Source organism: Ochotona curzoniae, unplaced genomic scaffold, assembly GCF_017591425.1.
Source record: "Ochotona curzoniae isolate NIBS_2020 unplaced genomic scaffold, NIBS_Ocur_1.0 scaffold_2453, whole genome shotgun sequence".
NCBI classification, from domain to species: domain Eukaryota; kingdom Metazoa; phylum Chordata; class Mammalia; order Lagomorpha; family Ochotonidae; genus Ochotona; species Ochotona curzoniae.
Window position 1 is genome coordinate 28,413,648 of NW_024467094.1, and position 125,751 is coordinate 28,539,398.

The 125,751-nt window shown below is 52.3% G+C and overlaps 4 protein-coding genes and 1 non-coding gene across 13 annotated transcripts; 2 read left to right on the plus strand and 3 right to left on the minus strand.

The window, feature by feature from the left end:
• The first annotated feature begins 26,235 nt into the window (after positions 1–26,235).
• Positions 26,236–31,670, plus strand: PHOSPHO1 (phosphoethanolamine/phosphocholine phosphatase 1). Of its 6 annotated transcripts, none has more exons than XM_041001862.1 (3): positions 26,237–26,413; positions 28,668–28,779; positions 30,280–31,670. In XM_041001862.1, exons 2-3 carry the CDS (start codon positions 28,735–28,737, stop codon positions 31,039–31,041), a joined length of 807 nt encoding a protein of 268 aa, XP_040857796.1. In that variant the 5' UTR covers positions 26,237–26,413; positions 28,668–28,734; the 3' UTR covers positions 31,042–31,670. The 6 variants fall into 6 exon arrangements, with proteins under 6 accessions (XP_040857793.1, XP_040857796.1, XP_040857797.1 ...); XM_041001860.1 differs by having other exon boundaries at positions 26,238–26,528; XM_041001864.1 differs by lacking the exon at positions 26,237–26,413 and adding an exon at positions 29,433–29,545 and having other exon boundaries at positions 28,693–28,779.
• On the minus strand, positions 28,971–39,964 carry ABI3 (ABI family member 3). Of its 4 annotated transcripts, none has more exons than XM_041001855.1 (8): positions 39,798–39,964; positions 35,811–35,978; positions 34,660–34,836; positions 33,642–33,727; positions 33,382–33,477; positions 33,055–33,206; positions 32,574–32,693; positions 28,971–32,265 (listed from the first exon to the last, which is right to left on the minus strand). In XM_041001855.1, exons 1-8 carry the CDS (start codon positions 39,912–39,914, stop codon positions 32,102–32,104), a joined length of 1,080 nt encoding a protein of 359 aa, XP_040857789.1. In that variant the 5' UTR covers positions 39,915–39,964; the 3' UTR covers positions 28,971–32,101. The 4 variants fall into 4 exon arrangements, with proteins under 4 accessions (XP_040857789.1, XP_040857788.1, XP_040857791.1 ...); XM_041001854.1 differs by having other exon boundaries at positions 33,055–33,209; positions 39,798–39,962; XM_041001857.1 differs by having other exon boundaries at positions 32,574–32,685; positions 33,044–33,209; positions 39,798–39,932.
• A 3,794-nt stretch (positions 39,965–43,758) lies between these two features.
• Positions 43,759–44,373, plus strand: GNGT2 (G protein subunit gamma transducin 2). The gene is made up of 2 exons (XM_041001391.1): positions 43,759–43,842; positions 44,248–44,373. Exons 1-2 carry the CDS (start codon positions 43,759–43,761, stop codon positions 44,371–44,373), a joined length of 210 nt encoding a protein of 69 aa, XP_040857325.1.
• Positions 44,374–57,517: 13,144 nt separating this feature from the next.
• Positions 57,518–57,589, minus strand: TRNAQ-UUG. Its single transcript has one exon. It is a non-coding gene; the product is annotated as a tRNA-Gln (tRNA).
• Positions 57,590–67,574: 9,985 nt separating this feature from the next.
• Positions 67,575–87,538, minus strand: B4GALNT2 (beta-1,4-N-acetyl-galactosaminyltransferase 2). Its single transcript, XM_041000972.1, has 15 exons — positions 87,388–87,538; positions 86,964–87,181; positions 86,535–86,618; positions 86,335–86,407; positions 86,056–86,119; positions 78,520–78,726; positions 77,702–77,839; positions 75,721–75,827; positions 74,193–74,230; positions 73,032–73,212; positions 72,072–72,158; positions 70,514–70,701; positions 69,736–69,876; positions 68,306–68,525; positions 67,575–67,821 (listed from the first exon to the last, which is right to left on the minus strand). Exons 1-15 carry the CDS (start codon positions 87,536–87,538, stop codon positions 67,616–67,618), a joined length of 2,103 nt encoding a protein of 700 aa, XP_040856906.1. The 3' UTR covers positions 67,575–67,615.
• Between the last annotated feature and the right edge of the window lie 38,213 nt (positions 87,539–125,751).

The window sequence follows — 125,751 nt, forward strand, 5'->3', positions numbered from 1 at the left end:
TAAAAGAAAGATTCTAAGGGATTGAAATGGCATGCTATAAATTCAACAAGCAATGGCCCCACTTGAAACCATTATGCCAGCTGTGGTGCTGAATGCGCTTTCATCTCTATCAAAAAGGAGGATCAGTGGGCTGAGCCCAGGTCATTCTGAGAAGCAGAGTGGGTACCTTACTCTCCCAGCCAGATGGCTGTGGCGGGGAGAATCTGTGCCATGCCAGGATGCCTGCTGGGGATGCTAGCTCCCCATCTACTGCTGCTAGGTGTGGGCAGGGCGCTGGGCTTATGGGCAGCCAGAGCACCAACTGGCACTGGACTCTGTCTGCTGGCCACCTGGCAGCAAGCTCTAGGGCCTTGGGGATATCAATTACTGCATAAGAACATCCAAGGATAAGGCCACTGTATGTGTAGGTGAGGAATGAATCCTGAGGGACACTCACGAAAGTTATTGTACTTGCAGGTAAGCAAGGGGACTAAGACCTGGTGGTTTGGAGGTGAGATATTGGAAGATCTGTATGGGTCAGGCTGATTCACCAGCCCACACGGGAGTCCTGAGGTAGGCCTTCAGTGCAGAGCATCGCTGACCACCACACACCATACCACACGAAAGCTATGGCTGGGGGCCTGTCTAGCAGAGCTAGATCCCAGTCCCTGACTGAGTGTCAGAACAGGGGATGGGTCACATTAGGCAGAGCCATGACACTAACCAGCACACGGAAGAACCAGCTCTGGGGGTAGATTCTGTGGGGGATAAGTGTACCCAACCCTGTGGAAATACAAGCCCTGCTGGTTAACTCAAGAGTTGGGGTGAGGATGGGCTGAACTAGGTGTGAACATGGAACTCGACAATACAGGTACTGGAGCCAAGAATAAGCTGGGCAGGTCCAAGCTGCAGCACCTGCATGTGCATTTTAAAACAGTGTGGGCTGGCCCACAACATCTTCTAGCTCATATGAAGGTCAAGATGGAGGGGCAGGCTATGCTGAATAAGGGCCTAGCACCTGCGGGCACATGTGAAATCTGGGTCCGGGTGGGCAGAGTGGGGGAACCTTGAAAACTCCCCCACAGGTCAAAACTCCCATTGGTGAACACGTGGTCCAGAGCTAGGGGTCAGGCAAGCTGGGCAAGGTAGCCCCATCCATTGGCAAGTGTGTGGGTTGGTATTGGAAGGGTGCAGGCCAGGCAGGGCAGAGCAAACCTTAGCCCATTGGCAAGTGCAGTAACCAAGCTGGAGTGCAAGTTATGCCTGGCTAGGGTATCACGCCTACTGATTTACATGAGCCAGGGATGGAAGCAAACTGAGCAGGGCCAGGTTTCAGCACCTGCCAGCGAGAGTTGGGACTGGGGGCTGGCTAGGTCAGGCCAGGCTGCAGCATCTGAAGGCAAAGGCCATGTCAGAGCAACCACTGACATGTGTGAGATCTGTAGATGGAAACAGGCCTGGTTGGGGAGCTAAAGGGACGCCCTGGCTGGGGTGTGATTAACATTGGTGAGCGTGAGGGCCAGGTTGGAGGCTGTGGTCTGGTCTGGATATGGCTGCAGGGTCCCTCAACATGGCTGTGGGCTGGGTCTGGGATGTGCTGAACTGGGCTCGACTGCAGCACCCACTGGTGCTCATGAGAACCAGGGTGGGTGTAGGATTGGCTAAGCTAGGTCTCTGCCCCTGCTGAACCATGTGTGAGCTGTGTCTGGATGTGGACCAGGCTTGGTTGGGCTGTAGCACCCAGTAGTAAAAGCTAGCATGGGTGAGGGCTGGTCAGGAAAGGCCACTGTTCCTGTGGGACAGGAGGTGGAATAAGTAAGACTAGCCCATGAATCCACCAGTGTGCACAAGATCTGGCATTGGGAGAGATCCTGATGGAGGAGCTTGGGTAACTCCTCTGTCAGGACACACTCCCTGCAGGTAAGTGCAAGAACTAAGAGAGGGAGCAGTCCAGACCAGGCCAAAATATGGTACCCACCGGCATACATTTGGTGTAGGTCGGGGGTAGGCCAGGCTGGATCAGTTCATATCATCCTCTGGTGAATCCAAGCGACAGAATGGAATGAGGGTCAGGCCAGGTCAGGACACGAGGGCTGGTACTGGAGGCTAGCAGGGCTGAGTTAAGCTGTAGCCCCCACCATCATGAGCTGGAATTTGGAAGTGGGCTGGGCCCAGCCAGGCTACAGCACCCACTGGCAAATGCTGAGGTGAGGTGGACTGTGCCAGACTGGGCCTCAGCACCCAACCAGCACATGTGAAACCCACAGGGTGGTGGGGACAGACCTAGTGGGGTAGCTGTAGCCGCCTCCCTATTGGGCCACTACTCCCACTAGTGAGCATGAAAACTGGGATGGGAGCAGACCAGGCCAGGCAGGGCCACAACATCTGATGGCCTACATGTGAGCTGGATCAGGGAAAGGCCAGGCTAGGCTGACTAACTGGGCTTCAATGCCCATCAACATATACAAGAACTGAATGGGATGTGGGACAGACGGGGCCAGTCTGGTGTACGTACTGGCAAGCATGGGAACCAGGGTAGGAAGCAGGCCTGGTGGGGAATGTTGCAGGTCACTCCAATTAGGCTACAACTCCCACTGGTTTGCATGAAGGCTGAGTATGTGGTGGGCAGGATTGGGCTGGACTCCAACACCCTTTGGTTTGCATAAAACATGGGGCTGGAGACAGAACTGACCCAGCAATTGCAAATACCAGCATGTGCACAGGCTGATTGGGGTGATAGACTGTGCCGGACCCTGTATTGGCAAGCACATATAAAAATCAGGTCTGGGGTCACCTCAGATGAGGTTTATTTGGCAATTCCCCACCAACAGAACCTCTGGACTCAGAACCACAACCATGGAGAGAATTACAGCTTCCAGGGTCTGAGTGTGGAGTGCATGTGTCAGAGCTGGGCCTCTTCAATGGCGTAGACAGAGCAGGGGACAGCATATCCAGGTGCACATGGAGGATATGGTGGCACATTGGAGCCTCCAGAGGATGCCTGGTGCCATGGCAGAGAATGGAGGATAGAACAAATTGATGAACTATTCCAACCAAGCGTTGGCAGTGAGTATCTGGGCGGACGGAGACTCTAAGGTGGATCATAGCAGCCAGTTGATTCTGAAGAAATTTCATTGTGGTTAGAGTGGCGGGATGGACAACAGTTCATCAGGACTGTTAAACTATCAAAACCTCTTGAGAAATTGATGGCGTTGTAAATTTCTATCGTTCTTCCTATTGTTGGTTTTGTATTGTGACGTTTCATTTAAGGGGACGTATGGTAACTGTGTAATGGAGATTATCATATCCAAGTGTGAGGATACAATACAGTGGGCACCTCTGCTTCCAGATCAAAGATGGACTACCAATAAAACTGTTAACTATATCTTGACAATAGAATGAAAAAAAAAATTTGTAGGTTCAGCAGCAAAAACAAACAAACAAACAAAACCAGGAGAATCAGGAACATTTGTACTCACTTTAGATGGATCAAGTGCACAGTTATGCAGCACCCCCAGCCCCCCAGGCACTCTGCCTCTGTGCTGTCATGCCCAAAGGAATCTGGGCGCCCTGGAGAACCTGTCAATGCACACCATTGATGACACTTGGTTCATTGTCCAGATGGGCTTTTGGCATGCACCTGGATGTCCAGTACATGTAGAAAGAGAAGGGAAAGCTGTCCCAAAGCCACGTGCAGTGCTAAATGGCTTGAGCTGAAGGTCAGGGACCTAAGAGAAAGACAGGAAGATTAGGGCCCAAGAGGAGTGGGTGAAAGACATGGATGGACCCAGAGGGGTGGGCCTCACGCATGGATATCTGCACGTCAGTGCCCAGCAGCATCTGCCATGGAACTTCACAGTGGTGCACAAGCTACAGGGCTGTGTGTGCGTTTCCAGCACGGCTGCCCACTCAGCAAGATTTAAGTTGCTGCCAGCCAACCTGTTAGCACCACAGCACCGCTGATTTGGCATCAGCACTCTTCAAAGGGACTGGCTCATGCCATTGTGACAAGTCAGTGCCATCTGCTCTCTTGGTCCTGGTGAAGCCAAGAGCATCTGGCAACAGGTTGGCTTGTGTGTCCTCAGGGACAATGATGTGCAGGTTGCTAGGTCTGTTCAGCCAGGCCAGCAGCCCTTCCTTTGTTATTAAAAATTTTTTTTATTTTATTACAAAGTCAGATATACAAAAGGGAGGAGAGACAGAGAGGAAGATCTTCCATCTGATGATTCACTCCCCAAGTGACCACAACGGTCGGTGCTATGCCAATCCAAAGCCAGGAGCCAGGAAAATCCTCCAGGTCTCCCACACAGGGGTGCAGGGTCCCAAGGCTGTAGGCCATTCTCGACTGCTTTCCCAGGCCACAAGCAGGGAGTTGGATGGGAAGTGAAGCTGCCGGGGTTAGAACCAGTGCCCATATAGGAGCCTGGAATGTTCAAGGTGAGGACTTTAGCTGCTAGGCCACACGCTGGGCCCAGCCTGCCGGAGTCCAGCTCCAGCTGGGTTCGGAACTCGCAAAGGGTGCGTGGATGAGGCGCAAAGAGGAAAGAAAGAGATGGACCACTAGGACTTCATAATCATAATGGACAATGCAGGAAAGCTGTCCGCTTTATTTATACAAAATCAGTCAAACTCTGGCTCAGACTTTTTACGTCATGGTCAAGTTGGGAATTTCTAAGAATAATTCTGCCATAGTTTTATCTAGAAGTTCTTGCTACAATTCTTATCCTACAACTCAATCTTGTATCACAAAGAAAAGGGGAATCTAAAGAATAAGGAAAGAATGAAAGCCTAAATCTAAATCCCTTGATTAGCATAGGCTCAATGGGGACAGCCAAGACAGTAGGAATAGTAGAGGGCCCTTTTGCAAGACGCTATCACCGACATTAATCTCCAAGCTCACACTGAGCAAAAGGCCAGCCTCACAGTAGCAAACAATGCCTGGATGGATTAGAGTTCTTCCGCAGGGTAGTCTGGTGTCCATGCAAAAGAAGGTGGAGTTGCATTCAGGTGGTTGTAGAGATATCTGCGGGGCGGGCCCTGCCAAAAAGGGGGAAATTCCTTGCGGCCCTGCCTGCAATGGAGCTACACTCGTCCCCCACATCAACTGCACTGACCCCAACACCAGCCCTTCTTCTTTAATCAGACATTCATTTGAGAGTGCTGGGCCTACATTCTGTGTGTGTGTGTGTGTGTGTGTGAGAGAGAGAGAGAGAGAGAGAGAGATCCACATCAACAGTCAGCTGACATTCGGTAAACGAAAATAGCTACAATCACTGGGATGGCCTTTGTCCAGCTGACCTGTAGACCCTTCAAGGAAGGAGTGTGTGGCTTGTGCGAGAGCGGCAGGACCACTCCTGTCCAGGTGCAGTAGCCTACACTTGCCTTGGGGGATTTTGAAATTGCCTGTGGCCAACCCCTACACCTGCCACCAACCAGTTCTTGGCAGGGAAAATCTCTTGGGAGAGACATATGTTTGTAAGGCCCTGATCCATATGGGGCCTATACCTGGATTCCCATCTACTATGACCATCCAAAATCCAAGTGGGATCTCAGGGCAAGTGATGGGTCTTTAAGAGCCCCTGGTTTTCGGGCCTGGCACGGTAACCTAGTGGCTAAAGTCCAGGATCCCATATGGGTGCCAGTTTGTGTCTTGGCTGCTCCACATCCCTTCCAGCTCTCTGTTTGTGGCCTGGGAAAGCAGTCGAGGACGGCCCAAAGCCTTGGGGCCCTGCACCCGTGTAGGAGACCTGGAGGATTTTCCTAGCTCCTGGCTTTGAATCAGCACAACACTAGCCGTTGTAGTCACTTGGGGAGTGAACAATCAAACAGAAGATTTTCCTCTCTGTATATCTGTCTTTCCAATAAAAATAAAATAATTTTTTAAGAGCCCCTGGTTTGCAGTGGATCAATGATCTTGTAAGCAAAGGGAGGGAGTGCCCTCAGCCAGGGACATCTTCCCTCGCCTCCCTCGAGGACACAGCAGCAAGAACCCATCTTGTAAGTAGGCAGCTCCCACCAACCTGTGAACCTTGATCTTGGTTTCCCAGGCTCACGTCCCTGTCATTCTTAGGTTGTTCTTTCTTGGCTGTTTGATCCTGGCAGCCCCCAAAGGACCACGACTCTGGAGGGCTTCCAGCAAAGAAAGAGAGGCTGGGGCGAGCCAGCTTTCCCTCTTGCCATTACCTGCTCCCCAGGAAGTGACCTCAGCCCCGTCATTAGTGTGGTAGCCATCCATCTGGAGTTGATGCCCAAGGACAAGGGCTGGTAATCAGGGCTGCCCACTCACGCCTGGGAAGTGTTAACAACCACAGATGGTGGTTAAATCACATTTCGTAAGGTTGTCAGGAACGACAGGAATGGTCGCCGCTGTGGGGTCAGCCTGGTGATGGAGTCTAGCCTCACCCAGAGGGAAATTCTTACAGGAAAGTATCACCCTTGAGTGCATGGATTATAGGTGGTGGTGTTTGAGATGGGAGCGTCCCTGGGTCACCACAGAAGCTCAGTCTCTGCAGTCCCAGCAACCTGCAAGGAATTGGAAGCCAAGGGGTGACCGATCCTGCCTGGTCCAAGGACTGAGGGACACTCCCTGGAGTCAGGAATACCAAGCTGAAGGAGGAGGGTGGTCAGGTTACAACGCATGGCCATCAGCCTCCTAGGCTCTCCAGCTGAGACTTGGTGAAATGCTGTTTAGGAGGTCGCTGAGCGGCTGTACGAGCGGCTCCCATTTCCTAGCCGGGTCTTCCTGCCTCTCCTGCTGGACTTAGGTGCCAGGATATGAGGATGCCCAGGCGCAGGGTTCAGCACCGGTGGGGAGAGAGCCGGCCTGATGTTGGCGTGCCATAGTGGGACTTTGAGAGGACAGGGACAGAGGTAGGCTGTCCCTACCTCTGAGGTAGGCTGGGGCACTAGTGGTGGCCTGGTTGAGACATCCCACCCCCAGACCACGGAGCAGTGCTGGCCCTGGGAAGTGACAGAATTAGAACTTCAAACACTAGCTGGGTACAAATTAAGACGCTTCTATTTATCTTCCACACCCTCAGAGGACTGAGGCTCTCCGCCCAGGCAGCCGCCACAGGGGAAGGAATAGAAGCAGGTACTGGGGACGATGCCACATGTTTGGGTTGGGTCTCGAGTGAAAGAACAGGAGCTTTTTTCACAGGAGCTGGTTTTTTCCACCTCTTTGTCATCCAGGTTTCCAGACCCAACTGGAGGGTCAAGGAGACAGCTGGGGACATGGGATGGAAAAACCAATGGCAGAGTGTCTGAGGCCCCTGGCAGCCTCAGGGACCCACTCTGGAGAAGAAACTGCCCCCTCACGCTGTGCCACAGGCCATACGGCTAACAATACCATGGGCTCCAGCGATCCCAAGAACTGGCAGAACTATCTCTGTCACCCTCTGCCTCCTTGGCTTCCCCTGACCCGCTGTTTCCCTACCAGCCAGTCTCTATGTCCGCCCTAAGCCTATGTCTCTCAGCCCATGTCCCCATCGGCTCAGCCAGGCCCAGAGCCTGAGTCCATGCCTCCACTTCTGGGTTCCAGGGAGCTGGGTTTCAGTGCAAACCCTCTGAGGAGATGCTACTTTCTGATCTTTTTTAAAATTAGGCAGGGGTACCCATCCTGGCACAGGCCCGAGATGCCTGCATCCCATCTCGGAGGGCCTGGGTTCGGGTCGTGGCACCTTTCTCTCCGTTTCCTGTGACTAGGCATCCTTGGAGGCAGCAGGTGATGGCTCAAGTTAATTGAGTCTCTGCCACTGACTTGGGAGAGCTGGAGGAAGGTCCCAGCTTCTCCTGGCCTCAGCCTGGCCCAGCCCTGGCTGCTGTGGGGATTTGTGGAGTGAATCAGCACATACATGATCTCTCTGTGTCTGCCTCTTCCTCTGCCTTTCAAAAAAAAAATCAGACCAGCAGGTGTGACATCTGCACCGAGTCAGTACTGTGTGTTAGCACCCTGGGGTCTCAGTTTTTAGGGAGAAGGCAGATTCCCAAAGCTCATGGCTGCCCAAGGCCACACAGAGGTCTGCCCAGCCCTTTCTGCTGCTCATTGGCTTTTCTTTTATTCTATTTTCTAAAAAATAAAACCTCATTTGCTCATGCTTTGAGAGAAGCAATAGCAAGCTGGATCTAATAGAGAACAACAGACTTCAAGTTCACATCCATTGTAGATCTTCCCCGACATCCCCCATAGCTGCAGGTTGACAGCAAATGAATTTCCATCCATTCCACTTGGGTTTGTCTCGGGCTCAGACAAGAGCCTGCTCTGAGCCTCCCAGGTCTGGTGGCAGGTGCCAGGATGTCCAGACCTGGGAAGCAGCCTCCTGACACACAGTGTCTAGAAGCCAACATTCCCACTTGCCAGGCTAACCGGCTGGTGCCCATGAATAGAGAGGGAAATGAAAACTTTCCTCTCCTGGCCCCTGGGCTAAATGGAACAGTTGGATCACAGTTCCACTCGTGGCCATGCCAGAGTTTGAAGAGCATCCATCTTGGCTACTGCTGCCCACCCGCCCCCCACCGCCTGTCTGCACCACAACTTCCTCCCCACCCTGCCCCTACTGCCCAGATGTGCCAGGTCCTGCTGATGGATGTCAGGGTCACAGCTGGCCTTGCAATCTTGGCCTTCCTGGAGTGGGCATTAGGTCTTCAATGGTTAGACCATGGTAAAGCCGCCCTGTCCCACAAGTCTGTGAGCCTTGGCTTTGCTCCTGACCCCAGTTTCCGGCCAGTGTAGACCCTGTGAGGCAGCTTTGACTGTGAGCCTGCCAGCCACGGGGGAGACCTGGGTTGAATTCACGCCTCTGCCTGCAGCCCTGGCTCAGTTTCATCCATGGTGGGCACTTGGGGAAGGGGTGACCTGATAGGTGGGAGAGTGCTCTCTCTCCCCACCCATCTCTGACTCTCAGATGCATGAAGTACTTACGTGCTAATGAACTAGTGGTCTCTCCCAGGCTGCCATGTGGGCCTCTAGCCCTCCCCACTTCAGGCAGCTGGGAATTCAGAAAACAGGGTGCTTGCTCTATCAGCCCCTTTGCCAACCTGCCACTCACCCTTCAGCAGCCAGCTCCAGCTTCACCTCCCCCGTGCACTTCTGCTTCCCCAGCTGCCTGCTGCCACCTGCCCCTGTTCCCATCACGTTGTTCATACTGGGGGGTGGGGCAGCCTCCTCTCTTGGTCCTCTCTCTAGCTATAGAACAAGGCAGGAATCCCACATACAAATAATTGTGGAATGTCTCCAAATTGAGGTGGGGTGAGATGGGTAACCTTGAAGGTTACTTCTTTACTTAAGAATGTGGTAGGCCAGGCCCAGTGCAATAGACTAATGCTAAAGTCCTTTGCATGCAAGCTTTTACATGGCAAGACCATCTGAAGTTAAGATGGTCCCATATGGCACAGGTTCATGTCTTGGCTATTCCACTTCCCATCCAGCTCCCTGCTTGTGACCTGAGAAAGCAGTCGAGGATGGTCCAGAGCCTTGGGATCCTGCACCCAAGTAGGAGACCCAGAAGAAGCTCCTGGCTCCCGGCTTTGGATCAGCTCAGCTCTGGCCATTGCGACCACTTGGGGAGTGAACCAGCAGACATAGGATCTTTCTTTCTGTCTCTCCTTCTCTCCATGTAAATCTCACTTTCCAATAAAAATAAATCTTTTTAAAAAATTACAAAGAGTATGATAATCCCAATCTCACTTCCAGGATCGGACCCTAATGTCTGGGATATACAGAGAGGTGCAGGAGCCAAGATTCCCAAACCCTCAAACCAAGTGCACTTGACTCAGATATCCTAACCTTCAAGGTCTCTGGGACAGACAGCGACTCCGTAAACATGCTGTGGACACTGCCATGTGAATGACTGTCCCAGATGAGTGATGTGGAGCCGAGCTGTGCCCCTCTGCCTTCTGCCCACGTGGGTCACTCATCTGAGCACCTTCGGAGGGCTGTCCTTTCCGTGGCCCTGGGAGCTGGGGCTTCTCTGATGGACAGAAGGTAGGATGGTTTTCCAAGGGACGGGGATGGAGGAAGAGTGGAGGCTGAGAGAGTGCTCACTCACATTCATGGTGAACAGCCGTGAGCTTCTCCCTGGACACTTCTCGCCCCCTGTGGACATCGTAACCACAAATGGTCTTGACCTGCAAGAGCTTGCACTGTAGCAATGTGCGAGCAACCTGCTGGGATCTAGGGCAAGCTACCTGATTGTTTTGATGTTTAGTTATTTATTTCCATCAGTGTGAAAAGCAGAGCCAAAGACAAAGAGATCTTCCATCCATTGGTTCATTCCCTAAATGCCTGTAACAGCCAGGGCTAGCCCAGGGCGAAGCCAGCAGCCCACAACTCCTTCAGGTCTCCTGTGTGAGTGGTAGAAGCCCAAGGACTTTTTCTGAGCCATCGTGTGTTGCCTCCCAGGACACATTAGCAGGCAGTGGACTTGAGCTGGCAGTCTGGTTGTATGGGATACAGGCATCCCTTTAACCTGTCGTTTAACAGCGTCCCGCTTAAAACTGATTTGGTTGTGGGACTTTTAGCAAAGCATCCTACTTCACAGGGTTTTGAAATGCTACCAAAGGGTGTTTGGGTAAGGGCTAAATTAGCCCTCCATGAAGACTGGGCATGAAGTGATGTCTAAATATACTTGTGGGACCTAGACTGAGAACTGTCTGTGCAGAGAGGACAGGAATCCCACCTAGAGGAGAAAAATCAAACTATTCCACACCCTACTTGCTGGCTCAGGGTATTTTTAAAAATAGAGGGAAAAAAACCCATGGACAATAGACTGGGTGTTCTTGCTGTGATGGATGTGGTCTACAGATGGGGCTTGAGTTCTCAGTGAGCTGTCTATCAAAGAGACAGTGAAGGACTTTGGAACTGGTGGGGGGATACAAAGCCCCTCTCCCTCCCAGGCATCCCCCATGATCTAGCAAGGAAAGGCTCGGTTACAGATAGGCACCCCAGGAAGTCTAGGTATGACCCAAATCACCTGACAAGCGTCAGGTATGTGTCTTCTTGCCCTGCTTCCCAGACGCGGTTGTTGCTGCCACTTGCGATACTACTGCCTTTCCCTAACTGGGTAGCAAGTTTGAGTCCTGGCATCTCCACTTTGGATCCAGCTCCCTGCCGATGCACTTGGACAAGCAGCCTGAGTGCTTGGGTCCCTGCATCCTCCCTGGAAGACCCAGATGGAATTTCTGGCTCTTGGCTTTAGCCTGGCCCACCCCTTGCTGTTGGGGACCACCCTGGGAGTTATCCAACAGAAAGCAAATCTCAAGAGACATTGAGAAAACACCAAACTTCCTTCTTTGTTGTGGGACCCAAGGGCACAGACACACCTGAATAACTCAGAAATCTGACACTGCTAGGTGACCTTGAGGACTGAGCCTGGCTGGGACCACCCAGGCCATTCAGGAGATAAGGGAAGCAATTCTAGAGATAAGGATGAAGAACCCAAGCAAAAGGGGCCAGATGGGGCTCAGGCCACTGCCTATATTCACATGGTGGAGGGGTGCAGGGAGAAGTCAGGAGCTGTGGGTACGCAGCAAGGTGGTGCCGGGACCTGTGCAGTGCCAGTGGGTGGGTGCCATGGCATGCCAGGGCCCGGGCGACAGCTTTTATTAGAAACCTTCCATTTCCCTGGCATTTCCCTAATTGAGCCAAACCACTGTTGGCAGAGCAATGGGGATGTCCTCAGCCCCAGGGTGGACTTGTGTGATCTGAGGTAAGGGAGTGGAGAGTTAGAAGGGGGCTGGCCTGCCCACCAAAGGCAGCAGCTCTCCAGACCGCCTTACCCACCATGGTCCATTGTCGGAACCTATCCAGGCTGCTCTCTTCTGATCCGCTCCCACCCCAGGAGTTGTTGGAGCCCCTTCTTCCCTTGGTGCTGGACCCTGTCTCCATTCCCCCCTCATCCCCTTCCCCTCCCCCTTTTCAAGGCCCCAAACACCACATGGTTGAGACACATGGCCCGCCCCTGCCCTTGTCCCTGTCCCAGAGGCACTGCCCAAGGGACAGAGGAAGGTCACCTTTGCGTCTCTTGCTCTCTGGACCACAAACAAGGAGGTTTAGGAAGGCCCCGCGGCACCTGCCCTACCCCCACGCCACCTGTCGCCCGCGTTCATGTGGCTGTCTTGGACTGATTCTCTCAGCCCAGACTGGCTGGCTCTGTGAATTTCCAGACGCCTCTCTGGGCCTGGTGGCAGCGGAGGAAAAAAAAAAAAAAGAAAAGAATTGATATACAGGAAGAGCCAGACACGAAGGACCTGGCTGGGCACTCCGTGCCACCGTGACCTGTGCTGGTGACAGGGCACACCCCCTTTTACAGACAAGTCTGAGAGGGGACATGTCTGGGAGAGAGAATTCCCTCTGAGCTTCCCACAAGCAGGCCCTGGAAGGTAGATTGAAGCGAGGCAGACAGATCTTTGACCTGCTGGTTTGTTCCCCAAGCAACTGCAAATGCCAGCAACATTTGTCAAGATGTGCTTCACAAAGCACCCTGAGCCAGAACAGCCTACTTAGAAACCTTGAAGTTGAAGAATGTTTTAATGTTTAAAGGTTTATTTGTTTTTATTGGAAAGGCATATTTAAAGGGAGAAGGAGAGACAAAAAGATCCCCCATCTTCTGGTTCACTCCCCAAATGACTGCAACGGCAGGAGCTGAGCCAATCGGGAGCCAGGTTTCCCAGGCAGGTGCAGGGTCCCAAGGCTTTGGACCATCTTTCCAAGGCCACAAGCAGAGCTGGGCAAGCAGTGGAGCAGCCAGGATAGGAATTAGTACCCACATGGGATCCCAGTACTTGCAGAAGAGCCACTTAGCCAATTGAACCATCATGCAGACCCCTGAAGAAGAAAGTTTTGTAGAATTGGCCAGCTAGGGCTGGGCTAGGCTGCAGCACACACCAGCAGGAGCTGGAAAAGGGGTCAGGCTAGACCAGGCCAGGCTATGGAATGATTGTGGATGCTGAGGTGAGTCATGCCTCACCTCATGCCAGCCTGGGCCCAGTGGGGGCCGCGTTCATGAGTCCCAGGGATGGGGGATCTGACAGGGCTCGGATAGCTTGGCTTAGGTCCTGGGGCTAGCCTGTGAGGTGGGTGCGGGGTTCATGAACCCCGAGGGTGGGGGATCCAGCAAGGGTTGGGACGCCTGGCCCAGGTTCTTGGGTTCACCTGTAAGAACATGTCCTACTTAGTGAAAAAGGCAGAGCAGTGGGTACAGGCCATGTTGTAAAAGGAGAATATGGCAGCCCATTTGGTGCCATGGTCAAAGAAGAACAGGACAAACTGGACAACTACCCCAGTCAAATGATGACAACAGAAAATCTTGGTGAATGGAAATATGAGGCTTACTGTGTCCGCCAATGGACATTGGGAGGGTGACAGCATCCTTGCATTGGCGGAATTGATAGCATTCCAGAACTATCTAAACCCCTTGGGCAGGACCCTTGGAATATGTACACATTGAGTCTCTGGGTTGATATGAGGTGGGTTCCTCATCCCCGGGTGCTGGGACGTTTGGAAAGCTGTGTGTAGCTTCCCCCCTTTGTCTCTCTCTTTTCTCCCAAGAAGAAATAGCAAAATTGGACACAATGAGTTCACCCGATTTCCCTAAACCTCAATCCTTCCCACCCCGATCAATCATGTAATCATTATAAAAAATAAAATTTAAATTTAAAAATTGGTCAGCTAGCAGCCTATGGATGGGAAAGGTGTTTCCAGATGTCCCTATGTCTGGATGAGGAGACAGAAGCCAGACCTGACTAAGATCATGCCAAGTCTTCAGCCAGAGTTCCCAATACTTCCAGTGACACCAATGTCTTACTGACGTGTGCGTGTCCTTAACAGTCAATCACTTTTCAATGACATCTGGAAACATACCTGTGTGAGGCAAACAAACACCCGACACGGTGGCCATCTGCCGCTGCAGTTAACATGCTCATGGTGGGCTCAGTGTGATAGCCTAGTGGCTAAATTCTCGCCTTGCATCCAGGGACCCCATATTGGCATGTCAAATCAATCTTTGCAAAAAAAAAAAAAAGGTGGGGAGCCAGCACTGTAGCCTAGGTGGCTACAGTCCTCACCTTTCATGTGCTGGTTTGTATCCTGGCTGCTCCAGTTCCCATCCAGCTCCCTGTTTGTGGTCTGGGAAAACAAGCAAGAACAGCCCAAAGACTTGGGACCCTACACCCGTGTGGGAGACCTGGAGGAAGCTCCAGGCTCCTGGCTCTGGATCAGCTCAGCTCTGGTTATTGTGGCCACTTGGGGAGTGAATCAGCAAATGGAAGACCTTTCTCTCTCTCCCTCCTCCTCTCTGTATATATATATGACTTTCCAATAAAAAATAAATAAATCATTAAAAAAAAAAAAACAGGGCCAGGCATGGTGGCCTAATGGCTAAAGTCCTCACCTTGAACACATTGGGATCCCATCTGGGTGCCGGTTCTAATCCTGGTGGCCCTGCTTCCCATCCAGCTCCCTGCTTGTGGCCTGGGAAAGCAGTCGAAGACGGCCCATCACCTTGGGACCCTGCACCTGTGTGGGAGACCCAGAGGAAGTTCCTGGCTTCGGCCCTTGGCTCCTGATCGGCACAGCACCGGCCGTTGTGGTTACTTGGGGAGTAAATCATCGTACAGAAGATCTGTCTCTCCTCCTCTCTGTATATATGACTTTGCAATAAAAAAAAAAAAAAGTGAATCTTTAAAAACAAAACAAAACAAAAATGGCCTTCCCCTGCTGAACTTTGTGTGAAGGTGGGCAGGGCTGGGGCGACCACCCTGAGCTTCTCCCTCCTCATCGCAGTCCCTGTGTCACCTCCTGGGGCTCAGACAGCAGCCTCCCCTGGGGTGACATGCTAGAGGCACTAGCTGGAAATTCAGGATTCCGATGATCAACTCCAAGACAGAAGAAAAGTTTCAGGTCAACTCTCTCCAAAGGATGCTGGAGGACCATGGCAGCCAGAGGTCTCCTTTAAAGTGCCCACATTCCTAATGCATCAAAGCCGGTGTGTCTAGACCCAGTTCCTTGTGGACAGTCCACACGGGCCCAGCCCTCTGGCTGCTCTGAGCTAAGCTGCAGAGAGAAGATGAGGAAGGAGGTAGCTACACCAGGCGGGTGGCCGCCAGCCAAGGGGGAAAGGCAGGTGGACGGGCAGGCAAGTTGTCTCTGGATGCCAATGCAGGAGAGGAGCAGCAGCCCGGGCTGCAGAGGGGGAGAGACCGGTGCCCCAGAGGATGGTAAGAGGCTTTTCCTGCAAGGAAGGCCAGCCGCTTGCCCTTGAGACATGGTCACAGTTCACAGAGCTGTAGATTCGGAGCGCTTATCCTTAGCTTACCTCCACTAATGGGCCTAAGGGACTCAGATTAGAGTTGAAGAAGATCTTCAGGGGTGGGCGGTATGGCATAGCAGGTTAAGCCACTGCTTGGGACATCTACATCCTAAATCCAAGTGCCGGTTGGTGTCCCGGCTGCTCTTTCAGATCCAGCTGCTGAGAGGTGCAGATGAGGACTGGGAAGTGGGAAGCCCTGGATGGAGTTCCAGGCACTTGGTTTGGTCCAGCCCTGTCTACTGTCAGCATCTGAGAGGAGAGGTGTAAGCCAGCGGATGAAACAGCTCTGTCTCTACCACTCTGCCCTTCAAATAAGTAAATAAATCTTAAAAAACAAACAACAACAAAAAACTTCATAGCAAAATCGTCCACAAATGTGCTTTTCCATAAATAGGCAATTTTCCCAGTGGCATCTCCAACTCACCCCACTCCCACCATGTACCGGCTCCGGCTGTTCCTGGAACACCCCAAGATGCACCCCAACTCTCCCATGTCTGTGTGATCCCTGGCCCCGCCATCCTGTCCCTCCCTGTGTTCAACTCCTGGTCTGTGAGCCATGCTTCCCTGCCCTCTTCCATGCTCACCCTGCACCACATTCTCCAGGGCACCCATGAGTTAGATGGGAGCTCCGGGCATAGCCAACCCACCAGAGTCATTTGTTAAGAGAATCTGTGTCCCTCGGATCTCACAGACAGGGAGAGGTGGATGCAAGGAGCAGGTACAGTCACACCTCCATACGTTCCATGGTGACGGGTGCCAAGTTGAGGAGGAGAAGGAAGGACCTGGGAGGAAAAAGGAAGACCTGGCCTTGGGGAAGGAGCATCACTCTGGAGGAGCAGGTGGAAGGGGTGGCTCCCTGCTTGGTGCTTAGTCACTGCAGACACTGAGTCAGGGACTCAGAGAGCGAGCATGAGACAGAGACAGAGGGGCAGGTGGGAGGCAGACACCAGGATGGGAGCGCTGGTGATGTTGGTGACACTGCCAGTTGGGGGTGGTGGGGAGGGGGTCCCTCCTCTTGGTGTCCTTCACCCGTCCTTGGCTCCCCAGATGAGTCAGCAAGTTGTACCCTCTGGGGCGCAGTGCAGCACTCCCCGGAGCCAGAGGAGAGGATCTTGCCTGGCATTAAGTAATCCCCAGGGGAGGGCAGCAGCCGAGGGACAAAGGGTCACTCCAGGCTGAGCCTGTGTCTGCCTGTGGAACCACACTGTCCACCCCCATCCTCTACAGGCTGGGAAACACCTGATTCTGGGGAAAGAGGGCATGGGGAGGCAGGCAGGGTTCCTCAGCCTCAGCTGCAAATCTGCAGCCCAGCCCTGGATAGCTGACAAGAAACTGGAAAGCAGGGAATCTATGAGACAGCCAGAGCAGGTGTACCTTGCATTGAGCCACCACAGACTTTGGGCTAGGGGTAGCCAAGAGGGGGTATTCCTCCATGGAAAGAGAGGACTTGGTGGGGACATTAGTGAGTTCCCCCAGCCACGTGGTCATCATGGCATTTGTAAACACCCAGCTCCCACACAACTTGAAATGCGATACTTCCTGATCTGGCAGTCAGACACGAACCATGGGTCACCCATGCACCACCTCATGAGGTGGCAAAGGACCCTGGAACACAGAGAGGGAGGCTGGCCTGGAAAAAAAAAGTCCCCCTTGTTTGACCAGTCCCCTTCCCCTGCAGCCCACTCCCCTGTGATGTGATGACACCAGGAATCCCATGTGATGATGGCCCAGAGGGGGAGGGGCCCAAGGACATTGCCTGCAGTCCCAGGGCTCAGGGCCAGCAGGAGGCACAGTGGGTTAAACATCACATGCTCTGCTGGCTATCCCATATGGGGTGCTGATTGAGTCCCGGCTGCTCCACCTCCTATCCAGCTCCCTGTTGATGTGCCTGCAAAGGCAGCAGAGGATGGCCCCAACCTGGCTTTGTCCCAGCTATTGCCCTTTGGGAAGTGAACTGGCAGATAGATGATTGTGTGTGTGTGTGTGTGTGTGTGTGTGTGTGTGTGATTTTTTCTTTCAAATAAATTAAAAAGAAAAGAAAAAACAAACAAACAAAAAACAAATCTGGGTTCCTGTCCTAGGGTTCCCTGCACCGGCTCTACTTGGCACTCACCCTTCTGGGAAACAGAGATGCTGACACTCAGGTGGTGGGAGCCCCGCGGTGAACGACGCCAAGTGAACCACGCCCACGCAGGGCGGTGCTGCCTAGCACGCTGATGTTCTTGCTATTTTTAGAGATGCTCACACTTCTTGGAGGAAGTATCTATTCACGAAGCCGTCTGATGGGGTCTCCTGCAGGTGCAGGCAAGGTGTCACGGCTCCATCAGCCTCTCCCTGCCCTCCCCTTCTTTCTTAGCCTTCACCCTTACTAGGTCACACCAGGCTGCGGCCGGCCCAACCTTCAGTAGCCTCCCTGCTACTGCCCAGCCCCACCTCCAAGCTGTCCGGTTGCCTTGACCCAGGGTGACCGACATCCCTGGTGGGCCCTGCCTGGCATGTGGTCGCCCTGCCTGGCACGCAGCAGCCCTGCCTGTACCCACAGCAGAGCCTGGAGCTTGGATGACTTGCCTGGCAGTCGGCCAGGGCTGTCTCGGTCGCTTGCCCCTCCCTGCCCCCGCCAGGTCCCTCTATTCTGGGAGCTGTAATTTAGAGGGCCTTCCCCACCCCAACCACTATCTGTCACAGCAGGCCCAGCTCCTGCAGGCCCTGCCCCACTCCCCACTCAGCTGCCTTCGCCTAAACAGCTCCCCCGCTGCCCTGTTATCTTGGGCGTCAGGGATTCTGAGCAGGAGGCCTGGCCACCCTGGAGATTCATTCAGATGGCCGCTGAGTCTCAGAGGGAGGCCAGCCAGTGTGGCCAGAGGTAGGATGGAACCTCACCCATGAAAGCCCAATATAGCAGCCCTTAGCAGGCGGCTGCTTCGGGTGGGGTGCAGAGACAGAAGACAGTCTGTCATTGTCCCCAAGCCCAGGGAGCTGGGTCAGCCAAGGCTGCTGTCTGCCGTGGAGTCCCTGCCTCAGTTAGGTGTGCTCAGCCACATAGCCATCAGCTGTGTGTGTATGGGGAGAGCGGGGAAGTCAGTGACAGCAGCAAAAGTGATTTTTCGGGCCCGGTGCGATAGCGTAGCAGTTAAAATCCTCACCTTGAATAAGCCAGGATCCCATATGGGTGCCAGTTCTAATCCCAGCAGCCCTACTTCCTGTCCTGCCTGTGGCCTGAGAAAGCAGTCAAGGATGGCCCAAGGCTTTGGGACCCTGCACCCGCGTGGGAGACCTGGAGGAAGCTCTTGGCTCCTGGCTTCAGATTAGCACAGATCCAGCCATTGCAGCCACTTGGGAGGCGAACCATCAGATGGAAGATCTTCCTCTGTGTCTCTCCTCTCTGTGTGTATCTGCCTTTCCAATAAAAATAAATCTTTTTTTAAAAGTGACTTTTCTTTTTTCCCTTTTTACGTTTTTTTTTATTATTATTATTATTAATTGGGAAGTCATACTTACAGAGAGAAAAAGAGAGAGAAAGATCTTCTCTCCACTGGTTCACTCTCCAAATGGCCCCACTGGCAGGACCTGAGCTGATCCAAAGCCAGGAGTTTCTTCTGGGTCTTCCACATGGGTTCAGAGTCCCAAGGCTTTGGGCCATTTTTTGCTGCTTTTCCACAAGCAGGGAGCTGGAAGGGAAGTGGAACAGTAGACACAAACAAGTGCCTTATGGAATCCCAGCATTTGTTGCAGGTGGAAGATTAGCCAATTGAACCATCGTGCCAGGCCTATAAAAGTGATTAATCTAAAATGTAGGGCCAGCATGTTGGCATAGCAGGCAAAGCCATCCCCTGTGACATGATCATCCTATATGAATGAATCCTATAAGGATGGTCCCTATACCCACTTGTAAGACCCCAGAGGGAGCTCCAGGCTCCTGGCTTTGGCCTGGCCCAGCACTGAGCATTTCAGCCAGTTGGGAAGTGAACCAGTAGATGGAGGATGCCTGTGTCTCCCTCTCTCACTGCAGTTCTGCTGCAGGACCACTGGTGAGAGGAGACCGAGACCGTGTGCTGATGTCAATAGTGATCTGTGAGATCAGACACGATGCTGGGACACGAGCTGAAATTTAAGTAGGACAGTCTGTGGGCATTTCCATCTCTTTCCCATGTTGTCTCCAAGAAGCAGAAGTGATGGTATCGCACCTGTTCCTGGCAAAGGCTCAAGGCGGACTCCACGGCCTTCAGATCCTGTCATTGTTGAGTCATGTCACTGCTCCACTTCTGATTCAGCTCCCTGTTAATGAGCCTGGCAAGGCAGTGGAGGATGGCCTGAGTCCTTGGGCCCCTGTACCCACGTGGGAGACCCAGAAGAAGCTACAGGCTCCTAGCTTCTATCTGACCCAGTTCCGGCCACTGAAGCTATTTAGGGAGTAACTCACCAGATGAAATAGTCTATCTATCCTCTCTCTGTAAATCTGCCTTCCAAATAAAAATATGTTTAATGATTTGCTTATTTTTATTGGAAAGGCAGATTTATAGAAAGAAGGGGAAATATAGAGAAAGATCTTTCAACTGGTGGTTCACTCCTAAAGTAGCCACAATGGCCAGAGCTGAATCAATCTGAAGCTAGGAACCAGGAGTTTCCTCCAGGTCTTCCACACAGGTGCAGGGTCCCAAGGCTTTGGGCCATCCCCTACTGTTTTCCCAGGCCACAAGCAGGGAGCTGGATGGGAAGTGGAGCAAGTGGGATACAAACTGGCGCCTATATAGGATCCTGCCATGTGCAAGATGAAGATTTTGCCACTAAGCTATTGCGCCAGACCCATAAATAAATATTTTAAAAAAGAAGAAAAAGGAAGACGGCGGCGACAATGGCGAAGACATGCAGCTGTGTGTTTCCCAGGGATTGACACAGATGAGACTCCACAGGTGGCCATTACGATCCCTACTGTGTCCTAATCCTGGAGGGAAAATCAGCGTGTTTCCGCAGCGTTGGGGCTGTGTGTGTGTGTGTGTGTGTGTGTGTGTGTGTGCACAAGCGAACGTCTCAGCTGCTCTGTCATCCCATGGGCTGTCCCATGTTGGCAGTGCCTTGCCAGCTCACGGGGCCCAGGCAGCTGGGGTTATCACTTGGGCCAGACATGGTCACATGTTGGGGCCTTCATCACCCAAACAGGCAGGAGCCACTGGAGAACATACAGGCTGTCATCTGTTTACACCAGCTGACCTGGGCTGCACCAGAGACGGTTGGTTCTTTTCTTCATTTATCCCTGTTTATTTCAAAGGCAGAGTGACAGAGAAACGGAGATCTTTCATCTGCTGGTTCAATACCCCAAATACCCTCCAACAGTCAAGGCTGGCCCAGGAACCTTAAACTCCATCCAGGTCTCCCAAGTGCATAGCAGAGGCCAAAGCATTTAAACCACTGTGTGCTGTCCCTTTTTCCTCCCCCAGAGGTGTGTGCGTTAGTAAGAAGCTGAGCCAAGCAGAGGAAGGACCTGATCTCAGGCACAGCCAGAGCTTGCATTTCCAACACACATGAATGAATGAATGCATTAACAGAATAAAAGAATCCGACTGCCCCTCAACAAGGCAGTCTCTCTTGATGGCCTGTGCCTCCTCTCCCTGGGATGGCTGCCTCCAGAAAGTTGGTTGACTTCAGAACATTTGCACCCCAGCTGTGCCTTGGCCACCTTCAGACATGTGTCGCCTGGGACTTGTCACCCACCCACTCAGACCTGGGAAACTGCTATGCTTCAAAGGGAATGTTCCGTAGGCTGCACCCAAGGGACTCCAAGGCTGGCTGTGTGCTCCCTGCTGTAGAGACACGCAGAGATTAGCAAGAGAAATTCAACAGCCAGGCCACCATGGCAGCTGCCAGAGGACAGGGAGGCCCTGGAGGTCAGCTTGCTCCAAGGAGGCTCTGCCCATGCCCACTGCCAGCTCTGCCAGTCACCAGTGAGTGGATCCTGCACCTGGCAGCTGGGATTAGACACAGCTGCAGCTAGATGGTCTGCCTGGCTCTCAAGCCAGCACCCCAGACTGCAGTTGCTATAGTCATGCAGCAACGAGAGAGAGAGAGAGAGGTATCTTCCATCTACTGGTTCACTCCCCAAATGACCTCAACAGCCAGAGCTGGGCCAGTTTGAAGCCAGAAGCCAGGAGTTTCTTCTGGGTCTCCCATGTGGGTGCAGGAGCCAAGGACCAGCAGGGAGCTGGATCAGAAGTAAAGTGGCCAGAATCTAACCCAAACACTCCAGTCTGGGATGTGGTATCAAACACCTGCCTCCACACCCATGACTGCTACTGCCTGAGACACAGTGGGACTGGGGAAGGCAGGACAGGAGACGCATAGTGGGGCGTGGGTGGGGAGGTGTCTGAATTTCAGCGGAAAGGGGAAGGGGCTGGGGGCAGGTGGGAGCAGTCAAGGGCAGACGAGCAGTTGAGACAGCAAAACAGAATGGCCTGGGAGCAGGGTGCACCTTGAAGAGACCCAGCCTCTGATCATGGGTCCCTCCTTACCAAAGAGGCACTTCAGGTGCCAGCTGCACAAGGCCGAACCCTGTGCCCTGGTTGTTGTGTCTGGGTTCACTCTGCGGAATGATGCATCGCTTGCCTGGGTCTGCCCTCTGGACTGTAAGCACCCCACAGGCAGCGCCCACCTCTCTCAGTGCCGAAGGCAATGAGTACCAGCTGCCTGAGTGAGGGCTGGAACAAGGGACAGCGTTGTCACACAGTGTCACCTGGGGGAGCGGTGCCCAGGGCTGTCTTCAGCTACCAAGGGGACACAGCTCTGAAGATCTAAGCCTTGAGTTCCTGAGGTTGCCATACTCTTTCCAGAAGCAGGGTAGGGGTGAGGCAGCCTGCCGGAATCCACGAAAGGTCCCATCCAATGCTGAGACACGCTGCCGGGGGGGAACATCCAGCAGATGGGCCAAAGTCATAGCTCAGAAGGCCAATTCACAACACAGGGTTAAAGAGGAAAAATCAAGAGTCCCTACCCATCCCATGAAAGGGTAGGGGACAGATTTAGGGAATGCACCAGGAGCTATAGGCAGAACAAAAACAGGTTTCTTCCTGTTTGGGTGAGCCTGGGGACTTGGGCCAGAATATTTCAAAAATGCTTATCACCACTCCACTGTTGCCACAGAGCTGAGGCTGTGGGCCCAGGTAAGCAGACAGGCCGCTGCCTGTGCGGGAAAGAAAGGGGGCAGTGTGGTGGTCTCCTTGGGCACCTCCAGTCCTGTGAGTGTCCTAGCTTTTCCCTTTGCGCCTATACCCTGGGGCTCTGGTTAGAGAACCCGGGCTCCTGGGGGCTATTTGCAGAAGCTTCCTTAACTTCTTCTCTCCATTAAGCAACACAGGGGTCTTTTATCTTCTTCTTCTTCTTTTTTTATAAAGATGTTATGAGCCCAGCAGGGTAATCTAGTGACTAGAGTTCTTGCCTGGCACGTGCTGGGATTCCATATGGACCCTGGTTCTAATCCTGGCTGCTCCACTTCCCTTCTAGCTTCCTACTTGTGGCCTGGGAAAGCAGTCGAGGACAGCTCAAAGCCTTGGGACCCTGTACCCATGTGGGAGACCTGGAAGAAGCTCCTGGCTCCTTGCTTCAGATCAGCTCGGCTCTGGCCATTGCGGTCACTTGGGGAGTGAACCAGTGGATGGAAGATCTTTCTCTCTGTAAATCTGACTTTCCAATAAAAATTAATAAATCTTTTTAAAAATAGAGATTGTATTTATTTGAAAGGCAAGGTGACAGAGCGGGAGGGCAGGGGGTCTTCCATGTGCTGGCTTACTCCCCAGATAGCCTGTGACAACTGGAGCTGGTCTGGGCAGAAGTCAGAAGCCTCGATCTCCATCCAGGCCTTCCACGTGAGCGGTAGGGACCCAAGCACGTGGGCCATCACCTCTGCCTGCAGGTGCATTTACAGGAAACAAAGTGAGGCTCTGCAGGGTGGGATTCAGGTCTCCTTAGCAGGGGTTTACAACACTCAGTCCCAGGATTCTTAAGACCCAGAAGACCTTAACAGTCACCACCGGGAAATGAGGTGCAGGAGGGAGCAGCAAAGGCAGAATGAGAGCTGCAGGAGCCCTCAGGCTCCTAAGGCACTGGAACTGATGGGCCAAACAGTGCCAGGGGGAAAGAAAACACCTGACTTGGGGAAGGCAACCTCCCTGCTCCAGGCCCCAACCCCCAGGGCACCACTGGGTCTCTTTCCCTGGGGCTGGAGTGGAGACTGTTAATGGCAGGCCACCTATTGCGCTTAAGAACACAGCTCTGCGGCTCACCACCTGGGCTCCCCGCCACTTCTGGCTCTGCGACCTGGCAAGTTATGCACTCCCTGTGCCTCACTTTTCCCATGTGCAGGGCCAACGCAGACAGAAGAGTCGAGCCTTTTAGGGTATAGAGTGTGGAGGAGGTAGTGAGTTCTGGTGAGATGTCTGCTCATGCACTAGCTCCTAGTTGTGGTCCCAAGCTGCCTGCAGGACCCTCATCGGTTCCCAAGTCCCCCAAGGCCCCGCCAATGCACTCAGCACAGACTACACACCCTGACCACCACCTGCTACATGCTGTGCTTAGAGAAGGCGCCGGCTGCTTTTTGGCCTGCTAAGAAGGTTCTGGTTGGACCCATGTCGGGGTGGCTGAGGGGTGCCTGCATCCAGTAGCCCCTGGATTCCGGGCCAGATCCCATGTGCCCTCTCACCCAGGTCGGAGGAGAGAGTGTGTTGAGCTCTTGCTGGTCAGCCCTGCCCCCTCCTCCTTGTTCCTCCTATCTCTGTGCCAGCTGGAGAGCAGGAGGTCAAGTTCTTGGATCCTGGCCTGCTTCGGCTGTCACGCTGGGACTGTGCGCCAGTGACTCACTCTCTTGGTAAAGCCCAGGTGGAGAGCTGGTGGCCGGCCGTCTGAGTCAGAGTTCAGCAAGGCCAGCAAAAGGCACGGTCAGCGCTTGTGACTCCTGCTCCCACATCGTCAGGTGGCCCGATGCAGCCTGGAGAGATACTTACGCAGAGAGAGAGAAAGAGCGCTGGATGAGGGTCCGCATGTACTGGGGGGCTCCTGTCACTCACTCACCCACTGGCACACTGAGAGTGAAGCAAGCTGAAAGACAGAAGGTTGCATCCCGAGCTTTTCAGGCATTTCTGTTATGGTCAAGCTTAAACAACCCAGCCTGGTTCAAATCCCAGCTGCTCCACTTCAGAGTCTGCTTCTGGCCAACGCACCTGGGAGGCAGCAGAGGACGGTTCAGCTGCGCGGGTCCCTGCCGCCCACCAGTGACCCGGATGGAGCTGCAGGCGCTTGGCTTCCGTCTACCTCTGCCCCAGCTGTTGTGGGCATCTGGGGCGTGAACCAGCAAATGGAAGATTCCTATCTTCACCCATCTCCTCCTCTGCCATCACCCAGCCCTTCAAATATATAAATAATATTAAAAAAAAAAAAGGAGGGAATGCAAGTGGAGGACACAGCAGGGGACAGGCTAAATTCAACCACAAACATCTAAGCTCTACTGCATGCCAGAATGTATGGGTGGTAAGTCTATTACTAAGTGAGACAATCCAGGCCTGCCTGTCCCATCCCTCCCCCACTGGGTGCCCACAGGGGGTGAAGGGAGACCTTCAGCAAATGAGAGGGGACCCATGGGATCCCTGGGCTACCATCCTCAAGCAAGCCTGACTCCCGTGCCTCTATTACCGCCCAGGACAATGAGCTGGATGGTTCGCAGCACTCACGGCTTGGGGGGAGCAGGAAGGCACCGTGACCTGCCACCTGCAGTATTCCCAGCTCCCGCTTAAGAGCCAAGACCTGTGCCCTCTGCGACTGAGAGAGGCTGGGACGGAGAAAGGTGTTGGTGAGGGGGCACCTGCAGGAGAGGGAAGCAGGGTGTGCTGCTTGGTGGTGTGAGCCCACCGTGAGGCAGCTGGGGCTCTGGGAGTTACCAAGTATGAGCAGCTTGTCCTTGGGCTCCCTGGCACGGGTGGGAACTGCAGTACCGGCCCTTCAGCCCTAGGAATAAGGAATTGCTTACTGTTCCACTCTCCCCAGAGAGCAACGGGGTGAGGTGGGGGGCTTGGGAAGGACCCAAGTTAGACCCATGTCCTCTCCTCCCACGTTGCTCCTTTGTGGCCCGAAGGGGGTCAAGTGCACGTGGCCGTGAATTCCGGGCAAATCGCAATTTTTTCCCCCAGTGTTGTCAACACGGCCTCAGTGGTGAAGGTGGCGCTGGAGCCTGGGCCGGGTTCACGGAGCGCACTTCACCTCTCCTCCCCAAGCAAAATATCACCAGCCCCAGGGCATATGGGGTGAGCAAAACGCGGGGAAAGGCCGGGGCGGCCCGGAACGCTTTCGCTGGAAGCAGAGCAGAAAGTTCGCTGCTTGTTTACGATTCGGCCGGGAGACAAACTCTTGGGCCTGCTCCCCCTACCCCCCCTCCGCCGCACCCAAGGGTTTACGACGTTGGGGAGCCGGCCGGCCAGCCCCTCCTCCCCTGCCGGCTGCCCTCGGGGTCGTGGGGCGCTGGAGGGCAGAGGGCAATCTGTCTCCGCACACGTGGAACAGGAACCCGCACCTGCCCCCGCTTCTAAGAACGCGGCTTGCGATGGGCTGGGAGTCGGGGGGAAGGGACGATTTCTGCAATTTCGGGGATCAAGATCCCCGGTTCCTGCGCGCAGGTGAAGATGGAGAAAGTCCACTTCCCCGGTACTTGGCGGTGCAAAGTTAGGGGCTCTGCGTGTGCGTCCCCAGCGCAGCGACGAGCGGCTGCCCGGCAGGGGCGCGCTCCCTGCCCAGCCTGGCCCGCGGCGCCCGATCCCACCGGGGCTCCAGCGCTCCCGGAGCCCCCGGGGCGGCCAGCAGGCGTGGTCAGCGGCCGGCCCGCCCCTTTGATGTGCGCCGGCGCCGCCGTGATTGGAGAGTCGCTTGTGACGTGCGGGGACTGCGGTGCGCCCGGGTGCTGCAGCAGCCGCAACGGCGGCCGCGGCTCCGGCTCCCCGGCATTTAAAGGGGACGCGGCGGCAGCCCGGGGGGATGGGGGCAGGTGTAGGGGACGGTCCAGACGCATATCATCCACGGTCCTTAGGGACCGGAGGGACTGGTGAGCTGAAGCCCAGAATTCCGGAGGTGGAGAAGACAGCGCGTCCTCTCCAATCCCCGTAAGCACCGCCGGCTCCGTCCTGCGCCCCATTACCTTAGGCAACCCCCTTGCCCACGGGTTACTCTGCAAACTCAGCCGGGACAGACCCTGTCACCGCCGCCCCCTATTGCCACGTGAGTCCGGGACTGGGTGTGGGAGGTCGGGCAAGACGGGGGTCCCGGCTTTGGGCGGGGGCTGTATACTCTTGGAGGGCGCTCCTGCACGCGCGTGGCGGTGGCGGGGGGCTGTCCCCGAAGGAGAGGAATGACTGCCCTCCCTCCTCTCCCAGGAACGTGGCTCCAGGATACCCGTCTTGTCCCCGGCTCCGCTGAGCCCTGCAGTTGGTGTCCCTTGCTCCCCGCCATGCCCAAGCTGGCACCCCCTGCCCGCAGCGGAGCGGAGCGCCCGCCAGCTGGGGGTGTGCCAGGGTGCCTGCTTCCCAGTCACCTCTAAAAATATCTCTTCCCCCCACCCCACCCCACCGGCAGCTGCCGCCTCCTTGCCCCTACACCGCCAGGATCCCCTTCAGCGAGGGAAAACCCTGGATAACAACAGCCAGTCGCAGGGTGCAGGTCTGTCAGGACAGACCTCAGGGAGGCCTCTGGCTAATGTGCCCACCACAGGCTCAAGAAACTTGAGTTCTAATTGTGATTCTAGCACGTTGCGCCGCCCCCCCCCCCCCTCAGGATGAAGGCTTGACCTCTTTGGGCCATTTTTCCTTTTGCTTCCTTGGTTGAGGAGTACGGGAGGAAGAGGGGTCTGGGAAGGTGGACATGCTGCCTGAGGGAACACCCACTGAGTGGTGTGGTTAGATTTCTAGTTGGTGGATGGCTGTTGTCCTGAGGAAGACTGTCTCAAAACTTTCCTGGGGGCTCCAGTCAGCCCTGAAGAGGGGACATTTGCATTTGCAAACCCAGAGCTTCTGTCCCAGAGGGGAGGGAGGCCACGGGGGACCAGGCATGGAGTCTATTGGAACTAGAAGGGATCACATGCACACATGCACACACACACACACACACACACACACACACACACACACACATCTTAGGGAACACCCAAGGGAAATCTCCTCTGCCCTCCCTCTCCCCTCCCAGCCCCAGGGAGAAGCTGAGGCAGGGTCCCACCCCGGGACAAAACTGTCAAGGGTGAGTGCCTTTTGGAATGTTGTGAAGACTGACAGGGACACAGGGTCCCCAGAGTACTGGGGGGCGTGGGTGGTGGTGGTGAGATGTCACAGACTCAACACCGAAGCAGGCTTTACCGATCACCCCACACCCTAGTATGAAAGATGTAACTGCATCTTGTACTGTGATCAGCCTTATACATAAATATCAATAGAATACTTCAGAGAGACAAGAAAGGAAAGTACAGCAAACTCAGGGGTCCCTGATCTGGGGGGGCGCGATGCCAGTGAGTGGCCTTCTCTGTTCTTTGTGTCTGTCCCTTGTCCACCACGTGCCTGCCCATGTTCACTTTTGCAAAGGGAGTGGCAAGCCCCGACCCCGACCTTTTTCCTCTGACTTGCCTGGCCCAGATGGGACATCTGATACCAGCAGAGAGCCCGTCCAGGGATGGCCCTGGCACCTGCTGCCTCACACATCATTCATTTGCTTCTCCCTCCCCCATCTTCTCCTTAACCTGTCTCTCCTCCCACCCTCTTTCCCTTTGCCCATTGCCCCTTACAGTTGGGGCTGACCCTCCCAATTCCTAGGTTAAAAAGATCCGCAGGAAAAAGCAAAGATCCACATCTCATCCTTGCCTAGAGGATTGAATGCAGGTGTGGTCAGCGAGTTGGAGAATGAAGGAAGTCCCTCAGGGCAGAAGATACTGGTATCTGGAACTTTATGCTGGGATGTCCCAGTCCCTGACCTGGGTGACAACTGCTTCTCCCTGCTGCCCTGGGATGGCCCCGCTGTGTCACCTTGACGGTCTGAGGGGATTACAGTAGCGCACTGCCACCAGCAGAGGGCAGCAGCCAACCAGGCCTTTGCCCCGCTCCCAGTTCAAGGATGCTGGTGCTTGGCCCGAGTTTAGCCTTCCCCTGCAGATTACCAGGGTTTATTTTACCAAAAGCTAGGGTGCTGGAGCCAGGATCTGCCCCGTGTCATCTACAACCTATCTGGCACCCCAGGGGGTTGCTAAGGGAGATGCTTAGAACCGTGCCTGTTTGGGAAATTTCCTGACAGACAGGCCCTGGCCAGATGGGCATTCATGGCGACAGCAGAACCAGCTGCTTGGCAGGCATCCCCCTAACGGGATTTTGCGTTTGTCAGGTGCTCTGGATGACAGCTGGATGCCAACAGATTTCCTCCACGTGGTGTTCAGGGTGATGCACTGACCATGAGTGCGTGTTTTCCAGTGGCTGGGCTCCGGTGCCTGTCTAGGGTGAGTGGGTCCCTCCCCAGGAGCCTCCCAGAGAACACCGTACCAACCCCCACCTTCCACCGCGTGGTTGGAGGGGCCCTTACCACCCCTGGGACTCTGCTCACCCAGCAGCCCTGATGGAGGCCTCCCATCCCCCCGCCAGGGATGCTGAGACACTCAGCAAGATGTTCACAAAGCCAGAGGAAGGAGTATTTCGGGGGACATTTCTGTTTTAATCCATCTTGTGAAGTACAGAGCTAGGACTTCTGTTTTACAAACAGTGCCAGGCCATGCACATGCCAGGGGTTTCAGGGCAGTGGGAGGGAGGCAGGACAGGAAGGGAACCCAGAAGAGGAATTGGTCCCCTACCCCTTGCAGCTGAGTTGAGAGGCCGGGAGGGAGAAGGGCCAAGGTGACAGGGTCATGTTGCAGGGGCTCTGGCCATGTGGGTTTGCTTGCCTCTCTGTGCCCTGACCCCTCCGCTCAGCACAACCCTCGTACAAAGTCCCCACTTCCTGGAGCATCCCCCCATCTTCCTGTCTAGCAGTCTGTCTCCCAGCTCCATGAGCACCACTTCCTCTGCACTGGCCCCTGGCCCCATCACCTGCTCTGCTCTTCTGCATTTTTCAGCTTCTGTTGCTCTTTGCTCTCCCCCTTACCTGCCCCCCTACCAGGTGTGTCGTGGCCTGGCTCCCACCTCGCCTAGCCCCGCTGCTTCTCCTGCTGCCCGCTTGCTTCGGATTCTGGCAGAGACCCCATCCGCTGACACGTCCCTCCCGGGGAACTGGCAAGTGACTAGGGATGAGCCAGCTGGCCACCTAGGGCCCTAACAGCTCCTGGGGAGACTGCACGCTAGCCCCACCTCCTGGCCCTGAACACTGAGGCAGCGCCCCCCAACACCTGCCCCAGGGCTGGAAGCAGCTCCCAGAGAGCCTTCAGGGTCTAGAGACCCCCAAGGCAAGGAACTCTCCGGGTGGGGATCCGAATCACCTACTGGAGCTGATGCTCCTTGTACCTGTGCTTCGGATGCTGCCCCAACGCCTTCCCTGAGACCATCTGACACGCTTCACAAGGCTTCCCAAAGACATGAAAGAGGAGCGGGGGAGGGAAGGAGGATGGTCTGCTTGCTTTCTTGGCTTTGGGCGGGAGGCAGGGAGTGGGAAACTCCTTGTCCATAGGATACCGGGGGCAGCTTAAGTTTCCCCAATAATCTCAGGGCTGACCCTTGCTAAGGCCCAGTAATCCGGGCTGAGAGTGACCTAGGAAGCCCTTCTGGCAGCAGCGGGTTAGAATGGTCTTGGGGCGCACAGTGCACTGACAGGTGTGGTGGCGGGGGCGAGGTGGGGCGAGCACACGGGGCACGCTTCCCAGCTTAACCAGCCATGGGTTTTCCTCAGGTCTTGGATGTGCCAGCGCCTCTGGCCGTGGCCTGCTAACCAGCCTCTCCCTGGCCGGCTCCCGCCGCGCCCCCTCTCGCTTGCCTCCTCCTCCTCCTCCTGCTCCCCGACCCCCTGCTCCCAGGACCGCAGCGGGATGGCTGCCCAGGGTGCGCCGCGCTTCCTCCTGACCTTCGACTTCGACGAGACCATCGTGGATGAAAACAGCGACGACTCGATCGTGCGCGCGGCGCCGGGCCAGAGGCTGCCCGACAGCCTGCGGGCCACCTACCGCGAGGGCTTCTACAACGAGTACATGCAGCGCGTGTTCAAGTACCTGGGTGAGCAGGGCGTGCGGCCGCGGGACCTGCGCGCTGTCTACGAGGCTATCCCGCTGACGCCGGGCATGAGCGACCTGCTGCAGTTCGTGGCCAAGCAGGGCACCTGCTTTGAGGTCATTCTTATCTCGGACGCCAACACCTTCGGAGTGGAGAGCGCGCTGCGCGCCGCCGGCCACCACGGTCTCTTCCGTCGCATCCTCAGCAACCCGTCGGCGCCCGATGCGCGCGGCCTGCTGGCGCTGCGGCCCTTCCATTCACACAGCTGCGCGCGCTGCCCCTCCAACATGTGCAAACACAAGGTGCTCAGCGACTACCTGCGCGAGCGGGCCCGCGACGGCGTGCACTTCGAGCGCCTCTTCTACGTGGGCGATGGCGCCAATGACTTCTGCCCCATGGGGCTGCTGGCGGGCGGCGACGTGGCCTTCCCACGCCGAGGCTACCCCATGCACCGCCTCATCCAAGAGGCGCAGAAGGCCGAGGCCGGCTCCTTCCGCGCCAGCGTTGTGCCCTGGGAGACAGCGGCCGATGTGCGCCTCCACCTGCAGCAAGTGCTCCAGTCGTGCTGAGGACAGCCGCCGGCTGGGAGCGCCCCGGAACGCGGGGGACATTTCCTGGGAGGCCTGCGGGGATGTGGGGTGGTCCTCCCTGGCTATTCCCATCTATGCAGTGAGCTCCTCCCAGCTGCACCGCAAACCGTTCAGCTGGCGCGCCACGGGGGTGATGCGAACACCTGGGTTAACAATGGTGCCATCCTTCGCGCAGCGTGGAAGGTGACCATCCCCTCCCTAGCCACACACACTCCTTGCTCGGCCTCCTTACGACCCCCTGCCCCATTGTCTATCCAAGGGGCAGAAACATCCTAACACCCCGGTGGAGAAGGTCCCTGCCGCTGCGTGGTCCCCGTGGTCCCCTCTGCGATGAAGTATTCGCTGCTGCATTTCCTCCCTGGGTCCGCCCCGCCAAGAGGCGGGTACGCGGTAGCCCATCCCCCGACTCAGGTCCAGCCCGCCGGGGACCGCGTGGCTGCGTGCACCCCATGTTTCCTCCGCAGACACCACACCAAAGCCGTCCTTCCCTACTCCCCACACCCCGCCACCCGTATGGAACAGAAAGCCATGATGTTTTTAAGCAGAGCCAGGGAAGCCCGTGTCCCCCGCCCCTCTGGTGTTACAACTATAAAGCAGGTGAAGGGGAATGCTTGGCTCAGAACTGTCGCGTCGCAATCGGAGGCGGGGAAGGAGGGGCGCCGTGCCCTGGTGCGACCGTAACTGAAGGTGTCACACACATTGCAAGCACAGTGCAGAGGGGGAAGGGGCAGTCCGCGGCTTCACTGACCCCTGTCTGTCCTGCTCTTCTGGCCCCTATCCCTGCGGGGCGGTCCTGGGCGGCTCGATTTTATTCTGAGTTGGCACTTGCAGTAGCTGGAGACCCCGCCCTGCCTGTGGGAAGGGTTCCCTGCGGCTGGGATGGGGGTCGTGGTCTCCGAATCTGTCCGATTTGTAGCAAGTCTTCTGGGTACCTCCACTCTCCCCAGAACTGCCGCCACCTACAGCCCTAGAGGCAGACAGAGCCTGCTCCTGCTGGCCGCCGGCTGGCACGGGTGGACGCCAGGAGAGGCTTGCTCCGTCAACAGCTGGGCTGCACGTAGTTCCCGGGGAAGAATCCCGTGCCATCGGAACTGACGCCCTCGCACCAGCCGTCGGAGTAGCGACGGGTGACGCAGATGATGGTGCCCTCCGAGAAGGACAGCTCATTGTCCTTCTGCCGGGTGTAGGGATACAGCGTCACCACTGCGGGACAAGGGAGAGCGCGTTGTGACCAGGCACAGATTGAATGCCGGGAGAAGGCTGCAGGAGCAGGCTGTTGTGTGTTGGCAGTGTGTGTGGGAGGGTGCTTCTCCCAAAGCTATGTGACCCCTCCCCAAATCATTTAGGCAAGCCGCTGTCTGCCTGGTCCACCCAGAACAGTGTTTGCGTAAAGGCGAGGTGGAGGGGCACACCGCTTTGCAGGAGGGAGGAGGCTGGCATAGTGGGCGGTGGGCATTGCAGCAGCAGAGGACAGAACCCGGGACAAGGGACGCGGGACCCGAGGCAGGTACCTTTCTCCAAGTAGTCTGCAGGGACCCAGCTGGGCTCCTCTGGCCCAAAGCCCGGTGGCGGCGGGGGCAGCAGCCCCAACTCATCCACGTCCAAGGGTGGAGGAGGAGGCAGCTCTGCGGCTGGGGGCGAGAGACAAAACGGGGCAGGGTGCTGCCCGCTGCCGCCGGGGGAACTCGGCTGCTGAACCTCCACCCCCCACAGTACCCGCGACTCCGTGCCAACTCCCACAGGTGCCGAGCCCGCACCAGCTGAAGGCCTGGGCAAGTCTGCGGAGTGCAGGTGGAAGCGAGAGAACCGCTAGGGAGCTGGCTACCTGGGTCCGATGCGGAGCCAGGTCATGCGTTTGCTTTCTCCACGCCCTTTCCCACCCAGGGCCAAGCGTTCACCGGGGTGGCCGGCTCAGAGCCCAGAGGCACGGGATGGGGACCGCGTCGGGAAGTGGCAAGGCACCCCCGGCTCCGAGGAGGGCAGGGTCCTTACCCGGAGGGGGCAGAGACAGCTCCTCCAGGGGAGGGGGAGGCAGGAAGACTTCGGCGGGTGCTGGAGGAGGAGGCGGGCCGGCGGCGCCCGGGAGAGGTGGGGGTGGGGGTGGGGGCGCCTCCTGTGTGTTCATCGGGGAGACCCCTTCGGTGCTGCTGTGAAGACGGGAGAAAGCGGGGCCTGGCTCGCATGAGAGACGCGCTTGGCCACTGTACATCCTGGCCGGCTGTAGCCCCATCCTGTGCTAGTGGTCCAAGTTCTGAACCCCTGGAGTCCAGGACCCCCAACCCCGCCTTCCGCCCATCCACAAGGACTGGAAAGGCTCACCCTGCCGAAACCAGGGACGAGGCGGATGAGGCGGCGGAGAGCTTGCCGTCCGGCACCGTGGGGAGCTGTACCGGCTCTGGGATCCGGGGTGGTCTCCTGCGGTGGGAGGCAAAGGGGACCATGAAGAGGGAGGGGGGAAGGCTTCTTCCAGGAGAAGGGGGTAAGGTGCCAACCTTGGGCCGGGCATCCTGAACGCCACCGAGGCGCAAGATGCTGGGGACCCGTGGGCCAGGTGGGCGGGGGTCGCGGCGTGGCCTCACCCTAGTGTGGCAGAGGCCGGTGTGGCAGGGGCCTTGATGCTTTTGCGAGACAGGGTTCCGGTCCGGGACAGCTGCGTGCTCAGGTCCTGTGCGACAGAGGGGCACAGGCCTGAGGTCTGGGGTGGCGATGGGCGCCCCGCACCGCACTCCGGAGAGGAAGTGGGGGAAGGGCGCGAGAGACCCAGAAGGGAGACCATGCATACCGCGAGTTCCCACTTCCACTTCCCAGGCCCCACTGGCCTCCCGCCCCCAGCCCGCTGAACTCAGGCAACCGAAAGAAGCCTAGAAACGCAGTCTGAGGGCCACTTCCTGTGCGTGGCCACAGCTGACTGAGTGGAGACTGGGGCTCACCCCAAGCCATCTCAGAGCCCAGCCGGGGCGGGGGTGGGAGGTGATGTTGGGGGGCTCCCTAGCTTTGCAAAGAGGAGGAAGAGGAGCTGGGGAAAGTAACTTCCCACATCTCACGTTCCTAAACCAGTGGACCCAGAATTCTCAGCGGAAGTGCAGACAAGTGCAAACTGGGACGGAGCTAACTCTGTTAGCTGGGGGGAGGGGAAGGGCCATCTGCTGGCTGCACCTCACCAGGGACAAAACAAAGGTACAACAGGAAGAACTTCCAGGTCGGGAGGTGACTGTAGGGGGTCCTGGGAGAGCTGAAGCAGGCAGCTGCGTGCACCTTTGCTCACCTCCAAGAAGACCAAAGTTGAGAGGGCAACGCCGGCCAGCATCAAGGTTCCCTGTTCCTGCATCCCCTTCCCCCAGCTCCGGGTGACTGCACCGAGCAGTACCTCAACCCCCAGACAGAGGAAGTTGCTTTGGCTGGGGCTCGGTTCTCATGTTCTCACGCCCGCCCTCCCCTTCCCGCTCTGCACCCAGCACCCACAGAAGAGGAGTCTCAGTGGGGGCAGGGAAGGATGGTTTCAGAGAAAGGTGAGGGCGGGTAGTGCCTGGAGAGAAAGCAGCCACGAAGGAGGAGAGAAAAGGTCCCTGGAGAAAGAGGATGGATCCCCATGGCTACCTTGATCCCATGGCCAATGTCATCCAGGCAGCCAAAGTTGAGGGGTCTTCTGTAGTAGGGTGTGAGCGGGGGGAGGCTCTCGGGGGCGATGACCTTCTGGCCAGGGGGCAGCTGCTGGACAGTAGCTAAGGTGCCAATCTCCCGGCGGGCCACTTTCTCCATGTGCATATTCACCATCTATGATGTAGGGTTGGAGATGATCATGGCAGGGCTGGAAGGGGTGTCTTATCCAGCCCCCTTCCTTTTAGGGAACAGGATAGAGATACCGGGTGGGGACAGGGACTGGAGGAGGCCATGAGGGCCAGAGAAAAAAAAGCGTTTTTGTCCCCACGGCCACACAGCCATTGGGAAAGGAGGGAGAGGACAGAGTCACTTTAGAGCAACTTCCTGGAGGAAGTGAAGGAAGGTTATTATTAGCCTGGCAGGAACAAGAGGAAGAGGGACAACAAGACATCCCTGGACAAGCTGGGAAGAGGCCCAGGAGCAGAGGGGACCACAGGGAGTTGGTGGAGAAGGGTGGCCAGCTTTGCTCTCCCTTCCCCAGGCTACGCAAACCCCAATCTAGCTTCCTCTTGGGATGTTCTGCAGCAATACGCACAGCCCTGAAGGTGGGGCCTGCCATGGTGAACGGAAGGACACACCCCAGGCTCTGAGAACGGGATGGGGGGAGTGTCCTGCTGGCCATGTCCACAGGGGACTGGATCTGCACAGGCACTTGGCAGAGCCCTGGGTCAGGGCCCTAGGAAGGAAGGGAGAAGGGAAGGGGAAGTGGGACAGAGGGGCGGAGGAGTGGGGAGGGGGCATGCTCCAGCCATCAGCGGTGACTTGCAAGCACTGGGTCTGTCTGCTGTCACGGGCAGGCAGTGGTCCTTGGTCTCCTTTCTCTGCCTTTGCACCCTCCGTGGTTGGTCATCTCCACTTTCTAACATCCAGAATAGATAGCAAAGAAAGAGCAAAGTTCTACACGTAGGGAGTTTGTGGAGCGATGTGGCATCATGCCCTATGCCTGGCACACCGCCATAAGGATAATGAGTCCCCAAAACGCTCCAGAAAGCTGGAGGAAGGCACCAGGGGACTTCAGCCACTCAGACACGTTGGGGCATGCCCAAGGAGTCCAGGGTTGAGGTGACATGCAGCGACTTCTTTCTTACCTGGCCTACTGTGCTGACACGGGCCTCCACCTGCCTTAGGGCAACCCCCTGCAGTTCCAGCATGCGTAGAGTGTGTCCTGCCAGGTTGCCCACCTGGTAGGCCACACTGGCCAGAGCCTGGGTGGTGAAGGCCATGGTCTCCTCCAGCGCCTTCCGCTTGTCCGTGGCCTGAAATACACAGGGCCCTTGGCCTGAGGTCAGCATCTCCCCTGGCCGAGTAGGGTAGGAGAGGGGACAGGGAAGGCAGCAGTGAACCAGGAGAAAGGGGCAGCCTGCCGGTGTCTGAGCTGATATCCGTGAGAATGATACTGCTGTAAGAGGGACTAGGGTTATGGGGAGATTGACTGCAGACTCGGGGAACAGGTGAAGGGGAGGCAAGGACACTGCTCCCCTGTCCCCAAGCCTAGGATCCAGTGGTTAACCTCCTGCTCGCCTTCCCGAGGACTTCCATTACAAGCCGTGTGCGTGGCGGGGCGTTGAGAGGTAGAAGGTAGGCAGGAAGGTAGAAGGTGATGCTGACTGCAAGAAACCTCCAAAAGCTTAAACGCAAATGAATCAACCTCAAGATTCAAACTGGAATCCTCAAAGCGTGGGGCCAATGAAGCAGTTGGTGTTTGTCATCTCAGAACGCTTTCATTCTTCATCCATTCCCCATCACGGCTTCCCAGTATGCCAAGAATAAAACCCCAGCTCCCAACCAGGGCAGCTTACACACAGCGCCCTCCGGATCTGACCCCCTACCTTTCTCTTCCCATCATCCGCCCCACTCTTGCTCCCTCTCACACCCCTCCAGCCACACAAGCTGCTGGATTTCTGCTGCTCAACAGGGACTATGGTCTCTGCCTCCGGGCCTTTGCACCTGCCAGGCCTCTCCTTAGAATTCTGCTAGGAGGTCTTAGCTTGCCACCCAAGATTTCTCTTCTCTTACTTCTGTTGACTCACTGTCCTATTTATCCGATTCTGTGTTCTTCCTGGCACTTGGCACTATCAAACAGTATTGATCTTTATTATCTTGCCCCCCCCCCCATCGCCCACAATACACCCCTAAAATGTGTGATAACAGCAGCAAAATTTGCTGTTTTCTTGTGTGCACTGTTCTAGAATAGATCCTGGCACACAAAGACACTTTACAAATGTTCTACTGTAAGTTTCTTACCTATTGCACAGCTGTGTAGGGGGCGGAGGGAGCAGAGAATGGCAGAAGACAAGGTTTTTGTTGTTGTTGTTCCAGATCAGACCATTGCCAGCTGGGGCAGAACTTCCCAGGTCTGTTGGCTGTTGTTCCCCCAAGCAGCTTCCTCATCTCTGCCCCTACCCTAGAGTGGCCACATTCTAGCCTCTGCTGTCTGCCCTGAGGAGCAGAGGATAGATCCGGGGTGAATTTGGGGTACCTGGAGGACTCAGAACAAGGCTGTACTCTAGAGTCTTCTTGCCCAGTCACTCAGGTGCTCGCTCAGAGTCAATCAGTGGTGGGCTGTCCTGGCCATTTTCAGGACAGGGTTCTGGGAGAGACCAGGATGTCCCCGGGGTGGCCTGAGCCACGACTTGCCGGGAACCCCAGATTGTGCCCCTCTCCCCTGATAGTAGGGAAGAGATGCTCTGTGGCATGTCATCAGCATCTGTAACCACATTTGCATCTCATCAGTCTGTGTCACTGAGAGAGCCTTGAATAGACCACGGAATCAACTGAGGATGCTATAAGCAGAAAGGATGGCAGGGCTTGGTCTTGTTCTGGTAAGAGAAGAAACACGTCCGGCACACGTGGCTCTCTGAGCTTGCCTCGCTGCTCATGTGCAGCTCCCTGCCTCATGCCCAAACAGCGAAAGTGTCTGGGCCCAACCCTGGGGGCCTCAAGCCTGGATATCTGAGGAGTCTCCTGGCTTTGGTCTTGGCCTACAGCTAGGCCTGCAGGGACAGAATCTTTGTGGTTGGCTGCCTGCTGGTCCTCGATGCAAATGAGCCTGTGCACAAACTCCTTCAACCTTGACTGAGAACTCCGCAACTGACCCAGTCAGCCCTTTCCTGCCCCCCCAACCCCTGCCCCAAGTTTCCTGATGCCTGATTGGGGTGGGGCAAGAGGGTAATGGGGACGGAGAGCGTGGGAACAAAACCTTCCTCAAAAACCAATCTGAGAAATCACCCCACTCCTTCTTAATTACTCGCTCCCCACGCAGCCGGGTTGTGTGGTGTGGCAGTTAGCACTGTACACAAAGGTCGCAGGTGCCCAGGGGGTCCAGCCTGGGTCAGGGTTTCTGCAACCCAGGGTATTTCATGCATTATTATTCACACATGTCTGATAGGTAATAACCATAGTAGTGGATGGCATATACTGGGATTTTCTGGGTCTAGCGCCTTCCCAAATTCTCCCACTGAACCTGCATGACTAGCCCTGAAGGACACTGGGGTCAGCGGGGAGGCTTGCCACTGTCCTAAGTGGGCAGCAAGGCTAGGTCTGGGACTCAGGTTGGTGTACCAGTCTGGCTCCAGCATTCTGGAGGCATGAATCCGGCTCTGCCACCAGCACAAAGGCCTCTGGGAAAGTGGCTTAACCTTCCCAAAGCTCAGGCTCCTTGCTGGACCTGGCGTTCGTCTCACTCGCCTGGGCTGCAGATGCAGGAAGGCCCCATAGGGAACCTGCTTGTCCCAAGGTCAGGACATGGGCCCCTGGCACTGGTGTCGTCATTGCCACTCTTTCATCTGGCATTTTCCCATGAACACTTGCTCCTCTGGCTTTTCTTTTTGAGGCTCTCAACACGCTGAGTGTGGGTGGGGGGATCCCTGTGCTCAACACAGACTGGGAAAACAAGGTTGGCTAATGGGGAGGAGGCCAAGGACAGGACCCGGTCAGCTTCCAGGAAAGGCTAGAGCAAGAAACGAGCTCAGGGGCCAGGCATCAGGGAGCCTGGAGCTGAAGCCTACTCTGTTCTCCTGGAGCTGCGTGACCTGTGGGAAGTCACAGCAGCTCCCCAAACTGCCAAGTCCACACCCTTAAAGCACCTGACAGAATGCCTGCTCCCATGGGCACTGACGAAGCAGCAAAGGCTTCAGACATCCCTAAATTCTCTGTCCAGGAATCCATGTCCTCCGAGCCTGTGACCATCACACTATTTGTAAAACTATGCCTAAAAAAAAAAAAAAAAAAAAAAAACAACAACTCCCATAGGAGCCAGTGTGATGGTTCAATTGGCTAATCCTCTGCCTTGCTGCGTCCGCATCACATATGGGCACCGGTTTGTGTCCCGGCTGCTCCACTTCCCATCCAGCTCTCTATTTATGGCCTGGGAAAGCAGCAGAGGATGATCCAAGTGCTTGGGACCCTGCACCCATCTGAGAGATCCAAAAGAAACTCCTGGCTCCTGGCTTCAGTTCAGCTCAGCTCATTTGGGGAGTGAATCAGCAGATGGAAGATCTTTCTATATCTCCTCTCTGTAAACACATGCCTTTTGAATAAACATAAATATGTCTGACCAAAAAAAAAAATATTGCCTCCCTCTTCATCTTTGGCTGTTACTGGTTTGGCTGCTGGTACCCTCATCCCTCAGCAGCACTGAGATCCTGCCCACTCCCCCTGAACCAAGACCACCCTGCCTTCTGCAAATATCAGGAGAACTTTTTTCCTGAGCTTCCCAAGCGCACTCTCACACTGGGAAAGTTCTTGCAAAGTCTCACCAAGAGTCTTCCCAAAAGAGGGTGATGCAGCCGCCGTCTGTGGGCAAGGGTTCTGAGAGAGCTGAAGCCAGGATGGGGGAGGCCTGGGGCTAGAGTGGAATAGCACTTGCCCAACCCCATGATGCCCAACCCCAGCATCTCTGGGGCTCCACTGACTTAGGTGAAACTCAAGGATGAAGTTTAATGCTGGCAGGGGGTGGGCCTCTCAGCCAGAGCTCAGGGATAGGCACCTGTCAGGATGGCTGCCACGGCTGGGCTGTGCCTGGGCTGTGTACTCTCCCTGGAGTGGCAGTGGGCAGACTGCACCCCTCCACCTACCTGCACATAGTTCTCCTCGCAGTAATCGGCGACACGCAGCAGGGCGCTGTGGTTGTCCAGCAGAGCCTCCCGGCCCGCGGGGATGTCCAACTCCTGAAGCTGCTGTAGCTCCGCCATGGCCCCCAGCCTCTGCCTGGCTCCCCCGGGAGCTGCTGGTTTTGAGCCTCACTCTGACTTTGATTGGTTGCTCCGCCTGCCCGCCCTCTCTGCTTTTGGTTTCCTCTGTGTGAGAGCCCCAAAGCTGCTGGTGAAGGGCAGGCATGCTCATTTGGGGACAAGAGGAAGTCAGATCCTGCTCCCTGGGCCTGAGCCTCTGTCCCTTGTCTCGGAGGAAGGGGGAAGCCGGTGGCAGTGGGGGGAGGAGGAGAAGGCGCCTGTTTGGGGGCCCAGCCCCCAATTCCACCCAACAGAGGAAACCGAGGTCGTCCTGGCTGCGATTGCTCCCTAGTCCCAGAGAGGAAACTGGTTGGCGGGGGGATGGGAGGGGAGGCTAAGAGGAAGGGGGCTGGCCTGCATGATGATGGGGTGGAGGGTGGAGGTAGATATTCCACTCATGGAAGAGTGGGGAGGAAAGGGCAGAGGGTGGGGGCTTCCTTGGGAAGCTCAGGGATGAGTCACCGACGGATCAGGAGTACAGGGTGGGGACTTGGGGGGACAGCGGTCAGCCCGGCAGCAACAATGGAAAACGGACTGAGGCAGCAGTGAGGAGAACTGGAATTGGAGACCAGGAGGACACAGGCAGGGGCTGCGGCGATAGACCAGTGCAGGGTCTGGAGCCAGAGAGTCCTGCTAAGCACGCTCTAAGTCTGCTGGAGTCCAAGATGGAGGCCGGCCTCTGCAGCGGGAGGGACTCTGAGTAAGCTGCAAGAAGCACCGGTCGGAGAGAAGCACCAGGTTCAGACTGTAAGCTGACCTTCCAGGCCCAGGAAGCAGCGGCGGAGCTCTTGAGGTACAGGCCCCAGTCCACGCGTGACAAGGCAGCTGGCCTGGGCGGCTCCAGGTCCTCACTTGGATCCTGGCACAAGGAACAGTGGGACGGACAACAGCCATCCTCCTGTCCCTCCTGCCACCCAGTCTGTCCTCCTAGACCATGGGCCTTAGAAGGCCTAGTACTGCCAAGGCAAGCACAGGTGGGACTCTAAATTCAATACATCCACAGCAAGCTAATTTCCAAGTTACTAATGGGGGTTGGTGTTGTGACATAGCTGATTAAGCTTCCACTTGAGACACTGGCATCCCAAATGGGCACTGGTCAGAGTCCTGGCTGCTCCACTTCTGATCCAGCTCCCTGCTAATGCGCCTGGAAAAACAGCAGAGCCCAAGTACTGGGCTCCTGTTACCACGTGGGAGACCCTGAAGAAGCTCCAGGCTCCTGGCTTCTGGATCGGCCCTGATCATTGCAGCCGTTTGGGAAGTGAACCAGTAAATGAAGGATTTTTTTTCTCTGTCCCTCTTGCTCTCTCTGCAATTTTGACTTTCAAATAAATTTTTAAAAATATAAATCTTTAAAAATAAATAAAGATCAAAATGGCCCTGGGCAGAGGACAGTTTCCCTGTCCTAGAGGCTGGGAAAGGAGAGGAACCTCATTGGCCACGGTGATCTCTTAGCACCTCCTGCTCCAAGGGGTCCCTCGTCACCGCTTGGGTGTCAGCCTGAGCCAGGCTTAGGCTCAGGTAAATGACCCAGTGCATAGGCTGTCCTGGGAGCAGAACCAAGAGAAAGGCCAGGCGCTCAGACCCTAGGTAAGAGAGAGCGGAACTCGGGGCTCAGGGGGCGTGGAGGGCAAGCGGAGTGCTCGCAGGCATTCAAGGTTGTTCTGGCCCCAAAGCTAAGTGAGCAAAGTCGGGGAGGAGCAGGAGACCCCCGTGGGGCACAATTGTGCGAATCCCAGTGCTGGAGCTGACACTAAAAGGCTTCCAGGACTAGGAAAGCTAGGGGCTGGGCCACGACTTATCCTCAGGAGAAATAGCCCCAGGGTGTGCTCCCCTGCTGGGAAGAGGGCAGCGGTGGGAGGCTGGAGGGTGGGAGCCCTAGAAGAGGCACTAAGTCTGGGAGGTCTCTGGGGTGCAGGAATGAAGGTGAGGGGCTGGTGGGGTTGAGGCAGGTGGATTTAGTGTCAGACCCTGGGCGGGCCTTGATGCGGGGAGAGCGTGGGCGTCCCTGCTCTGGCGGTGAGGCTAAGGAGGGCTGGGAGGTGCAGGATGCACGGGCTTAGCACTTGAGCCTATGATCAGCTTAGGCGGCAGGGCCCTGGGTCTCCAGACCATCTGTTTTATCCAAAGACTGTGAGCGGATGAGGAGCTGGGAGGCTCAGACACCATCGCCACGGGCTTCCGGACAGGTGCTGTGAGCTGCAGGCTCCTTCCCGGCAGGTGAGGGGGCATTAAGGTTGTGCTGGCCTGGGACTCACTGTTGCCTGTTTTAAAAGGCATCTTTATTTTAAAGACAGAGTGACAGACAGAGATCTTTAATCCCTTGATTTACTCCCCAGCGATCCTCAATAACCAGGACCGGACCAGCAGTTGGGCACACCATCTGAGTTTCCCACGTGAGTGGTAGGAACTCAAGTACTTGGGCCGTCCGTCATCTGCTGCCTTCCAGGGCACAGCAGGCACAGAGTTGCTGCCAGGGAACCAGGCAAGTACCTGGCACAGAATGAAGGCAGGCATTGCGCACGCCGAGGCCTAGCCTGCCCCACACCACAATGCCTGCCTTCAGTCTGATACCCTCCTTATCAGTAATGATAACTTGCTCCTGGTAGTATCAAGAATGGGCCAGGCAGATTATTAAAGTATGTTGCTTTGCACTCAGTTCGCAGAATGGTCCTGGCATGAGGTGGGTGCTGAGGGAACACTCAGTGGCAAATGAGGAAAGAAAGCAGGATTTAGGGACGTTGCATTACCCAAGGCCACCTGGGGGAGGAGGGAGCAGAGCTGGGGCCAAAACTGGGGTCCTGTCGGCTCCAGGGTTCCCCTCCAGCAAGTCTGCTCCTCCACCAAGACTTGGAGAAAAAAAAAACCTTTTCCCCCTATGGAATAGCTACTTGACTTTCTCCATAATTCTTATGGCGAGAAACTTTTTTTTTTAAGATTTATTTTTAATTTTTAAATTATTTTTATTGGAAGGTAAGATATACAAAGAGGAGGAGAGATATAGAAGAAGATCTTCTGTCCGATGATTCACTCTACAAGTGGCCACAATGGCTGGAGCTGCGCTGATCAGAAGCCAGGAGCCTCTTGTGGGTCTCCCATGTGGGTGCAGGGTTCCAAGGCTTTGGGCCGTCCTTGACTGCTTTCCCAGGCCACAGGCAGGGAGCCAGATAGGAACCGGTGCCCATATGGGATCCCAGCACATGTAAAACAAGGACTTTAGCCACTAGGCTACCATGCCGGGTCCAAGATTTATCTCTATTGGTAAGTCAGATTTACAGAACGAAAGAGCTTCCATCTGCTGGTTCACTCCTTTAACGTCCATTATGGTTGGAGTTGAGCTGATCCAAAACCAGGAGCCAGGATCTCCTTCTGGGTCTCCTGCATGGGTGCAGGGTCCCAAGGTTTTGGGCCGTCCTAGACTGCTTTCCCAGGCCACAAGCAAGGAGCTGGATAGGAAGCAGCCAGGAGATGCTCAGGTGTCCGTTTATATGGGATCCTATCAGTTGTGGGTAGAGAATTAGCCAATTGAGCCATCGCACTGGAGAACCCCAGGAAACTGCTTTGTGTGGCTTCTCTACTCCCTGCAGAGATGGACCTTGCTCCCCTGACAAGATTGTGCCTCCCCTGTTAGACTGGGAGCAGTCTTACTGTGCAGCAGGGCTGGAGGGAGGCAGGGAAGAGCTGTTGGACTTGAGGACCTGCCCAAGCAGGGAGTAGAAGTGGACAGCTGGAGGGCGCTGGAAGCGTGGGTGGGATTTACACTCGTGGCTGTTGATTCCTTCCCCGGGCTCAGGTGTCTCGCGGCAGCATGGCCCAGGACCTCAGCGAGAAGGAGCTGCTCAAGATGGAGGTGGAGCAGCTGAGGAAGGAGGTGCTGAACCCCAGAGCGCCGGTGAGCCTGCCTTCCCTGCCTCCCCTTCTCTGCTCTGTGACTCTTGCTGCAGTGCGGGCAGGCAATGATGGGAAGCAGGGGAGGGGCAGCAAAGGAACGGCATGTGTAGGGTGGAAGAGGGGACTGGACAGAGGACAACAAGGAGGAGGAAGCAGCAGGCCTGAGACCTCGTCAGGGAGCTGCACTTCCCCAGCCCAGGAGAGAACTTTCCCATTCCAGGGCTGGGTCTGCCCAAGCTGCACGCAGGAGTAAGAGTCCAAGTTCAAGGTCAAGTCAAGGGACTCTCACTACCTCCCACCCATCTACCCTCCATCGTGGCTCACAACCCCGATGCCCAGAATCCTGTATCCTTCCTGTATTCTGACAGATAAACAAGGACTGAGGCCGTATTTGGTGTCTCTGCAGATTTCCAAGACGGGCAAGGAAATCAAGGATTACGTGGAGGCGCAAGCCGGAAACGACCCTCTTCTCAGAGGTGTCCCCGAGGACAGGAATCCCTTCAAGGAGAAAGGCTCCTGTCGGATAAGCTGATGTCCCGGAGCCCTCAGCCTGCGCATTTGGTCCTCTTTGGCCAGACCCCAGTGTCCTGGGACACCCAGGCGACCAGCGAACTGGCTCCCTCTCCCGATCCCACAGTGCAGAGCGCACCTGCCCCTCCTCCACTTTGGACTCTTTTTCCTCAGTATCTCCTCTTCCCATCCAGTGGCGAGCTTGGCCACCTGAGCAGTGGGCATCCAGGACAGGAGTGCCAGGGAAGCCTCTGGGAAGCGCTCAGCTCAGGGCTGCTCTGGGCTCTGCTGTCTCCACTGCTCACCACACACTTTGCACACCAGCGTAATTTGGAGTGAGGTACTCTCTTCCCAGCTGCTTGGATCGCGCCCATGGGCTCTGATGACAAAAACAGTTTATAAAGTTCTCTTTCAGGCATTCTCCCACATTGTCTAATGTTTATTTCATGCTGGGCACAGGGATAGAAAAGTGGGCAAACTTAGCATGGCTCTCTCTCTCTCTCAAGATTATTTTTATCAGAAAATAAAGATTTCCAGAGAGACAGAAAGACCTTCTGTCCACTGGTTCACTCCCCAAAGAGCCACAACGCCAGCGCTGAGCTGGACCAAAGCCAGGAGCCAGGATCTTTCTCTGGGTCTCCCACGTGGGTGCGGGGTCCCAAGGCTTTGGGCCGCCCTCGACTGCTTTCCCAGACCACAGGCAGGGAGCTGGATGGGAAGCAGAGCAGCCAGGATACCTGTGCCCATATGAGATCCTGGCACATGCAAGGCAAGGACTTTAGCAACTTGGCTACCGTACTAGGCCTGATGGCTCTCATTTTTTTTTTTTTAAAAAAGATTTTAGTTACTTATTTGCAAGGTAAAATAACAGAGGGGAAGCAAGAGATCTTACACCTGGTGCTCTATTACAACTGGGGCTGGTTCGGGCGAAGGCCAGGAGCCAGGAGCTTCATCTATATGTGGGGCACAAGCTCAAGTTCCTGGCCATCTTGCTTTCCCAGGCCATTAGCAGGGTGCTAGAACAGCCAGGATTCAAACTAGTGCCCATATGGGATGCAGTTACTGCAAAGAGTTAATCACTACACCACAATACCAGCGTTGGTTCTCTCCCTCTCTTTTTTTAAAGATTTATTTTTTTTTATTAGAAAGTCAGATATACAGAGAGGAGGAGAGACAGAGAGGAAGATCCTTCCTCTGATGATTCATTCCCCACGTAGCAGTAACGGCTGGAGCTGAGCCAATCTGGAAGCCAGGAGCCAGGAGCCTCCTCCAGGTCTCCTACTAAGGATCCCAAGGCTTTGGGCTGTCCTCCACTGCTTTCCCAGGCCACAAGCAGGGAGCTGGAAGGGAAGCAGGGCTGCCAGGATTAGAACCAGCGTGCATCTGTGATCCTGGCATTAGCTGCTAGGCTACCATGTCTGGCACCAACAGCAGCCACGGGTTTACTTGGGCAACATTAAAGGGAGAAAGAGCGGCAGAAAGGCAATTGAGGAGGTAATTTCTATACCTTCAGAAGAGGGAGGAGGGGAGGAAAGCTGATAAAGCTATTAGGGAAATAAAATTCCCTCCCCTTGCTATCTCCTTAAATTGTGGGTGGAGAAGAGGGAGTCTCCAGGTTGAACTGCAGTTTTGTGGCCTGGGGCACAGAGAAGATAGCTGGGAGCAGATGTCAGAACTGAAGCCAGCTAACAAGGCACCTCCCTATGTACACAGCCACAGTCTCTGCCTGTCTCCCTCCCACACAGCCCGATGGTCAGGCCCTGGGGTCCAGGCTCTCCAACTCCATCCTGACTGCATCCCACCATCCTATCACCCGCAGTACAGATCTGTCCACTCTGATCAAAGAAAAGGCAAGCAGTGAGAGAGAGAGGACTCGGAGACACTGTCTGCTCTCCAGGCCGGCTCTCCCTTCAGGCACAATCTTGCTGACCCCGCAGGGGTTCCTGGTCCAGGGCAGGGACTTTCACCTTCACCCTTGGGAAATCTGAACCCTTGGGGAGATCTTTGCACTAGCAAAGATAGTGTAGCTCCTTTGACCCCTTGGGCACTGTGACCCCTCCCTGCATGACCCACCCAGTGTCTCCCCTGGTGTACCCCAGGACAGGGTTATCATTTCAGGACCCCAGGTCAGCCCCCAGCCTGCTTTCCTTTCTTTTTTCCTTCTTCTTTTTAAGATTTACATACTTTTATTGGAAAGGCAGATATACAAAGAGAAGAGACAGAGAGAAAGAGCTTCCATCCACTGGTTCATTCCCCAAGAGGTTCTATTGCTGGCCACAGCTGAAGTGATCTGAAACCAGGAATTCAGAGCCTCTTTAGGTCTCACACGCAGGTGCAGGGTCCCAAGGTTTTGGGTCAGCCTCGACTGCTTTTCCAGGCCACAGGCAGACAGCTGGATGGAAAGCGGGGCCATCGGGACTAGAACCGGCACCCATATGGTATCCCAGCAGGTGCATGCAAGGCAAGGACTTTAGTTACTAAGCTACTGGGCCTGGCCCATAAAATTGTTCTTAATCTTAGGAGAAATAAAGAAGAAAGAGAGAAAGGAAGAAAGAAGGATGGCCTAGTGACTAAAGTCCTCGCCTTGCACACTCCAGGATCCCATATGGGCACTAGTTCGTATCCCAGCAGATCCACCTCCCATCCAGCTTCCTGCTTATGGCCTGGGAAAGCGGTTGAGGATGACCCAAAGCCTTGGGATCTTGCACCCGATGGGAAACCCGGAAAAAAGTTCCTGATTTCAGTTTGGCTCAGCTCCAGCATTGTGGCCAATTGGGAAGAGAACCAGTAGATGGGAGATATTTCTGTGTCTTCTCTCTGTAAATCTGACTTTCCAATAAAATGGAAGGAAGGAAGGAAGGAAGAAAAGAAGGGAGGAAGGAAGGAAGGGGAGAGAAAAAAGCAAGCAAGCGAGCAAGCTAGCTGCTGTGATGCCACTGGCTCAATTCAGGGCCCACCCAGCTGCTGAGGACTGCACCCCATCTGTGTACAGTGGGGTCACCATGCCGGCAGCACGCAAGGTCTCTACCAGGCCAGTCCCTCCCTCTAATGATCAGAGAACAGCTGATGCATGCAAGAGAGCTTAGAGGGAGCAAAGCCCGCAGGACCCAGAGGTTGACTGAATGTCAGGGGTCATGGACAACCTCCAGCCTTGTTCTAGGATGACTGGGTCACTGATGGTCTTACTTGCAGGAAGCCCCTCCCCTCCGGCGGACTCTGCATGCCTCCCCAGCTTTCTCCCCGCCCTGAGGAGGCTCACTGAGAGGTAGTGGCCGGTAGGAGGCAAGCAGACAAGATTGCTCATGAGGCCCGAGAGAGGAGGGCCAAGAGCTGAACCTGGGGGAGGACCAGCAGCTCAAGCTGAGTGGGAGGATGAGGACCAAGAGGAAGCGTCAGGCATGGGGTGGGGGGGCTCCAAACTGAGACCCAGGAGTTCCCTGCTGAGGCCCCTGAGCCAGCACGGAGTCAGGGCAGGGATGCTCTTGACTCTTTGATTCTGAAGCCAACAACCACAGAGCTGAGTAATTGTCCGGTTGCCTTCCCTGCCTGCTGTACTGGAGGCTCAGCTTGGATCCCCGTCAGTGGAGGAGAGGGGAAGGGAGGCAGGGACCCTCGGACTGGGCGATGCAGGCTGCAGCCTAGGCTAGAGTTCCCTCCCCATGAACCTCACAGCCCAGCCCCTCCTAGCTCTCACTTCCTTGTGGCTCTCATCACAGAGGCAGGAGGACAAAGCCCCACACAGGATCTTGAGTGTTCATCATCCGGGCAGTGAACCGGCCCCTCCATTCATGACCTCAGGTCTACCCCCAGCTCCCAGTCCCCTCCCTGCGCCTGGGAGCCCTGAATTCAGGCAGGCGAGCCAGCTTTAGACACTGCAGCAGATGCCATCTCATGGGGCCTGTGATTGGTGTTAGTAGCTCTGATGTCCCTGTCATGAAATGCTGAACAATTCACTTAGTATATGGCCAGCCTGGTGTCAGGACACAGGGACGGGACCTGAGAAGCAGGATGCTCACCCAGGGGCAGTGTTGAAAATGGGGGGTCAAGTTGCAGGATCTCCCTGGCAGCTCCCCTCCCCGTTTCTGAGGGTGAGAAGTTAAGGTGGTGAGAAGCAGGGAGGCACTCTGAAGTAGCTGCCGGATGGCCCCGGGGTACCATCCTGTCCCCTCTCCTCACCCTCCCCGCCAGCCCCTGCTCCTTTATTACAGCAGGGAATTAGGGGCAGCTTCAGAGCCAAGGGAGCAGGAGCAGGAAGCCAGGAGAGCCAAGGTGAGAAGCAGCTGCTCTAGGGACGTGCGGCGTCCCTGTGTCCCCAGCCCGTTGGTCCTGCTGGCCTCAGCCATACAATCCCAGGCAGTGCTGTTCCTGTCCCCCCACACCCCAATCTCATTCATCTCGGTCTTTCACCTAAGTAGGAGGGACTCCCGCTCTTGAGCTGTCATCCGCTGCCCCCTGGACGGACGTTATCAGGAAGCTAGATCAGAAGCAGAGTAGCTGGGACTCCTCCAGCCCTCGGATATGAGATGTTGGGGCGTCACAGGTGGCAGCTTTATGTGCTGTGCCACGATGCCAGCCCCTTGTACCCCTTCTTGTTTCTCTACTCCGTATAAGACCAACTCGGGGCTCCAGGATACTGATGACACCAATGGGCCTGCCTGCCATCTCCCCCCTCACCCCCAGGCTTTGAAGCTTCTCTTAAATGCCTTGGCTGGTTCACGTGGGGCTGGGAAAGCCTTATTACCTAGTTAATTCCTCTAGTAAGTCACAAATAGGTTAAGCATCGCTCAGTCCCTGAGACCTTGTGGCTGAGTAAATAATTAGGTAGATTGAAGTTCAAAAGGTGTGGGAGGGAGTAAGCCAGCAGTCCCTGTCTCCGTTCCATGCTCCCCCCACCCCGTCCCAGCGTGGGAGGAACCCATGCCTCCAGTTTCTCATGGGCGCTCCCACGGGCCTTGCACACCCACTCAAGCCAGTACCCTAACCTCCCCCCTTCTCATACCAACGGCAGCACACAGTGCATTTCGAGCTGTCGCTTGGAGGTCTTTTTCAATCTTATCTGGTTGGCTTTCATTTATATTGACATCCACATTTACTGCAAAGCTAACTTTTCACTTGCTATGAACATTAGCCATTGGTTTATTAATATTTCTGTTTTTAAAAATATTAGGGAGTGGTAAGGTAGACTAGTGGCTAAAGTCCTTTTCCTGCAAGTGCTGGGATTCTATATAAATGCCGGTTCGTATCCCGGCTGCTCCACCTCCCATCCAGCTCCCTGCTCGTGGCCTGATAAGCAGTGGAGGACGGCCCAAAGCCTTGGGCACCTGCACCCACATGGAGACCTGGAAGAAGCTCCTGGCTTTGAATCAGCTCAGCCATTTGGGAAGTGAACCAGCAAATGGAAGATCTTTCTGTCTCTTCTTCTCTCTGTAAATCTGACTGTCCAATAAAAATAAATAATTCTTTAAAAAAAAAAAAACATGTAGGGAAGGCTGGCACAGTGGTCAATGGGCTAATCTTCCAATAGGGACCCCCGGGCTACTTCGCATCCAGCTCCCTGTTTGTTGCGGGGGAGGGCAGTGAAGGACAGCTCAAGTCCTTGGAACTCTGCATCTGTGTGGGAGACCCCGAGGAGGCTCCTGGCTCCTGACTTCAGATCAGCTCAGCTGTTGTGGCCATTTGGAGAGAGAACTAGAGAAAGGAAGATCTTTCTCATTCATCTCTCCTTTTCTCTGTGAAATTTACCTTTCAAATAAAAATAAATCTTTAAATGAAATTCTTTTTTCCTTTTTCTCTCTCTTTTATTGAAAGGTATTGAGACAGAGATATCTATTGTCTACTTGTTCACTCTGTGGAAACCCACAAAAGCACAAGAAAGCACGTTAAATAATCGCGTGTTCCAACCTTTACGGGCCAACCATGCACTGCACACGTGCAGGAGTTCACGCACAATAAATATAAGGAGAGACCCGTGGATAACCAGGGGAGGCCAGCAGCGAGAGCCAGGGCTGCGGGACCCATATGCCAGCACACTGCCCTCTGCTGGCGGCTTTCGGCAGAGGCCGTGTACTGCAGGTGCTAACCTGGAAAATGCCATCTCCAGGGTTTGGTGATGAGAAAGGACTGCTCAGACTGCTGGAAGGAAACCGTCAAGGAGCTGGAGTTAGAAGGACGGTAGAGATGGCTGTGAGCCACAATCAAGTTTGCAGGTTGTGACTGTCACCAATGCATGCTCCCAACAGGCCAAAAGTCTTTATTGTGACTCATTTCTATTGCACGACCTTAAAACCCTCGGTGGTCTCCAACATTGTTCTGCAGATTTTGCACCTGCAGAGATGGAACTGAGAGTGTCACCGGCTGCTTCGCAGTAAGTCTGAGGCTTCTGCCGCAGGAGTCCTATGACCACAGTATGCAGGTTATGTTGGGGCATGCTCTGAACTGTGTCTGCGTGCACTTGACAACAAAAAGCCTGCTCTTGCATATTCATTTACCTCTAGGCTAAAAAGTTTCATTTCCCCTTGCGCAGGGAGTCAACACTGTGGATATGATTTCCCAGCTATGGAGGTGATTTCCCACATTTTCTTATTTCCTGATAACAAATGACTTGGTGTGACAGTGCCTGTGGGACGTTTCTTAGAACTCACCAGGAAGTGGGACCACAGTTTTGGAAACTTTTATGAAATGAAATACATGGAAAATATTAATAATACATGTGCACATGTGTATTGTTGTACTGTTGCAGGTTTGCATGTGTGCATGTGTGTGCAAACTATCTCGGGATGTAAAATATCACACTGAGGGTCTTGGAACAAATGAATCAACAGGAAATGGTGAAAGCCACTGCTAAATGATGAAGGCCATGGTGAGTAAAGTCCTGAGCTGGGAGCTAGTGTTTGCAGCAGAACCAAGCAGCACACAGCCCACCAGCACCTTCGGAACCAATGCATCTCCGTCTGCGAGCAGAGACCTCCACACGCTCCCCCACCAGCAGCGGAAGGTCTCAGCGCCATCCCCATGCCGCTCGCCTCACTGCACCCCTGCCTCGAAGGCATCTGGGGGGCAGAAACCCAATATCTTTCCAGCCTGTTGTGTTGATGGCCAACTCAGGTCCTTAGAAAATGGCTCTCAATTAACTTCCCTCTGTAAGTTCTCCTTCTGTACTGGTGCTGCAACCCAGACTTGGAATTAACAGACCAAAAAAAAAAAAAAAAAAGAAAGAAAGAAAGAAAAGAAGATGGGGTGAGTGTTGTGTAATAGGCTAACCCGCTGTATGGAACTCCTTCCTCCCGTTTCAGAGCACTGGTTCGAGTCCCAACTGCTCCGCTTCCAAGTCAGCGGCCTGCTAATGTGCCTGGGAAGGCAGCAAGAGATGGCCCGGATGTTCCTGGTTTCTGGCTTTGGTTTGTCCCAACCTCAGATAATGTGAACACGGGGACAGACCTGTGGGTGGAAGATCTCTCTACCCGCTTGCTCTTAAACCACCATGCCAACCCCCAAGTGTGTCTTCCCCTCCTTTTTTTTTTTTTTTTTTTAGTAAGGATTCACTTATTTATTTAAAAGTCAGCTTTAGAGAGAGAAAGAGGAGGAGAGAAAGAAGGGAGGAGGGGCAGGACAGGGAGAGAGATCTTCCATCTGCTGGTTCAATACACAGATGCCTCACCAATCAGGTTAAAACAAGGAGCCAACAGGGTTTTTTTTTTTTTTTTATTTAACAGATCAGTTTTTTTCTTTCTCTTTTAAAAAAATTTTTAAATAAATTTTTAAAAAATTTATTTATTTATTTATTTGAGATCAGTTTTTTTTAAGTTTATTTATTTTTATTTGAAAAGCAGATTTACAGAATGATGGAGAGATAGAGAAGGTGTTCTATTTGCGGAGTCACTCTAAATGGCTGTATCAGCCAGAGCTGAGCCAACCCGAAGCCAGGAGCCAGGAGCTTCTTCTGGGTTTTTCACACGATGCAGGGTCCCAAGGCCTTGGGCCATCCTCTGCTGCTTTCCCAGGCCACAGACAGGGAGCTGGACTGAAGTGAAGCAGCTGGAGCACAAACTGATGCTCATGTAAGCTGATGGCACCACAGGGTGGAGAATTAGCCAGTTGAGCCACAGCGCTGGACCCCCAAAACAGCTTTTTCCAGGTCTCACAGGGCTAGAAGGGGCCCAGGTATTTGTACTATTTTCTACTGCTTTCCCAGGCACATTAGCAGAGAACTGAATCAGAAGTGGAACAGCCAGGACTCCAGAAGGCAGCTGTTCCTCTGGGATGCCAGGCTTACCCACTATGCCACAGTGCCAGCCCCATAAGCCTGCATTTTAACTTACTTTCTGTAAAGCACACATCTATGTAATCAGTACCACAGAACATTGCCGATGCCCACCGATGCCCACTGATGCCCACCGAGGACTGTGGCAGGCCCTGGTCCCACTGTGGCCCTCCCACCCCCACAGCATTCGGTAGCCTCGCTCACATGGTGACAGAGTCTTGTCTTAGCCTCACTTTAGTCACATTTCCGAATTCTCTCCTTAACTCAAATGTGCATCTCCTTGTAAGAATCCAGTTTCAGGAGGACTGGTGCTATGGCACTGCAGGTTGGCTGCTCAGCCCCCTCACTGTCCATGATGCCCCAGGTGCTGTTCGCTCCATCCTGCTCTTTGGCTGTAAGTGTCCCCTTATCCACGCCATATTCAGTTAGGCCCGATCTCCCGTGGCAAGATCCCCCAGAGCCCGGCCCCTGTACCTTCTCCATGGTCCTGAATCAGGCTTTCCTCGTCGTGCTGTGGCAAGGATCACCGGAGAGCAGTCATTCCGTCCTCGCTTTGCTGGATGATAGTTTTACCAACTAAGTTGCCGCTCCAAACGACGCGCGATGGTTTACTTCACCTCTTTAGGAACTTTACAGAAATGAAATCATACATTATTTATCCTTTTGTGTCTGCCTTCTGTCACCCAGTACCATTTTGTGTGTGACTGCACCGGCTTTATTACGTTCACCAAGCCATTTAATCATGCTCACACTCGATGTCAAGAAATAAAATATAATATGAAAAGAAATACGTCCTTGTTATTATTCAGTTTATTGTGAATAAAGGGTCGATTTCATTCTGCAGCCCTGGCCTGATGGCCCCACGGGGAGCATTTCAAGGCGCAAGCAAATCAGAACCATTTGCACTCAGAGTCCCTGAGCAGGACTGCAACTGTATTTGGTGGGTGAACTAACTCCCTGGCTGCTGTAATAGACCAACCCATTCTTGAGGTATCCCCAACCTCACTAAATCAGAAAAGACCCTACACGCGCACACATAACAACCGTCCCATCTACAAATCTCATCTGTATGGCTTTTCTTCTTGTATAGAGCAGAAAAAGGGCCCTTTAGGAAGTGCATGGACCAAAGTGTCACTGTGTTCTCAAGCCTGCTGCAATGACACTGTGTTGTTATAATGAAGACAAGCCAAATATTGAGACCACTGTTACAATGAAAAACTTACACAACTTTTACCAATTCTACAAACACTGGAGTAAAGCCGTTTCCTAGGCTGACTGTGAGATCCACACAAGAAATTACCTCTGGCTATAAAATGCATCGCTCAAGGCAAATGATGGTATGCGACTTCTGGCAGACATCATAACAGATAATATTTTTATTGCTTTTTAAATCAAAGACTTATTATTTAAAAGGCAGAGTTAGAGGAAGAGGAAGAGGCTCAGAGAGGGAAGGAGGAAAGCTTCCATCTGCTGGTTCATTCGCCAAATGGCCACGACAGCACGATAACCAGGACTGGGCCAGGCCAAAGCCATGAGCCTGGAATCCCATCTGGATCTCCCACCATGGATGGCAGGGGCCTAAGGACGCTGGCCATCTTCTGTCATCTTTCCAGTTGCATTAGCAGGGAATTTGAACTGGAACTCACCTCAGAAGCCAATGTCACAGGTGGTGGCTTAACCCGATGCACCAAATGTTAGCTCAACATTTTTTTTTAAGACTCATTTATTTTTTATTGCAGTCAAATATATAGAAAGGAGAAGAGACAGAGAGGAAGACCTTCTGTCTGTTGATTTACTCCCCAAGTGGCCGCAATGGCTGTAGCTGTGCTGATCCGAAGCCAGGAGCCTCTTCCAGGTCTCTTGCAGGGTTACAGGGTCCTAAGTACTTGGGCCATCCTCTACTGCTTTCCCAGGCCACAAGCAGGGAGCAGCTGGAGGGGAAGTGGAGCAGCTAGGGTTAGAACCAGTGCCCACATGGGATCCCAGAGCATTCAAGGCAATGATTTTAACCACCCCACCAGGTCAAGTATTTTATCTGTGGCCAATGCTGCAGCATAGCACATAAAGCTGTTGCCTGAGGTGTTGGATCCCACATGGGATGGAAGAAACGAGCTAAGGTGGAAAAGTAGGCTAACCTGCAGCATGGAGCATCAACATTCCAATTACTCCACTTCCAATCCAGCTTTCTGCTAACGTGCTTGGGAAAGTAGCAGAAGATGGCTGAAGCCATCAGGCCCCTGAACCCATACGGGAGTCCTGGATGAAGCCCCTGGCTTCCCATCACTAATATCTGGGGGATGACCCAGCAGCTAGAACTTCTCTCTCTGTGTAACTCTGCCTTTCAAATAAGACTAAGTCTTCAGGCCCAGCGTGGCATTCTAGTGGCTAAGGTCCTCGCCTTGCATGTGCTGGGATCTCATAAGGGTGCTGATTCGTATCATGGGTGCTTCATTTTCCATCCAGCTCCCTGCTTGTGGCCTGGGAAAGCAGTCAAGGACGGCCCAAAGCCTTGGGACCCTGCACCTGTGTGGGAAACCTGGAAAAGGATGCTGGCTCCTGGTTTTGGATTGGCTCACCTCCAGCCATTGCAGGCACCTAGGGAATGAACCAGTGGATGGAAGATCTGTCTCTCCTTCTCTCTATATCTGACTTTGCAATAAAAATAAATGCATCTTTGACCCCAGCACAGTAGCCTAGTGGCTAAAGTCCTCATCTTGAATGCACCGGGATCCCATGTGGGCACCGGTTCTAATCCCAGTGGCCTCACTTCCCATCCAGTGCCCTGCTTGTGGCCTGGGAAAGCAGTAGAGGACAGCCCAAAGCCTTGGGACTCTGTGCCCGCATGGGAAACCTGGAGGAAATTCCTGGCTCCTGGCTTTGGATCAGCACAGCACCGGCCATTGCAGTCACTTGGGGACAAAAGATCTTCCTCTCTGTCTCTCCTCTTCTCTGTATATCTGACTTTGTAATAAAAATAAATCTTTTAAAATAAACAAATAAACACATATTTAAATATAGATATAAATGAATAAATCTTTACAACAATCTTCCTTTGAAATATTTTTTCTGGGCCTAGTGTAATGGCTCAATTGGTTAATCCTCCATCTCGAAGTACTGGAATCCATATGGGTACCAGTTTGTGTCCAGCTGTTCCACTCCCCATCCAGCTCCCTGCTTGTGGCCTGGGAAAGCAGTCAAACACAGCCCAAAACCTTGGGAGCTTGCACAACCAGGGAGACCTGGAGAAGCTCCCGGCTTTGGATCAGCTCAGTTCTAGCCGTTCTGGCCTCTTGTGGAGTGAATCATTGGATGGAAGGTCTTTCAGTCTCTCTGTAACCACTTTTCCAATAAAAAACAGGTAAGTAAATAAAAATCTTTTTTTAAGATTTATTTTTATTATTTTTTTTATTGGAAAGGCGGATATACAGCGAGGAGAGACAGAGAGGAAGATCTTCCGTCCGATGATTCACTCCCCAAGTGAGCGCAACGGCCAGTGCTGTGCCAACTGGAAGCCAGGAGCCAGGAACTTAGTGGAGCGGGGTGCAGGGTCCCAAGGCCTTGGGCTTTCCCAGGCCACAAGCAGGGAGCTGGATGGGAAGTGGGGCCGCTGGGATTAGCTGAGGACTTCAAGGCGAGGACTTTAGCCACTAAGCCACGTCGCCGGGCCCAAGGCAGGGTTTTTTCCATGCTTCCCATACGGGTGCAGGGGTCCAAGCACTGGGCCATCTTCTGCTGCCTTCGTAGGTGCATTCGCAGAAGCGGGAAGGGAAGTCGAGCTGCTGGGACTTGAACCGGCTTCCCCTACACACTTGTTTCTACTTGAGAAAGAATCCGTTGGTTGTGATTAGCACGTGGTATCTTTTTTTTTCCCCCCTCTATTTGGGTGCAATTGAAATGTCGGATGGTACCACCACTCACCGCTCCCCCGCGCCAACACCGCCCTGTGGTCCCAATGGTCTCAACAGGCCTGGGGCTGCGTCCTGGCCCAACATCAAACTCTGATGCTAACAGGTGCACCCCGCTGGAGCGAGTTCTCCCATCTCCAGGGAACCCAAACACACCAACCCGCTGTGAGACTCGCAGGACCTGCATGGGGCGGGCGGCAGGGGGGCTGCCCGGCCACTCTGGCCTCCCAAGGCGCTGCACACCATCCCCCCCCAAGGGACAGTCCGCCTGTGAGGAGATCACAAACGCTTCCTGGGGCTAGGCGCCGCCGGGGCAGCATCCCAGACACGGACCTCGGACAGAGCCGCCCGCGCGGGGGCGGGGACCCCCTTGGAGAACGCCCCTTGGCCCGGGAGAAGAGGTCCACCAAGGGCGAGAGGTTCTGGAGGGGAGAGGACGCCCCCGAGACCCCAGGCCTTCGCTACCACGCCAGCGCAAAGAACAGAGGACCGAAGCCCGACAAGCACTGACTCGCCGACTCGCCGACGCGCTGGCTCTTCGGAAGCCCCAGCCCAGTGTTTGTTCGACCAATCGGTGTCCCGCAGCGGCCGTTCTCCCGCCCCCTCGGTTCCGCCGAACCACTTCATTCGCGGGCTCACAGAGCAGTCACGTAGCGCGCTCCGCTCCGTAGCCAATAGGAAAGGGAGTCTCGGCAGTTTTCAGGTGCCCCGCCCGGAGCAGTAGCTTCGGGAACCTTCGGGTGCTTTCGGCTGTTTCCCTCCAGGGAAAGGGAAAAAAAAAAAAGAGGGTCACTCTCCCGTCACTTTTCTTTTTCCGCTCGCCTTGCGCGTGCGCACTTAGTGCCTAAGTGAGCCTGTGAAAGGAAAGCCTCTTGAGAGACGGTTGGCGAGGGATGCTCAGCCGCGAGGGGTCAGGTCAGTCGGCCGTGGCTCTGCCTGAGGTAGACGTTTCCGCCCACGGTTCCCAAAACAGAGACTTGTTAAGGCCAAAAGGTCTGAAGAGGTCCCACCGAGATTTGAACTCGGATCGCTGGATTCAAAGTCCAGAGTGCTAACCATTACACCATGGGACCTGCTAGCTGCTAGCAGCACCCGGGAGCTTCCTCAAGCCACGTGGCGCGCTGGGCCGCCTGGCGATCGCCATGGGGTGTCCGGTCGGCGCTGCTGAGCCTGCGGCTCGGAACCGGGGCCGCCGGAGTCGGCGGCAGGAAGCCGAGCCACGCGCTCCAGGCGTTCCAGTCCCGGGGCTGTCTTCTCTTCCGGGGGCGCTTCCTGCACTCCTGCTGTCGGGGTCGCGCCCCGGGAAGTCGGGGTGACCTGGCGCCGCGAGGCCCGGCTGGGGTCCGCCGCCCGCCGGGGCTCCGAGCGTCCGGGCCAGCCGGGAGGGAAGCCGACCCGGGCGTCCACGCGGGGAGAGTCGACCCGGGCGTCCACGCGGGGATTGGTCGGCGGTCCAGGCGTCCACGCGGGGAGAGGTCGCGGTCCGGGCGGCTCGCCCCCGGGGATGGAGCCCTTCCCGAGGCCCGTGGGGGGCGGTCTCGGGGGATGCTTGCAGATCCACCCACACCTACTGTGAAGCCATCCACGGGTCTAACAGACCCCTCCCTACATTTCCCACGTTCACACTTACCCTGTTGACCCTGGCCGTTTGTCTAGAACCTTCACTTAGGGAACTTTGCCAAGACACCTGTCCCAAGCTGGTGTTCGCAATGGTGAGGACTGGGAGATAAAAGCCATGGAGTGAAAGGTGGTCCCATAATGAAACTGCCCGTGCAATAAATACCGAGTGCCTGGGGATTCCGTTATTGGATTGCCATGGAGCTAGGAACTTCCTTCAGGTCTCCCACATGGGTTCAGGGTCCCAAGGCTTTAAGCCACAAGCAGGGAGCTGGATGGGAAGTGCGGCCGCCAAGATTAGAACCAGTGCCCACATGGGATCCTGACACCTTCAAGGTGAGGACTTTAGCCACTAGGCTACGGCGTCAGGCCCCAAACTTTCTATTTCTTTTTCCCATTTCTAGGGAGAGGGGGAAGATAAGGGGAGAGCCGTACTTAGCATCTCAAACACCTCAGTACCCAGTGATGGGGAATGGCCACCCGATATCAATGCAGGTCCCTGATTTGGCCCATTGTCCGAGGGTTCTGTCCAAGTTGTTTCACCAGTTTTAAAATGCTGTCAGTCTCTGTGATTCAAGGTTGAGCAACCCCTTCCTCTGCTGTGGCTCCAGATGTCCTCTGCAGTTCTCAAGCGGCTGCCATGTCTTCTGTGCCAGCCCTCCACTGCGGAGGCCCAGCTCTGACACATCAACTCCATGGACGTGAGACCCCAGGCCCCTCGCATGCCCCTGCCTGAGCCATTGCCAGACCTTGCAATCTCACACATTGAATGTCCATAAGTGTGCTCCGGAGTCGTCAGTGAGCTTCCACTGTTGCCACTGGTACCCAGACCACCCAGCCAGGGCCCTGCAGGAACCCCCCCAACACTGGAGATCTCAGACCCAGCACCCAGGGCACAGGCAGGCCCAAAGACATGGGCCATGCAACCCCGGGCCCACCAGATTCCCCCGCCCCCAGGGCTCATGGACCTGGCACCCACCTCGCCCAGACTGGCATGGCTCGCCTCACCTTGGCATCCCTATTAGGAACTCTCTGGTGCTGTGGACAACCCAGCCCGTCTGTATCCTATCCTGGTTCTTAGATCTGCCAGTAGATGTTATGAACTGGCTCGGCCTAGCCCGCTCCCAAACCTGACTCACATGTGTTCATGAGACGCTATAACCCGGCCTGGTCAAGGCTGCTCCTTGCTGCCATTTCTGTGCCCACCTGCAGGGACTGCACCCTAAAAAAGGAGTTCTCCAAGCTCCTCTATCAGATCTTACAGGAGAAAAATTTAATCTCTGAGTTTATGATCTTCTGGTTAACTTTGTGTCTGGTATCCCCCCCCCCCCTGCATCCCTACAACCTTCTTCATTTAATTAAAAACTACCCCAGAACAAACGCCATGCCTCAACAGGCTAATCCTCTACCCTAAGCACCCACATCCCATATAGGCACAGGTTCATGTCCCAGCTGCTCCACTTGCCTTCCAGCTCCCTGCCAAAGCACCTGGGAAAGGATGGCCCAAGTCCTTGGGACTATGTACCTAGGTAAAGACCAGAGGAGGCTCCTGGCTTCAGATCAGCTCAGCTCTGGCCTTTTCAGCCATTTGGGGAGTAAACCAGCAGAAGAAAGATCTTTCTGTCTCTTTCTCTCTGTAAATCTGCCTCTAATGAAAATAAATAATAAGGGCTCAGCATGGGCGGCCTGGCGGCCAAAGTCCTTGCATTGCACACACTGGGATCAAATGTGGGCGCTGGTTCTAATCCCAGCAGTCCTGCTTCTCATCCAGCTCCTTGCTGGAGGCCTGGGAAAGCAGTCAAGGACGGCCCAAGGCCTTGGGTCCCTGCGCTCGCATAGGAGACCTGGAGGAGATTCGTGGCTCCTGGCTTCAAATCGGCTCAGCTCTGGCTGTTTCGGCTGCTTGGGGAGTGAATCAACGGAAGGAGATCTTCCTCTTTGTTTCCCCTCCTCTCTGTAATATCTATCCTTTCAATAAAAATAAATAAATCTTTAAAAATATGTATTTATTATTTATTTTCTTTTAAAAAATATATTTACTTGTTTTTATTGGAAAGGCAGGTATACAGAGAGGAGAGACAGAGAAGATCTTTCGTCTGTTGATTCACTCCCCAGGTGGATACAACAACCGGAGCTATGTCAGTCAGAAGCCAGAAGCCAGGAGCCAGGAGCCAGGAGCCTCTTCCGGGTCTCCCACACAGGAACAGGGTCCCAAAGCTTTGGGCCATCCTGGACTGCTGTCCTAGGCCACAAGCAGGGAGTTGGATGGGAAGCAGGACCACTAGGATTAGAACCGGCAACCATATGGGATCCTGGCATGCTCAAGGCGAGGACTTTAGCCACTAGGCTACTGCACCGGGCCTAATAATAAATATTTTTATTTATTTATTTTTTGATTGATTTATTTATTTTTTTGATTCATTGATTACTTCACAATATCTTATTGCATGAGATACAGGCTGTTTGGGGTATTAATAAATATTTTTAAAAACACACACACACACACCCAGCTCCAGTGTGTTCCTACTGAAATCTCTCAGGGCTGGTAGAGCCGTGTCCCTCTGAGCTTTTGGCTTGAGGGCTGGATTGACAGGTTCCGATGTCGTCTTATGCCATGTTTTGGGCTGTAACTTTACTTTAGGGACTCGCTTACTTCTGAATGGGCTCAGAGCCCTGCCAAATAGGGTCACTACATCACAGCCATGTGGGGAGCGAACTAACACACGGGGTATCTCATTCCCTGCCTGTCCCTTTCACATCCCAGCCCCGTAGCTCTGCCTTTCAAACAAGTAAAGAGAATCTAAAAACAAGCAGGCTCCTGGTCAAGTCCTGAGCAGTATCTTGCTAATGCAGACTCTAGGGTGCGGGGATGACAGCTCAAGCAGTCGGGGCCCTGGCACCGGGGATGCGGGGGACCCCAGGTTGAATTCCAGACTCCCGGTGGCCCCCGCCCAGCCTCCCTTACTACAGGCATTTGCGCGCTCTAAAACAGAACGGAAGCGGGGCAGGTCGAGCGCCCCCTGGAGGCCCTCGCGGTCTTCTGTGCCGCAGTTCTAGAAGGAACTCTGTTGGTTTGAGCTGTTGTTTGTGGCTGCAAGGCTGCAGGGAGCCCTGTGTGGCTACTACTGTCTATGACACGATCTGTGCTTCCACACCACCCGGCTAGAAAACCTCTCATTTCTACTTGTCTGTGTTGAAAACAAAGAGACCCACCAACAGATGTACAGTCTGGGTGTGCGTGACAGAACACGGTTCAAAGTACGAGGCGCAAAGGGGAAGAATGAAGAGGAGGTGAGGTTCCCTTAGCGCTGGGGCAGTTCTGAGGCCAGACCTCGGGCAGAAGCCACTGCTGCCACACGCCTCGCTGCTCAGCTCTGCTTAGTGCAGAGGCCGAGGTCTCCCCTCACTGCAGCACGACTTTCAACCACCCCAACCCACACCATGGAAAGGGGGAGCTCCACGGCTCCTGAGTCTCAAGGTCAGCCATCCCAGCTGCGATGCCTTTCAGACTCAATTCAGTTTCCAAGAGAATCCACAGGCCATCGGCCAGGGGTCTGCCTCTGTTGGTTCCCATGCCCATCGGTGCCTGGAGGACAGGGGTTATTGGCAACCCCACCCCACCCCCACGCAGGCCAGCAACCCCCCGCCCCCGCCGAAGCTCCTCTGGGAGGTCACCTCTCTGTTGGGGTGGATGGCTCCAGATCTTGCGGTAAAGAAGAGGAAGTGGACATATGGAGGATGTTAACTACAGCAGGCTGGGGTGGGGCAGTTGGAGAAGGCTCAGCGTGCTGCCAAGCGTATGCTGTGCCACTGCAGGTCAAGGATGTGGGGCGTGAGGAAGGCAGACATTCTTGTGGAACCCGACCTGGCCCTAACCTGCTGATGAACACCTACATCCTGGCATCCGCTGGCCAAGGGAACAACACCAGCAAGCCACCAGACTACGCAGACTGCTTTGACTGTGATTTGTAGGACAGATTTTTTTTTTTTTGCAAGATTTATTTATTTTTATTGGAAAGTCAGTATAACTGAGGAGGAGGAGAAACAGAGAAGATCTTCCATCCGATGGTCCACTAATTCACTCCCTAGGCGGCCACAATGGCCAGAGCTGAGCTTACCCAAAGCCAGGAGCCCGGAGCATCTTCCCAAGGCTTTGGGCCGTCCTCAACTGCTTTCCCAGACCACAAGCAGGGAGCTTGATGGGAATCAGGGGTACCGGGATTAGAACCGGCATCCATATGGGATCCCAGAGCATGCAAGGCGAGGACTTTAACTGCTAAGCTATTGCGCCGGGCCCTGTAGGACAGATTTAAAATACTTAAAGAAATGGGTTCTTTAGATAAAGATTTATCTACTTTTATTGGAAAGACAGAGTTACAGAGAGAGAAAAAGAGACAGAGAGAGAGAGAGAGATCTTCCATCCATTGGTTCACTCTTCAAATGGCTTCAACAACCAGAACTAAGCTGATCTGAAGCCAGGAGCTTCTTCTGGGTTGCCTACATGAGTGCAGGGTCCCAAAGACTTGGGCCATCCTCCACTACTTTTTTAGGCCATTAGCTATGAGCTGGATTGGAACTGGAACAGCCGGGATTTGAACCAGCAAGCATGGGATGCCTGTGCTGTAGGTAGCGGCTTTATTGGCTATATCACAGCGCTGGTGCCAATGCAGTGGTTTTTATGATTAAAAGTAAGCAACATGTAAATGCAATGGAACTTGATTAACATTGTATATATCTGGTTGAGTTGATTTGTTTGTTGATATTTGCATGAGTGAGAACAAATATGTATGTATGACATGTAATTTATAAATTATCCTGTATTTATCCCACACAACTTAATTTTCTTGTGCTCATTTCAGGAAACTTACTAATTATGGTTTTATAAGCAAGACTTTCCCCATAATTTGCACTCTAAAAACAGCTCTAATTTAACACAGCCAGCAATAGCTCACGGGCCACATGCAGCTGTGGCTTGCTTTGCGATGGCCCCACGAGCTTTCAATTTCACTAGAGCTGTATTTTAGTTTCTTACTTAAAGGTAGAATGATGGGTAGAGAGGGGGCAAAGGGGAGATCTGAAACTACTGGTCCATTCCCCAAATGCCCACAACAGCCTGGGCTGAGGCAGGCTGAGTCTGAAAAATGCCCCCCTTGGGTGGCAGGAGGCCAGACATTTGGGCCACCATCTGCTGCCTCCCAGGCACATTAACAGAGGGCAGGATGAGACGTGCAGGGAGGCTGGGGGCTCGAACCAGGCACCCCTAGATCAGAGATCAGAGGCCCGCATCCCAAGCTGGGAGTGGGAGGGTGGGAAGGAGATAGCTTCACTCCCCTGCCCCAGTTATACTTTACAAAGAACAGGTGACAGACTTTGTATGACCCTCCAAACCTAAGATCTTCTACGGGAACAAGATTGGCTCCTTATTCGAATCAGTATTACTCAAAGCACTTTCTGGGGTCTGGCTTGGGAGTTCCTTTTTACAAGTATGCCTGCGCGGCCTTGCGCAGTAGCCTAGTGGCTAAAGTCCTTGCCTTGAACGTGCCAGGATCCCCTATGGGCGCTGGTTCTAATTCCGGCAGCCCCACTTCCCATCCAGCTCCTAAACAAACAAACAAAAAAGAAAGACATACAAGTCTGCGAGAGATAAGGAGCTTCTGCCAGCTTCAAAAGCAGCTACAGCTCATCCATAGGTTCTTTGACTTAGTGGAGCAGCGTTTCTCCCATGGCAAGACTTTGTTGAAGAAGGAAGTTGCATGTAGTTGGTTTTCTGTATGTTTCAGAGTCTCCCAGGAGTGGATTTAACCAACCACAGGTCAAAAAATATTGTTGCAGTGTAGTGGGTAGTCAGGGCCAGGAGGTTGGCATCCCTCATCATTGCTACCCAAGCAATTCACTGGAGCAATTATGTAATCAGTGTTTATATTGTATTGGTCTTTTTTGTTGTTGTTGTTTTTACACTTTTTTTTATTGCAAAGTCAGATAAACAGACAGGAGTATAGACAGAGAGGAAGATCTTCCATCCGATGATTCACTCCCTAAGAGGCCACAATGGCCAGAGCTGTGCCAATCCGAAGCCAGGATCCAGGAACTTCTTCCAAGTCTCCCATGCCGGTGCAGGGTCCTAAGGCTTTGGGCCATCCTCGACTGCTTTCCCAGGCCACAAGCAGGGAACTGGACGGGAAGCGGGGCTGCAGGGATTAGAACCGGCGCCCATAGATTAGAACTGAGGCACAATAACATTTTATGAAGTTCGAGTCAGAAGTGGTTCACAAATCTGGAAATATGAAACCGAAAGAGGTTTAGTGTTTTAGAATGTCAGCAGCCAGCATTTATAGGGTGGGTGCGGGAGCCAGAAAAGAAGATGACTGGATTGACTGCAGTTGCAAAATTCTGGGTTTTTTTCTGTGGAGAAGTTCCTTGCCGTGGTCATCTGCTGGCTGGCTGCCTGTTTCTGTCCCCACCCGTGCATTTCCCAGAAGTGATGCACGTTAGGGCTGCAGCTGAAGCAAGTTTCCGTCTCTCACGCAGTAAGTTCTAGAGAGTGTTGACCGCTCAGGAATTTTTCTTGCTGAAAATCCATTTTGGACTTTGCAGTGACAGCAATCGACAGTCCCCTAATCACCAGCGTACTTCCCACATGACACATCCAGGCCACACACACGAAGAGCAACTCTTATTCTGCAGTGTGCTTAGGTCACCATCTGCGACAGTCTTGAACGCCGTGTTGATGCCGAGCACTTTGGGAACCAGGAATTGAAAGGCAAGGAGCAGACACAAGGTAATTAAGCAAGACTTTGACCATGAACGGTACCTGAGAGGAAGAATTTAACAAAAGTATTTTTCTTGGCACTGGCATTGTGATGTACTGAGTAAAGCTGTGTTTGTGTCCCGGTTGCTCCACTTCCGACCCAGCTCCCTGCTAATGCACCTGGGAAAGGAGCAGAGGACGGCCCGAGCGCCTGTGCCCCTGCCACTCACACAGGAGACCAAGATGGAGTTCTGTGCTCCTGGCTTCAGCCTGGCCCGACCCCAACCAATGCAGCCTTTTGGGGAATGAACCAGAGCGAAGATTCTTTCTCTCTCTTTTTAACTCTGCCTTTAAAATAAATAAAGCTTTTTTTGAAGATTTATTTTATTTTTAATCACAAAGTCAGATACACAGAGAAAAGGAGATACAGAGAGGAAGATCTTCCATCTGATGATTCACTCCCAAGGTGAGCACAATGGCCAGTGTTGCGCCAATCTGAAGCCAGGAGCTTCTTCCGGGTCTCCCACGCGGGTGCAGGGTCCCAAGGCTTTGGGCTGTCCTTTGTGGCTGACTGCTGTCCTTGTGGCTGTCCTTGTGGCTGACTGCTTTCCCAGGTCACAAGCAGGGAGCTGGATGGGAAGTGGAGCTGCCAGGATTAGAACCAGCGCCCATATGGGATCACTGCCACATGCAAGGCGAGGACTTTAGCCACTAGGCCACTGTGCCCGGCCCTAAAGGTTTATTTTTATTTGAAAGGTAGAGTTACAAAGAGAAACCACCCACAGAGAGCTAGTGGGAGCTGCCGGCGCAGAGAAGGAATCCATATTCTTTATTTTTAAAAGAGATTTGTGAATTTATTTTCAAGGTCACATGACAGAGAAACAGAGGAAGGTATCTTCTATTCATTGGTCCATCCCCCAAATGCATACAACAGGCAGGAATTCCGCACAGGTCTTTCATGTGTGGCAAGAATCCAAGCACTCCACTCATTATCCACAGGCTCCCAAACATACGAGCAGGAAGCCCAGAGAAGTCACGATTTGAACCAGGCACTCCCCCATGGAGTACAGGTACCCCAAGCAGTGGCCCAACCCAGTGCCTACTCCCATGCACAATTTTCTTTAGTCCACAGGACTGAAGAAGCCGAAGCGTGTTGATGGCAGTGCCATCAGAGGTGAGAGCTTTGACTTGGGCACTATTTCCCGCCCCCTGGGCTCAGCAGTCACTCTCTTGACTGAGACTGTCAACCAACATGTTGTTTGGCACAAGATCTGCTAAGGCAAAATGAAATACTGTGTGCACAAGGCGCCCCAGAATTTAAGGCGTTGTAGAAACAGCAACTACCCATTGGTCTTCACGGTTCTAACCAGTGATTGGTCCATTTCTAATGGGCCGTAATCCCTGATGGGTCCTTCCAGCACCTGAAATTCTGAAATTCTTTTTTTTTTTTTTCCAGAATGGAGCAAGTTCCTGTTACACAGCCACAGTGCACAATAACCTATTATACATATCCTAAACAAATACAAGAGTTGCAAGGCTCCAATTACAAACAGTGACAGAGGGAAAATATTACTCTGATTTGATCAGTACACACTGTATTCCTGTATCAAAATGTCACCTTATGTATTTATAATTATTCTTGAAAAGCTTATCAAATGTTCTACAAAATCAACGGTACATAAATATTACTTCAGGAACAACAAAGGAAGAAAAGAACAGAAAATAAATGAATAGGCATGCCATGGGTTGACAGAAAATAATCTTTACCACATACATATCTGAGAATTACCTATAACCTACAATGTAATAGTTTATAAATCCAATTAGGATGGGTAAAACATTTAAATAGACATTTTATCAAGATAGACAAACAATTATAAGACAAGAAGAAATGTTCAAGCTCATTTGTTTTCACATAAATTAAACCACAGGAGACATCATTAAACAGAGAATTAGCTAAAATTAAGACAACATCAGATAATGGTGAGAATATTAATGTGGAAAATCTGGACTCTCATATGCCTTTTTTCCTTTTCTTTCTTCTTCTTCTTTTTTTTAAATTATGTGACACAGTTTTATAGGTATTGGGATTCCCTCCACCCCTCCCTCCACCCTCCCCCCATGGTGGATTCCTCCACCTTGTTGCGTAACCACAATTCAAGTTCAGTTGAGATTCTTTCATTGCAAGCATATACCAAGCATAGAGTCCAGCATCTTATTGTCCAGATAAGTTCAACAGCTTCTTGGGGAGACCTTCTCTGGTCTGAAGGTAGAGCCAGCAGAGTAAAATCCCGATCAATTAAAAGCCCCAACATAACATCAGCAACAATATATAACATTACGGAATTAACTGACATAATATTGAGTAAACAATATGTTAAAATTAAATGCAAGTTCTTAACCACATCTTGTGACTACTTCAATGACATTTCAACAATTGAGGTGCAAAACAGTTTTAGGAGGGGTGTGCAGAGAAATCTTCAATACCTTGGTGAGGAGTACTTAATCTTGGTGTCCTACCTAGTAAGGTATGCGTGAGTCCGTGCTGACCAAGCTTTCCTTGTTGTTCTTTGCCTGTCTATTCTAATTTGTGAAGCACCTGAAATTCCAACAGTCCTCCCCACTGCCCCACTCAGCAGCTGGTGTGCAATACACAACATTAGTCCCATCCACGAGGAGTCCTCCTGCCCCGGACGCTGGCAGACAGGCAGGAAGTGATGTATTTCCTGTGCCTTTACATGGCGCACTGCAAGTGGTTCTTGAAGTACTGGAGGGCCAGCTTGAAGTGGACCTCCTCTTTGGTGTTAGTCCGGTATTTGTTGTAGCTCTTTTCCAGGACAGCCAGCTCTGGATCCACCACTGGAGTTCGGGGCTGGTGAGCCACAATCACCTCTGGGCATGAGCCCACAAGCAGGCTCCCCAACCCGTCCACGAAGAATTCTGCAAAGAGAGACGGGCAGCAGAAAGCCATGGGGATGGCGGTCAGATGGCTGCAAGTCTGGGAGGGCAGTCACGGGGACCGCCCCACAGGAAGCCAGGACTCTAGGCACCTGCTCCTGCTGATGAGCTGGAAGGAAACGACAATCTCCCTGTTCAAGCAAAGGTGTGGCACAAGAGGTTGTGATGAGCTGCCCAACTGGACAGAACTGTTAAACAGGAAAGCGTTTCTGGAGAGACTATCAAGTCAGGTGGGCAGAGGTGTGGAAGCCCGGGCTGTAGGGAAAGGGGAACTCGGATGGAAACGCCTAGGGCAGACGCAGAAGTGAGATGTGAAGAGGCACAGGGAGATGCCAAGAGCTCCCCCGTGTGGAATGGGAAGAAAAAGAGAGCTGTTGTCGGGCCCTTGGAAAGAAGAAACCCTGCCCCGGTCCATCCCCAGGCTGGCTCACCGCCCTGCTCCCCTCCGCTTGGCCCCACCTCCCACCTGAGTGAGCCACGCGCTTCAGACGGGGATCAAAGCCAACTCTGCGGAGACGCTCTGTGTGGGCCAGGAAGAAGTTGACCACGCCGCTGGTCACCACGCAGCCGGGGAAGCCCTCCAGGGGCTGGAAGAACCCTGGCCTCCGGTGAAGACAGCTCCCCTGCTCCGTCTGTTCCCAGAACAGCTTGAACTGGAACACATTCCCCAGCACGCTGCCGCCCACCTGACGGGGGGCAGAGAGAGAACCACGTTAGTGAGCACAGACTCCACACGCAGCCTGCTTCTTCCAGGGAGCCTTGCCCGACTTCACCTTCCCCACAGGGCAGAGGACGGCTGCGTGCACACTCTGCTCACACGACAGCACCCTCATGCTTTCCAGAGAGAGAATCTCTGCTCCCTGCTCCAAGAACCGTGATGCACAGAAATGCGTCTTCTGAAAAAAAAATCTGCCTCGGTTTCAACACTGGCTTCTCTCTCTCTTTTGGCTTCAAAATAAACTTTTCTCTTACTTCCATTTTCCCACGAGTCCTCTGACGCCCTCTTGCATTCACTTGCATGCAAGAGGCAGCCCCTGTGCTCAGGCAATGTCCACTTAATGGGCTTCTTGCAGGCAGCTGTTGGTCTCAAGCATTCTCCCTCCTGGTCTCTGCCCCTGCTGGCCTCTCTTGAGTTTCCATTGCACATGCCTGAGAGCCATGAGCCCGAGTGAGACAGGGTGAGCTGGCTCTTGTCTTCCCAAAGCAATCGCCACCACAATTAAAGGTGCCACAGTCCCCAGACCCGAGGCTTTGCATGTGAGCAGCAATCTGTCTGTCTCTTTCATTTAAGCTGTTGTGGCTTGTTCCCCACGAGTAGCCCAAGGGATGTCCTGGTTCACCCAATAAGGAACTGTGCCCTTGGGGGGGACCCCAAGCCTCCTTGCAGTTGGGACCCCCGCTCAGCCTCCATCTGTGTCCTTTCTCCCCCCCCCCCCCCTTCCACAGTGAGCTGACGGGTGAAGCAGTCACCATTTCCCTTCCAGTGTCATCAGTGCCCATGTGTCAAGTTCACTGCTTCCTTCTGGTGCGTGGTGGGAGCAGGGCACTGCCCTGATTCCACACCAGCTGGGGAGGGGGCAGGAAGAGGCCTGTGTGTGCATGTAATCCCACTTGTGTGTGTACGCATGAGTGTGTGTATGTGTGTACACACCTGGGTGTGCATGCAACTGCACGAGTGTGTATGTGAGTGTATACGTGTATGGCCACATACGTGTGTGCGATTTGCTCAAAGTCAGTAACCAAGGGGGCAGAAGTTGATGGGTAAGCGAGGCTGTCCTGGCTCACCCATCTCCGGGCATCAGCCCCTTCCTCTCCTCTGCCGGCCTCCTTTCCTCTCCCCCATGTGCCCCATCTCTACAGAGGGTACCCACAGAGGGCCTGGCAGCCGCCCCTTACCACATCCAGCTGAGTGTTTTCTAGCACGTCCACCAGCACCTCGATCTTGGTCTTGTTGTTGAAGAGAAAGTCGTCATCCACCCAGAGGACGTACTTGGTGGTGACCTGAGAGATGGCCAGGTTCCTGCCAGCGAACCAACCCTGCAGGTGGATGAGGCGAACTCAGCCAGTCCCAGCTACACAGTGCAGCTGCCTGGCCAGAGCCTGCGTGGTGGGAGCCGCCGCACGGCCAAGGTGGAGAATCACTGGGTCAAGGCTGTCCAGCTCCCAAGAGGGACAGGAGACGGGTCTGTGACAGGTGGCTCACGGACTGAGACAGGGGAAAGCCAGGCAGTCTTTCCTTGGCCCTCTGCCCTGTCACCTGTGGCTCTCCTCCTAGCTCCCCAAAGATGGAGGAATGTGGCATGTGTCATATCTGTGTCCTCTGTTCCTGTAGGAGGGAGCATGGGGGACAGTGAAGGCACGAGGAGGGAGGGGAAGGACAGAAAAGGATAAAGAGAGAAACAGGGCCAGTTTCAGGTGGAATCTCAGGAAAGAAAAGTTGCCCTACTGTCAGAGCTGCACATCAGACACCCCACATCCCCGCTAAGGGCCCCCCGTCACTTTCCCCACCCAGCCTGAGGAAAGGTGGCCCACCAAGGCACACAAGTGAGGGAGGCTGAATCTGGGTTTCCCAAGGGTCTCCAAGGACTCTGCTTTTTTCTTTGGGAAGACCCCAGCAGCAGCCCCACCAGGGAAGCACCGGCATCCGGGGCCCTCTGCTCCAGGAGGGCCTTACCTTCCCAAAGGGCATGGTGTAATACTCCACGTGCTTGTCCTGGATGTCCAGCGGCTTCTTGCTGTCATCAGCCACGATCACGGTCAGGTCTGGGTAGTAGTCGCGAATGCTCCGAAGCAGGACCATGAGCTTGTTGGGGCGCAGGAAGGTCTTGGTGGCAATGGTCACCAGGTCTCTGAGATTCCTCTCTGGGCACAGAAGGCTGGGAGTCAGAGCTCCGGCCTGTGGGAGGCCGCCCTGTCCCAGGCTTGGCTCTGAGGGCCTCTGTTTGCTGCAGCCCATCTGCCCCTGTAGGCCTAGTGCTTCTTACACACCGTGGATACCTGATCAGGGTTTGCCATTGGGTTGGAAAGTCAAATGTGCTTCCAGTGTGCTCAGTCTGCTGAAATGTCATAGGTTTGCCTCATTCTTCCCTACCTTGACTTGCATCCTGTTTCATCTCTTTTTGGATTTTTTTTTTTTTAATTTGAAAGGCAGAGGGAGGAGAGAGAGAGAATCCAGGCAAGGGTCCACTCCCTTACATGCCCACAACCACCAAGGTGGGGCCAGGCCAAAGCCAGGAGCCTGGAACTCAGGGCAGGTCTTCTATGAGCACCTGCTGCCTCCCAGGGTGTGCACTGGCAGGAAGCTGGAGTTGGAAGTGGAGGCAGCACTCGAACCGAGCCGCTACAATATGAAGTCCGGATATTCCAAGTGGCACCTCCATGGCTGTGCCCAAAGTCTGCCTTCCTTGTACCAGGCATTGAGATGCGCAAATGACCAGGGGGTCCTAGAGCCCAAGAACAGGAGACACAGTCTAAAGGACTGGGACCTGCCCCTTGTCACCAACCACCACTCCCAGGAGAAGCCCACTTGGTCTCCGTGTACAGGAAGACATGGTTGGAAAAAGGTCTACTTGGAAGCCCAGGGTGTCTGTCTTAAGGCACGTGACTTACACCAAAGATGGAAGAAGAGATTGCTCTTCCTTGGGAAAGACCCATGAAGGGGGTGGAGAGTAGCACAATAGCTCAACCGGCAAATCCTCCACCTTCAAGCATTGGGATTCCATGTGGACACTAGTGTGTGTCCTGGCTGCTCCACTTCCCCTCCAGCTCCCTGCTTGTAGCCTGGGAAAGCAATGGGGGATGGCTCAAAGCCTTGTGACTCTGACCCCATGTGAGAGACCCAGAAGAAAACACTGTCCATGGAAGCTGCACTTGCGTGGCGTGGGGATGGGGTCAGCCGGAAGCAATGCTGACAGCCACAGCCCTGCCCTGGCCCACGGCACAGCCATTTCCTCAGCACATTCCAGCAGGTATTCTAGCATGCATGGTGTCTGCTTCTGGACCTCCAGTTTGTGTTCCCCCAATAAGCCCAAAGTTCAGCACAGTTAAGCCGTACAGCTAAGGGAACAACATAGATTTTTTTTTTTTTTCCTGCAGAGCTTGTTGATGGGAGTCTGGGCTGTCACTTTGAGCAGTGCCCCTCCCCCCACCTCAGGGGTACGCCCTCCCTACAACTCTGAGTTTCACCAAGAGCTGGCAGGTGCACCGTGGTTCCCCCAGGACAAAGGCCTTACCTGGCCCAGGGTCATACAGTCTGGGCATAACAGGGTAGCGGATGCTCACTGGAAACTTGGCCACAGAAGACTTCCATTTCAGGCTCACTGCAGGGAAAAAGCAAGGTCAGGTCATGACTGCCTCAGACCCCACACCCTCGCATGGAAGCCTAGGCACGGAGTGGCACGAAGCTTGGGTAAGGACCCTCTCTCGGCAGGCATGAATGGACCCTGTAGATCACTGCATGTCTACACTGCAGCGGCCACCTGCTGAAGGCCTCCTTGCCTCATGATCCCTCCATGGGGGTCAGCGTGTGGTGGGGTGCGGTGGGTCTGGGACCAGAGGTTCTGGATTCAGATGGACTTAATGGGGGCTACCTGAAACACCTTGGATAACCCACTGTGTTTCCTTCTCTGGCTGCACAGCACCTCTCTGTTTTACTGTCCTCCAGCTGTGTGCTGATGGAAGATGCCTGGGAATCTGCTGGCAGGGAGAGAGCTTGTGCTAGTGACACAGGGAACGCGAGCCCCATTCCTTCTCTCCTGGGAATTCATCTCAGGCAGAGACTCAGAAGGCAGACAGGTGGTCTGAGGTCCTTCCGGGAAGAAAGTGAGGCAGCCATGTGGGCGGGAAGGACTTTCTGGGAGAGACAAAAATCTTTCCCTTGGGACTAGGGCGGTGGGGGTGGCCCTCCATGTCCCTCCTCTTTCTTGTTGGTGCCCAGGACCAGCAGTCTCCTGGACCATAGCTGATGCCTTCAGAAAACCACACAGGGCCAGTGCTGACCAGGCACAAGGCCAGCACTGGAAATGCTTTATTCCTTTCTTGTATCCCTCACAGGGTTGGGATGTTAAGCATCTGGGGTGGGAGAGTGGTAAGAAAGAGAAACAAGAATCATAAAAGCAAGCAGGATTCCCCAAGGCAGAAGACCTTGAGGGGACCCAGGGGGGTGCTTCTCCAGCTTCTTAAGCAGGTCTCACCCAGGTCCACCTTGGGGTGCTGGTACCCCGTGCTGGTGTAGGTCACATGTTGCAGGATGAAGTTCAAAAGAGTTCGGTCACTGGTTGAAATGATCAGCTGCTTCCGGCCTCTGCCCTGCACGACGTTGTCTGAGACGTTCGCAAGGGTGTTTAGGGTCCCCAGGGACGCACTCAGGTTGACCTAAGGGCCAGGGAGATGGAAAGATGCTAAAGGCACAGGTTTAAAAATACCCAAGATAGCCAGCAGGGGGCAGAGCACACCACAGGGAGAGAAGGGTTGGGGACACCTGGCGAAGTGTAGGGTTGGTTCTGCAGAGCAGCCCTACCCTAATACCCCAGACCCTATCCCTAAGCCTTGGGGGCCCTGGATTCAAGGGCATTTCCTCTAAACAGTGCCATATCCTAGCATCCAAGGTGCCATTCTTGGTTTCTTACTCATCACTATTGTGGCAGAGGCGGTGCGGGAGGAATACTTCTCTTCACCAGCTCCTCCTCTCTCTGATCCCGATTGGAGTTTTCAGAGCTCTGTTCTGGATCCTTCCCGCTTACTCTACAACTAGCAGCTTTTCATCCATGTCTTGTGCCTTTACATGCCACCTGTCTCTGAGTGACTTTAAAGTGTGTGACTCTACTGAGATCCAGCGGCCTGGTTGGTCACTCAGAAATGTGGCATAGGACGCCAGGCGTGTGGACCAGCTCGGCTCATCCCAACCTCTGCCTGGCATGCCAGGGGAAGCCAGCACCACGTTCGTCAGATATCTTGGTAGGGAGGGTCCTGAATGCAGTGACATTCCTCCATCAGACACGCATCCTACCACCTTGACCTGGAGCTACATTAAGTTGTGGGGAGGAAGCAGGGCCGGAGCGCTGGTGTCTTGCCTGTCTCTATCCTGACCAAGGCAGCAGCCTGCAGGGTGTGGGGGTGGAATCAGGAGTGCCACTCAGCTGGCCCAGCCCCTGGGTACGTCTCAGAAGCTCCCACGCCCCATCCCCAGGGCCTCCTGCCACTCCTGGGACTGCCATGCCTTCTCTACTTGCCCATTCCCTGACCCGCTCAGGGCTCACAGGTGATGCTTCATCGGGGCAGTGGCTTGGTCACACCCAGGGGAGAGAGGACAGGGTGTGGCTGAACGAGGCCGGGGGGTGGGGGGCCTTTTTTACCTTATAGTCAGGTGCGTCGGGCCCTTCAAACTGGAGACCTAGAGAACACAGAGAGAAGAACCACAACGCCATGGGAGAGGGCACCAAGGCTGCCTTGGCACTGCCCCCTATCTCACAGACTCCTCCCCTCTGCAAGTGCCCAACCCACCCGGGCTCTGGGGGACGGAGCCGGTGTGCCGTGGCCCTGCCCAAACTCCCAGGTCTTCAGGCCCAGGCCTTGGCTGCGAATGAACTCAGTCCTTTCCCAGTGTCTCAGTAGGAGTCATTCTTGGACTGCGTGGTGGGGTGGGGTGGGGCAGGGAGCCGGTGGAGGCACGTTGTGGCTAAATGCTCAAGTTCACTTGCGGATGGGCAGGTTTTGCAGATAGTTGATGCCACCTGATGGTGGCACCACACCGGGAGTGAACGGGGCCCCGCCGGTATTCTACTGATTCTGCCATTACAAATAGGGATCGTTGAAAATGGACCAGGTGCTTCCAGATGCATGATTTCAGGGACACCGCGATTCACCCCACTTGACTGATTTTGCTTCACTATCTCTCGCTCTCTCTGATGCTATGACAACACCTTTCCCAGGTGGCCTTAGGTAACTCGCTGACTCTCACCACCTGTGGAGTTGGCCAAGCACCCTTCTCTTGTTCGGGTGGCTGTAAATGCCAGCTCAGCTTAGAAGTGTATTGCCTGGGTCAGCACCGTGGTGTAGTATGTGAAGCTTCTGCCTGTAGAATCAGCATCCTGTATGGACACTGGTTCAAATCCTCGTTGCTGCACTTCCAATCCAGTTCCCTGCTAACGGCCTGGAAAAGCAGCGGAAAACAGCTCAAATTCTTGGATCCCTGCACCCACACAGGAGACCTAGAAGAAGCTGCAGACTCTTGGTCCAGCCCTAGCAACCATTTGGGGAATGTACCAGCAAATGAAAAAATGGAAGATCTCTGTATGTGTGTCTCTCTCCTTTTTTTTTTTTTTCTAGTAAGTCTACATTTCAAATAAAAATGAGAATTTTTAAAACATCCAAAGAAGAAAGGATGCTAGGCACGAAAACTCCTCTGCTTCTGGCCTTGTGCCCAGTCGGGCAGCTCAGCCATAGCCCCTGCACCTGCAGATCTCCCCCCATCCCGCAGGGGAGCTGGGACGGTGAACAACAAGGGTGGCTTCCTTCCCGAAGGACAAAGGACAGGAGGAGCTGGGTCCCCACTCAGAGGAACTTGATGCGGGGGTGGAGGGGGGAAACCCCCTTAAGGGAGTTCCAGAAACTTTCCCTAGTCCCGGTCCTCCTCCAAGTCTCCCCAGGGGCAGATTTGGGCAAGGGTGGGGGAAAGTGTGGGGAGACAAGGCACGCTGAGTTCCTGGGGATGGGGAAGTGGTGTGTTAGGGGGTCTGGGGTTGCTACGTGGAGGGGTTGGGGTGGCAGCGGGCGGAGGATGTCAGGCTGAGATGCTGTCACAGTAGGCTCCCTACCTGCTCGCTGCCGCTTTGTCCTTTCGCCTAAGCAGAGCCTAGGTGCTCACGGTGCAGCCGCACCTACCTGGGATGAGAACCGTGTGCAGGGGCATCACCTCCACTCCGTACACCGGGTACCCGAACGGGAGGTTGGGCAGAGCCAGCAGGGGCGGTGGGCGGGGCAGTCCTTCCCTGCAGGAGGACCACAGTGCCCTGGTTAGGTTTGGTCGGAGCCTTGGCCCTGCCCCGACCGACCTTTATTCCCACCCCTCCTCTTTGCTTTTAATTCCACTGAGGTGTGCAACAACAACAAAAAATGAAACCATCCATCCGCAGGAGCTGCCCCACCTGCGGCAGGTGAACACCCAAGTCACCCTTGGACTTCCTTAAAGTCAGACTTTCAAGGAAGTGGTACTCTGCCCAGTCCCTTCCTTGTGATAACAAGGAAGCAGCAGGCCAGTTCTCGAAAGGAAGTTTTTGTTTGTTTACTTTCAATATTTATTCATTTTTAATGGAAAGACATATTTACACAGAGTGATCGCAAAGGCCAGAGCTGAGCCAATCCAAAGCTAAGAGCCAGCAGCATCACCTGCCTCCTCTCCCAGCTGCACCCCCATTCCCCTCAACACACACACCCTTACCCACCTTGCCCCTGGCTCTCTTCTGAAGTTCAGGAGGTCATGGCTGACTCCACAAATCAAACTCAGAGGGGTCTGGCACTGCTGGAGTTCCAGCGGAAGGAGAAGGGAGGAGGGCAGGAGGCCTCCATTCTCTGGGGCTCCTGCACAGCACACTGCTCAGCAATCGGGGTGGGTGAGGGGGAGCAGGGCAGGGCAGGTGCTGGGGTTCAGCGCAGCGTTGAGCCCTTATCTGCAAAGCCAGCATCCCATGGGGCCCCAGTTCCAGTCCCAGCTGCTCCACTTCCTGCTGATGTACCTGGGAAAGCAGCAGAGGATGGCTGCTTAAGGGAGCTCCAGCACCCATGGATAACCTGGGAGAAGCTCTTGGCTTCTTTGGCCTGGCACAGCCCTGGTCCTTACAGCCACGTGGGGAGTAAAACAGCGAACAGATCTTTCTCTCTCTTACCCTCTATCCAAAATTCTGCCTTTCAAATAAAAGAAACACATCTCTCTTTTTAAAAAGATTTTGTTTATTTTTCTGAGAAAGGCAGATTTACAGAGAAAAGGAGAGACAAAGATTTTCCATCTGCTACTTCACTGCCCAAATGGCTGCAAGAGCTGGAGCTGAGCCAATCTGAAGCCAGGAGCTTCTTCTGGGTGCAAGGTCCCAAGGGTTTGGGCCATCCTCTACTGTTTTCCCAGGCCACAGGCAGGGAGCTGGATGGGAATGGAGCAGCTGGAATATGAAGCAGAGCCGATATGGGACTGCCTTACAAGGCAAGGGTTTAGCTACTGAGCCATCATGCTGGGTTCAATAAACAATTCTTTAAAAAAGAAAAAAGTGCCAAGCCAGCACGCAATGGCCTAGTGGCTAAATCTTCCCCTTGCATGCATCAGGATCTCATATGGGCGCTGGCTCATGTCAAGGCTGCTCCACATCCCATCCAGCTCCCTGCTGGTGGCCTGGAAGAGGACAGCCCAACACCATGGGACCCTGTACTCGTGTGGGAGACTCAGAAGAGGCTCCTGGCTCCTGACCTTCGATCAGCTCAGCTCCGGCCATTGCGGCCACTTGGGGAGTGAATCAGCAGATGAACGAACTTTCTGTCTCTCCTCTCTGTAAAATCTGACTTTCTAATCAAAATAAATCTTAAAAAAAGAAAAGAAAAAAGTCTATTTGTTAAAAAACAAACCAATATACATAACCCACTGTACCCTCAACGCAGGGAGCCCAGAGTTCATTCTGGGTCTTCCATGTAGGCAGCAGGGATGCAACTACTTAAACTGTCACCCGCTGCCTCACAGGTGCACATCCACCAGAAGCTGGAATTGGAAGCAAAGCTGTGGCTGAACCCCACAAAGGACAGGGGCATCTCAAAGCACCATTTCTCTGCAGCCTCAGGACACCCTGGAGCAGCTGCTGCTGCTTCCAGACCCACGCCTTACCTCCTCTGGAAGTGCGCAAATTCAGCCTGTCTCCTGGCGTTCACCGCCGGCAGGTCCCGCTGGTCATAGCCGTCCTGAAGGTCATAACTTCTTTGCTGCCTGGTGCTTTCACACTTGCACTGATTTTTAGGGAAGAGCCTAGAACAAGCAGGAGGACCAGTGCTGGGAGAGGTGCCCCCAGGGCTGTTTCCGTGTGTCATTGGCCCTGAAAGCCCTTTCCCACCCACATCTCACTGTTATAATGGGTAGAGATTGGGAACTCCCTAGCAGACACACGGTGGGCGGTGTGTGTGTGTGTGGTGGGGGGAAGTTGGTGGTGTGTGTGGGGGAGATGGATTTAGACTCCTCCCCTCTTTGCATTCGACTTTAAACCTGCGAGCCTTGTGACCATGTGCCTGTTTGAAAAGGAGCACCATGGGACAGGAAGGCGGGGTCGCGTTTCTCTTGGAAGGTAGGTGGAGCCAGTTCCCATTCCATCTCCCTGCTTGCCAAATCTACTTCATGTATTGTCCTTAGACAGAGTCTATGTGGGGTACTCAGTTCACTTGATCTTGGCCAAAAGGCCGAGTGACCGTATAAGGCAGCATCTTTCCTGGAGCTGGGGGGGAGGGGGAGGGTGTCGCACGAGCTGTCCCAGGATGTCAAAGATTTCGGGGTGCCACAGAGACCAGACACTCCATCAAACCCTCCCCTGCTCCCACGGTCTGGGACAAGCTCAGGAAGGCCAGGGAGCTGCAGGTGAATGGGGTCCAGGAGGATGGAGGACAGCACAGGCGGGGCTCAGGACGGAGGCCAAGAGCAAAGCCACGTCCTCTCACCAGATGCCGTCGTAGCTGAAGAAGTTGCGGAGGCTCTGCTCTGACAAGAGCTTCAGCGCTGTGGGGTCCCCGGACGTAGGACGTGACTGCTCCAGCTGAAGCCCCCAAAACTCTCCTTGCAGGACTACGCCTCTGAATATAAGCAAGCCGATGCTGAGTGCCAGGATGCTGATGAGCGATATCTTGAGCAACGGCAGAAATCGACAGCTGCTGGGACAACAAGGGGACCACTCAGCGCAAGCCTTCTGTTCGTGACCATGTATGTGATCGACAATGGGGGAGAGCGGCCCAAGGAACTGTGTGAGCTGCGCCTGTGTCTTACTTACAGGCCAGCAAAACCGATTTCTGATCAAGAACCTGTCTATGGCAAGGAAGTCAGAAAAACAAAACAAAACAAAAAACAGTAGCAAGACTCAGAAATTCAGGTCAGGGCCACTCCCTGATGCTTTATGAAAGGCCTCTGGACTGGACCCCAGACTCCGACAGCCCGCCAGGGTGTCCGGTGGAAATCTGCACTGTTCTTCCTTCCACGGAGATCCAGCTGTAAGCGTGGGCACAACCCTCGGTGAGGCCCACAAACCCTGCGCTGCGCGCCTCGATACCCAAACTGCCCCCGACACTGGCAAGTCCTCTGCTATCCTTTCTTTGTTAGGCTCTCCTAAAAGCTCTTTCTCACCAACTAAATCTCTTCAATTGCTATGGATTCATATTTTGGGTTTTTTTTTTTTTTTTTTTTTTACTGGTCAGTAAGGGCTAAATATCAATTGGCCTGTGATGGGGGAAGGGAAGAAGGCAGGCGGAGTTTCTATCTAGGCCCCTCTATAGATGAGATCTAAGTCATGGATATAGACTTAAGGGAGTAAGGTGCTATGCCTTGAATCCCTTCACGAGGCAGGCAGTGCTTCTCTTGGCCCCACCACAGGCGGCTTCCACGTGGCCGAGACCGAGTGTAGTTGCTAATGTAAGCAGAAAAGCAGGGTCAACACACACACACTTCTCCAGCTCTAGGTAAGAACACTGTCATACAGGCTTGTAGAATCAGGCCCGAAGCTGAGGGCAGGCTTGTCAATTCGAGGTTAGAACAAATTTCAAAGGGAGAGCATATCTTGTCCAGCCGTAGTCCCAGACCCAACATGTCGCAGGGAACAGGAGCAGTTTTGCTCCTGGCACACTCTGTTTCTAACTTTTGTGTTCTCTGGAATAACAGAATATTCTGGATCAGGCAGTAGTCCCGGATCCAGTGTGTTGCAGAAAACAGGAGTAATTTTGGTCCTGTACATGTTGTTCTGACTTTTATGTTCTCTGGAACACCAGGATACCTTGGACCAGGCGCACTGCAGGAAACAGGAGCGAATTTTTCACTCCCAGCACATGATGTTCTTTCTTTTTCTTTTTTAAAGAGTCATTTATTTTTACTGCAAAGTCAGATATACAGAGAGGAGGAGAGACAGAGAAAGATCTTCCGTACGATGATTCACTCCCCAAGTGACTGCAATGGCTGGTGCTGCTCCAATCCAAAGCCAGGAGCCAGGAGCTTCCTCCGGGTCTCCCACACAGGTGCAGGGTCCCAAGGCTTTTGGCCGTCCTTGACTGCTTTCCCAGGCCACAAGCAGGGAGCTGGATGGGAAGCAGGGCTGCCAGGATTAGAACCAGCGCCCATATGGGATCTCAGTGCGTACAAGGTGAGGACTTTAACCACTACACTCTCACACCGGACCCTAGCTTTTTCTTTTTTGCAGTGATTAATTATTAGCTTTGTTTCTGAACAAAAAGAACTGCAAATCAAACACACTGGGGAAATATAAGTAGGCAAAAATAAATGTTTTATTCCTGACTGAAGTCACTGAAATGTACACAGCTGTAATTTTGCTATGTTGATCTGTAAATTCAACATACTGGGCACACCCATCATGAACTCAAAACAGGTTTTACTTACTCATCATTACAATTTTCACATTCAATCAAAATAACACTCGAGAATAGTAAGAAAGATTGAAACTCAGAGAAGGATCCCTGGGCTTAGAAGCTGTGCTATTACAGAGGAGTGAAAAGCTGATCCCATGCCACAGGGGTGATGATGCAGGGACACAAAAACAGAGGCACTGGGCCCAGAACATGATAGTCCAGCAGCTAAAGTCCTCGCCTTGAACGCTCCGGGATCCCATATGGGCACTGGTTCTAATCCCGGCAGCTCCACTTCCCATCCAGCTCCCTGCTTGTGGCCTGGGAAAGCAGTCGAGGACGGCCCAAAGCCTTGGGACCCTGCACCCACGTGGGAGACCAGGAAGATGTTCCTGGCTCTTGGCTTTGGATCAGCTAAGCTCCGGTTGTTGCGGCTACTTGGGGAGTGAATCAGCGGATGGAAGATCTTCCTCTCTGTCTCTCCTCCTTTCTGTGTATCTGCCTTTCCAATAAAAATAATAAAATAAATGTTTCAAAAAATAAAAAAAACAAACAAACAAAACTGGTGCACGGGGCAAAGCAGAGCCCAGCAGTACCTGAAGATGCAAACTTCACAAGGAATTTTTCCTCTTTGTGTTGCTTCAGCAAGATTCGAGTTTTCTGCAATCACATTTCAAGCTAGCTATGTTGAAATGTAATAAAGTTACAGAAAACCTGGCAGGACAGAGACTTTTACTTCCTCTTGGTCAACTTCTTGGAATTCGGATTCATAAAGCTGACTCCGGCCAGAGACAGGACTCAATGACACCATCTCTAACAGGAACTGCTGTGGCTGGAGACCGCAAATACATGTTGAACTTCTATGAGATTAATACAAATGCTGAACCCGTGACAACTGTGCCGTGTGTGCTGGAATGGGGAAGGACAGAATTATAATGCCAGGAGTCTGGGACTCTGAGTGGGTGAAGTTTAAGAAACATTCAAGAAAAGGCACTTAGTCAAGTTAATGACAAGGTAGGATGTGAGTTCATCGGTCAGTCATCCACGTTAGCTGGTGAAGCATGTCCCTTCTAACCCTGACAAATCATTTTTGTGTTCCAGCCGCACACAGTTTGGGGTTGGAGCAGTGATGGGGGTGAGGGACGCAGCCTGAACCCTGAGGCTCCGGCCTCTTGGGGAGTCCGCCTGCTTCTGTGCACACGAGGTAAACCAGACAGGAGGGATTGTCATTGCATTAGAGAGTAGCCCCATGAATGCTGTGTTCTTTATCACTGCCATCTGCTTGAGAAGTCTGGCATTTTGACAGCGCAGAAATGCCTGCAGACACAGACTGGAATATTTCAACACACACCCAAACCGCTTCTGCTAGTCCACTTAATGAAAAACAGCTCTGAGTGGGGCTGTGGCATTGTGGCAGAGCAATTTAGGTCACTACGCGTGACGCCAACATCCCATATCAGAGTAGCAGTTTGAGTCCTTGCTGTTCTGCTTCCGATCTAGCTTCTTGATAATGCGTCTGGGAATGCAGGGAGTCAGGGTCCAAGTGGATGAGTTCCTGCCAGCCACGTTCTCAGTGGTCTGGATTATAAATTTCCAGAACGGGTGGGCCCAAATCAGCCTCTGATCTTTGTCAGGAGCGTGTAAGCAGGTGTTTTGTGGCAGTACTGCTAAGTGACTCCACCGCAGATAAAGAGGAATCCTTCAAAGGGATCAAATAAGGGGTTGGCAGCTTAAGCCTCCTGCAATGCTGACAGCCCACAGAGCCAGTATCTGGAGTCCTGGCTGCTCTATTTACAATTCAGTTCCCTACTAATGTGCCTGGGAAAGCAGTGGAGGACCGCCTAAGTTCATGGAGCCCTGTACCCACGTGGGAGACCCAGAAGAAGCTTCTGGTTTCAAAGCAGCCCAGCGCTGACCCTTGCAGCCATTTGGGGAGTGAGTCAGCAGATTCTGCCTGTCTCTTCCCCTCTCTTTTCCTCGCTCTATGCAATCTACCTTTCAAACAAAAATAAATCTTTTAAAAAGTGGTAAAATAGGCTCACGGGAAGATGTGATTCCTAACTTGAGAACAAACCTCAGGACAGAGAGTGTAAAATGCTAAAGGAATTACAAGGGGGACCAGGCAACCATAATGAGCAGGGCAAGTAAACAGACAAACAAAAATCAGTCAGACCTGGGACGACGCGAACCGCACGCAGCAACCTCAAGGATGAGATGGACATCGCATCGGACCTGCTGGGAATGACTCACAGGAACACATTCCTTCCAGCCTCCTCCCAGAATGTTTACAAGAGCTGAACAAACTCTAGATCTTCCAAACTTCCATCTCTGTTTGATCCCAGCACAACCAAGCTGGAAGTTGACACCAAGGTAACTAGAAAGTCCGCAGGTGTCCGAGTCAGCATGATGGCACGATCGGCTAACCCTCCATCTCCATGCACTGAGATCCCATGTGGGTGCCAGTTCATGTCCCGGCTGCTCCACTTCCCATCCAGCTCCCTGCTTATTGGCATGGGAGAGAAGGAGCAGACAGCTCAAAGCCTTGGGACCCTGTACCCGCATGTGGGAGCCCAGGGACAGGCCGTTGCAGCCATTTGGAATTGAAGCAGTTGATGGAAGATCTTTCTGTGTCTCTTTTCTCTCTGTAAATCTACCTTTCTAACAAAAACAAATAAATGTTTTTCTTTCTTTTTTTGTTCTTTTTTTTAGGATTTATTTGTTTTTATTGGAAAGTCAGATTTACAGAGAGAAAGTCCTTCTGTCCACTGGCTCGCTTCCCATGTAGCTGCAACAGCCAGGGCTGAGCCAATCTGAAGGCAGGAGCTTATTCTGGATCTCCCACACAGGTGCAGGGTCCCAAGGCTTTGGGCCATCCTTGACTGCTTTCCCAGGCCACAAGCAGGGAGCTGGATGGGAAGTGGAGCAGCTGGGATATAAACCAGTGACCATATGGGATCCAAGTGTATGCAAGCCGAGGACTTTAGCCACTAAGCTACCGTGCCGGGCCCAAAACAAACAATTTTTTTTTAAAGATTTATTTACTTTTATTGGATAGGTGGATATACAGAGAGGTGGAGAGAGAGAGAGAGGAAGATCTTCCGTCTGATGATTCATTCCCCAAGTGGCTGCAATGGCCAGAGCTGAGCCAAGCCGAAGCCAGGAACCAGGAGCTTTTGAGCTTCTTCCAGGTCTCCCATGTGGATGCAGGGTCCCAAAGCTTTGGGCCGTCCTCGACTGCTTTCCCAGGCCACAAGTGGGCAGCTGGATGGGAAGTGGGGCTGCTGGGATTAGAACTGCATGTATATGGGATCCTGGCATGTGCAAGGAGAACTTTCGTCGCCTGGGTATGGTGCTGGGCCCAAAAACAAATCAATCTTAACAAAACAAAAGAAAACCCCAGGTGTTCAAAGATTCACAAAGGCATCCAAATAGCCACAGATCACAGAAGCTATCATGGCAGAAGTTAGATTATAGTTTGAACAGTGCTGGACATACCACACATCAAACACAAGCTGGGATGCAGTTAAAATAGGACTTGGAAAAGAAAAGCGTATTAGAAAAGGAAGCCTTGGGCCTGTGTCATAAGGAGTTAAGCCTCCACCTGAGACACTGGCATATGGACGCCAGTTCGAGTCCCTCCACTCTGATCTAGCTCCATGCTAATGCACCTGGGAATTCAGCAGAAGATGGCTCACAGGCTTGGGCCCCTGAACCCACACGGGAGACCAGGCAGAAGCTCCCGGCTCTTGGCCTCAGCCTGGCTCAGCTCCAGCTCTTGCAGCCATCTGGGGAGTAAATAGGTGGATAGAAGACCTCTGTCTCTGTTCTCTCTCCCTGTAACTCTTTCAAATAAATAAAATAAACCCTTTCTAAAAAGGAAGCCCTAAAAGTTAGCCTTCAAAAACATTCTGGGTCCGGCAGCGTAGCTTAGCGGCTAAAGTCCTCACCTTGAACGCGCCGGGATCCCATATGGGCACCAGTTCTAATCCTGGCAGCTCCACTTCCCATCCAGCTCCCTGCCTGTGGCCTGGGAAAGCAGTCGAGGCACGGCCCAAAGCCTTGGGACCCTGCACCCACATGGGAGACCCGAAAGAAGCTCCAGGCTCCTGGCTTTGGATTGGCACAGCTCTAGCCGTTTTGGCTGCTTGGGAAGTGAATCAGTGGACGGAAGCTCTCCCTCTCTGTCTCTCCTCCTCTCTGTATATCTGACTTTACAATAAAAATAAATATATATATATATTTAAGATGCTGATTGGAGTGAGGCAGCAATTGGCTGGGGAACAGCCTTGCTTGTCACTGAGTCCCACCTCTCATCCAGTTCTCTCCTGACGAGCCTGTAGGCAGGAGAAGCTGGCTGTGTACCTCGGTTCCTCCCATTTGTGGGGATTTGGATGGAACTCCTGGCTCTTGGCTTCAGCCTGGCCAAATCCCAGCCATTTCTCTCTTTTTCAAATACTTCAAACAAGAAAAAAAAAAAAAAAAAAAACACCCTGCTGGTCAGGATGCCCCTATCTCAGGTCAGACCACCTCGGTTCATTATCTGCTCCCAATTCCAACTTTGGTGATAAGCAAGACCCCAGGAGGCAGTGACTTCACTTCCTGCCACCCACAGAGTCCCCTCCTCACGGCCACCACTCTGCGTGTTTGGGGAGTTGACCAGTAAACAGAAGCGCTGTCTTTCTTCCTCTCAAATACAGAAATATTTTGTAAGAACGGATGAAAACATTCTAATGCAACCCCCCAAAACCTCTGTCTGCATCAACCTGCGTGACCAGTCTCCACACAGAGATTAGGTAACAAGGATGCTAAGTGTCGATCTCTGTAAACACCTGCTGTCACCCAGCAGCGAAGCAGGAAGTGGCTCCTCAGATCCCCCAACCCTTTATTTCTCATTACAATGTGGTTTTGGAAGACATTTCCTTAAGGGACCAGCACTGTGAGCCAGCAGGTTAAGATGCTATTCCCCACACGTGCCTCCCATTTCTGGGTGCAATCCCAACTGCCTCCCCCCCCCCTCCCGCCGTCATGATTCAGAGCCTGCTAATGCGCCTGGGAGGCTGCAGGGCGCAGGGGATGACCCTTCCACTTGGACCCCCGCCACCCGCGTGGGAGGTCCAGCAAGCAGTCCCTGACTCCTGACTTCAGCCCGACCCAGCTCTGGCTGTCGTTGGATTTGGAGAGTGAACGAATGGATGGAAAACTTCCCTATTTCCTTTGTTGTGATTTCAAATACATAAATCTTCTAAAAGGAAAAAAAAAAAAATGTCATCTCACAAACACTTTGCGTTTTCAAAGTGCCCTCCTTGTCTGAGTATAACAGTTGTTCCAGAGACAAGGAAAGTAAACTCGGAGGATAAAAACGCACAAAATAGAACCTGATCCTTCTCCATAATGTGTCAAGAATTAGCTTCGAGGACACAGTCCGTTTTACTCGGGGGACTATCACGTCTCTGCTTAGACGCTCTTGGAGCTCGCGCTCGCGGGACCCACACCGGGACCCACACCGCCTCGGCTTCGAGGCCGTGCGCCCCAGGCCAGAACCCCAAAGCCGGGGCTCAGGGAGCGCCGATGCAGGAGCTGCTGAGTGGCGCAGCTCCTCGAAAGCCACGGCCGTCCCCGCGTCGGGTGACTTACCTACCCCGAGCCCTGGACTCGCGCCCACTCTCGGTCATCGCCTCCGAGGAACCCAACTCCGAGGCTAGCGCCCGCAAAGCAAAAACCCCGCTCCAGGAGTGCCCGCCACGCCTTCCCGGCACATTTCCGACTCACGCAACCTCCAAGGCAACCTCCAAGACGTGTGTTTCTTCCTCAGGATGCAGCGTGCCGGCGGGAGCCGGCGCCCCAACAGCTCCGCGCGCGCTTTCGGCTCGCCCTGCCACCACCCACGCTCCGGACGCGGAGGATTCCACGTACCGCGGGACACGGCTTCCCCCGCCTCGGAGCCCGGGAACGGACCGGCGAAGGCGGGGTCCCATTCCCTTCCCGTCTGTTTAATAAGAGACACTCACTGGGCCGAAGTCATCCCGAAACCCGCCGCGGGCAGCCACCTGGGGAGCAGCGCGAGTGGAGGAAGCTGTGAGAGTGTGGGGCTTTCTCCTCGCCACGTCACCCACTCCACACCGGACGTGCGGGTTTTCTGTGCACTGGGCGATGGGGCCCTCGGGAATCTTTATGTCCTTCCGGTCGCCCCGGAATTCCTGGCACACAGACCCGCCCCAGGCCCATGCACAGAACTCCAAAGGGCTGGCAGTAGCGACCTCTGTCCAGCCAGGTGAGGTCTTCCAGAAAATCGTGGGCTGGGTGGCAAAGGCGTTTTCCGCTGTCTACTTTTATATATATGTATACTTTTATATATACCACGCCTAACCCAAAAAAGTGAATAGAATGACACCTCTTAATCTCATTTCAAGCAAAACAGGCAGAACGGAGCAACCAGCTCGTCAGTGGAGAACAGCTGGGGCGCTAAGCGAATCTGGCAAAGCCTGAACGCTCACACAACCCTCACCCAGACGAACCTTTGCTCGCCCCCGTCTGGAGCTCACCGGGATGGATTGGGCAGCCGGGGCGGCGACTCCACGTCTGGGGGAGTGCGGTGCGCGGTGCGATCCCCGACGCCGCCACGAGGCGCAGCACGAGCGGGCGCAGCGCGAGCGGGCGCCGCTCTGCACGGTTATCCGGGGCTTGCCCTGTGCTAGGCAAGGCGCCGCGGTCGGAGGGTGCCGGCTGACTTCCTCCAACAGCCACTCGCGCTGCCTGCGTCCTTGGAAGGGGTGGATTGCAGGGGACGCTTGGCAGGATGTCTGTTAGAAGGCAGGTGCACGCAGTCCGAGGCGTGGTTGTATCCCAGAGTGATATGTGACCCAGTCTAGTCTCAAGTCCAAGAACTTTTCGAAGAGGCCGTGAAGCTGTGACACAATCCTTGCAAAGAGATTGAGGTTTTCTTGACTGGTCAGGACGCCGACCTACCGTTATCAGGTGTATGGGTTGGAGTTTGGGCTCCAGTTCCAGGTTCCAGCCGCCTGCTAATGAGCACCTGAGCTGATGACCCAGCGGTTGGGTCTGGATCGAACTTCTGATTCTTGCTGAAGCCTGACCCAGTCCAGATCCTCGCTGTCATACTGTTTCCCTCTCAAGTAAATACACATTTTAAACGTTTGTACAATGAGCACCAGCATCTGTCTGTATAATAGATTTATTTATTACATCCTACTGTGGCCTCAAAAGACATTAAGGACGTGGGAATATCAATACAAGAGAAAAAAAAAAGTCCCTGTGAATTGACCAAGTGCATACGGAAAGCAAGTAGAAAGACGGGGCGGCGGGGGGTGGGGGTGAGCTTTGCCACCTTGTGCGGCTGAGGCCCAAGGTCACAGCTGCACAGCAGAGCCACAGACTGCTGCAGGTGCAGAGGCCGCACACCGCATCCCAGTAGATGGAGCCACCACTTGTTGCGCTGTCATTCCATGTAAGGAGCAGCACTTCCAGTCACGGCTGTTCTGCTGCCAATCTGCTTCCCTGGGAAGCCTGCAGAGGGTAACCCGCCCCACCACCAAAAATGCTTGGTCTGTCACCCACTCCCAGATGGGATTCCTGGCTCCTGGCTTGGGCCTGGTCTAGTACCAGCCAGTTGTTTTCATTTGGGAAGTGAACCAGCAGATCTGCTTTCAAATAATTACAATAATGTTTCTCTTTTCTTTTTTTCTGAAAGAGATTATTTTAATTTTTTCCCAGTCATAGCTCTTCAACATAGAGACATTCATGGGTCTGGCACAGTAGCACAGTGGCTAAAGTCCTTGCTTTGAACACCCGGAATCCCATACGTGTGCCAATTTTAATCCCAACGGCCCCACCCATCCAGCTCCCTGCTTTAAAAACAAACAAACAAACAGAAAAAACCAGCTTAACAGTATCTATTTACAGAAATATTTAATTACCTAATTTTTTTTAAGATTTATATATTTTTACTGGAAAGTCAGATTTACAGACAGAAAGAGAGACAGAGAAAGATCTTCCATCTGCTGGTTCGCTCCCCAAGTGGCCTGAGTGGCCGAAGCTGAGCCGATCTGAAGCCAGGAGCCAAGAGCTTCTTCCAGGTCTGCCAAGGTCCTGGGCTGTGCCCCACTGCTTTCCCAGGCCACAAGCAGGGAGCACAATGAAAAGTGGCGCAGTCTGGTCATGAGCCAGCACCCATTTGGATCCCCTAGGCTGGACCCACAGAGATACTTTTGATCCTTATTTAAAATGTTTATTCCCTGGCCTGGAGGTTTTGCGTCCCCCACAGGCGACAATAGCCAAGTTGAATGGCTCCTTGGGGGAAGGGAGACGTGGTGCACCTTTTGGTTTTCCCCAGCCTGGAGGGTTTTTGACCACCACAGATGCAGTCCAGCTGGGCTGCGTGACTTCCTTGTGGAGGGGAGGAGCTCTGCGGGCTTTCGGTTCGCCACAGGTGCATTCAACCATGCCGTGTGGCTCCCTGGGGGAAGGCGAGGGCCGAGCAGCTGGTGCAGGGGGCTTGGGGTAGGGATTTGCAGGGGGGAAGGGGGAGTGCACAGGTGGTGGTGACTGATGACCTGTAGGTCCATGCCCAGATGAGCAATTACTGCTGAGGGACCTCCATGGATAAGACCACTATATGTGTATGTAAGAGAGGAACTGAGACTAAATTGTTTGCAGTGGGGAAACAGGTGGGCCTTTAATGGTCAGGCTGAAGTACAAGCACACGTGGGAGACTTAAGCTGGGGTAGTTAGCATCACCATCACCAAGCACCATAAAGCTAAGGCTGGAGCCTGCCAGTGAGAGATCACGGGTCAGGTGATGTTAGGATGGACCATGATGATAGCTAGCGCATGAGAGAATCGGGTTTGGTAGCAGAATCTGTGGGGGAGATGTGAGCTCACCCCTAAGGAACTACAATCTCCATTAGCATGCCCAGGAACTGTGGATGGGAACAGACTTGGCTGGGGAGGTGAGGGGACTGCCCAGCTGTGTTGTGGTTCCCGCTGGTGAAGATGAGAGCCGGATTGGTGGCAGAGGGCTAAGCTGGAGATGGCTGCAGCCTCCCTCAGTGTGGGTGTGGGCTGGGTCTGGGGAATGGCAGACTGGACTAGACTCCAGCATCCACTGGTACTCCTGAGAGACAGGGTGGGTATCGAATGGACTGGGCTAGGTCTTGCCAGGACAAGAGGTGGATAAAACCAACCTGAGCCAAGGAAGACTCACTGCTGTGCGCGAGAATTGCCGCTAGGAGGAGACCCAATAGAGGAGCTTGGAAAACTCCTTCATCAGGATGCAGTCCCTGCACGTGAGCACAAGAATCAAGGAGCAGCCCTGACCACACCAGGGTGCAATACCCGCCGGCATACAGGTGGGTCGGGACTGGGGACAGACCAGGCTGGGCAAGTCATAACATTCACTGGCAGATCTGAGAACCAGGACAGGGTGAAGTAGGGGAGCTAGGTCAGGTTGCAACACCAGTCAGTTCACATTAGGCCCAGGACAGGGATCAGGTGCTGGATTCATGAGCCTCAGGCGCTAGGGCCTGGTAGAGCCGGGCCTGGTCCTGGGGCTGCCGGCAATGTGGGTACCAGACTCATGAGCCTTGGGGATGCGGGATCCAGCAGAGCTTGGATCCTGGGGCCCACCAACTATGTGTGGGTGCCAGGTTCTTGAGCTCTAGGGGTGGGGAATCTGGCTGGGCTTGGGTCGCCTGGCCTGGTTCCTGGGCCCAACTGTGCAGTGGGTGCCAAGTTCATGAGCCTTGACAGGAGCTTCTTCCAGGTCTGTCACGTGAGTGCAGGGTCCCAAACCTTTGGGCCGTTCTTGACTACTTTCCTGGACCATAGGCATGGAGCTGGATGGGAAGCAGGTTGGCAGGGATTAGAACCGGCGACCATATGGGATCCCGGTGCATTCAAGGCAAGGACTTCAATCGCTACACTATCACACTGGGCCCAGAAAAATTAAACCTTGGGGTCAATTGCCTAATCCTCTGCCTCCATGTGCCAGCATCCCATATGAATGCTGGTTTGTATTCTGACTGCTCTACTTCCAATACAGTTCCCTGCTAATGGCTTGGGAAAACAGTGGAGGATAACTCCATTCCTTGGGACCCTGCAGGAGATGCAGAGGTAGCTCCAAGGCTCCTGGATGCAGACAGGCCCACTTTCAGCCATTGTAATCATTTGGGGAGTAAACTAGTGGATAGAAGATCTCTCTTTTTTCTGGCTTTCCTTCAATCTGTAAATCTGCCTTTGCAATAAAAATAAGCCAATCTTAAAAAAAAACAAACAAAAAAATAGAGTAAGATCCCAGAGTGGTAGCCTAGTGGCCAAAGTACTTTCCTTGTGTGTTCAAAGATCCCATATGAATGCTGATTCATATCCTGACTGCTCCACTTCCCATCCAGCTCCCTGCTGGTGGCCTGGGAAAGCAGCTGAGGACGGCCCAAAGCCTTGAGACCCTGCACCTGTGTGGGAGACCAGGAAGAAGTTCCTGGCTCCTGACTTTGGATTGGCTCAGTTTTGGCCGTTGCGGCCACTTGGGGAGTGAACCATCAGACGAAAGATCTTCCTCTCTGTCTCTCCTCCTCTCTATATATCTGACTTCCCAGTAAAAAATAAATAAATCTTTTTATTTTTTTAAATTTTTTAAAGATTTATTTTATTTTTATCGGAAAGGCGGATATACAGAGAGGAGAGACAGAGAGGAAGATCTTCCATCCGATGATTCACTCCCCAAGTGAGCGCAACGGTTGATGCTATGCTGATCCGAAGCCAGGAGCCTCTTCCGGGTCTCCCACACGGGTGCAGGGTCCCAAAGCTTTGGGCCGTCCTCGACTGCTTTCCCGGGCCACAGGCAGGGAGCTGGATGGGAAGCGGGGCTGCCGGGATAGAACTGGCGCCCATATGGGATCCCGGGCGTGCAAGGCGAGGACCTTAACCACTTGTGCCACCGTACCAGGCCCCAAAGTGATTGGTTCTAATGACCACTTGGGGCAGGAAATCATTTAATTGTGACAGTACTGTTGTTAATTTTTCTCTCTCTTTTTTAAAGATTTATTTATTTTTATTGCAAAGTCAGATATACAGAGAGGAGGAGAGACAGAGAGGGAGAGCTTCCATCTGATGATTCACTCCCCAAGTGAGCGCAACAGCCGGTGCTGCGCCGATCTGAAGCCAAGAGCCAGGAACATCTTCCGGGTCTCCACATGGGTGCAGTGTCAAGGCTTTGGGCCGTCCTCGACTGCTTTCCCAGGCCACAAGCAGGGAGCTGGATGGGAAGTGGTGCAGACAGGACTTGAACCGATACCATATGGGATGCTAGCCCCTTAGGTGAAGGCTTAACCCATTACACCATGGCAATGGCTACAATAAACCTTTCAAAAAAGGAAGTACTACGCTATGTGCCTGTGGTTTTGAGGAGGCCTCTTGGCTGCTGTTGAGGGTCTCTGCCCATGCCAGGGGTTGACTGACTGGAAGCAACAGTTGACCAAAGGAGGATATGTTTGTGCATTTTGAACTGAATCAGGAATTTTATAGCAGTCCTACTCAGCAAGTCAGGCTGTGGCCCTAAGTGTCTAGCCCCATGGCCAAGCAATGTCCACTGCAACCTGAAAGCTGCAACCCAAGAGAAGTAATGGTTGTGCAACTCCACCTGGAGCCCCCGCAGCTGCTTTTCATTTCTCCATGGCTCCTGGCCCATTTCCGGCTGTCACTCGAGCCGAACTGACATATTGTCACGTAGTTTGAATTCTTCCTCTCCATCATTCCGGTCCCTCCCAGTCTCCACCGGATATATCTGCCTCAGCTAATACTGGTCTTCCTGGGCCCAAGGCCAAACTCGCACAGTCACATTTCCGTGACACTAATAAGAGAAGCTCTGCCAAGCAGATGCCAGGGCCACCAGCTGGAGCTGTTATAAGCACTCCTGGAAGACGTGGTGTGGCACCTCGGCCCACCTGCAGAGTTGAAGTGTTTGGGGAAGATGGCAGCTTCTGTCACCGGGTCAGAGCAGTGTCTGCTGGCAGATTCACAGCCGCAGAGGATGGGACCGTGTCACATTCATGCTTTCACTCCCAGAGCCTCACACGGGCCTCACTCTGAACAGGTGCTATTCAAGGCGGACTGAACGATGGCCACGAGGACCAGGGTTGTTTTTCCACCCACGTGGTCGCTGCTCTTCCTCTACCACCAGCTTAGTGCTCAAGGAATGAAAGAAAGGAGCCACCTCAACTCTTCAGAGTCAGGACAACACACTCCGATTTCTCATCGTCTCCAGGACAAAGGACGAACTGTCAGTCACAGTCAGGCCCAGGCGAGGGGTGTGTGCGATGGATGGTGTAAGACAGATGTAAATGTATCCTTTCTTCCACGGGTCCTGGCTCATAATTCCCTTCCCAGGACAGCCCATGGAAACTAGGATTTCTCATCCCTAGGTCAGGTGGAGGAAGCTGCGATCCCCCCCTCCCCTCTGACCTACTTTGTCTGATAGCAGATGGTAAGTCCCCCAGGTCAGCAGGGGTCCTGCGCCAGTCCCCGGAGGAAGGAATGCTGCCTGTACACTGACAGGCTGTGCTGCACGCCGTCCTCCACCCAGCTGTCACCGCCCTCATCCCCACCTCTACCCGCAAGGGGGCAGGACCCAGCCTCTAGAGCTTCCTGGGGTGGGGGGGAAGGTGCGTGTTTTCTGGAGGTCAGCACCCCTCTCTCCCCAGGAGAAGTCATTCAAGCTCACACATCTTTCCCGTGGGTGTTGCTGAGTTACTTCCTCTGCTGGGAACTCTTTTTCTTTCTTTTTTTTTTTTTTTAATCTTCATCTGGTGATTCACTCCCCAAGTGACTGCAACAGCCAGTGCTGCGCCGATCCAAAGCCAGGAGCCAAGAGCTCTTCCGAGTCTCCCCCACGGGTGCAGGGTGCCAAGACCCTGAGCCGTCCTCAACTGCCTTCCCAGGCCACAAGCAGGGAACTGGATGGGAATTAGGGCCACCGGGATTAAAACTGGCATTCATTGGGATCCCGGCACGTGCTAGGCCACGGTGTCGGGCCCTGGACCAAGATTCTAAAGAGATGGTGCTATAACCTTATAAGCCAAGAAGCTTGTCCAGCTCCCACGTGCTGTGATTCTCCCTGGGATTCACCTCCACTCACCTGGGGCTGCTTGCCTCTCCCTGTGCCTACAAGCCTTTGGCAAAGTGCTGCTTTCCTGGGAAGGCCTTCCAGGTTTGGCTAGGTTCCTCTCTCAGCGCCTCAACAACAATGCCCGGTGCGCTCCGGTCACATCCCGACCACGGGCTGCACTTGGCACAGCAGCCTGTGAATGTATCCATCCTCTAACCCTGGGCTCCTGAAAGGCAGTGTCACTTCTGCTCCTCCGCCCAGTGAGGATGCCCTAGACCCACAGGGTGCAGACGGAGGGACGGAGCCCCGTGATGCCATTTGATGCTCCAGATCGTTGTGGGTCTTCCTGGTTGTCTTGGTTTTTTCACACGAGGAAAGTGACCCCAAATGCTACAGGGATGCAGAAGGCTGGGAGCCATGGCTGCTCCTGGATGACAGGTTTGGGTTGGTGAGAACAGGGGAGACTCGGAGCCAGGAGCCTCCCACACGGATGACTTGGGCCTTCCTCTGCTGTTTTCTCATGTGCATTAGCAGAGGGCTGCATCAGAAATACAGTAGTCAGGACATAAACCAACACCCACATGGAATGCTGGCACTGCAGGCAAAGGATTAGCTTGCTGAGCCACTGTGACGGCCTGTTAAGTTAGTATTCAATTTAATAAGGTTGGGCCCAGTGCAGTAGCCTAGGGGCTAAAGTCCTTACCTTGCAAGCACTGGAATCTCATATAGGCGCTGGTTTGTGTCCCAGAGGCCCCACTTCCCATCCAGCTTTCTGCTTGCAGCCTGGGAAAGCAGTAGAGGCCTGCTCAAAGCCTTGGGATCCTGCACCTGCATGGAAGACCCAGAAGAGGCTCCAGGCTCCTGGTGTCAGATCAGCTCAGTTCCGGCCATTGTGGTCATTTGGGGAGTGAATCAGCAGACGGAAGATCTTCCTCTCTGTCTCTCCTCTCTGTATATCTGCTTTTCCAATAAAAATAAATAAACCTTTTTAAAAAATTAGTAAAGTCAAAATGACATTTGGGCCCGGCGCGATGGCACAAGTGGTTAAGGTCCTCGCCTTGCACGCCCCCGGGATCCCATATGGGCGCCAGTTCTAATCCTGGCAGCCCCGCTTCCCATCCAGCTCCCTGCCTGTGGCCCGGGAAAGCAGTCGAGGATGGCCCAAAGCCTTGGGACCCTGCACCTGTGTGGGAGACCCGGAAGAGGCTCCTGGCTTTGGATCGGCTCAGCATTGGCCATTGCGCTCACTTGGGGAGTGAATCATTGGACGGAAGATCTTTCTCTCTGTCTCTCCTCCTCTGTATATCCGCCTTTCCAAGAAAAAAAAAAAAATAAAGTAAATCTTTTAAAAAAAAATGACATTCAGTGAGTAGATCTTTCTATTTGTGATGGAATGGTTCTTGTTTTTCCCTGTGAAGAGTTACATCTTGTAATAGACTTGGAACGGCCATGCCTCAACCTGGGACCTGATTATAACACTTGGTTTTAGCAAACGAGGATTCATGCAGAACTGGAAAAGTGCTGTTTGTTGATCTTTCTCTCCTGATTCCCAGGGACCCTTGGGTGGAAGAACTGGTTCGGGCTGGTTAGTGCCCTAAGACTTGGCACCAGAAGAAAACCCAGGAAGCAGATACAAACTGAGCCTGCAGGCTGGAGCCGAGCCCAGCTGGCCAGCAGTCTACAGCGGGCACTTCCCAGCCATGCCCCGCTTGAATGAACTGAACTTTAATGGATCTTTGTATCTGATAGCCTGAGAATAAATATTTGCTTGTGTTTTATGGTGGTTTGTTCTGCATTATTGCTCTCGAGAAAATCCAGTCCATTTTAATAACTCATTCTCATTCTGAGAAGGTCAAGTTCAGTTCCACAGATGAACAGATAAGCCACACTCAAAAAGTCTCCACTGCAGAGCCTACTCACAGAGTAGGGTCCAGGAAATCAACAGGTGACGGTGCAGCGCTGAGGGGCTGGCAACATCGCAAGCTGCGAGCATGAGCCGAAGGGTGTCACGTGTGACAAGACTGACAGCTGAACCTGTCACCCTGGCAAGGGTGGCGGCCTTAGGTGACAGGGCCAGGGCCACCGCTAAACCTCCGCCTGGAAGAGGACGAAGGAGCGTGTGCCGAACGGAGGAGAGACGTCTTCCTGGGGCTCAGGGAGGGATGGAGGAGGGTGCAAGGCGCGTCAGAGGAGCCGAGGACAGTGAACGCACAGCAGCCTTCCCAGCTGCTGCGGCCAGGGCAGAAAAACGGCTGAGAAGGAACATCCCAAATCCTCGCAGGGCAGCTTCAGAAAGGCTTATCTCCTTTTCTTGTAAAGGGGGCGGCCCTGCCAGTGACTGTCTTGGGAGGCCAGGCGGGGTGGGAGGCAGGTGACTGTCCTTCAGAGGCTGACACCGGGATTCAGGCTCCTTCCACATGTGACAGCATCGTCCTCTCTGTGTGGGAAAGGCACGCCAGATGCCCGAACCTTGCCAACCCACAGGGACCTACTAAGTCAGCCCTGTGAGGGGTGATTCCAACATCCCATTTTGGACTCTGCGCCCCCTTTCCCACATTGCGATTACCATCAATCAGATGTAATTGTGCAGCTTATCTGAGAATCCCACCCCCCAGTCTCTCCGGCCCCTGCCATTAGTCTCCACCCACTCACCTGTCACCAGTCGCTGGAGCACACACACACAAGCCCTCCCTTCTCCTTGCCCCTCTCTCTTCCCTTCCCTTCTTACCTGGTCCTGTCCTGTCCTCCTCCATCTTATCCCTTCCTCTGCCCTGGCAGCCCCCATCCTGCCACCTTGACAGGAGATGTGTCCCATCCAGTGTTTTCCCCCTCCACCCCACTCCCATTCCTACCCTGCTAGAATAAAGGACCTACTAAGCACCTGCCTGCGTCTGGGATTTTAGCTTGCGGTAAACTGATCCTGGAAAGAGGACTTGGCTGCAGGAAATAGCTGTGCTTAACAACGGTAAGAACTTTAAGGGGGGGGGGGTGAGGCCCGGCATGGCCTGGATGGCCCAAATCCTTGGGACCCTGCACCCGCGTGGCAGACCCAGGAGAGACTCCTGGTTCCTGGCTTTGGATTGGCTCAGCTCCAGCGATTGTGGCTACCTGGGGAGTGAGTCATTGGATGGAAGATCTTCCTTTCTGTCTCTCCTCCTCTCTGTATATTTGATTTTTTTTAAAAAAAGATTTATTTTATTTTTTATTGGAAAGGCGGATATACAGAGGAGGAGAGACGGAGAGGAAGATCTTCCATATGATGATTCACTCCCCAAGTGAGCCGCAATGGCTGATACTATGCCGATCCGAAGCCAGGAGCTTCTTCCGGGTCTCCCACACGGGTTGCAGGGTCCCAAGGCTTTGGGCCGTCCTCAACTGCTTTCCCAGGCCACAGGCAGGGAGCTGGATGGGAAGTGGCGCCGCCGGGATTAGAACTGGCGCCCATATGGGATCCCGGGCGTGCAAGGCGAGGACCTTAACCACTGCGCCATCGCGCCGGGCCCTGTATATTTGATTTTGCCACAAAAATAAATAAATCTTGAAAAAAACCCTGACAAGCCCTCCCTCCCTCTGACTGCGGCTGAGCGCTGCAGCCACTGGACCACACAGTCCCGAACACAGTCCTTAGATCGGCAACCACTACTGTGCACTTCCCTTTCCACTTCCTCTTTTCCAGAACAATCTTACTTAGTGTACTTTCTGAAAACATTTAACTTGCTTTCTTCTTAAAACAACACTTATTTATTTATTTATTTATTTATTTATTTATTTATTTATTTATTATTTGAGGTACATACGGAGGAAGGCAGTTCCCAGTTGCTGGCTACATCCCTAAACGCACGCACTGGCCAGAGTTCAGCCAGGGGCCAGAGCTGGGAACTCAGTGCGAGTCACCCACAGGGATGGCAGGAACCTGACTGACTTACCGCCTTCTTCCTCCTCGGCTCTGTGTCAGCAGGAGGCTCGAGCAGAGGCAACAGGTGGATACCCAACCCAGGTATTCTCCTGTGGGACACAAACATCCTAACCATAAGGCTAAACTCCCTTAATCTGAATTATTAGCAACATTTTTTTTTTAATTTCTAAAAGCATGTTCTTTGTATCATCAGACAAGCAAAAATGTAAGCTACTCAGTAAAACTAAACAAAAACCTGAGAAACATATTGTAAATGTCAAGTTCTTTTAAACCTTACCAATAGTATAGAAAGAATCTATTCTCATAATTTCCTCTTAAAAATCATAAGCCCAGGGGCTGGCCCCAATGGCCTAGTAAGCTAAGGCTCTGCTTGCAATGCCAGCATCCCATTTGGGTGCTGGTTCATGCTCCTGCTCCACCACTTCTTCTTCTTCTTTTTAATTAATTAATTAATTAATTAATTTTTACTGCAAAGTCAGATATACGGAGAGAAAAACAGAGGAAGATCTTCTGTCCAATGACTCACTCCCCAGGTAGCCACAATTTTGGGAGCTGAGACAATCTGAAGCCAGAAGCCAGGAGCCTCTTCCTGGTCTGCCACGTGGGTGCAGGGCCCCAAGGCTTTGGGCCATCCTGGGCTGCTTTCCCAGACCACAAGCAGGGAGCTGGATGGGAAGTGGAGCTGCCAGACACAAACCAGTACTCGCATGGGATGCCAGCACATGCAAGGTGAGGACTTTAGCTGTTAGGCTACCATGCCAGGCCCTCTAAGTAGATTAAAAAAAAAAAAAGATTTATTTAGGGCCTGGTGCGTTGGTGCAGTGGTTAAGGTCCTCGGCTTGAACGCCTGGAATCCCATATGGGCTCCTGGTTTTGGATCGGCATAGCATCGGCCATTGCGCTCACTTGGGGAGTGAATCATTGGATGGAAATCTTCCTCTCTGTCTCTCTTCTCTGTATATCCACCTTTCCAATAAAAATAATACAATAAATCTTTTAAAAAAAAAAGATTTATTTATTTGGACCTGGTATGATGGCTCAAAAGGCTAATCCTCCCATTCCAAGCACAAGGATCCCATATGAGCATCAGTTCATATCCTAGCTCCTCTACTTCCTATTCAGCTTCTTACTTACGGAATGGAAAAGCAGTAGGGGATGGCCCAAGTCCTTGGGCCCCTGCAATCATGTGGTTCTTGGCTTCAGATCCACTCAGCTCCAACCGTTGCAGCCACTTGAGGAGTGAACTGGTGGTTGGAAGATCTTTCTCTCTGGCTCTCCTTTCTGTAGATCTGCCTTTTTAATAAAAATAAATAAATCTTTTTAAAATTTTTTGAAAAAACATTTATTTATTTGAAAAAGTTACACAGAGGGTGGGAGAAACAGAGAGAGGGAGAGAGAATCTTCCATCGGCTGGTTTGTTCCTCCAAATGACCACAGTAGCCAGGGCTTGGCCAGACTGAAGCCAAGAGCTTCAGCTAGTTCTCTCACATGGATGGCAAGGATCCAAACACTTGGGCTGTCTCCCACTGTTTTTCCCAGGCTGTTGGGATCATCTAATCCTGCTGAAATCTTGGCCACACCTTTAAGTGAGTGGCACAAACATTGTCCACCCATTTCCTAATTGGTTAAGAGACCCTCAATGGGGAAGCTTTTACCTGTAGGTTCCCATCCAACAAGGAGCGCATCACGGAAGGCTTAGAAGCCCAAGACCCTTCCTCAAACCTGTGGTGTCTCTCTCTCCCCTTTCCAGAGGCACCCCACCTCCCGGCTTCCTTTCCAGTGGTGCTTCCCCTTCCCTCTTCTTTCTAAGTTCTCCTGGTCACTGTCTGCAACCAGTTCCCAACTTTTTATTTCTACATTAAGTTGAGGAAAGAACCATCAAACTTTTTGGTAACACATCTTCCCTGGCTCCCTACAGGGGTCGTGAAAAAGAGACTTAGACTGCAGCCAAGTGGCCCGACTCAAGCGAGAAGACTTCAAATTGGTGCGCCTTCCCTCAAGTAGGACTGCACCCGTGGAAGCGGCACCCCATGGCTCTGCACAAACAAGGAGGACTCCCATCCATGGCCCAGCTACGGTCAAACCTCCATAGAGACTGTTTTGTTAGAGGGATAGTGTTAGAAAGGGCGGCTGTTGAGGCCATCAGAGGCCCTAATCCCTAACCACGTATTTGCCCTTTCCTATCACCTTCGTTTTCCTTTTGGGAGCAAGGCAGTGGATGGGTGCGTTTGGAGGAGGACTAACAGTCTCTGGCAGAGGCCACTCTTCCGCATGACTTGAAACTCCCCAGGTGGATCCCGAATGCCAACCACTTGAGTGGGTACCCGAGTGCTAAGCTCCCAGTCACGTGTCAGGCTGGTCTGCTCAGTGGAGGAGGGGTCAGATTCCTGGGCACCCCCACGAGTGTGCAGCTTGGGTTTGATCCCTTAAAGTGACTCTTATGGACCTTTGGATGACCCCCCTCATATTCCCCAGATGAGTTAAGACCAGATCCTTTACTCGCTACCATCTCAATTCTGTCACCCACGTGCCTTCCTGCCTCTGAGACCCAAGCAGTTAGAACCGGAGGGGCGCATTTGGTGCTGTGCTGTAGGAGCCTGCCCTTTAGAAGCTCCAATAGTCACAGCTAGTCGTTAAGGAATTCAGAAGACCTGCAACCAGGCTCCCTGTCTGCATGAATTCTTTTTTTTTTAATAAAATCTTATCGGGCCTGGCGTGGTGGATCCCATATTAGCACCTGTTCTAATCCCGGCAGCCCCACTCCCCATCTAGCTCCCTGGTTGTGGCCTGGGAAAGCAGTCAAGGATGGCCCAAAGCCTTGGAATCCTGCACCTGCTTGGGAGACCTGGAAGAAGTTCCTGGCTCCTGGCATCAGATTGGCATAGCACCGGCCGATGGGTTCACTTGGGGAGTGAATCATCAGATGAAAGATCTTCCTCTCTGTCTCTCCTCTCTGTATATCTGACTTTGCAATAAAAATAAATAAATCTTTAATAAAGAAAAAAATAGCTAGACTTAACTGTGTTAAACAGTCTTATCACGCAAAAGGTTAGAAGAGCTATAAAACAGATATATTAAAGGGAGGGGCATGTTTATAGTCTAAGTAAGTCTTTGAGGAATTTACTACTTTTCTCTATCCTTACTGTGATTCTTATCTGTTTGCTGTTGGGGAGAGGGGAAATTCCCAAATATGGGAACAATTAAGAAGCTTCTACTTCCCAGTTCATTTTGGGGAGCCACTTGCCTTTCCTTGGAATGGAGAGCCCTCAAGCCTGTGACAACGCATGATCCCACAATTCGATCCCATAGATACCTCATTAATTTTGAGCTAGATTAAGGTCACACAAAACTGTGTGGGCCTTTTATATTGATCAGGCCAAGATGAAAATCTGAGCAGTAGCAGTCAGCCTCTTTGGCTCCAGTGGCTATTTTAAATTTTCAGCAAAAAAAATCACACTGCAGAAATGGTTCCCTAGGGTTTGAAGTCTCCACATGGGATGAGACAACGGACAGGAGCAGGTGCGGCAGGAGTGATCGGGGAAGTCTCCATGCTCTTGGATCCTGTCCTGGCAGACAGCAGGCCCATTCCTGCAATGACCGCAATGGAGTCAGACTAGACTTGCCCCCAGTACTGACAAAAACTTCAGGCTCAGGCTAGACGAGTGAGAAGGGAGCAATTCTCTCTCTAGTTTGTTCATTGTCTCTACTTTTGTCACTGGAGTGGAGTTCAAGACCTTTCTCAGTTGTTTCCTTAAAAATTGGGACTTATGGGCCTGGTGCAGTGACCTAGTGGCTCAAGTCCTCACCTAAAACGTACCAGAATCCCATATAGATGCCAGTTCTAATTCTGGTGGCCCTGCTTCCCATCCAGCTCCCTGCTTGTGGCCTGGGAAAGCAGTAGTCCAGGACGCTCCAAAACCTTGGGATCCTGCACCTGCGTGGGAGACCCGGAGGAGCTCCTGGCTCCTGGCTTTGGATCAGCTCAGCTCTGGTGGTTGCGGTCACTTGGAGAGTGAAATCATCAGACAGAAGATCTTCTTCTCTGTCTCTCCTCTTCTCTGTAGAGCTGACTTTCCAATAAAAATAAATAAACCTTTTTTAAAAATTGGGACTTATTTGATTCCTGAATCTTGAGCAAGGTTAGCAGAAGAAGGATATATTTGACCAGGCAGAAGTCCAGATCTAGCACGGTGCAGGAAGTGACAATTAATGACTCTGGCACATGCTGCTCTCACAAATATATTCCCAGACACTAAGCTCTGGCCCAAATACTTCCTCCCTGATAGTAAAACCTGGTCCTCCATGAGTAGCCTTAATTAAAATGCTAGCTTAGAATTGGACCTCTTGGGCCCTGCGCAATAGCTTAGTGCTTAAAGTCCTCGCCTTGAATGCACTGGGATCCCATATGGGCACCAGTTCTAATCCCAGCAGCTCCACTGTCAGGAGCCGTGTACTGTAGCCACACTGAAGCCATTTTGAATATAGAACCATGGGCCAGTGGAAAACCCCCAGCTGGCTAGATGCTTGGGAAAGAAGTTATGAAACTAATCACAGGCTTAGCTTCAATTGTTTCTAGCAACTGTTTCAGAATGCGATTTATGCTGTACCTGCCAACATCTTGTTACTGATTATCTATGCTATTGTTGATATGCTGGTTACTATTGTTGATATGGTGACTGCTCATGAACAATAAATCGGTCTTGAGACCATGCCTTGCGTCCCAGTTTCTCCTTTCCTCCCTGAGCCTTAGTTACTGAAGAATATAAAAACCCTCAATTAAAATCAATAAACTGGCAGCTTGATCAGACATCCTGTCTTGCTGTCGATTCTTCGTGTCTCTTGTCCCCTCATTCTCTCCTGGGTTGGTTGTGACCCCCGTTGACGGTCCTGCTGGATGGGACAATTGGCGCCCAACGTGGTTGGTGTGCAGACCACCGACCGAGAACGCCACACATCATTTTGGAGAGGCCTCTCCTATGGTGTTGAACCGAACACCGGTGAGCAGTTTCACGGTTGACCCGCCAGAATTCGTGCTCATGGGAACTATTCGTGGCACAAATCTTACGGAATCAAGGTAAGATGGGACAAGCATTATCACAGCAAGAACTATTCCTGCAAGGTCTTATAGACTCATTCAAGACACGAGGAATTAGGGTGAAAAAGAAAGACCTCAAAACCTTTTTGGATTTTGTTGGTCAGATTTGTCCCTGGCATCCCCAGGAAGGTTCTATATAAGTCATTTAAGGTTTATAAAAAAAAAAAAAAAAGAAAGAAAAAAAAAAAAAAGAAAACGTGTTCTGTAACTTGATTTAACAAAAGTAATCTGATATAGAGTGGTCCAAACCCACTGCTAAGTTAACCTAAAGCATGAGATGAATTATGTGTGTTTGTTTTACAAAATATCTCCAGGTTAAAGTATTTCAAAGAAGAGGTTGGAAGTTGCAAAAGATTTGATAGTTATATGTCTCTGTTCTGACATGTTTGGTGTTTGTGTTATATTTGTTTTGTCAATATTGTGGGTGTTCTATGATTTTTGTCCGGAAAAAAACTAAATTTTGTTTTAATACTCCTTTTCCAATTGTGTCTTTGTCTTGAATTGTTAAGTTGTTGTTCTTGTTCTGAATTGGGTGCGTGTGTTACTGACTGACAGACGAGATGGGACGGACCATGACTGACCTCCTTTTTCTTTCCTGGTAAATAATTTTAGAGAGGTCTAACAAATTTAACAGGACCTGGCCAGAACAGACTCCCCACCTGCACTGGGGAAATGTTCGTGTGTCATTTTCTTGCTGTTTGGTCTTCAGCTTCCAGTGTTGTCCTGGCATTGATTAGGTCTAACATACAGTATTCAACATGTTCAGTTAAATGCTAAAGGTACTTTTTTTTAACTCATTTAGACCTCTAAATTCTTCAGAGTTCTAAACCAATTCTCATGACTTTGGGGGCTCTAGTAGGAGCCCTAGAACTCTCAAAGACTAAGACAAAATTTGAATAATGTACTTGTCATTTAAAATAATTTGGATTATAATCCCACTTTATTATAAAATTATGCTAAATTTGTTGCATCACATATGCTATTAAAGTAAATGAGTATTTATGCTCAGTGGTTGAAATGTTTCCTACTCATGAAATTGACCCAGATTGTAAATTACTTGTGTTCTTATTTACAAGGAAGTATGTGAGATTTTGCCTTGCAGGAGAACAATGAATTCTTTAAAGATGCATAGTAAAACTGCTCGTAATGTGTATAGTTTCTGAATGTTTGCCTTTAAAACAATGGAATTGAAGTCTGATTCCTTGTGAAAAGCAACAGTGTTTTAAGACTCCTTTTTCATCTTATTAATAACTAAACCTATTAACTAGCTTCAGTAAATTCCAAGGTAGTCTCTCAAGACAACAGCCAAATTGAAGTTTTTTTTTTTTTTCCCAGCTCTTTTGCCTTCAATAAAACAGAGGCTAAGGAAAAACCCCAGGCCCATCTGCCATAAAACAAGGAAGGGGCATGCTTGGAGTCTGCCCTTTAAAGAATTTGGGAGTTTGTCCCTGTTGTGGTGATTCTTATCTGCCTTCATTTTAAAAGGGGGAAATTCCCAAATCAGCTAGAAGAAGGTTGTTTGAGAAGACTTCTCTTTCCTGGTTTTGAGGTGGATTTATGCTAAAATGTGCTTCCATGAATTAGGAGAAATGGTTAAAAATTGCTGAAAGCATTGTATTTAAAAGTTGGTATGCTTTTATTTAGAAAACGTCTTAAGAAAAGTTGAGGAATACATCTTGTAAGTTTTACAAATAATTGGCTATAATTTTAAAGATACTATTATAACATTAAGTCTTTAACATTAATACCTAATACATGCTGACGTTAGAATTGATATCTGTGTTCAAAAAGTTTTTGAAGTATGCATACATAAAAATGCTAGTGAATATCTGAAAGTAAAAATATCTCCAATTTTGAAAGCTGTTAAAAAAATTGAAGCATTGAACTTAGGTAGTCTGTTTAATTTGTGACTTTGTCAATTGTCTATCCAGCTTCAGTAAGCTCTATTCTTGTTCCAACTTCTGAATTTGTTAAAGTTCTGAAAAAGTTATGAGATGATTTTATGCACTAATTCCTGTGTTTAAGGTTGTATTTCCCTTTTGGTGACTTACTAAGGAAATATACATTTTGCCTTTCAGTTAGGTAATCCCTTGCATTCTGTATATTGTCTTTGCTAAATTCTCATGATTTAAAAGAACTGTGTTTTTCTTTTTTTTTTTTTTTTAAAGATTTATTTTTATTATTTTTTCATTGGAAAGGCAGATATACAGAGAGGAGAGACAGAGAGGAAGATCTTCCGTCCGATGATTCACTCCCCAAGTGAGCGCAACGGGCCGATACTATGCCGATCCGAAGCCAGGAGCCTCTTCCGGGTCTCCCACGCGGGTGCAGGTTCCCAAAGCTTTGGGCCGTCCTCTGCTGCTTTCCCAGGCCACAGGCAGGGAGCTGGAAGGGAAGCGGGGCTGCCGGGATTAGAACCGGCGCCCATATGGGATCCCGGGCGGCAAGGTGAGGACCTTTAACCACTTGCGCCACCGCGCCGGGCCCAAGAACTGTGTTTTTCAAGGGTTTTTTCTGATATGTATTTACTTTAAAATGTTTGGGTGATCATTTATAAGTGATAAAAAATTTGTTGATCTGTTGCTGTTTGAATCAGTCTGACTAAATGGGTGGTTATTATAATGAGAAATCTTTAATTAAATACTTTAAGGCCTCTTGGCATATTTAATAGGCTTAACTCTTTTGGTTCTGAGATTTCTTAAAAAAAAAAAAAAATTGGGGGTGGGGGAATTGCAGAAAAGACATTGGGAAAACTTGCCAGTGGGGAGCCATGACTAGATACAATCCTGCCGGGAAGGCTAGGTCTAAAAAGTACAAGAGTGTGTAAATCCTACAGGTCATATCACAGCGCTGAACATAGAGGCTTTGTTTTCTAGGAGTCCAGCAGACCTATTGTATCCATTAAAGCTAAAGTTTAATTGTAAACTATAGGTATGGTTTATTCAGACTACTAAGAGCAAAATGTAATTCTAAACAATTGGTGATTTTAACATAATTAAGCAAATTCTCAAGTAGCTCTTAAAAGCTGTTTTTTTATGTGTGTTACCTGATATGTATGTGCATCTTTATGAATGAGAATTGCTAAGCTAAATCCTTTTTGAAAATAATGTATAGATGCATAATTAGGCTCTTAGAGAGTCATGTCTATTACTGTTTTCTCAGGATCTACAAGATCTGTTCAGCTCAATAGTTCTACATGATTTCAAATGGACTTACTACTAGGGTACAGTTTCAAGACTGGCCATTGGAGCCCAAATCCACGTAAGCTAAATGGAAAATATATGGGTATATGTATGTAAGTGTTTAATGATAACTCAGATCTCAGAGAATGTTAAAATGCTCCAACATGGGAAGCAGCTCTTACAGCAGACTCATAGACCGCCAGTTTTGAGTAGCACTCAGTGGCCTCAGAATCAGCCCAAAAGGCATTCTGGTCTGACAGGAGAGCCAGCAAGAGAACAAGCATATCAGGTGTGGAAATCCCAGGACACTGCTGCTAAGAGTGTCCCCCTCCGTGAAGGACCTCAGTGGTCCACACCCCAGTGCAAAGAAGCAACCATCAAGGACACTTGTGCTCTTTTCTCAATGGAGGAGAGAACTTCTACTTTGTGTGTGACCAGGCCTAACAGGGTTGTTATTGATTCAAGAGGTTTCCACAGCCTAAGTACCGCATGTCTGGAGCCTCAAATGATCACTGACATCACACATAAGAGTGCTAATTTGTTAAATCCACTAGAGTCACTGTGTACACTGACTTCCAATGCAGGAGCTGTATATTCAGAGTCATAGTAAAATTAATAGTTACCTTGCTGTATTTTAGTATGAAGATTTATCATCTCAGTTTTGGTTATGTCTGAATATTTAACTCTTTTGCTCTAAGAAGTCAGCTTGCATTTACCTGTCCTGTGATAGGCTTATATCCTGATGCTGTATGCACAAATCCTTGCATTGTTATTGTGCCTTCTGATTGATCTAGGTTAGCAATTTTATGCAGCTCAGAAGAAGTTTCATGTGTATGAAACTCATTGAGTATGTCCCAAAATTTGAGCTCATTGAGTATGGGTTGGTTGTGACCCCTGTTGACTGTCCTGCTGGATGGGACAATTCACTTCCCATCCAGCTCCCTGCTTGTGGCCTGGGAAAGCAGTCGAGGATGGCCCAAAGCTTTGAGACCCTGCACCCACATGGGAGACCCGGAAGAGGCTCCTGGCTCTTAGCTTCGGATTGGCTTAGCTCCAGCCATTGCAGCTGCATGAGGTGTGAACCATCAGATGGAAGATCTTTCTCTCTGTCTCTGCTACTCTCTGTATATCTACCTTTCCAATTATATATATATATAAAGAATTGAACCTCTCTTTTAGGCATTGGGGAAAGTGAGTAAAAGTTGTCATCTTCTGATTCAGAGGACAAGGTTAATTTGCAAATAAAAAAAGACTCCTCCCTCTTTTAAGGAATCACCTGAAAGGCTTCTTCTGCTGCTCCTTCCACACAGGGACCTCATCCCTGCTCATCTTCCCCACAGTTGTCCTGCCCTGCTTATCCCAGCCTCAAAGGAAAAGGCTTGCAAGCCTTATGTTGGAATGAAGGGAAAAGCAAGGCCTTGAGGGTAGCAGGATTTGGTGTACAGATTGATTATAAGCTTTTCTTGGAGAATTAAAAGAAATCAAAAATGATTTGGACAGTTATACCAACAATTCTGATCAGTATGTACAAACTCTTGAACAGGGTCTGGCGCAATGGCTTAATGGTTAAAGTCCTTGCTTTCAATATGCCGGGATCCCATATGGGCACAGGTTCTAATCCCTGCAGCTCCACTTCCCATCCAGCTCTCTGCTTGTGACTTGGGAAAGCAGTCGAGGATAGCCCAAAGCCTTGGGACTCTGCACCCACGTGGGAGACCCGGAGGGAGATTCCTGGCTTCAGATTGGCTCAGTTTTGGCCATTGAGGTCACTTGGGGAGTGAATCATCTTAAAACAACAACAACAACAAAAAACTGTTGAACAACTTTAGTCTATATGACCTGGCTTAGAAGGATGTGATATTACTCTTTTTTTTTTAAGATTTATTTTATTTTTATTGCAAAGTCAGATAAACAGACAGGAGTATAGACAGAGAGGAAGATCTTCCATCTGATGATTCACTCTCCCAAGTGGCCGCAACGGCCAATGCTGTGCCAATCCGAAGCTAGGAGCCAGGAACTTCTTCCGGGTCTCCCACGGGGGTGCAGGGTCCCAAGGCTCTGGGCCGTCCTCAACTGCTTTCCCAGGCCACAAACAGGGAGCCTGACGGGGAAGTGGGGCCGCTGGGATTAGAACTGGTGCCCATATGGGATCCTGGCATGTGCAAGGCGAGGACTTTAACCACTATGTTATCGCACCAGGCCCCAGAAGGATGTGATGTTACTCTTAGACAACACCCTGACCTGCTTAGAAAGAGAGGGTACTGGGAAAGGTCTGTGGAGGTGGAAATAGTCATTATGCACCCAGGGGAAAACTGAGAGACAAGATGAATATCCCCATTGAAGCAGAAGTACTCCCAGCTGGGACCCAGAGGATGAAAGACAAAGTAGGAATGAAATCACTTCATTTATTCTATTTTGGAAGAATTAAGAAAGACAAAAGTGAAGCCTTTGAACTATAGCCAACTCACCACTGCTCATCAAACCGAGTCACCAAAGATGTTTCTAGAACGAGGGCAACTGTATAGTTCACTAAATTGAACCCGGACACAGTCAAGAGTGGAGTGATCCTCAAAGACCAGTTCCTTGTACAGTCTGTGCCAGATATCAGGAGAAAGCTCCATGCTCATGGCAGGTCTTCCTTGGACCAGTTGATCCAGGCAGCCGATGCAATGCTACTTATTGTAAATTGAGACTTAGAAAAGGAAAGGCAGAAATGTTGCAGGATGCGAGCGAGATCATGTTAGACATGTCTAAGGCTTGTTAAGGAGTCTTTATTAACCAAGCTTGGTGATAACAGGACCCACTAGAAATGGCAAATCACAAGTCCACGTGGCAATCCAATCAATCATAACCCCAAGAGGAACAGTCTTTACCCTCAAGTCCATACATGAAGCTAAAGACCCATGTCCCAACTTCCCCAACAATGCAGGTTATCCTAAGAGACATGCATGAATAACCTGGACACACTTAGAAAGCTGCAGACATTCACCCCCTCCCCGGTCCCCCTGTCCTCACTCCATCACTGTAGGTCTCATCTCTCCTGGAACTCCCGACAACACACAAACAAGAAATACAAAGCATTTTAGCGTTGCTATCTTCATTGTCCCACCCCATTATTAAACAGAGGGTGAGAAATGCAGACACACACAGGGGCCATGCTCAGAGGATACCTGTCCTCAGAGGTACTAAGGAGGCCAAGAGTCAGAGCCAGCGCAACAGAAGCACACAACCAAGAGAGTGAGCCCCTCCTTACCACGAGCCTTTATAGGGGCTTGTGAGGAGAGCGGCTACACAACAATGCAATACCACCCCCTCTTGGGTGATGGGTGAGAGTCACAGGTGGGCAGGAGGGAGCACCTAGGTGGTGCGGGAATGACTTTCAAGCTCGCAACCCTGAACTAGCTGCCTCTCTCACCACAGAAAGACAGGTGCCTTAGTGAAAATCTGGCCACTTAAGAACACATTCACCTCAGGAAAAAAGACCCCGTGGTGCTGCTACAACTATGGAAAGCCAGGCCATTCCTTAAACCTAAAACTAGGACTTTCCTCCAGGAACCATGCCGCATCTGCAAGGGGGATCTTTGGAAATCAAAATGCCCCCAGTTCCAAAGGGAGTCGGGGTTGGCTGGCCAACCCCCCCAGTGATGGGCCTCGGGGTCTCCTAGCCAGGCTCCCACCACCTGGGTTTGTACTGAGCAGCCTCAGATGCCCCTGATGATGGGAAATCAGAAAGTCAATTGCTTACTAGACACAGGTGCTAGATTATTTGCCTTTTGTTCCTGGGCCTGGATCCTGTCAAACAGTACGTATATAAAGCATCTCTGGCCAGCTTCTCGAACAAGGTTTCACCCAACCATTGGCTTGCACTTGGGGAGATCTCCACTTTCACCACTCTTTCATTGTTATTTCGGAGACACTTAACTCCCTTACTGGGGCAAGGTATATTAGCGAAGATCCTTGTAGGCTTAGTCTTACGTCCTGATGCACAATGTTGTTTTCTCCTGGGGTAGATATTGACTCTACAGCCTGTCAGCACTCCCAACCAAACAGATTGTCTACAATTCACCTGTGGAGCATTGGAAGATTTGAACCTGCTTTCCATAAAGGCACCTGCCAAATAAGTTTAGCATCTAAAATGCTGGCTCTATGGGTAGGAATTTAATATCACAGGGTTACAGTCCCAAATCACTCACACCTGAGAACAATATCTGGCCGTGGCAGCTGGTCTGTTTCTTGCATAAGTGTTTACTGGGGATGGTATTCAAAAGTCTGCTATATTTGGACCCTGTACTTTCAATTGTCTGGTGTTCTTTGTTTCTGGATTAGGGGTTTTCACACTCCAGATTGCCCTGACTATATAAACTTGAGTGGGCAACTGGCCTTGGGCCCCTCCCTGCCTGCTACCTGGTTGGCATGGTTAAGAGCTCACCTGCCTATAAACTGAGGCAGAGCTTCCAGACCTACACACGGAGTATGACCTCTGACATGACTAGAAGGTTAAGCGAGATGGACATGCCTTCTAGCCAATGACGGTGGGTGGGTGGAGAGACCGCCGGAAGATGCTGCCATCCTGCCCTCCCCTTCCTTAACATTTAAAACCCTAAATTTGTGCAGGATAAATGGACATTCCTCATCAGTTTGTCTCAGGTGGTTCTTCAGCTGAAGAACACCTCCCTTCACGCTCAGTGACCTCAGGGCCTGCTGGCAGGTTTAAGCCCTGAGAACTGGCACCTGAAGAGGGACCTGAAGGCTTCCGGTAAGCAAGGATGAGGCCCCACAAGACCTATCAGGTCGCTGCCTCCTGCCATAATGATTTGCTCAGGACTTTTCCATCAGGGAAACTCCGTCCCCAGACACCCATCAGGTTGTTGCCCGCGCTGTGGTCGAGCCTGGCTCAGGACTTCCCTATCAGGGATTTCCCCTGCTTGTAGGACCTAGCCCCTTGCCCAGCTGTGACAATTTTTCTGTCCCTGTGTGGAAAGGAATTCCTCCCTTTCTCAGAGCATGCCCCACATCAGGGACCCGAGATGGGTGGGAGACTGGGTGGGGCTTCTCCCTTTATCTCTCCCTTTACCGGAGATACGTGACAGAAACAATATGGAAATAATAGTCTTACCCACTTTCCTGTAGCCCTTGAACCTTTTTGCCCTAATTAACTATGTAAAGGATGTCAAAAATAAAGAAAGAAAATGGAAAAAAAAAAAGAAATTCCTCCCTTTAAATGAGTCTGTTAGAAAAATTCCACTCCAAAAAAAAAAAAAAGAAAGAAAGGAAGAAAAAAGAAAAGAAAAAAAGAAAAATTCCACTCCATTTTTGGAACTCTTGGCCCTGGTTCTTCTGTTTATTTGTAAATAAGTTATTTCACTGTAGCCTTGAGGCTGGGGAAAGCAGAGTCTGGATGTCCATTTTTAATTTGAGATTTATTTTATTTTTATTGGAAAGGCAGATATACAGAGAGGAGAGACAGAGAGGAAGATCTTCTGTCCGATGATTCACTCCCCAAGTGAGCACAACGGCCGGCCGATGCTATACCGGTCCAAAGCCAGGAGCCTCTTCCAGGTCTCCCACACGGGTGCAGGGTCCCAAAGCTTTGGGCCGTCCTCCTCTGCTTTCCCAGGCCACAGGCAGGGAGCTGGATGGGAAGCGGGGCTGCCAGGATTAGAACTGGAGCCCATATGGGATCCCAGGGTGTTCAAGGCGAGGACCTTAACCACTGTGCCACCGCGCGGCCCCTTTTTTAATTTGAAAGGAAGGAAGGGAAGGTGAGTCCCACCCACTGGGAGCTAGGCTGAGTACAATGATCTGGGGAAAGTTCTCAGGATGTTGATTTTGTTAGCCAGGCTGCCTACTGCCAGTAGCTGGCCACTTTTGATTCATCCAACCCTCTGATATCTGACCCTAAATTTCCTGTTGCCTGGCTACCCACTTTAAAAATTTATTTATTTATTTATTTATTTTTATTGGAAAGTCAGATATACAGAGTGGAAGATCTTCCGTCCAATGATTCACTCTCCAAGTGGCTGCAACGGCGGCTGGAGCTGAGCCGATCCAAAGCCAGAAGCCAAGAGCCTCTTCCGGGTCTCCCACACAGGTTCAGGGTCCCAAGGCTCTGGGCCATCCTCGACTGCTTTCCCAGATCACAAGCAGGAAGCTGGATGGGAAGCGGGGCCACTGGGATTAGAACCAGAACCCATATAGGATCCCAGGGTGTGCAAAGCAAGGAGTTAACCCACTATGCTATCACTCTGGGCCTGATACATTTATATTTAAGTTCACTGATCAAAGAACTTTACAATGTAGTTTAATTGTTAACCTGTTTTCCTGTCTCAAAAAATTTTTTAACAGGAAATAGGTCTTTGGGGTAAAGTTGTTACATGCCAGTTTTATTATTTTAAGACTAGGCAATCTGCTGACTCTGATTTAAGGCTTCGCTTACAAATCCTCAAGGTCAGGGCATAGTTAAAAAGAAACACAAAGATCTTACAATTCTGCTCCAAAAGCAGAGGTGGGGACATACTAGCTAGCCCCTGTGAACACACTGATTTAGCTCTATATTCTTTAGATTCCTTCTTCCAGCAAGCCACCAGAGGTGTATTACTGCTGTAATGCAAATGCCTGCAGTCCTGTGCATGAACTCGGCCACTCAAAAGGTGGGAAGGCCCCAGTCCTCACTCACTGTGGGAAGCGGGTCTGCTTGTGTTTTTGCAGAAGCCAGCCTCTGTGGGTGCCTGCTCACAATGTCAAGCCCTGGTGAAGTTACCTTTATACAATATAAAGCTTCTCCCCATTTCCTGCCCTTCCAAGACCATGTTCTCCCTAGCTACATTCCTCAGGCCTAATTTATACAATAGAGAATCCGTTCAGTTGCTCTCATATAAATGATATCCTATCATTTGTCCTCCTACAATTTTGCATGATGACAGACTTCTCTCACAGCTACATTTGAATGACCCAGACCATCACTCTGTGGATGCCACACCTCTAGTGGTCTTGCTCAACTGGCCTACACCCATTCTGGTTCTTACTGTTGGGTGTTGTAGCCCAGCCACACCAAGGCTGTGCCCAGACACAGCTTTCACATGGTTCAACGGAAGTCAAGACCTAGCCCAGCCCATTCTACACCCACCCTGTCTCTCAGGAGTACCAGTGGATGCTGGAGTCCAGCCCAGTCTGCCATTCCCCAGACCCAGTCCACATACGTGCTATTACCCGAACAACACTCTATTTCAGCCGGAAGTAGCTAGGAGACATCATCGCCCTGTAGCCCTACAGAAGTGGGATGTGGGATTCCAAAAGGGAGATCTGTAAGCATCCAAACCTGCTGAAATCTTGGCTACACCTTTAAGTGGGTGGCACAAGCATTGCCCACCCATTTCCTAATTGGTTAAGAGATTACCAGTGGGGAAGCTTTTACCTGTAGGTTCCCACCCAATAATGCTTAAAACCCCAAGCCTCTTACTCAAAACTTTGGTGCCTTTCCCTCTCTTTCAAGATGCACCACTCCTCCCAGCTTTCTCTGGGGAGGTGCTTTCTCCTTTCCTCTTCTTTCTATGTTCTTCTGGTCACTTCACAAATAAACTTCCCTTCTGGAACTGGTTCCCATTTTATTTCTATATTAAGCTGAGGAAAGAACCCACTGAGCTTTTCTGGTAATAACCATCAACAGGTTGGAAGTGGTACAGCTGCAACACAAAACACACACCAAATGGGATGTAGGGGTTGCAAGCAAAAACTCATCAAATAGAGATGTCTGGCAGAGCTAGATCCCAGGCCCTGAGTGTCAGAAGAGGGGATAGGTTACTTTAGGCAAAGTCATGACACTAACCAGCACACAAAAGAACAGGTCTGGGCATAGATTCTATGGGAGATTTGTGGACGCAACCCTGTGGAAATACAAATCCCACTGGTTACCCTAAGAATTGGAGTGGTCCTGTGGAACTGCAGTCTCTGCTAGCACACTCAGGAACAGGCTTGGCTGCAGAGCTGAGCGGACCCCCACCCCCAGCTGGTTTGGGATTCCCACTGGTGAGCACGAGAGCCAGATTGTGGGCAACAGGCTGGCAGAGGGGTGGACATGGCTATAACCATAGCACGTATGTGGACTGGGTCTGGGGAATGGCAGACTGGGCTGGACGCCAGCATCCACTGGTACTCCTGAGAGACAGGGTGGGTGTAGAATGGGCTGGGCTAGGTCTTGACTTCCGTTGAACCATGTGAAAGCTGTGTCTGGGCACAGCCTTGGTGTGGCTGGGCTACAACACCCAACAGTAAGAACCAGAATGGGTGTAGGCCAGTAGAGCAAGACCACTGTTCCTGCCAGGACAAGAGATGGACAAAGCCAACCTAGGCCTCACCCCCATGATGGATTCCTCCACATTGTTGCAGTAGTACAGTTCAAAATCAGTCATGGTTCCTTCATTGCAAACATGTACCATGCATAGAGTCCAGCATCTTAGCATCTTACTGTTCAGATAAATTCAACAGATTCTTGGGAAGACCATCTCAGGTCTGAAAGTAGAGCTGACGAGTCCTGGTCAATTCGGTAATCACTATGAAATAAATAAAATACATTTTTTTTAAAAATATGGTTGTGGAGCCATATCCTAGTGGAAATATCCTTGCTTTGCATGTGCAGAGATCCCATATGTGTGCTAGTTCTAATCCCGGTGGCCCCCTTTCCCATCCAGCTCCTTGCTTGTGGCCTGGGAAAGCAGCTGAGGACGGCCCAAAGCCTTGGGACCCTGCACCCGTGTGGGAGATCTGGAGGAGCTCCTGGCTCCTAGCTTCAGATCGGTGCAGCACTGGCTGTTGTGGTCACTTTGGGAGTGAATCATCAGACAGAGGATCTTTTTCTCTGGCTCTCCTTCTCTCTGTATGTCTGACTTTGCAATAAAAATAAATAAATCTTCAAATAAACAAATAAATATGTCTCTTAAATAATAATAAAAATACATATGCATATATGTATTTTAAATTTTGTGGTACAATTCCATAGATTCCCCCTTCACAAATTCCCAGCTCCTGACTGATTTTCCCCATATTATTATAAGAGTATACCTTCATAAGGAATCCTAATTCCATCAGTCTGTTATTTAAATGGGCTCTGACATTGGTGGTAGAGACAATGTCAGACAGTCCAGCATCCCATTGTCTAGCTATGCTCAACAGTTTCATTGGGAAACAGGATTTGGAAGTAGGGATGCATATTGCATTGTATCTTCACATCTGAATTTGGTAGTCTATTACGCCATCACTATACATTCCCTTAAATGAGAAGCCACGAAACAAAGTCAACAACAGGTATGAAGTTAAAACAAACAAAAATTTATAGCACCATGGAGTCAAAAACATGCACTACTGAATAACCAATGCATGGGTGACAAAAAGAAAACACAAAACTCTTTTGGGTAAAATGATACCACCAGCCAGCGATGAATTCAACAAGAGAAAAGAAACTACTTGGAAGAACTAAAAATGAACTCAAATACATCAAAACACATGGGATGCAGCAAATACGGTATGGAAAGGGTTACTGAGCTTACAATATGCATGATGGCTGCCTTATAGCAGAGAGAGCTTATGGTATTTGTCCTTGGGAGATTCACTTAGTTCACTGAGCATAATGGTCTCTGGTTGGGACCATCTAGTTGCAAAGGGTGTAATTTCATTCTGTGTAATGGCTGAGTAATACTCCATGGAGTAGATGTAGCACAGTTTCTTTAACCACTCCTCTTTGGGCAGGCATCTGGACTGTTTCCGTGTCTTTGCTATTGTCGATTGTGCTGCTGTAAATACAGGATTACAGATCCCCTTCTCATGCACAGTTTTCATTTCCTTTGGGTATGTTTCTATGAGCAGGATTGCTGGGTCATATGGCAAGTCTATTTGCAATTCTCCAAGCACTCTCTGAACTGATTTCCATGGTGGTTGTACTAGCCTGCACTCCCACCAGCAGGTACCTTTCTCCCCACATCCAAGCCAGCAGGTGTTGTTGGTAGTTCTGAATGTAGGCCAACCTCACTGGCGTTAGGTGCTACCTCAGTGTGGTTTTCATTTGTATCTCCCTGATGGCTAGTGAGCCTGAGCATTTTTTTGTATGTCTGTTAGCCATTTGAATCTGTTCTTTTGAAACAGGCTTAATGTTCATTTCCTTCACTGCAATAAAAAAAAATTTTTTTAATACAACACTGGACTACTTGGCTCAATGTCAGTGTTTTCCAATTCTTTCCACAGAGTTCAGCCCCCTCCTGCCTCAGCGGCAGTAAGAAGCCGCACACTTCCTCAGGGGGATTACCCTTGCACCCTCTACCGTTCTAACTCATGCATCACACGCCTAACCACTCCCTCAATGTGTCAGACCCACTGCCTAACCTACATGCTTTAACTTCTGTAAAAACTGAAGTTGTCCCCACTTGCCAGGACCCAAGGCTCCACACAAAGCCCCTGGGGTGTTGGGGTCAGCGAGGCAGCAATTAAGCCTTTGTTTCGAACTCCCACAACCCAAGCGAAAGTGCCTGGGTTTCAGTCTTGGTTTTGCTTTTGAGCCCAGCTTCCTGTTAAGTGCCTGCTGAAAGGAAGTGGGAAGCTCAAGCAGCCGGGTGCCTATCATGCATGTGGCAGACCCAGGTGAAGTTCTCCTAGCTCTCAGCTTTTAGAGAGTGAACCCACAGATGAAAGATTCCTCTCTCCCTCTCACTTCACTAAATTTCAAATAAACAATTTCAGCAAAATTCTCCTGGTTTTTGAGACCAGAGAAGCCCTGTGGCACAGGCTCAGACAGAAAGCAAAGGCAGGGACCTTACACACGTGCCGAGTTTCGGGCCCAGCACAGTAACCTAGGGGCTAAAGTCCTTGCCTTGCATTTGCCAGGATCCCATTGGGTGCCGATTCGTGTCCTGGCCGTTCCGCTTCCCTTCCAGTTTCCTGCTTGTGGCCTGGGAAAGCAGTACAGAATGGCCCAAAACCTTGGGAACCTGCACGCATGTGGGGGACCTGGAAGAAGTTCCTAACTCCTGGCTCCGGATCAGCTCAGCCCCGGCAGTTGCGGCCACTTGGGGATTCAACTAGCAGATGGAGGATCTTTCTCCTGTTTGTATATCTGACTTTGCAATAAAAATGAATAAATCTTTAAAAACATTGCTGAGTGTGTTTACTTCTCAGTTCCCTGCATCTGAAGCCAACACATGAGACTCTGAGCCATATGAGCCAGTCACAGCACTGAAGCCAAGGGCAACCTTTGCCCAAGCTTGAAACCACTCCACCCTCACCCATTACCCACCAGCTCCCTGTTCGCCAGGTACCATTGGGCCAAGAAATAAAATGATCCCTCTCTGCAGAGGGCATCCAAGGGCATTGTCTGGGTGTCATCTGACCCCTCCGGGAATACCACACATGCAGGTGCCTTTTACCCTGCAGTCAAGGCAGAGCCTTATGGGAAACCCCAAGGAGCCAGGAGAGGAGTGTGGTTTGTTTGCAGTTCATAATCCTATTTTCTACCTTCATGGTTGGTAAAGGTTCTACTTCATTCAACCGGTTGGCACCACTTATAATTGATTTCACAGGCATAATGGCTAAATCCTTACCTTGCATGACCCAGGATGCAATATGGGTGCCAGTTCTTGTCCCAGCTGCTCCACTTCACATCCAGCTCCCTACTTGTGGCCTGGGAAGGCAACAAAAGATGGCCCAAGTCCTTGGCCCCTGTACCCATATGGGAGACCAGGAAGAAGCTCCCAACTTTAGATTGGCTCCACCCTTGCCATTGAGGACATTTGGGCTGGATGGGAAGCGGGACCACCGGGATAAGAACCAGCACCTATATGGGATCCCGGTGCTTGCAAGGTAAGGACTTTAGCTTCTAGGCTACTGCACCAGGCCCTAAGTAAATATTTTTTTAAAGGCGGAGGCAGAGGAGAAACGGGAACATTCTGCATTAGCCCACGGCCATTTCTAATGGAAGTGTACCATCGTAACGGGTTTGTCTCCTTCTATGTTCATTTACAGTGGATCAGTGATCAAAAAGAATTGCGGTCTATTCGAAATCGGAACTCAAGTTCTGTGGTTCCTGAACCGTTGCATTTGGAGAATGAATAGGAAATTTCTCAAAGACAGCTACTGTACACAGCTCTTTCAGAAAGCTCTATATGAAGCTGAACAATAGCAAGTTCAGGCTCAGGGTGGCTAATCAGAAACCACACCAGAATCGGATTACTCTCCTGGGACTGCGGTTAACGGAGCACACGGAGGAGGGGGGAAAGCAACACCAATGCCTCAGTCACACCCCGGAGTTGAGGTTTACATCGTCTGAGGAGGCTGAAATCACGGTGCCAATGGTGTCCCTTCCCCAAGCCAGCACAGACTAGTCTCGGTCCTTACAAATGGACAGGACCACAGTTCTCTAGCCCACCTTACTTTGCCTCGTTGGCAGTATATTTCTCTGAGTTCTGCATGGGTGGGCAAGATGTTGGGTCCAATCTGATTCAGTACAGGCCAGCAAACTTCGCATGGAGGAAAGTGACAGGGCCAGACCAAATGCTGCACTTGCCTTGGGCTGGACCTAACCCTATAACCTCCTCCAAGTCCCTGGCACCTGCCCAGGCCACCAGCATCTCTTCCCTGTGCTGCAGCTCCTCCCATGTCAGAGGAAGATTCTAGAAGGTTCTTGACTCTTGGCAGAGCTGGAGAGGTGGGCCATCCCTTTCTTTCGCAGCCCCAGCCCTGGCTCAACAGCTGGGTCCCAACCCCCTCGGCTGTAAAGATGGACATTGCTGTTATCCGTCTTTCCAGCTCAGCTGCCTCTGTCACTGGGCCCACCCTGAAGCAGGGAAGAGTCAGCTCGTGAAGGGACACTGAGCCCACATTTGTAGGACAACCGCCCAGTCATGTGAAGCATCCACAAAGACCTGCACGAGACCTTCCAGTACACATCCTGTAGCACCCAGCTCCAGCTCTGGATTCCAAGCGCAGCTTCCTGCTAAGGTGGACCCTAGGAGGCAGGAGGCAATTGTGTACAGCAGGTAACCGAGTCCCTGCCACCCACACAGGGCACCCCGAGTTGAATTCCCACCTCCCAAGCTTAGCCAGGCTCGGCCTCAGCTGATAAAGGTATTCAGGGGTTAGGGTGGGTAGTAAACCAGTAGATGGAAACACTTATCTCTTGCTTGCATTTTCTGCCTCTTGAGTAATATAGTGTGTCTCTAAAAAACACCTCCATTGCCTTTGCTTTGACCCGAGAGAGCAAGATAAACCTTCTCACCAGGAGGCAGTGGCCCGTGATCCCGGAGCAGCTGGCTGGGAGGGAAGCTCGTGACTGTGGCTTGGAGAAGAGTTACGAGGCTGACCCTGAGGGTGGACAAGCAGGGTGTGGCAAGAGGTGCTGGAGAGCTTCCGTGCGCTATCCATGCCGGCCAGCAAGGTCAGGACCAGATCATTGTCCACTGCCACTCATGCTGGAGAGGTGGCAACATCAATCTACTTTTGTCCTGCTGTTTCAGGCGGAGGAATCAAAGGCTACTGGGAAGTGTGTAGGCATTCTCAAACTGGCCAGGTAGTCAAGCAGGACCGGTAACCTTGGTTCAACAACCCAGACAAGTCAAAGGTCCCTCCCTCCACCTGAGGCCAGATTTTTTTTTAAGATGTATTTAGTTTTACTGGAAAGGCAGACCTACAGAGAGGAGATAGAAAGATCTGTCTGCTGGTTTACTCCCCAAATGGCTGCAATGGCTGTAGATCGGAAGCCAGGAGCCAGGAGTCTCTCCCAGGTCTCCCACACAGGAGCAGGGCCCCAAGGACTTGGGCTGTCCTCCACTGCCTTCCTAGGCCACAGGCAGGGAGCTGGATATGTTGGGATTAGAACCAGCGCTCATAAGGGATCCTGTTGTGTTGTGGGCTAAGGAGTTGATTAGCACTGGTTAAGCTGAGCACTCAGGAATTGGGCTTGTGGCTAAAAGCATCTGGTCTAATCAGACTCATTAGCATCCTATTGTTCCGTTAAAGGGCCTGAGAGGAAAGAGTATATAAGGAGTAATAAAGAGAAGCTTGAGAGAGACTGCCATCATCACTGGTCTCCTGTCGGTGCCTCATTCCCTGAACCCTCTCCATGTCCCCATTACTGGCTCTGCGGGCCAGAGCACTGTTGCCTGCAAGGCAGGACTTTAGCTGCTGGTCTACCGCATAGGGCCCATTTATTTATTATTACTATTTTTTTAAAGAACATACTTGAGTAAGCATTATCCCTTTCACATGATCTTGGGAGAACAATTCTAGGAAGTGGTGTTCGGGGTGATTTTCAGACTATGTGGAGAGCTCCAGGAATTTTTAGTCCCATTTTCTTGCCTTTTACGAAGTCTCAGAAGCGGCAGAGCATCAGGCATGTGACAGGCATGAGGGAGTCAGCTGCAGCAGTTTTACCATCATGGTATCTTGACTGCGGTGGGCGCGTCAGCCAGTGCCATTCTGAGTCTTCATGGTGTGCCCTCAGCCCGCAGGTTGCCTGCCACAGCTTGCTAGAACTGCAAAAGCTGGGAGTTGACCACAGGAATGACGTAACTCCCAGAATGAAACTCCAGATGTAGGGGTCCGTCTGGTTTTCTTGGGGCTTCTGCCTGGGACTGCTGAGGGCCACCTTCCTGCTACATCTGGTTCACTCCCTAGATGGCCACGAGTGCCAGGCCAAGCTGAAACAAGGAGCCTGGAACTCTACACAGGTCTGTCACAAAGGCAGCAGGCTCCCAGGGCTTCGAGCCCTCCTCCGCTGTTTTCCCAGGCCACAAGCAGGGATCTGGATGGGAAGTGGAGCAGCCAGGACTCAAACTGGAACCTATATGGGATCCCAAAGGATTAGCCAATTCAGCCATTGTGCCAGTCCCATAAATAGCAAATGCGCCTTTCTCATGAGTGTCCCAGATCCCTCCAGAGACAGACACGGCAGATTTTTCCATGTAAGTTTCCTTTTATTTTGAAATTCAAACAGCGGAATGAAGTGGTTGGTCATGGGGAAGGGAAGCAGAGGAGGGCTCGCCCATCACAGGAGCATCCTCCGCAGGTCCGAGCCAGCTGCTCCCGACCCCAGACAAGGACAGAACAGACTCAAGGCTTGGAAGAGGGGTACAATCACAATCAGGGTGGTGATGGCTGGCAGGTTTCCAGTAATGTACAGTTTTCAAACGTTGTCACAATTACAGAGTAAGGTAGCACTCGTTTAAAGAAAGAAAAACAAAAACAACAAAGCAAAAACAATAGTCACAAGCAGGAGCCCTCAGTCCTTCCCCCATCAACATCTACAAAAATCAGCTTGTCACTTCGCTGTCAGCGGTGTCTCGGGACTGCACCATCAACCCACCTGAGCCAGGCAAGGCGGCTCCTGCGACACACACACTGGCTTCAGGGACCAGGGCTCAGGATTTTGGAGGAGAGGAAAAAAAAAAAAAAAAAAAGAATGGGAACTCACATCCTGGCGGAGGTGGCTCCTGCATCATGCTAACTCACAATGGGCTGCAATTCATTCTCAGCACCTTCCCATAACAGCGGCTTACAGCAAATCCAAGCAGAAATGTACCAGTGGCTCCCCAGCCCCCACAACGGCAGAGCTGAGCGTCTACCACACGCACACACACGTTATATGCATGCCTTTGTTCCTGGCAGGGCACCTGAAGCCACGTGATTGGGAGGGCGAGGAGGTGAGGGGCCCAGATAGGACTGGCTAGCAGGAACAGCGGAGGGGGAGAGGCAAGCGAAGAGGGCAGAGTGTGACAGCTGCACCTGTTAGAACAGCTAGTGCACTATCCTAAACATGTGAAGAAAATCGCCAGAGTGAAACTTCATTATGACCGGGGGTGGGGGGTGGAGAAAAGAGTTGGGAAATTAAAAACAATCCAGTGATCACTGGAAATTATCTCCTTTTTATCAATTTTTTTTGTTTTTTTTTTCTTTTTGTAGTTTTTTGGAAAGTATTTTTAAGGTGATATTTTTTTTTCCTTTGGAAAAAGAAATCTTTTTTCCCCCCCTCTAACCTAAGCAAGTGGAGTTGCCACTACCTAATTCATCTCTATTGTCTGCTAAGAGGTAGATAAAAAAACAAAAATGAAAATGGGGCTTCTATGAGGGGGTCCATCAGCAAGTGGGGAGTGGCTGGCGATGCTCAGTGGAGCTCCCCAACTACAAAGACCCCTGAGCGAGCCAAAGGATGGGGGGCCCTTGCCTGCCCTGGAGCCCCAGGACCCTGCTCCAACTTCTCACCTCCCAGGGCCAATGTCACACTCAACACGGCGACGGTGGCCCAAGGGGAGGTAGCAGGTCACACAGACACTGTTATAGAGGATCCCAACTCTGCCATGGGATGGGCGCCAGGCCAAATCTGGACCTTAGCCCCAGCAGGCACAACAACCCCTCTGGCTCTGAGGGGATAGCAATGCCTTCCCTTACTATCTGGTCCAACTCAGCTCCAGCAGGCAGGAGGTGCAAGGGGCGAGGAAGATACAGGGGGCCGAAAGAACAGTCCCCAGAGCCTAACCTGTCAGGGTGGCGGAAAGGGGGTGTCCCTGGCAAGCCTGCCTGTCCCACCACCCACAGGGACAAATTTTCGGGACACAAGCTTCAATTCATTTCAGCTTCCAATCTGACTGTAAGGATTGAGGTAGCTAATCCGTTTCTACGCATAGCATCCATCATCTGTGGTAACTCAAAACACACGCTCCCAAAGAGCTTTTTTGCTATTTCATTTAAGAAAAAACAAAATTCTTTTTTGTCTTGTCAGTCCGGACTCAAACCTAGGGCTGGTGCCCATCAGGGCACCTTGCTAACTGTGTGCACTGAGGAGGTGCCCAGGGCGAGGGCCAGGTCTGCCCTCTCCATCCACCCTGGGCCCTGAGGCCTGCTCCCCTACTGGAGAAGCCCCAGTGCACCCAAAGGAAAGACACAGATGCCTGCTGGTGGTACTCAAGTGTGCGGGCGAGAGAGATGTGCATCCAAGTCTTAGGGCACTGTAAAGAAAAGGCTCCAAAGCACCCCCCAGGTCTCTGCTTGCTGCCATCACTGACGGGCCGTGCTTTCCTTCTCCTGGTCTGTTGGGAAAGCAGCCAGAACTGGAACCACAAGGCCACATGGAGGTGTACCAGGTGATGAGGTGGGAATATGGCGGTGGCCTGGAGGCTGGGGCAGGCCCTATGGGCGCTGCGAGGTAGTTAGCAGTGCAGCTGGCTCCCAGCTGGGCAGAGGGTCCAGCTGGGGTGGGGGAGGGGAAGGCACCCTTGACAGCTAACTGAGGCCCCTCCTCACCGCCAGTCTGCAAGCTGGAAGGGAGCTGCAACCCATCTCTGCAGTGGGGACAGGGAGACAGGGAAGGTCCCCCAAGAAGGAGTCCCTGCCTCCCCCTTCTTCCCCAAAGTGCAACGAGGAGGCCACGGGCCCCTTTCTCAAGTCCCCGCCCCTTGGCCTATGATAGCACCTTTAGACCCCACCCTGGCCCCCAGGAGGCCTGGGCTTCTATGGGGTTCTAGGGAGAAATTCCTGCATGGACTTGGAAATGGCCTCTCTCAGCCTCGGTCTTTCTGTCTGTCTTTGGCACAGAGGTAAAACGGACAAGCAAAACCAGCTGGAGCATCCTTCTCCAGTGGCCTCTGGGCTGGACATGGGCTCACGGTTAGGAGCAAGGCATAAGCAAGAATAGCTCAACTGCTCCCAAAGTGGGGAGCTCAGAGGAAAGGGGGGAAAAGATTGTGTAGGAAGAACGGGAAGTAAGGCAGGAAAAGAGTCAGTCCTACCGAGTCTCCCTTCCACTGCACCCCACCCCACCCCCGCAGAGCCAAGTCCACATCCTGACCCAACTGCAGAAGTCAGAAGAACCCCAGAGGGGATTAAAGCCATTGGGATGTAACTGGCAGGTGCAGCTTCCAAGTCAATCAACTAACCGTTTTGGTTTCCATCTGTTCCAGAGAATTTAAACAAGAGTCTAAAAAAGAGATGGTCCTTCCTTAAAACTATAACGTGGCACACGCACATCCACCACACCCACACCCACACCCACACATACACACGCCTCAGAGCACGGAAGGACGCCTTCTGCTCAAAGTCACTCTTCTCACAGCGGCTTGGTGTCTCACCAAGGATGGGTACAGAGAGGCGCTGAGCAGGGCGAATACTGGCCCTGAGGCCGACCACCCTTCTGTAGTCACGGGAGGACCCCAGAGCTGGGCCCTCCATCTCACTGAAACCTTAAAACCACTGAATCATGTCCTTTTGCTTTCTGGTCATGCATCTTTTTCTTTTTCCTGCTGGGCAAGTTATCAGCGAGGTGTGGGGCCACGCTCACCCCTTGGCAGCGTCCCAGGCCCTCCACACACATACATGCACGCATCCGGGGCTCTGCGGGGAGCAGAGTCGGCCAATGGCCAAAGGACCTGGCCTGCGCTCGCTGGTGAGGGAGCAGGCCCCTGTGGCAGCGGAACACTGCGACAATCATGTTCCGGGGACTATGGGTTCTTTTACTGATGATGGTTTGAACCAGATATCAAAGCATGCTTGCTGCTGGAAATACACTCTCAATCACTAAATGGCCAATGTCTGAATGCTGATCTGCTCCACTTTGGGATAAAGAACAGAGAGAGCCAGAGAGGGGAAAGTTGGGAGACCCTTTTTGTGGTTGGGACGGACAGGCAGGAGGCTTCAGTCTGTGGGCCTCACTCATGTCCCTAAAAGCTATCCTGTTTCTCCTGTGTTTGGCTAAACAGTTCTGGGGGCCTAGGGAGGGCGGGCCCGGCGGATGGGGGGCAAAGCAGTCAGACTACAACGAGACAGCAACCTGCCTTGCCCACCCAAACCAGGTCTGCCATGTGCTCCTGCCCCTCCTACGAACCACTCACCACCCAAAGGAACCCCCTAGATGTGAGTCCACATTTAGATCACACTACAGCCCCACAGGGAGATGGCGTGGGGGCAGCGTTCGGAGGAGTGGCTTGCCTCTCAGTCCATGAGAACAGACAAAGAATAGCAAGGTGGGATGGACATGAAACCACCACAAAAAACGAAAACATGAAAAGCATCGCGCCATCAGCCAGGCAGGCCTCTGGAAGCAGCAGCCAGTGGCCTGGTTTTTCTTCCATGAATGAAATCTTGGCTTCCATGTTTTCAGATGGAGAAATATAGGATTTTTTTTTAGGGTATATTTTCTTTAGTTATCATCATTTACTTTCTCTCCTCGATAAAACAGAGGCACTAGTTTAAATATCAACAGCACCACTGGTGGGAAAAACCGGCTGGGTTGCTATTTCAAAGGGGAGGAGACGGGAGGCTAGTGGCCCAGTGGCTGCAGTTGGATGCTGATCCTATCCGGGCTCAGCCAGGCGCAGGCTGTGCTGCTGGGGATTCACAGCCAGGCCGAGCTCAGGACTCTTCAGCCCGGGGGTCTTCTTTCCTCCCACCTTGCCAGGCTCCCCCCTGAGGGGCCAGCCCCCCCACCTGCCTTTCCCACAGGGCCTGTTCTCCACACACACAGTTCCTGAAGGGCTACTGGCTCACGTTGTAGGAAATTAGGAAACATAACTTTCTCATTTTTTTCTCTTTTCATTAAAAAAATAAAATATTCAAGACTATCAGCTTCTCTTTTGCTTCACTTTCTTTTTTTTATATAAAATATCAGCAAGCCGCAAAGAAAAAAAATTTTTTTAAAAAAATTAAAAAAAAAAAAAGAAAAACAAAAAACAAGAAAAATGGGGTTGGGGAGAACAAAAAGGAACATCATTGCTGAGGTAACTTCATACCTTGAGGTAGTTCACTTCGCACACAGCATTGCCTGACTCGCCCACGCCATGGTTGTCTTGTTCCGGTTGTTACAATGTCAGGAGGATGGGATGCCCCCGGCTTCCCATCCTCCATTCCCAGCACACATGATCGTATTGTCCAGGGTAGCTAAAGTGCATCACCTGGCTAATTATGCATTGATAATCAGTACAGTATTACGGAGGAGAGAGGCCTAGCCTCATTTAACTGATGGCTGCTATCCTCCAACGGGATCGTACTGAGCCTA

Coding starts and splice junctions, on each gene's coding strand:
- ABI3 (XM_041001857.1), bottom strand. CDS start 39,914: ATGGCGGAGCTACAGCAGCTTCAGGAGTTGGACATCCCCGCGGGCCGG. Junction 33,478..33,641: donor CCGGCCTCTGCCACACTAGG/GTGAGGCCACGC, acceptor CTCCCACCGCAG/GAGACCACCCCGGATCCCAG. Junction 33,210..33,381: donor TCGTCCCTGGTTTCGGCAGG/GTGAGCCTTTCC, acceptor CCGTCTTCACAG/CAGCACCGAAGGGGTCTCCC.
- B4GALNT2 (XM_041000972.1), bottom strand. CDS start 87,538: ATGACAGCGAGGATCTGGACTGGGTCAGGCTTCAGCAAGAATCAGAAG. Junction 86,120..86,334: donor GGGGGAAGCCGTGTCCCGCG/GTACGTGGAATC, acceptor TGCGGGCGCTAG/CCTCGGAGTTGGGTTCCTCG. Junction 70,702..72,071: donor ACTGTATGACCCTGGGCCAG/GTAAGGCCTTTG, acceptor TTCTGTGCCCAG/AGAGGAATCTCAGAGACCTG.
- PHOSPHO1 (XM_041001859.1), top strand. CDS start 30,163: ATGTGCCAGCGCCTCTGGCCGTGGCCTGCTAACCAGCCTCTCCCTGGC.
- GNGT2 (XM_041001391.1), top strand. CDS start 43,759: ATGGCCCAGGACCTCAGCGAGAAGGAGCTGCTCAAGATGGAGGTGGAG. Junction 43,843..44,247: donor TGCTGAACCCCAGAGCGCCG/GTGAGCCTGCCT, acceptor GTGTCTCTGCAG/ATTTCCAAGACGGGCAAGGA.